The sequence below is a fragment of the Myotis yumanensis genome, unplaced genomic scaffold (assembly GCF_028538775.1).
Source record: "Myotis yumanensis isolate MYYU_CA2020_CCGP unplaced genomic scaffold, mMyoYum1.0.hap1 SCAF_22, whole genome shotgun sequence".
NCBI classification, from domain to species: domain Eukaryota; kingdom Metazoa; phylum Chordata; class Mammalia; order Chiroptera; family Vespertilionidae; genus Myotis; species Myotis yumanensis.
In genome coordinates, this window is record NW_027223773.1 from 319,553 (window position 1) to 456,487 (window position 136,935).

At 62.0% G+C, this 136,935-nt stretch overlaps 5 protein-coding genes across 5 annotated transcripts; 3 read left to right on the top strand and 2 right to left on the bottom strand.

Annotated features, from left to right (window-relative positions):
• Positions 1–619: 619 nt before the first annotated feature.
• On the bottom strand, positions 620–64,160 carry PPP1R12B (protein phosphatase 1 regulatory subunit 12B). The gene is given in 27 exon segments (XM_070401407.1): positions 620–3,272; positions 7,985–8,035; positions 9,376–9,429; positions 11,386–11,436; positions 11,438–11,492; positions 12,050–12,089; positions 12,092–12,146; positions 12,148–12,199; positions 13,288–13,304; positions 25,563–25,604; positions 26,394–26,506; positions 26,606–26,774; positions 27,065–27,265; positions 27,549–27,639; positions 37,360–37,539; positions 42,551–42,676; positions 43,503–43,585; positions 44,086–44,286; positions 44,760–44,872; positions 45,559–45,695; positions 46,267–46,346; positions 46,788–46,862; positions 47,573–47,717; positions 48,818–48,977; positions 49,852–49,970; positions 50,809–50,939; positions 63,764–64,160. Coding segments are annotated over 27 exon segments (2,904 nt in total). The 5' UTR covers positions 64,040–64,160; the 3' UTR covers positions 620–3,185.
• Positions 64,161–66,693: 2,533 nt separating this feature from the next.
• Positions 66,694–72,237, top strand: UBE2T (ubiquitin conjugating enzyme E2 T). Its single transcript, XM_070401400.1, has 8 exons — positions 66,694–66,729; positions 67,531–67,613; positions 68,446–68,604; positions 69,585–69,654; positions 70,313–70,418; positions 70,528–70,626; positions 70,756–70,836; positions 71,898–72,237. The coding sequence occupies exons 3-8, from the start codon at positions 68,496–68,498 to the stop codon at positions 72,024–72,026; spliced, it is 594 nt and encodes a 197-aa protein (XP_070257501.1). The 5' UTR covers positions 66,694–66,729; positions 67,531–67,613; positions 68,446–68,495; the 3' UTR covers positions 72,027–72,237.
• A 3,138-nt stretch (positions 72,238–75,375) lies between these two features.
• LGR6 (leucine rich repeat containing G protein-coupled receptor 6) lies at positions 75,376–113,223 on the bottom strand. Its single transcript, XM_070401393.1, has 18 exons — positions 113,009–113,223; positions 99,630–99,701; positions 98,638–98,709; positions 97,822–97,893; positions 90,962–91,177; positions 88,602–88,673; positions 85,641–85,709; positions 85,209–85,280; positions 84,963–85,034; positions 84,306–84,374; positions 84,064–84,135; positions 83,068–83,133; positions 81,943–82,014; positions 81,602–81,673; positions 81,175–81,300; positions 80,584–80,744; positions 78,761–78,829; positions 75,376–77,989 (listed from the first exon to the last, which is right to left on the bottom strand). Exons 1-18 carry the CDS (start codon positions 113,221–113,223, stop codon positions 76,725–76,727), a joined length of 2,904 nt encoding a protein of 967 aa, XP_070257494.1. The 3' UTR covers positions 75,376–76,724.
• Positions 113,224–117,795: 4,572 nt separating this feature from the next.
• PTPN7 (protein tyrosine phosphatase non-receptor type 7) lies at positions 117,796–127,290 on the top strand. The gene is made up of 10 exons (XM_070401405.1): positions 117,796–117,836; positions 118,906–119,038; positions 119,465–119,648; positions 119,946–120,030; positions 122,436–122,512; positions 123,606–123,743; positions 124,027–124,137; positions 124,615–124,772; positions 125,772–125,885; positions 126,590–127,290. Exons 2-10 carry the CDS (start codon positions 118,980–118,982, stop codon positions 126,681–126,683), a joined length of 1,020 nt encoding a protein of 339 aa, XP_070257506.1. The 5' UTR covers positions 117,796–117,836; positions 118,906–118,979; the 3' UTR covers positions 126,684–127,290.
• A 914-nt stretch (positions 127,291–128,204) lies between these two features.
• On the top strand, positions 128,205–134,590 carry ARL8A (ARF like GTPase 8A). Its single transcript, XM_070401404.1, has 7 exons — positions 128,205–128,448; positions 131,977–132,057; positions 132,182–132,255; positions 133,022–133,115; positions 133,267–133,334; positions 133,526–133,596; positions 134,456–134,590. Exons 1-7 carry the CDS (start codon positions 128,326–128,328, stop codon positions 134,503–134,505), a joined length of 561 nt encoding a protein of 186 aa, XP_070257505.1. The 5' UTR covers positions 128,205–128,325; the 3' UTR covers positions 134,506–134,590.
• Positions 134,591–136,935: the final 2,345 nt, after the last annotated feature.

Sequence of the window (136,935 nt, forward strand, 5' to 3'; positions counted from 1 at the left end):
GGTGGTGGTATCCCGGGGCAGAGGTGGGGTGTCCTGGGCAGAGGTGGGGGTGTCCCGGACAGAGGTGGTGGTATCCTGGGGCAGAGGTGGGCGTGTCCCGGGGCAGAGGTGGGGGTGTCCGGGGCAGGGGTGGGGGGTGTCCCGGGGCAGAGGTGGGGGTGTCCCGGGCAGAGGTGGTGGTATCCCGGGGCAGAGGTGGGGTGTCCTGGGCAGAGGTGGGCGTGTCCCGGGGCAGGGGTAGGCGTGTCCCGGGGCAGAGGTGGGGTGTCCCGGGGCAGAGGTGGGGGTGTCCCGGGCAGAGGTGGGGGTGTCCCGGGCAGAGGTGGTGGTATCCTGGGGCAGAGGTGGGGGTGTCCGGGGCAGGGGTGGGGGTGTCCTGGGGCAGAGGTGGGCGGGGCCCGGGGAAGAGGTGGGTGTGTCCCGGACAGAGGTGGTGGTATCCCGGGGCAGGGGTAGGCGTGTCCCGGGGCAGAGGTGGGGGTGTCCCGGGCAGAGGTGGGTGTGTCCCGGGCAGAGGTGGGCGTGTCCCGGGCAGAGGTGGGCGGGGCCAGGGCCGAGGCGGTGATGTGAGAGGAAGGCTGGACGTGAGGCCCACGGACGTTTCCAGGCGCAGAGCCAGTCAAGTTGAAACACGTTTATTGGCTGTTTGTAAAGACCGCTGTGCGCAGGCGCCACACACAGTGAGTCACTCCCACACAGGAACTCAGTGACATTAGGCAACACCCACCAGCAAACCACTCGCTCACTCGGGTCGGAAGGCCACGCGAAGGTGCATCAAGTACATTCAGCTCCAGCGGCCTGCTGCCCGCTCGGCCCCCCCACCCGGCGTTTACAGCGAGAGCCCCACTCAGCGCCCGCTGACCCGGGGGAAGCGGAGACGGACGGACGGAGGGGCACGGGGACCAGAGTCACCCGAGGGCGAGTCCTGGGATGGATTTGGGGACCAGAGTCACCCGAGGGCGAGTCCTGGGATGGGGTCAGGGACCAGAGTCACCCGAGGGCGAGTCCTGGGATGGATTTGGGGACCAGAGTCACCCGAGGGCGAGTCCTGGGATGGATTTGGGGACCAGAGTCACCCGAGGGCGAGTCCTGGGATGGGGTCGGGGACCAGAGTCACCCGAGGGCGAGTCCTGGGATGGAGTCGGGGACCAGAGTCACCCGAGGGCGAGTCCTGGGATGGGGTCGGGCAGGTGGCCCCATCAGCCCCGCACTGGTTTGGGGACGTGTGAGCTCCCAGGTTCAGACCTGTCCCAGCGGGACGTGGCCACGCTGCCCACGCTCCAACCTCAGGTGAGGCCGGGTCCCGCTGGGAGTCGGGACAGGACGGGGCCACTTGGCAGCTGGTCCCCGGAGGCCTCCCTGCACCTCAATGTTGGAAGGACGGCAGGAGCAGAGGGTGTGAGGGAGGCGGCCAGACAGGAATGATCCGCTCACGCTCAGTGGGACTCTGGTTAACTGAGGACCCGGACTCTCGAAGGCTCCGCGGGCCGCACGCCACATTCGCACCTGCCTCTGACCAGGACACTTCCTCCCCGCTCAGCCCACCTGCCAGGGCACCTGAGCCTCTGCGCTCCGGGCACCTGCTGGTCAGGTTCCTGCTTTTTCTCTGCCCCAGACCCTGTTCCCTGGCGGCCGGTAAGTCCCTCTTGTGCAATCTCACCAGGAGCCGACAGGCGGCCAGGAGCCGGCCTGGAGGGCAATGCCATCGGGAGGCCACTGAGGTCTCCGCTCGGCTGGAGGCTGAGGTCTGAGCCACCAGGCCCCCCCCCACCCGCCCCTTGATGGGCCTGACCGCCTGCCTCCTTGTGCCTTGGGGTCTCTGTCCCTCCTCTCCCCCACCCGCCTTCTGAGAGCGACGGGCAGATGGGGCTGAGTGTTCCCCGTGGTGTCTCCCCGCAGACCCAGGGAGAGCCCTGCCCCTCCTCCCCTCACCTGCTGTCCTCAGCTCAGACACCGAGTGGGGGCCTCCACCTGTGGCTACTGTGGGCCTCGATAGGGCAGGGACAGCTGTGTCCACTTAGGGTGCCCTGGGGGAAGGAGGCCCAGGTGGAGGCCCCCCTGCCAAGCTCCAGGGAACCCGTGGGTTGCCCTCCCCGCTGCCTGGCGCTCCGTCCCCAGGTCCGCACGGGCTCGGGGCAGCGCAGTGAGGGATGGACAGACATCGGACGCCGGCCTGTCTGAGGAAGGCAATGGCTCGAGAGTCCCCGGACCCCGGCGTTTCCTGAGGCTGGGAAGCTGGCGCTTCATCACAAGAACTTTCTGGCAAGAAGAGGCGTCGTGAGCGCGGAGGGCACGGCTCTGGGGAAGGCACACAGGTCTGACGGAGCGAGAGGCCCGACAGACGTCCTCCTAACAATCCCGCTTTCTTTTCCTGAGAAGAGGCAGCCCCCTCCCCGCCCGCCGAGCGGAGCATTCCCGTGCCTGTGGGCTCCCAGCCAGAGGCCGTGGGGGGCAGTGCTGTCTGTCCCTGAGCCCCGACACTGCTCACCCTGAGCAGCCCTGGGGGGAGTGTGGGCGGCAGACTGGGCTGTGCTGAGCCCTCACCGCAGCCCCAGGACCAGGAGCCTCTGACCTGCACACAAACCACACTGTTGGCAGCACCGCTGGCACGCCCGCCCCACCCACCTCCGCCCTGGGGCGCACCATTCCTTCTGGGGCCCGGGCGGGTGCAGGGATGAGGTGAAGGGAGGGGCCTGTGGACCAAGTCCCGAGCAGGGGCAGTGGGAGATGTCAGGGAGGCCACTGCCTCCGGGGAGGCCCGGGAGCTGTCTCCGTTTAGAGTGCGGGAGGCGGCGGAGCAGAAAGAGGAAACAGGACAGGCCTGGGAACCAGGGCCCCGAGCCCTGGGGGCGGGGGGGGGGGGGCGGGCGCTGCTGACAGAGACCCCAGGGTCTTGGGGAGCCGGTCCGTGCACTCCCAGCCCTGGGTGGCGGCCCCACCCGACCTCCTGCCCCACACGGAGTCCTGCAGGGGCCACCACAAGGCTCTGGTCGGGTCCAGGCCCAGTGGGGATGGGCGAGCAGCAAGGCCCAGGCTGAGTGGGCACAGCGGGGTGGAGGCGGGGTGGGTGTGCAGGGTACAGAGGCGCAGAGCAGGTGACGCAGGACGGGCAGGCGGCCTTCCCCACAGGCCCTCCGCGGGAAGGCGAGTCTGGGGCAGCAGCCAGCCTCCATCTGGGGCCACGGCTACTTGGACAGTTTGCTGATGACTCTGATGAGGGCGCCATTCTCATCTTTTAGCCTCTGGTTGTCGGACTTCAGTTCTGTTAACACCTGCAGGAGAGGGAGGGTGTCACAGCCCTGAGCACCACCCTGCCCCCAGGACCGGTCATGTGACCAGGAGGGCGGCCAGGCCCGGTGCCCCACCCGGCCATCAGAGCCCTGGTGTCGCCGCAGGTTCAGGGGTGGCTGCCCCTCCAGGGAACAGGTGCCGCGGGCAGGAGGGTGGCCCTCCCACGGCTCTGCCACCACCGCAGGCGTGTGTGTTGCCCACCAGGAACCAGAGGGGTGCACAGCCGTGGGCGCACGTGCAAACCCTGTGGGGTGGGGTGCAGTGCCTGCGCGGACGCTGCTGGAGGGGGAGGGGGTCAGAGACCCTAGAACCATGCCCGTGTGGCCAGGGCAGGTGTCCCAGAACTGACCACCGAACACACAGGCAAGCCACCGACTGCGGGGTTCCTATGACAGAACCGCCGTGCCCTCGTCCCTGCCAGAGAGGGACCCGAGGGGCCCACAGGCAGTCAGGCGGCTGCTCCCAGAACCTCCTCCAGACCCTGCCTCCTGCCCGCTCTGTAGCCGGACCCCAGGGCCGAGCACTGCCCATGGCCACGGATGCCCAGTGCACCTGCCCGGCCGCAGGGCCACACGGCGAAGCTGCATTCGTCTGAGGGCTGGGCTGAGGTGCCCCCCTTTGGAATCCTCACCCAAAGGTACCCTTTTCACCAATTCTAGCGACGGGAAGGGAGAAGAGAGACCCATCGATCGGCTGCCTCCCGTACACGCCCCGACGAGATGTGACCTGAAACCTGGGCAGACGCCTGACCGGGAGCAGAGCCCAGGGCCCTTCGGTGCACAGGCCAACGCTCCAACCCACTGAGCCACACCGGCCGGGCCTCACCCCTTTTTAAAATGTACAAATTCCTCTCAAGCCTGGGTGACCTCAGACTTAATTCTTTGGGGGAAAAAAGACACTGGACGGCGACTTCCCAGCTGCACGGACCCTGGAGGGTGTCCCGACCTCACCGGGTGGGCACTGGGCAGGAACACCTGAAGGCAGACGCTGTGACTTCCCTGGAACTCAGCTCCCCTGATTCTCACGCCCCAGTTCACCGCGACCGATGTGATTCTCGGACAAATAAAACGGAGTCTGTGTCTCAGCTATTACTTCCTCCCGCCTCTGACAAGCAGTGTCAGCGAGGACCACGGCCCGAAGCTGCAGGGACGGCGCGGGCGCTGCCTGGCAGCTGGGGGGTCAGTGCTGGGGACGGGGGGACAGGGCGCAGGGCGTGGCTCCGGGCCTGCTGCCGGTGTGGAGCTGGACTCCACCACGTACTGAGTGATGGAATCTGGAACTCGGGCCTTTCGTTTGTGAAATGACTGTTCTGGGCAACAAGGAAGGAAAAGCTGTGAAGCACCGGCCAGGCTTTAACCCGACCTTCACCATGGTTACCATCACCGTGGTTACCAGCCGCATGCTATGCTGCCTCCCTGAAAGAGGGACACCTCGAATAACTGGGGCGCCTGTGGGCCCGTCTCCAGCTCCAGCTTTCAGGAGTCTCGGGTGACTTTAAGCGGGGAGCCGTCTGTCTGTGCCGGGGGCACCCCTCGTGGGTGCGAGCTGCCTGCTGCCAACCAGAGGCTCCGCAAACAGGCAGAGGACACGCCGGCCCCGAGAGCCTCCCGAGGCGGCTGCCAGGCGCTAAGCCCCTCCACCTCTCAGACAGAGGACCCGCCTGTGAGCTCGCCTCTCAGACCCCGTGCAGGGAGGGGCTGGGACCAAACCCAGGGTTCTCTTCTCGGGAGACTAGCCCGGCCCATCTCCCTGCAAGGCCAGCCCTCGGCTCTGCCTGCAGCCACACGCAGGGCCGCAGACGCCAGGCCCATGATTTGTGAAGGGGGAGCAATGTCCCCAGAGGGAGGAGGACCAAGTGTGAGGGAGGCTGACGCACGCACCTCCACCAGCCTGGGCTGCCGATGGCTTTGCTGGTGCAAGCGCCGACACGGCAGCCTCCAGGCCGGCCCCCCAGCCGGCCCCCGGTTAGACGGGGAGCTGGCTCTGTGTGCTCCCCAAAAGGCCATGCTCTCAGCCCTGGTTTCACAGGCCCCTTGGGGCTGGGCCCAGGCACGCACATGCCGCAGCCACGCCCATGTGACCCCCAGGCCCAACCCCCAACTGCTCTGGGGACCAGGCTGCACCTGGTGGATGGAGACACGCGGCCTGCGTGGCGTGACCTGTGCACACCTGTGCGTACCCACGGCGTGTCCAGTCTCCGGGCAACCTTCCTGCACAGACCTCAGCCAGCAGGCCCTCCCTGACCTGGCCGTCCCACAGGCCTCATCCTGGCTCCTTTGTCTGCACGACCAGCCTTGACAGCGCCTGATGGGCTCCGGTGGATGAGCCCGAGCGGCAGCAAGGGGAGCGACCTGCCTGCAGAGGAGGGCGCGGCGGCTAGAGCTCCTGGGACTGCGCGGACTCCATGGACGCCGAGAGCCGGGCCACCACGCGGGCCAGCGCCCTGTTCTCAGCCTGCAGCTGGGCGTTCATCTGCTTCAGGGTTTGGATCTGTTTGAGCTGGTGGAGGTTCTGCAGGGACACGAGGCACGACAGAGAGACAGAGAGACAGACAGACAGACCAGGAGATGAGAGCAGGCAGAGGCCACACGACTCAGTTAGTCTTGGTTCGCATGCGAGAAAGGAGACGAGAGGAGCAGGGATGGAGGAAAGCGGAGCCTGCCCTCCCCGCGAAGGCAGCCAGGTGCACGCACGGCTCGGCTCCAAAGCCACCTGCTTGCTCTCAGGGCGACCCCTGAGGCTGGGCCCGCGGGCTCGGAGCTGTGGGTGCGGTCGAGCCACAGCCTGGGACCCTCCATGGTCATGGCCAGGAGATGGGGACCCAGCATGTCCCGGTGAGGCCAAGGCCCGTGCTCCCCCAGAGCCCCTGTTCCGGCTTCTCTGTCTGGGCCCTGCTTCACCTCATGACTTTTCTCTCTAAAGTAAAGAGCAGCCTGAGTAGGTATTTTCCAGGTGAAGCGGCTGCTAGAACTGGAGGGACACGTCCAGTGGACGGTCCTGACCTACGAGTGGCCGCCGGCATCATGGAGGTCAGGCGCCCCAGCTCCATCAGCTCACGCTGGGCTGACACTCCTGTAGGGGGTGCATGTGCACGAGGAACAGCCCCACGTCCCGGCCTCGTGCTGCAGGACCCCCTGGGACAGTAAGGGCCTGCTCACCGCCTGACCACGGCCGCCACTCCTGGGTGCAGACTGGCATGTGAGGCTGCGTGGAGGCAGGCAGAACCTGTGGGCCGCAGTGGCCACAGGAGGGTCGCCAGGACCACACAGGAGAGCGTCTGCCACCCCCAGAGATGAGGACAGAGATGGAGGGTGAGGGGAAGAGCGAGGAAATGAAAGAGGCATGAGGGGGACAGAGAAAAGGAAACAGCACAGACAACACACGGAATCTCTGTCCCCACAAGGGACGCCAGCTTGGGAAACGGTCGGCACCGAGCAGCCCCAAGTGGCCACTGGAGGGCCAGGACCAGCAGCCGCCCCCCGCCGGCCGCAGGGAAGACAGAGCAGGCTCGGGGGCTGCACACGGACACACCCAACGGACGGGCGGAGGGACCATGTCAGAACCAACAGGAAGTCCCGCCTCACCCTCCTCTGAGGCTGGCGTGGGCCCACGGCCTCCCTCCCTGAACGCGGCCTCGCCTGCACGCAGGTCGGGGGCGTCTGGAGGACTCAGCAGGAGAGGGAAGGCACTGGGCAGGCTGGGGATGGGCTGTTTCCAGAGGAAACAGTAAATCCAGGAGCGGACCTGCGGGCCCAGCCCAGCCAAGAGCGGCCACGCAGCTCCCGCCTGCACCTCCCAGGACCGGGGTCAGGGTGGCCACGGCGTGACCAGAGCCCGCTCCCACCTCCTGGCTCCTGTCCCCTGGGCTTTCTACACGACTCGCCTGAGTCAGAACAGGCGCCACTGAGGGTCCCTGGAGGCCGCCCTGCACCTGCTCCGGCCGACACCCGGGGCCCAAGCGCCTGCGTAGCTGAGTGCGCGGCAGACACAGCCCCTGGCCCTCAGCTGGGCCAGGTCCCAGACTGGACGGATGCTGGCCACGGCTCACGACCTGCTGTGTCCACAAGAAGCGCCTTCGCAGACCCCTCGGGCCAGTCCCCCCAACTTCATGCGGCTGAAGTTTCTGCCTCCAAAGGCACAGACCTTGTCCAGTCCTGACAAGCCTTTTCAGTAGATTCACCGTGAGCCAGCAGACAACAGGCACCTCTCCACACGCCAGGGCACGGCACCCACCGCCAGGGCACCAGGCAAACACTCTCTCACCGAGTGAGGGACCCCGCGGAGGGAAGCTGAGCCGTGCTAAGTAGCGGCGGGTGCTGGCGTCATGCACGCAGGGTGGCGCTCCCAGCCTCCGGGAGGCCCAGCAGCCCGGCCCAGCTGCTGCGGGGTGAGGGGCAGTGAGCGAGGTGAGGTGTGGCCTCGGCCTGAGGCAGCCGACATCGCGGAGTGCCTCGGGGAACCACCGGCAGGAAGCCCATGTGGACAGACCCCGACGTCGTGCAGCGCGGGCTGTGGCGGGAGGGCGGCGGCACCTACCTGAGGCCCGGGCAGCTGCCGCCTGTCCACCCAGCCCCTGAGGAAACCACAGGTCAGCCCACGCCTGCCCCAGCGTCCCCACAGCAGAGGCCGCGCTGCTCCCCGAGGGGCTGGGTCAGGGCTCAGCTGGGGAACCCACAGAGGACCCTCCCCGTACCTTCATCTCCTCCTCCATCTCGGACATCTTCCGCTCCAGGGCCCGCCGCTCCTGTTAACAGACAATGCACATGTGGTCTCAGCAGGGAGTCCATGCTGCCTCCGGGCCGCCAGTGACCAACAGGGTCAAGGCTCAGGCAAACTGCCCAGGAGGCTGCCGGCCCTACTTCCCTGGCACTGTCTCTGCACTCCACTCACAGCTCCCGCCCCTCAGCTCCCGCCCATAGCTCCCCCCTAGCTCCCGCCCCCCAGCTCCCCCACAGCTCCCCCGCCACAGCTCCCGCCCCACAGCTCCCGCCCCCTAGCTCCCCCCAGCTCCCCCCACAGCCGCCGCCCCCCAGCTCCCCGCCCACAGTTCCCCCCACAGATCCCGCCCCACAGCCCCCCCCAGCTCCCCGCTCCACAGCTCCCCCCACAGCTCCCACCCCACAGCTCCCCCACCCCCACAGCTCCCACCCGACAGCTAGGAGCACAGGGACACCAGGGCCCGTTGAGCCACCTGGGGGTTCACATGATACCTCTCAAATAGGCCCGACTCCCCGCAGGGGCCCCCCCCCCGTTCCTTGGGAGCCGCTGGTCACCAGGGGTCAGAGGCTGAGCTGATTCTCCCCCTCCCCGCAAGATTCCAGGACAATGGGGCCTCGTGATTAGATGAGACACCAGCCAAGGGAATAAATGCGTCACAAAAGCCAGCTGCTTTCCAACTGAAGAGGGGATGAGAGCATGCGCCTCAGGGTCAGGCAGAGCGGGGTCACCAATGCACCAGAGCCTTCCCGATCCAAGAACGTCCGATTCCAGAAAAACATTCCGAATGCGGCCGGAGGCCAGCAACTAACAGGAACACTCCCCCAGGGTGAGGCTCTGCTCACGCTCCATCACGGGCCTCCGCCTGCGAGGTCCTGCGGGGCTCCCTTCTGCCCCAGGGGGCGGGAGGGCAGAGCCTGGGCCCATTGTGTGTGGTGCAGTGTATTTATGTGTATGAGTGTGGCGCAGTATGCACGTGTGCACATGCGTGGGGCAGTGTGCACAGTGTGTGCATGTATGCAGTATGCATGTGCATGCAGTGTACTGTGTGTGCATGCGGCGTACTGTGTGTGTGTGCATGCAGTGTATGCGTGTGGTATACTGTGTGTGTGCGTGTGTGTATATGAGCAGGTCTGCCTATAGGCAGGACACTGACCCTCCCAGGACCTGCCCCCACACAGGACGTGTGGAAGGACTGACCGTCTGATGAAGCCCAAGGACGAGCAATGAGCTGCGGTCCACGTCAGACAGAAAGAATTTATGACCGAGCTGGGAGTGGAATGCGGTCCCCCGCCGGAGACGCGCTTTTTCCACTGGCACACACAACAGGAGAGGCTCGGGGAGGAGAGGACACAGGGAGCTGCCTACCCGCTTCTCCACCTCCAGCAGCGAGGACCTGTCGGGCGTCTTCTCCTGTTTCTGCTGAAGAAGGGGAGGGAGCGAGTCACGGAGCGGTCCCAGGCAGGCCGTCTGGGCAGCTCCACCGTGGAGGTGGAGGTGACAGCAGGCTCCGGGCGCCCGGTATGCCCTGCTGTCTGCAGGGCCCCGTGTTTGGCAGCCACCGTGCAGACAGGGCCCTCTGGGCCTGCCCCTCCAGCTCACCAGCCCTCACGTCCTCCCTAGAGTCCCCCGAGTGAGCACGGGACCCCTCTCCTCTGAGAGCGGCCACTCCTGAGCGAGGCCTGGGCCATCCCATTGCACTCTGTGCTTTTCCCCGGAGCAGTGGCCTCCCTGGCCGTGGGCCTCAGGGTCCTCGGGAGGCTCCTGCTGTCTCCCCAGCTTGGACCAGACTCGGCCCCCTTCTTTCACACATGGAGCTCCCAGATAAGCTGATTTTATTTGAATGAAAGATGAGAACTTCTCTAGGTCACAGTGAGGGCAGAGCCGGCAGGGCAGGTCATGGCTGCCCCACGGAAGGGGGAGAGGGGGGTGTGGAGAGCAGCCTGGTACCAGGAGCTGCCCAGAGCTCCTCTCTCGGCAGGCACTGGACCCAGACACCCCGTGGCTTTGCCTGCAGAGGTTCCTTTTTTCAAAAAACTAAGGAATAGCCAGAAGTAACAGCACAGCTGAGAACGTGCTCCTGTCCTGTGGGCTCTCCTGTCCTCAAGGTCACGTTCCTTGTTCTTTTTAAAAATATATATTTTTATTGATTTCAGAGAGGAAGGGAGAGGGAGAGAGAGAGAAACATCAACGATGAGAGAGGATCATGAATCGGCTGCCTCCTGCACACCCGCTACTGGGGACGGAGCCCGCAACCCGGGCATGTGCCCTGTTCGGGAATCGAACCGTGACCTCTGGTTCATCGGTCTACGCTCAACCACTGAGTCACGCCAGCCGGGCATGTCCCCTGTCCTGAAGGTCACACCCCGTCCTGAAGGTCATGCTGTCCCCTCCGGAAGCCGTCCCCGTCCTGTCAGTCTGCATCCCTGGCTGAGAAGCAAGGTCTGTGAGGACTGCACTTACTAGCAGTTCACATCCACAAAGAACTGGGTTTTTGTTGTTCTTTAGATCTTGGCGCCCTGAGAGCTCAGTGGGCCTTCTAGGCACCAACTCCAGGTATCCCTGGGGAACCATCTCCATGAGGATGGGAGGCCCCACCCTCTCCTGCCAAACGCTCCACTTTTGGCCAATCAGCAGCGACTTGCTTTGCAGCAGCACTTCTCCTGAACTTCGATAGCGCATATTTGGCAAAACTAAGGACATGACGACACACCCAGCAAGCAGTGGCTGGAAAGGCAGATTTTATTCCAGCGCCCTTCGCCTGTTGGTCAGCAACAGCTGAGACTGTGGACCCTGAAGGTTGGCCTGGGGCAGGGAGGGCGGCAGGGGAAGTCCATCCTCCTGCGAGGTGCTGGGTGAGGTCTGGATCGACTGACACAGCTCATTGGCTGTTGAGATAAAAGCAGCTTCGGACACCCGGGTCAGCTGAGTGTGGACTGGCTGAGAGTGTGGACTGGCTGAGGAGGGCAGACTGGCGGGGACTGGGCTGCCGGGGCTGAGTCCATCCCTCAGCCTCACTCTTTCCTTGAGGCCGAGACCTGCTTTTCTTGTCCAACTGAAGTCACTTAAACGCCCCAGGGGCCCCAGGCTGCAGGACAGAAGCTCTGCAGGGGCTGGACCCTCCATCCAACACCACCTCTGCCCTGAGCAGCCCCTGCCTCAGGCCTCTGTGCCCTGTGCCGGTGTGTGACAGGGCTCCTTGTCCCTCTCTGGGAGGACCTGGGGGACGAGGCAGAACAGGCTGGGACTGGCCTCATCCCACGAGATTGATGCTTCGCATTTAGGCACCAGGAGTTGCTCCCAGGACTAGCGACCATCCCTCCTCAGCAGATGCTGATTAACCTGCCGCCCCCGCCCCCGAGGGCCCCGTCCCCTCACCTGGGCCACCTTCTCCAGCCTGGACTTGACATCTGCCAGCTCCAGCTGGGCCCTCCTGCAGCTTGGTCTTCAGCTTCTGGTTTTCGGTCAGGGCGCCCTCGTTAGAGCTGGGGAGCAAGTGGCCTCAGTCACCTTGGGGGTCGCCCGAGGTCGCCCAGCAAGAACCACCATCCGCCACCCACTGGGGGGGGGGGGGTGTCTAGGGAATGTGTCCCGTTTACTGGTCTGCACCCCTCCCCAACCCCCGTCAGCGGGAGGCCCTGGTGCTGAACACAGCAACAGGCTTGACCTCAACACAGTCCCCCCCCGCCGCCCCCCGGAAGCCACAGCTCACCCCGGAAACAGCTGCTCACACCCTATGTGACTGTGTTCTCAGAGCCAGCCCTGTGCGCACTGATTTGGGTCAAGTTCTGCTTAACAAACGCTTTCCTCACAAAACCGTTCTCCTGTCACCTCCTCTGCGAGGTGGAGGAGAGTGGTGGGGGCAAACCTGTGAGCCCGCAGCCGCTCTGGACAGGCCCGTGGGCAGGAGGTCCCGGGCTGACCGAGCTGGGGGCAGCGGGAGGCCTGGGTGTGATGTCACTGCCCGCCCTCAGCTCCATCAGACGGGGTGCACGTCCCACCAGCAAAGGCCGCAGCCCGCGAACAGCACGCTGAGCAGGACCCTACCTTCTTATAGTCCCTGCTGCTGTCCTCGTCGCGAGGCTGGCCAGGTTGGCCAGGCGGGCCTCTCGCGCCTCCCTGCGCGCTCTCGCCGAGGCCCCGGTCCCCATAGGCGTCGCTGGCCGTGGGGTTGCTGCCTCCAGACTCCAACCTGTGGGGACACCGGGAGACGCACTGACCTCAGGGCAGCTCTGAGGACGGCGTGCGGAAGGGCAGCGAGCCTTTTCTGAGAAGCGCTTGGGCGCCAGCCGACACATGCAGACGCCCCTTCCCTGACCCCACCCCCAGCTGCTGGGACCTGAGGTGGAGCCAGCTCAGAGGAGGAGGAGGAGGAGGAGCAGGAGCAGGGGGCCGTCACTGGCCAAGAATGGAGCTTACTTGAAAATTGGTGGTTTAGACCCAAAATGCTAACTTAAATCTTAGAGCTTTTCAAATTAATTTAGGGTTGAACTGCTTCTCTTAAGAGTGTGCTTTTAAAAGCAAAAGTTTCTTGGATCTCAACAGCCCTGGGAAAATGCTTCCAGTGACCTGCCAGGGAATCAGAAACACATGGACTTGGAGCTCGAGCTGCAGGCTTGGGAGGAGTGGTGATGGGGCAGTGGGCTCGGGCCCTGCAGGCGGAGGGGGGTGGTGATGGTGGCGGGGGGAGGCAGTGGGCTCCGGCCCTGCAGGCGGAGGGGGTGGTGGTGGTGGGGGGGGAGGCAGTGGGCTCGGGCCCTGCAGGTGGAGGGGGTGGTGGTGGTGGTGATGGGGCAGTGGGCTCGGGCCCTGCAGGCGGAGGGGGTGGTGGTGGGGGGGGGGGAGGCAGTGGGCTCCGGCCCTGCAGGTGGAGGGGGTGGTGGGGGGGGGGGGGAGGCAGTGGGCTCGGGCCCTGCAGGCGGAGGGGGTGGTGGTGGTGGGGGAAGGAGGCAGTGGGCTCGGGCCCTGCAGGCGGAGGGGGTGGTGATGGTGGGGGGGGGAGGCAGTGGGCTCCAGCCCTCCAGGCCTGGGGAGGGGAGGAGGGGTGTGGAGAGGGGAGGAGGAGTGGTCAGGAGCGCTGCAGGTCTGTGGGGTCCCAGCGGCTCCCCCGCGCGGCTCTGTACTCCACACCAGACTCGGCTGCCTGCTCAGGGTGTGAGTGCTGTGAGGCCGTGGAAAGGGAGGGACGTGAGGGACACGCTACACTAGGAAGCGGGTGGTGTGTCAGACATGCACTCACACACGAGAGCTAAGCATGCGGAAAAAAACGGTCCTTCTTACCTAGAAAGTCTTTCGTGCTGGAGAAAGGAAGAGACAAAAAACAAAACAAAGATTAGAAACCAGCATCAGCAAGGGAGAGGTACACGCGTCTCCATTTGCAAACACTTTTCATTGCGCGGCGGCAGAGGGGTGCGTCGAGAGCAGGGGTCCTGGCAGCAGCCGCCCTCTGCGCCAGGACTCTGCCCTGGAGACAGGGGACACACTTCCAGTACAGGGAGCGGAGCAGCAAAATGGGGAGCAGTCACTACCTGCCCCCTCCTGCTCCAGGAGCCAGGCACCATTAGTTGCCTGCAGGTCACCAACCTGGCAAACATCTCTGTCTCCTGGGCCTGCAGTGACCGGGAGGGGCAGTCCCCATCCCAGTCGGACGGACGGGAAAAAGCTCTGGGGGCCTCAGAAGGACTCTGAGGTGAAAACGAGGCGCCGACATGGGGCCAGGGCAACCCAGGCAGGACAGTTCTTCGCTTCACATTTAATTTTAGTCATCAATGACCTTTACCCTCTTACCTCCACTTTTCTTTTTAAGAACTCAGGAAAAGAAAAGCCCTGCTGATTTGCATGCATCTACTCATTTCCTATTTTGAGGTGTTGACAACAAAACCCCCAAGGACAGAGAGAGAAGGAAGAGGGGACAAGGGCCCAACAACCCAGAGAGGAAGGACCCCTGAACCGCCAGAGTCACCTGGCTGTCCACTCACCCCCCCGGCTGTCCACTCGCCCCCCCCCCGGCTGTCCACTCGCCCCCCCCAGCTGTCCACTCGCTCCCCCCCCCTGGCATCCACTCGCCCCCCCCCCCCCGCCCGCTGTCCACTCGCCCCCCCGGCTGTCCACTCGCTCCCCCGGCTGTCCACTCGCTCCCCCGGCTGTCCACTCGCTCCCCCGGCTGTCCACTCGCTCCCCCGGCTGTCCACTCGCTCCCCCGGCTGTCCACTCGCCCCCCCGGCTGTCCACTCGCCCCCCCGGCTGTCCACTCGCCCCCCCGGCTGTCCACTCGCTCCCCCGGCTGTCCACTCGCTCCCCCGGCTGTCCACTCGCTCCCCCGGCTGTCCACTCGCTCCCCCGGCTGTCCACTCGCTCCCCCGGCTGTCCACTCGCCCCCCCGGCTGTCCACTCGCCCCCCCCGGCTGTCCACTCGCTCCCCCCCCTGGCATCCACTCGCCCCCCCCCCCCGCCCGCTGTCCACTCGCCCCCCCGGCTGTCCACTCGCCCCCCCCCGGCTGTCCACTCGCTCCCCTCCCTGGCATCCACTTGCCCCCCCACCCTCCCGGCTGTCCAGGGGAAGGACGGAGCGGGCGGCCATTCTCCATGGAAACCTCTCTAAACCAGGGGAACTGCCATCAGAATTCTCAGGTGCTTCTGCAGAATGGACACAGGTTGCCCTCGATCCAGACCGAGTCTTTCTACTTCCTAGACAATTTTTAAAAGGCCCACTCTGTTCGGCAGCCTGTGAGGCAGCAGGTGACTGACCATGAGGATGCGTCCGGGGGGGGGGGGGGGGGTGTGGTGTGCAGGGGCTCAGCAGCGAAGCACCTGGTGCACAGGAGCCTCAGCGCCTCACGCCTGGTGCCGAGCATCCTGGGGCCTGCGGCTGGAGCGCAGGAACCTGCTGAGAGTCAGTTACTGCGTCATCATCACTAAGGAGGTGGGTGTCTGACTTGAAGCCTGTTTAGTGTGATGCCCTCTGGGGAAGTGCTTAGTTTATAAAGTGCCGCCAGCCACCGCTCTGTGAGGAGATGCCGCCTTCACACGTCGGGGTGAATGAAAAGTCAGAACCAGGAGAAGTGTAAGCTGTGAAATGCCAGAGATTCATGAGCTCAGAATGAAGCTCACACAGCAAATGCCCAGGGCCTCCCGAGCCTAAGAACCACTGTGCGGGCCTGCAGGGGGCACAGCTGAGCGGCAGCCCGGACTCGGGGGGGGGGGGGGGGGGGGGGGGGGGGGGGGCGGGGGCCGAGCCGCAGCCTGCTCTGAAGCAGCGAAGGGAAACCTGTGACCAGGTGGCAACCCGGTCTCCAATGGAGGCTCCGGAAAGCGCCGGCTTTAGAGAGACTCACTCACTCAGGCATTCTAAAACCATGTGTCTCAGAGGCTTCCCTGGGACCCACCCTCGTGGCTGCAGGGCCCAGAATGGGGTGGGCAACCACAGGGCTGCCGTTTCTGGGAGGCTCTGAGGTCTGCTCTGCGCACGACTGGCTCTTAAGGATGGTCCAGACCCAGGCGCAGGCTCCTTCCTTCCTCTGGAAACTCCCCGACTACCTCCCTCCGTCAGCCCCAGGGCCGTCCTGGGAGGGACAGCGCCAGGCTGGTTCCGATGGTGAAATGTGTACGGCTCGCAGAACACCAGGGGCTGGCTTAGAAAACCCCACAAAAGCTTCCAACTTGAACGTTACCAGTTCAGGAAGACCCATCATTACACCCCCCCGCCCCCCGCCCGCCAACGTTTAAAATAAAATTGTGGCTCTGGAGAGCTGGGCCCGAGGGACAGGAAGGACACGGGTCACATGGCCACTGCCACGGCCCACAGTGATGGGAAAACCTGCTGCCATCTCCTGGGTCCCCAAGCGTCCCCCCTCCCCCCCAAGGCAGGCTGAGCTTTCCTGGGGGCCTCGGAGAACCCGCCTCCTGTGGTTCTTGGCTCCGTGACCACGGTGAGCGGGACCCTTCGGGTTCCAGGGCAATGGCAGCCCATCACGTTCACGGCTCAGGGGTGAGGCCAGTGGGAGCCATTTCAGAAATTCCCACATCCAAGGCTTCCCCCAGGAGAGAACGGCCTCACTGATCCGTAAGGGCCTCAGTGAGAACCACCCATGCCCTGGCCCAGCCGCAGCCGGGGGCCTGTGCCGGCGGGGCGGGCGGCGCTGACTCGCTGTGAGCAGGTGAGTTTCCGCCACCCAGTGTTTCACACGCCGAGTCCCATGACCTTCACCCCATCACTGTCCTGTCAGGAAGTGCGGTGCTGCCTCAGTCTGTGATGTCCCTGAAGGATCTCACGGCAGCTGTGGCCACCCTGTCGCCGTCAGGTGTCCCTCGCACGCTCTGGACACGTTTACAACGCGACACACACACCTTTGGTTGTCCCTGCAGGTCACGCTCTGGTCCCGGGCCAGCGCTTCCTCCGGAGCTGAGGCAGCTCTGTCCCTTCTCCCCGTCCTCCCGTCCCCTCCCTCGTGGACAGGGACCATGTTTAACAGCATGTCATGCTCAGAGAACGGACAACGCGGCTGCTGGGAAAGTAAACAGACACCCTGGCTGGTGAGGACACCGTCTTGGGCACAGAGTGCGTCCCCCGGGAGGAACACGCCTGCGTCATGCTGAGAGGGTCACGGCCAGCACACGAGCCCAGCGGCTGTAGGAGTGTTGGGGGAGGGGGATGAGGCCACGGTTTTCCGAGTTACAGCTGGTTCTGAGTTACAATGGTGCCCGCTGGGTGGCAGTTCAGCCCGGCTGCTGCCTGGCGTCTAAGACGAGGTGTGCAGCCATTCCTGCTCAGCCGGGAGCCGGGAGCCGGGAGCCGAGCCAAGGTCCCGTGGAGGACGGAGGACGGTCTCCTTGTCCGGAGGCAGAAGCAGGGACCCTCCCCTTCACAGCAGGAAAGCACGAGGACTTCCATCCCTGGCTCCCAGGCAGAGCTGCTCCGGGAATGCAGGCCCCAAGGCCACGCCCCTTTAACCCCAAAGTCTCTGGACCACAATTACCTCTCACAAAGGCAGTGAGAGCTTCTGGACCTTAACTCTGCGATCAGACCCTCCGCACCTTCCCCGAAGCCCAGTGCTTCTGCCTCGAGGCCCTGCAGCCTCAGTCTCTCCGCCCCAACAGCTCTGCAGACACCTTGCTCTTCCTGTACCTTCAGTTCGGGGTCCCCGTCCGTACAAAGGTGGGGCTCCCACAGCTCCCCAAGCTCTCCCCGTCCTCTCTGACCCTGCCTGTGCCTCACCTTCAGACACACCTATCAGAACGCAGTGTTACTGTTGGGTCGTAGTCAGACTGCAGCTCTGCTGTGTCTTGGTTCCCACCTTCCAGGGAACCAGAGTGAGGGCCGGGCACAGGTGGGTGTTACAATCACGTTTCTGCTGCATTAGACTGTTCAGAACCCTGGGCAGCACCCGGGGGTGGGGGGCAGGACGGGGCTGCAGAGGGATCTGACAAAAGCAGTGGGGTTTGCGACGACAGTGGGACAAGGGAAATGAGGGTGAGGAAGAGGCTCCTTCCTGAGGCCTCGCGTGGCAGCCGCTGGGGAGCCTTCAAGGGCTCCTAGCATGACAGCCGGGCCCCAGGGGAGGAGCCGTCACTGGGGGGCACACACAGGCCCCCTAGATCCCCATGAGGAGCTCAAGATAAACAGCTTCATAACAAACTGTCTTGGTGTCTGGGAGTCAACAGCCCCGGCTGTTGTCCTAGAATCACACTCCACACACCGCTGCACCCGGTGCCGACACAACAGTGGGCCAGGGCATGGGGCCGTCACACAGACGCAGGCCGTGCGGGTCCTGCAGGCTTCCCCACTCGGCCCCAAATAAGGAGCTGCCCCTGCGCCCAGCAGACTTGTTCCCTAACAAGGAGCGGCCGCCACACTGCCCAGCCCACAGCCCACGGAGACACCTGCTAGAACATGGGCACGCCTGGGGGCAGCACACCGCCCGTCAGCAGGCACAGGGCTTCCCGGGCTTTCCAGGCACATTCCCTGTGAGGAGGAGGAGGAAGGCGGCAGGTGCCACGATGCCTGGCACACACTGTCCCTGCGTCTCGCATGTACACACACACAGAGGCTCTCACAGTCTCACACACACACACACACAGTCACACACACACACACACACACACACACACACACAGTCTCACACACACAGAGGCACAGGCTCTCACAGTCTCACACACACACACACACACACACACACAGGCTCTCACAGTCACACACACACACAGAGGCTCTCACAGTCTCACACACACACACACAGTCACACACACACAGTCACACACACACACACACAGTCACACACACACAGACACACACATACTCACAGTCACACACACAGGCACAGGCCCTCACAGGCTCACACACACACACACACACACACACACACACGCTCTCACAGTCACACACATACTCACAGTCACACACACAGGCACAGACTCAGACACACACACACACACACACACACACATGCTTGAAGCTGCACACAATTAAAGGTTACTGTACACAGTTGCATGGCCATTTGGGAGCTTTTTCTTTTAAAAGCACAGTGTTGACCCATAAAACACAGGAAAGGGAACAACTAAATATAGCCCGGAGCATGAGAAAAGGCCTGGAGAGGCAGACAGGACGGAACGCCCCCTCTGCCCCTGCAGCTGACACTGAGGGTTAAGGGCTCAGGTGCAGGAGCCGGCACGTGGGGACCGGCTGACACAGGGCCACGTGCACGTGGGACCGTCACTGGCACAGCAGCCACAGGGCCTCTCTGCAGGTTCTAGCTTCCTGCCCGACTCCCTCGTGCCCTGACACACCTGTGTTCAGCCCACCTCCCAGACACACATGCACTCGCCCTGCACTCAGCACAAGACACGGAGATAAAACCGCTTACTCGGAGCGTCTTGGCCGTCGGGGAGGGAGTGGCGGGGGGTGAGTCCGACGTAGACTTCCTGCTCCGAGGGAACTCCTTGCTCCGGGTGTACAGAGAGGACATGGCTGCGCTGAGCAGCGGAGCTCAGCGAGGACGCGGCCACCCTGGAGTCCAGCCTGCAGCTCTGGGCCGCCAGCTGAGCAGGCGTGAGGCGTGTCCCTCCACACGTCTAGCCGGGTCCGCTGGACAGCAGTCCCGCCGGGGTGGCGGGGAGCCTCGCTGCGTGGCCTGGACCGAGTCCTGGGTTCTCCAAAAGCTCACTCTTCCCGAGGCCTCCTCCCAACGACAAGAGATGCAATCCTGAGGCAGGACGCCCTGGGGCCAGCGGAGACGCTGGGACGGCCAGCTCACGGCCGGAGGGAAGGAACGAGCCCCTGCAAACACGCGTCTCCCAGGCTGGCTCCACGCGGGGCGAGGCCAAGGGCTGTGATCACTCAGGTCCGGCAAGTCAGGAGTTTGTGAGAAGCAGCAGTTGGAGGAGCTGGGCTCCCGTCCTCCAACATATAAACACTCAGCCACATCCCTCCTCTTCTCTCTGACGTTCCAAAGCCGATTCGCTCAGCCAGGAATGCTGGAGCCGGGCCAAGGGCAAGGATCGCTTCCAGCCCACGCGGCCGCCACTTGCCGGGGGAGCCAGCGCAGCTTCTAGGAACACGGGGCTCGGGGTGCACGCGCAGACCCCGGCTCACAGCGGCTCTTCTCGGCTGTGACGAGGGGCCTCTATTCAAAAGCCCAGACAGATGCCCGCACAGCACGGAGGCCTCCATGCTCCGTTCCAACCACAAGTCACTAGCTGCCCCGAGAAGCCCAGCAAACTGACACCGAAACTCCAGGCCGGGGCAGGGGGTCATGTGGGCACGGCGAGGGCCAGGCCGGGGACACACCAACAGCAGGGGCAGCAGGACCCAGGACCAGACTCCACAGCGAAAAGTCAGTTAAAAAGAAAGGAATGTGTCTGCGTGGTCTCGAGGGGGGAATTTGACCATGAAGCTCTTCCACACCCTGCCATCCCCACCCACACACACTGCTGGCCCCTGCTTTCTACCCTGTGGCGACCCCAGCACAGCCCGCCTCTCTGGCCCCACCCCCTTTCCCACATGAATTTAAATTCCCTCCTTTCCTGGCTCATCTTGCGTCCAGGCAGTGCCACCTGGTGACCCCTATGACCTCGCAGACCCCGCACCAAGCTCACAGACAGGAAGACCAGCGCCCTGTTTCCGTCTGACGCAGGCGACAGGAACTGCCCGTGAACACGGCAGTGGACGCAACCCCAGGCAGGGCCCCAAGCCTCCACCACCTCGTGCCCTCGGGCCTCCTAGGGCTGCTCCTCTGAGGGTTCTGCCCAAGGACGGGGAGGGAGGGGAGAGAGGAGAAAGGTTCCCTCAGGTGGGGGGCCCAGGCTCCTTTCTCACACGAAGGGTTAGTCACCAAGGAGCCTGGGAAGGGACCCTCGAAGACAGACTTCAGAGCCAGACCAGAGGCTCCGTCCTGCTCTTAGCCAGGGTCACGGCCCTGCCCCTCGAAAGCTCAAGGTTCAGGAGCTCTCGAAGGAGAGGGGTCCCAGGCCCTGCAAGAGGCTCCTCCTGCCGACCTGCCCAGAGCTGGCTTAGGGGCCTCGTGCTTCACAATTAAACTTAAATTCAGCAACAGCTCACAAAGGCAGACCCAGTGGGAGGCTGCCTGCTTTCATGGAGGGCGTGTGTGCCCCTCCACGGCCAGATGGAGCCGCGGCCACGCTGGGGGCAGAGCTGCCCACAGGGTCGGCTGGACCTGCCCCGGGACACGGCTCTCAGCACTGGACAGCGCTCCAGGCGGGACTCGGATGTCCTACTGTGCTCCAGGCAGGCCAGGGAGGAAGAACTACCCATCCCCATGTTCACTGCGCCCGAGAAGAGCACGCCGAATGGATCCTTTCTGATCGACTCAGAGGCAGCCACGAGGGCTTCTGTAGATGCTACAGCTGGTTAGATAAACGCGGGACAAGTAGCTTCAAAAGGTACGACGCACCCAAACTTTTGTTAAAACTATAAATATTCAAAAACCAGCCGGGGTGTAGAAAAGTCCTTTATGTCACGACGGTTGTTTTAAAGTGAGCAGGAGAGATGCTGAGTACCACTCACACGCCCCATAATCACTGTACGCGAGGAACTGCAGCATAAGCAGGTCTGCTCAGGAGAGAGGCCTGACATTCAGGGCGTGCTCGTGCTCTGCCTCCGGTGGAGCCCCCCGCCCCCCGCAACAGGCCCACAGCCGCTCCATTTGCTGGCGTCTCGTCAAGGCTGCTCTCCCACTGTCACAGAGAATCGAGTGTCACACAGACGACTGACCGCAGCGTGCTGGGCCCTGACCTGGGCCCGCAGGGGACGAGGCTGGTGCTGCCCCTCCCCTCCGCTCCCGCTCGCACTGGGGCAGAGCCTGCGCCGTCCTCACAGGAGCCACGTGGCACCTCACCTGGGCAAGTCCGCGAGTAAAACTCCACAAATGTGTTACCTGGTTACATACCATGCGAACGTGCCGTTTCCTGTCACCTGAGGGAATCTGAGACATAACCAAGGACAGGCTCCAAGACAGACAAGGATTTAGTCTGAGCTATTAATTTGGCAACAGGTTTTTAAAATGTCCCTCCTCTCTCCCAGGAGCAACAATGGCATTTTTAAAGCATCAAGAAGCCGCGTGCTTTGTAAGGCTCATGCTGTTGAGGCTCCTGTGTCAACACTCACGTGCCTTAAGGGATCCTGTTTGGTGTAAACTATGCTTTTCCTATGCAGAAGCTCAAGGCACTAAGTGGCTGCTACTGCTTCCAGCCCTGAGCCACGGCCAGCGCCCGGCCACCCGCTGTCGCCACCGCAGAAGGAATGACTCTGTGACTCGAGGGTCCGCCCAGGCTGCTGCCTCTGATGGTCAGAGCTGAACCTTGTGCTTTGATGAGGGCCCCAGGAACGCTCAGGGTGAAAACGATCCCTTTCTTAAGGATGCTATTAGTTGGTCTAGAAAATGTTTAAGAAAACAACAACACAGGAAAAATACCAGCAGGAAATTCAGCAGGAGGCTAAACAATAATTTCTTCTTAGTGGTACGACTTTGAACAATTTCTTCCTCTTTGTAGCAGAATCCCCTTTTATAACAAAATTTTCTAACACCTCAACCTTTACTATCCCGACATGAAAGCCACTGATATAAGCCCTGGCTAACATCATAACAATCATCTGAACAAACAGAGGAAACTAACATGATGAGATGCAGTGTTTCACTTGGACAGTCCGAGGCCTGTGATACCAGGAGGCAGATGAGGTAGACGAGGCCACCAGGGCACAGCTCTCCCAGGCCATCCTGGAGCAGAAGGTGGACGCGGGCCTGGAGAACGCGCTGCTCAGCGCCTCCCATGCGCCCCACCGTCACCGCACGCACCACCGTGAGGGAGAGAAGCACAATTAGGTAGTTTTCTCAAGTTCACGGTGGTTCAACATTCAGAACCTCCTCTGCCAGAAGACGTGCATTAACGTGTAAAATCAAGTCTGGTTTTGGACTCAGATAACTGCAGGGCGACTGTCACATGGGCACACAGCCCCACAGCCTCGGCCAGACCCCCAGCTGCTCGAGAGCCACCGCCCTGTGCTCGGAACTCCGTCTCCACGACAACGGGCCGAGCTCGTCAGGTCCCTCCAAGGAGACAGAGCCGCGGCCACTAACCCGCTAGCACCCGAGGCGGCAGCAGCGGAAGAAGTGGGGAGACGGATGGGGTGACGGACCGTCCTGGTGGCTGATACACCTTCCTCACCCCTGTATGAGGAATCAAAGTCCAAACAGAGAACAGGACGCAGCTTGCTCTCCTGACAGAGTCCTGGCTGGGGCGGAATGCACGGGGCCACAGGACAGTGGGTCTAAAGCTACAGCCTCTCCAGGGAACAGACTGCGCCCCGATGACCCGTCTCCTTGGCAACAGCACGACCCAAAATTAATCGGATCCTTAAAAGGAAGATGCCAAGAGGACCGGTTCTGAGACGCCCAGGCGGCCTTGGGAGTGGAAGGCCCATGTGACCCTGGAGGGGGTGGGTCACGGGGTCACCTCTGGAGGAGACATCAGCGGCTCCGGGTGGAGAACTGCCCCACACACGGCCGCTCCTTCCCCCACGGCCTGTCCCCCGGGGGCTGATGCGACGCCATCACTGAGGGGCCGTCCCCATGAGCACCAGGACCCTAGCAGCCCTCAGACTTCTCAGACCCCGTCCTGGGCAAGCTGGCCACCCCCTTTCCGAGGTGAGGCGGAGGCTGAGAGAGGAACAGCGATGCCTCTGGTTCACTCTGCTGGAGGAGGGGCTCGCTCTGAAACAAGGACTGTGTTGCGGGAGCACTGAGAAAGTCTCACGTCCACACAGCACCTCACCTCCCTCCGTGTCTTCAAGCTCAGCCCGCCGGCTCCCAGGCAGCTGCCTCGCCTGGCCGGGCCTTGCCTCTCGGGGCATACCTTACCATATTAGGCAGTCGGGCGAGCAGGAGGCTCAGCCTGGGATTTTACCTAAAAGGACAAGGGCTGGAGGGACGGGAGGTCACTGGTGCACTGCTTGGGTTGGTGGGGGGTGGGGGGGGGGGGGGCGGTCCAGCAAAGGCTAGAAGCGGGCTGGGAAAGCCAGGGCCGTAGGGACAGAGCTGTGACTTCCTCGGGGGGGCTGGAGCTGGGGGGACACTGGAGGAAACAGGGCAGGGTACTTAGGGAGCCGACTGGAGCGGGGCTCCCCAGGCTCGGAGCGAGGGGGAGCACCGGCCCCACTCCTGCCCTTCCCATCGTCCCGCGCTTCCCGCTCCTGCAGCCCCGTCAAGCCCACTTCTCAGAACTCACCAGGGACAGTTCAGACACTGACACACGTCGGGGGAGCCTGGGCGCCTCTCTGACTCACAAGACACCTATTCTCTGCAGAAAAACTAGGAATGACGTCAAATCACCCGATTCTAAGGTCAGCGAAAGCCTCACTCTCATCTAGACTTAGGGACCTGGACCCGGAGGATCTCAATGGGCCTCCAGCACCCCAACCATTTAAATGTACCATCACTTCCAGCACAGCTCCAGGTCGGCCGGGCATCACCCCCATGTACACGAGGGAACGGAGGCTGGGAGCTGAGTGGTGCGCCAGGTGCAGGCGGGCTGCAGCTTAGGCGTCCGCTCGCGTCCTAACAGGGTGTCCCTGGAGACATAAACAGACGGAAAGCCCACCTGACAGCCCCATAGGAGCACGGCTGTGATAGGAGCTTGGGGCCTCAGTTCTCATCTCTGACACGAGCAGCAGGAATTTAGGGTCCCTGAGGCCGCCCCACCGTCCCCAAGCTAAGCCCAAATCTGCTCCCGAGTCTCCAGCTCACAGCCCCACGGACTCCCCTGTCTACACCGTCTGCTCACTCTGCTCAGCTACATGGGCCCCCACCTCTTCTCAGGGGTGTCGGGCACACTCCTGCCTGTCTCTGCTGGCGCCTTCCCAACGACAACACTGCACCCCTAAGTCCACAGCCCACTACCCTCCTTCAGGTTTACGCTCGCACGAGGCTTCCTCAACAAGGCCTGTCCGACCACCTGCTGGTGCTGCCCTGTCCACACGCACCCACCAGAGCCTCCCTCGGGAGTGGAGGTGGCATCGGAGGCGACCCTGTGTAACCCGCCGAGCAGAACGCCAGTGGGAGGCGTGAGCCTGGCGGGTCTGCCTCACTGTAGCCCTGCAACACCAAGCGGCCAGGTCCCTGAACCCTAACTTGTTGGGGCCTCGGTTTCCTTCACGGTAACAGGAAGCTCCAGCCCAAGTCACCTCTGAATCCTCCAAAGCTGAGGTGAGTGACTCCACTACTGGGAACTGGTTTCGACGGTCCCTTTAACACAAAGCAAACTGTCCCTCTCCGCTGTGCAGGGCCCGTCCGTGGAGGCACCATCGTCCTTGTTGGCCCCCAGTGCCTCCGAGTGATGGGTCCAGTCACAGGACAGACGCTGCGAGGAGCAGAGGCGGGACAGCCAAGCGCAGGCCCAGAGGGGCGGGCGGCCCACACAGGTGCACAGCACAGGAGACAGACGCTCCTCACCGCCAGCGTGTTCTCACAGCAGCCTTCCCCACCTCAGGACGCAGGCTCACTTCTCCTTCACCGAGCAAGGGAAGGCCATCCGGACACCAGCCGGGCTGCCCACACACCCGTCGGCGGTGTGTTCCCGGTCTCACTGGCTCCTGAAGCGACCAATGGGGACAGGCTTTGGCCACACCAGGCACGAGGCAGACTAAGCAAAGTCTCCACCGTCTCAGCACCACGCCTTGTGCCCTACAGCGATGCAGGGCAGGTCTGCCTCTGTCGCAACCGGGAGCAGAGGCAGCCTCCAGCCAGAGCCCCTCTCCACATCCAAATGCTGGTGACAAACAGACGCAGTGCCAGTGCCGTCTCCACTCCCAGCTAAAGACTCAGAGATGCCCCCAGGGGCGCCATCACGAGAGGGCAGGAGGCAGCCTGCAGCTGCTGCCCGTCGCAGGAGGCGGGAAGCGGAGGAGACTGTTCACGGGCATCACAGCACCGACCCTGCCTGCGCCCGAGGACGCTCTCTCTCCCTCGCCCTCGGCCGGCTCTGCTGGCCTCCTGCGTGAGGTGTGGGTGTGAGCAGGCCCGGTGACACCCTCGGTGGCTGTCACTTACCCTCGCTTCCTTCACCTCTTCAGAGCCATCAGCTTCCTCCTCCTGAAAAGGAAAGAGTAGAAAACAAGAGGGTGACCGTTAGACGCCTTGGGAGCAGGAGGGTCAGCCCTCAATGACCCGACACACGGCCTGGGGGGACGGACAGCTTGTGACGTCCTGCTGCCACAGCTGGGAAGAACTCTGAGACCACAGGCCTCATCTCCCGTCGACAGTCAGCCCACAGCCCCCGGCTGTGAGCATCTCCCTAGAGCACAGTTCCACAGATGACACTGCCCTTTCTTCCTCACTGAACGGCTCAGCTAATTTCAAAGGAGTTGTTGGGAACCAGGGTTCTGACTCTTAAAACCCCAGTGATGGAGTGGGGGGGAGGGGGAGGAGTGAGAGGGGGGCAACTTAAAGCTCCGGACGGGGTCTGCAGCCAGCGGCACAGGGCGCTGTTCTGTGTTTTTTCCTGCCTCAACATGTTTTTTTATGATCCCTTCCTTTTTCCTCCAAAAGATCGAGGCTGAGCCGGAGGGACTGGTTACTTCCCGTGGTGCCATCCCTGCGAGGAGGTCCGGGCGGCACAGCTCTGGGGCCCGGGGAGGACACCGAGGGCTGGGCTAGCTTCCAGGTTGCAAACAGTGGTTTTCACGCATCACCCGTTGTGACTGAGTACCTACTATGTGCCCAGCGCTGCTCCAGGCACTCGGCCCCCAGGAACACCCTCACGAGTCCCACACGAGTTCCCTCTCCTTTCTGTCCCACAGACACTTCCTGCCACCTGCACCTTGGGGCCATGGGTGGGCCTCTGACCTCAGCATGGAGGGTGACCAGGTGCTGTCCACTTACGTCCTTCGTCCAGAAGCTGATGCCCGTGCCCCTCCGCCGCTCCCGGGGCCGCCTCCGCTCCCGGACGGACAGCCCACCGGCGCACGGGTCGTCCACACCTGCCTCTTCGCTCTCTGCAGGGGAGAGAGGAGTGAGCACCAGGACCCAGGGTGCGGCCCGAGGACGCTGTCGGGAAACTCCCCGGAGGCTGCATTTCCGGGAGCTCTACGCACCATCTCTGTCCATGTCCTTGGCCTCTGAGCTCTCGGCGTCGGGGGCTGCCGGCCCGCTCGTCCGCAGCAGGTGGGAGCTGGTGTAGAGGGTGGGTCTTGAGGTGGTCGGGGACACGGCGGTGGTGGGCTTGTCTGGCTGAGCTGCACCCCTCAGGCGACGGCACGCAGGCTGGGGGCCAGCCACAGGGAGATGTTAGAGTCCAGCCCCACCAAAGGGCATGCACAGCGGGCTTGCTGAGATGGGCTTTTCTACACCAAGAGGGTCACCAGTAGTAGATGCTCAGGAAGTAGCTAAAGCTAGTTGATTGCCGGAAAGGAGATAGTGATGGCCTGGCCGCGGGCACAGGCAGCCCTGATGCTGGAGAAAACCCCCAACTTTGGAATGAAATAGAAGGACAAGGGCCTCAGGATGAAGCTCCACCCACCCGCCAGCACAGGCCTGCGGCCTCACGAGCTCACCTCTTCCTCCTGACCCCGGCCCCAGGGCTGGCGGCCTTCCCCGGTGTCCTTGGCGGGGAGTGTGGACGTCTCATGCCTCTCGGCGCGGCCTTCCAGCCCTTCGGTACCCAGCTTCTGGCCGGGCTGGTCCTGAGCCTGCCGCTCCGCCCGAGACCGGCTGAAGGTCCTCTCTGCCTCCTGCAGGTCTGTCAGGGTCACTCCCTGGGGAGAGAGGACAGATCAGAGAGGGGCCAGCCTGACCAGGCCCCACATCCCAGCTCCGAATGAGGCCCTCAGCACGGACCATCTCCAGCAACACGGACTTAAAGTCAACCCTGAGTGTGCAGAGCCCTGTCCCCGAGGGCGGCCGAGCCTCGCTGCCCCTCATTGCCAGGTAGCAGCGCTGCATGGTCAGTGACAGCCCTGCACTCACCAGTCCCTAGTGGGGGCCTGGGGCCGCCAATGGACAGGAAAGGACCAAGGACAGAACGGAGGCCACGCCCACCTGCGTTGACCTCCGGGTCTGCCGGGCTTGCCTGGAGCGTGCTTTCCGCAGAGACTCGGCCTCCTCGTCACGGACGGGCGTCAGATACGACCTGCGGAGGGATGGACACAGAGGGTCTGCCCAGCCCGCCCTCAGGAAGACGACGTGTCCGCACCCTCAAGTGGGTCCCACCTGCAAAGAGCGAAGGCGGGAGCCGGCAGAGGCTGTGGGGAAACCGGGCACAAAGCAGCACTGAGTCCTTGGGACTCGCTCTTTTTAGTTCAGGGCTCTCCACCCACGTCCCGTGAGAGACTGCAGCGACTCCCACCGCGACGGCCAGCTCTGCAGCGACGGCTGGGCGAGCCGGGAGGAGGGTCTCCTCGCCTGTTCTGTGGGGACGTGTGTAAGATTGGGGTCTGTCCTCCTCACTCACTGAGAGTTCACCAGTGAAGCATCTGAAAAGGTTTGAGAGGGGCTCCATTTCTTGACTGCACTGAGGCCTATTCACATTTCTGTTTGGTGACTGATCACAAAACGGGCAGAGGATTAAATAGACCTTCATCCAAAGAAGATGTACAGATGCCCACAGGGACGGTGCTAAAGGCCACTCGCCACCAGGGAAATGCAAATCAAACCACAGTGAGGTGCCACCTCACGCCTGTCAGAATGGTGCCATCAGTAAATCAACAGCAACAAGTGCTGGCAAGGACGTGGAGAAAAGGGGACCCTGTGTGCTGCTGGTGGGAATGCAGACTGGTGCAGCCTCTGTGGAAAAAATACGGACTTTCCTCAAAAAATTAAAAACAGAACTGCCTTTGGACCCTGCAATCCCACTTCTAGGCATTTATCCGAAGGAAACAAAAGCACTAAAGACGGGGCACAGACACAGTGAGGCATTGCTCAGCCGTAAAGAGAAGGAAACCCTGCCGTTTGCAACGTGGAGGGACCTGAGGGATCGGCTAGTGACACCGTCAGACAGAGACGAGTCGTCCATGTCACCTTCCATGGAATCTAGACGCCCCAAGCGCAGACACAGAGAGCAGAGCGGTGGGTGCCAGAGGCAGGTGGCGAGTGGGCACTGTGGGTGCAGGGGGTCAGAAGGCCCAGGCGTCCAGCTTTCACCGAGGCCAGTCCTGGGGCAGCACCCAGGGTGGTAGCTGCACTGAGGATGGGACAGGCGCAGAGGCCAGCAGACCCTAAGCGTCCCCACAGAAGGGAGCGCTGCCCTGTGTGGCGAGGGGTTCCCCGCAGCGAGGCCCAGGCACCAGGTTCTGCAGTCGGCTTGTCCTCCACGGGGGCCGCTCCTCCGGGAGACACACTCCAGCAGGCCTGGCACCTGCCGTCCAGCGCGACGGTCACTGTCACTCACACGCAGCCGGTGGGATGGAGAAGCTTGGCTTTACATTAATTTAAGCCTCAACAGCTCCACATGGCTACGCTCCCACACCGGACGGCATAGCCCGAGAACCCACTTAGACGACCCGAACCCCGGACCCATCTCGTCTCCCACGAACCACAGGCAGGCAGCCTGCCAGTGACGCTGAAAGCAGCTGATGCGACTCCTCAGGATACAGCCGCCCTTCCTGCCATGCTCCTCGGAGCCTCCACACTGTCACAGGTTGAGGAGGCGGTGCTGGCTCCCACCTGAGACACTTACAGGGGCAGCACCAGACCAGCTGCCTCCCCCGGGACCCCCACTTCCTTCTGCCTCGACCACAGACTGTACCTCCTTGCGCAGGCCTGCATGGCGGTGGGAAGGTCGAAGATGTGGGGGTGGACGGCCAGAGAGGTGCGTGGCTGTGGGGAAGATGCAGCCTCGGCACCCACTCCCTGGGCACCGATTGCTGGCGGCTGCCACCCAGCCGGACGCCAGGCCTGTGAGCGCGAAGCTGCCGCAGAGCAGGAGGAGTGGGGCGGGGGCCGGGGGGCAGGAAGGCAGATCCTGGGCTCAGCAGAGCCAGTGCCGGTAACAGTTCCCAAACACACTGCATGAGATGCTATTTCATCACTGTCCGATCAATACTCCCGTCCGCAAGGAAGGCGGGGCGCGCAGGGAGGAAGACGCAGGACGCAGCTCAGGGAGGAGTCCTGGACACGGTTCCACCTGCCCTTGGGCGACCCTCAGGCTGCCCGTCCCCGTGGGCCATGGGGGCAGATCCTGCCTCGCTGGCGACTGAGTGGTGAGGGCGGGTCAGAAAGAAACAGCACAGAGTCAGCATTTCAGGCTGTGCAGGCCACTCAACACTCCTACTCGACACATAAACCAAAGGGCGAGGCCCCGCGCCACAGAGCTACGGAGAAAGCCTGCGGACCCTGCTCTGGGCTCAGCAGCACGCCACAGCTCAGGGGACCCTGCCCTGTACAGACCGGGAGTCTGGCGTGTCTGTGACGACCTAGAAAGTACTGTGTCATCCTGAATTCGTGTCCTTCTGAATGTTTGCGCCATTAAAACACTCCAGCCTCAAGTGCCAAAGCCACTGCCACCGACGGCACGGCCTTCGTTATGTAGGTCACGTACAGTTAGTTCTGGACCAGCCATGGCAGACTCCAGCCCCCAAAGGCCAGCGAGAGCTGATTAATTTCACCCCCACAGGCTGGACCAGCTGGGCCAGCCAACTGCCCTGCACTGATCACTGACCACAGCCAGGCCAGGTCAGACTCAGCACCAGCGCTAGTTTGTTTGTTTGTTTGAAACAAGGAAGTCCTGGAAATAACCCAAATCTCAAACAGTACGGAGAATAGTTAAGTAAATGATGGAAAATCCATTATAGAATACTATGCAGACATTACAAGACAAAATGAAACCAAAAGATACCCAAGTTGGGAAATATTAGTATCCTGAATATGTAAAGAACTTACGGCAATTTAAAAAAGAGTAAAAAAACCCAACTGAAAAAAACCAGCAAAGCACAATCAGGAAATTCACAAAATCGGAAACTCCGAAGCCTGTGAACTAAGAGAAAACGCTCGTTTCCACTAATGATCGTGAAATGCACACTAAGACGGGCGGGACGACTTCGCCTTCCTTAGACTCACAAACACTGACACTGTCCACGTGCCGGGAAAGAGCGGGACTGGCCCCACAGGCCCCGTGGGGGTGGGGTGGGGCACTTGTTTGCTTCCTTGGACAACTTTGAACTTAGGCTGGACCTTGTGCAGCTAAAACTTTTAACTGTAACAACGATGTTAATGACAGAGCACTGACCAGACAGTATGAGACATGAGACACACATGGCATCCTAGCGGGTGAGACGCTGCAGGCTGTGCTCAGCCTAAGGGAGGGAGCCCAGGGAAAAGGCGGCGGGCGGCGCCTCCGGTTGTGAAGAAGGCAAGGCACACGGAGGGGTGAGAAGCGTCCAGGCCGGGGAACCTCTCCTGAACACTCACCTCCTTCGCAGTCAGGTGACAGCTGTCCCCTCCCCAGAGCAGCGCTCTGTCCCCGACTCGGCTGTTCCAGGGTCCCTCCCAGCCGGGCCCCCTCGCCCCTCCGAGAGGCCTCTGAAACAGCTTATTATCTTCCCGCCCACACCCCACCCCGGGTGACTCACATTCCTGTAATTAAGACTCAGTGGCACGTTCTAAGTCAAGTTTTCCTGGGGTGTAATTTACACACAGCAAACTTGCCCTTTTTAGACGAGGAAATGAGGGAAGGAAAATAGTGCCCAGAAGTGGCTGTGGCCACAGCTCCCAGCAGCCAAGCTCCGAGCGGCGGAGACAGGGACGGGGACACTGACCCCGTGGAGGGAAGGGCCTGTGAAGACTCGGGAGGCCTGGGACCGACACAGAAGGGGTTCACAGAAGAAAGAGGCGGAAGGGACACAAACAGAAAGGACAGTGAGCTGGAGAAGAAGGTGTCACGGCCCCGGGAGAAGCCTCACAGGAAGAAGCGCCCCGCAGTGCGCAGTGCGGGACCTTCACTCTGCCCCCGAACACCTCACCTGTGCACGAGCCACAGGCCCCACAGGCGCCCCTCTGCCGCCATCTGCTGGACACACGGGCACTGCACAGGCGAGACCACGGCCCGCAGCAGCGTTTATTCAGCAGCCTGTGTAGGCTCCGGTGAAGAAACACAGTCAAGGCGCACCCGCAGGAAGCTCCCGTGTGCATTAGTCACGCCATCCAAGAGCAGAGCAGCAGCAGCACCCGGGGGGCCCTGGTGCAGGGGGCGGGGTGCGGGGTCTCGTGTGCACAGGACCGTGCTCAGCAGAGGGTGACAGGCCTCGGTGTGGCCAGAGGGCCCCGTAACCATGCCCAGGCTTTCTCCCTGGTGCGCAGCTGCAGACACAGGGGGTGGGGTGGGGGGTGAGCTCCAGCCTCAGAGCCGTGGGCTGGGATGACCCAGCAGGACTGTGAATTCTGCCTGGAAATTCGTCCTCGGAACGTCCAACCCCAGTCAGAGAGCGTCCATCGCACACGCATGGGAAACACTCACCTCCACTCTCCCGTACGGCAGTCCGCGGTAAGCAGGCGGCTTGCACTCAGACCCAGCGCCGGCCTCTCGCCGACAGCTCCCTGCCGCACCCGGAGCCGGCCTTCCTCCTCCTGCACCAGCGTCTCCGTCCTGCCCTGACTACCCAGCAACCTCCTGCCCAAGCACCTTCATTACTCAGCACACGTCATCAGGTAACATAAACGGCAGGTGATACAGCCGCCCCGTGCACTGCCGTCTGACGTTCGGGCCACATGACCGACCCCGTCTCCTCCTACGGAGAAGCACTGAGGCCCTGACCCCCTGGGGCGCTCCAGTCGGGCACATGTTCAGGCTCCGGAGCAGCTCCACACCGTTCTGGCTGGCGACCTGTTCTTGCCCCTGCTCCTCCGCCCTCCCCAGCCGCACCCCCACCCCCCCGACCCACACATCTGCAACCAAACCGCTTCCCCAAGGACCATCAGGAAGAACCAAGGACCGAGCAGAAACAGTACCTGGATGTCACGCTCTAAGCAGAGCCCGGCGGCAGCTCGGCTCAGCCCAAGGGGCGAGGCGTCCCAGTCCCTCCCCGGAGCACAGAGGCCACCCTCCTGCCCTCAGGTTTCCTGACAACCAGGCTCCTTCCTTGGCTGCACCTGGGCAGGAGCTCGCCCAGGGCCCGATCAGCAAACAGGGGCCGCCTGGCTGTCCTTCCCCAGGAGCACAGCCTGCTGATGGGCTGTCACAGCGACTGCCCTGTGCCACACCGGGCACCGACTGGGGAGGGCTGAGTGAGGGCACACAACTCCCGTCCCTCCGGTGCTGCCACACTCACACTCTGAAAAAAGAATCGCCTTATCAGAGGAGACTAACCATAAACAGGGCCTGATAAGGACCCTGAGCAGCAGGGGTCAGGTGACTGCTCGCTCCCTGAGGTGCTGGGAGCAGGGACAGAGCCAGAAGCTGGAGACACGGGGTCTGGCCTCCCTCTGGACGCGGGAGTCCTGTGCAGGGGGACACTTGTAAGCCCCCACACCTGAATGTTGGCCGGTGGGAGGACCTGTGTGACGAACGCACCGTGTTGGGGAAATGAGGTGAGTGCCTGTCTCAATAGCTGTGCTGAGCAACAGAAATCTGGGAAAAGATGACAGACTTTTAGCCAAGACCTTGCACCTCACTGTAGTGACCCAGCTGGCATCGCCTTGGCCCTATCTCCTGGGTCCCGGGCAGCAGAGTCACCAACCGCTGTGCTGCGATGCATCCATACACCACGGAGCGCACTCAATGGTTTGTTCAGTAAATTCATGTGGTGCAATCGTCACACAATCCATTTTCAATCGTGTTCTTCACCCCGATGCACCAGCAGTCACTCCCGCCTCCTGTCTTAGACTCAGGCCCACAGGACATCTCTACGGACAGAACGTCGTCACTGCAGCCACAGCGCACACAGCTCCCCTCATCACCTCACCTGACAGTGACTTATTTGGACACGTTGTGTTCTGTGTGGCCACATGCATGCAGGGAGGGCAACCACAAGCCTTCCTGAGATGTCAGCCGGGGAAACGCCCCCGAGCACTGGCACCACCGCTGGGCACCGCGAGTACACGGCTACATGACAGCAGAGCCCGGCCACACCCCCCGCAGGAACCACACGCACCCTCTACACAGCCGATAGGCCCCTGGTGACGAGTCACATGACAACCAGACCCCAGAAGGGGAACACGGCAGAAAATGCACTGACGGCTGCTAACCACCCCCCCCGCCCCCGCCCGGCACCCCGCAACCTCCGCGCAGGAAGGATGATTCCGTGGCCAGTGGGCAGTGCTGCAGTCTCTCAGGGCAGAAGAGACTGGAGGGCCTCTCTTCGGAGCCCTTTATGAACTGACAACTGCCTGTCTTTAGCCCGGGGACAGAGAGGAGTCAAATGGCTTTTAAAAACCATGACTCAAGGTTTCACGGCTTCCATTCCCAACCTTCCCAGGACGAGGCCGTTACTCTGCTGACACGTCATCCCAGCGGGAATGAGCACGGAACTCAGAGACCCCCGGCCCCGAGAAGGCCGCCACGTGGTGTGTGGGACTCGAGCCAGGCCTGGCCGAATCCCACCCCGCAAAGCGGAGGCGCAGGGGGGCTGTTTGGGGCAAGAAAAACCATTCACCTTCTTGTGCAGAAAACCTGTGGGCCGTTTCCATGAAGAAAGGAAAGGGCACCCATAAAAAGGAAGAGAGAGGACTCAGGGAGGGGGGGGGGCGGGGGGGGAGCCGGCAGAGCAGCAGCAGAGGGAGAGGGTCAGAGGCTGCACTCAGAGTCTAATATTAGCCCCAGGGCTGTTTACGCTTTGTTGCTAAGGAAAACTTGGAGCTTTGGAAAACGAGGCCAGTCCACTGTGACAGCTGCCACCTGGCTGCTCCCCGTCCCGCAGGGCTCTGCCAGCCGCCCGCCCTCTCAGAGGGCCCCTCTCTCAGATGGCTGCTGCTCTGGGAGCCTGGACAGGGTGCGTGGCAGGAATTTCAGTGCCTGGGGCCCAAGGCCACCAACCCAAACCCTCATCCTTAACCCCTACAGTGCCGGGAGCGCGATTACGCTCCTCCTGTCTTTCGCCAAAAGTGCCGGGAGCGCTATCAAAGCTTCGAAATGGCATCCAGTTCTAAGTCTGCTTTTATTAGTGATGATGTTATTGCTAAATATGTCAATGTAGTAAAGGTTTCCTTAAGTTTTTGAATATGTAACTTCATTTACTTGCGATTCATAATTTTTTTTCTAAACTGCTATAAAATCAGCAAAAATGCCTTGGCAATTTTAGCAGAGTTCCTAGGATACTGGTTGGCACGCAAAGGGTTAAATCTCGAGGAGGAAATGGTTGGTGAGCTCCGTGAGGAGGAAGAGGTGTGACAAGGGCCATCACTCCACCCCACAGGCCTAACTCCCACCCCTCCATCATGTGACGAGGAGGCATGAGCCCACGCGAGCTTTTCCGGGTGAAAAAGGGACTTTGTAAATCCAAACTGTGCCCTTCTTTAGAGAGAGGACTGTTGTACAAGCCCTGCCCTGAGCTTCTGCAGCAAAATCATAGGTGACCCAGAACCCTGCAAACCTCGCGTCTGGATGGACTGTGTTTACTCCTCAGGGCCGACGGTCGCTCAGACTCACGTCACGAGAGACCTGTCCCTAGTGCATTGTTCGCGACTCCTTCTGCACCCACCCATCACAGTGGTCACACTTTATCACTCTGCATTTGGGGAATGCAGGAGGAAAGAGAAAATACAAGTTGCCCACATCCCTCAGAACAGCCCAGGGCTGCCACTCCCATGCTGGCCCTGTGGTGTTCCAGGCACCCCTTTGGCTCTGGCTCCGCCCATTAGTGGCCCAGCTGCAGCTCGCCCCCAGGGAAAGAATGGGGTGCACAGGGAGGCTGGTCGCTGGCCACCAGGTGTGCACACCCACTGGCCGCTGGAACACAGGTTCTCGGAGAAGCAGCCAGTTGTGCAGGTCACCGTCAGACCCGCCCAGCCTGCCTGCTCCAGTCATCACCTCTGAGAGACCTGTCCACAGGCCAGTTTTAAAGCCCAATTTATCCCAAAGGCTATTCATGCTTCCAACTGGACTTGTGCGCCAGGCCTCGCCGCGACCCCCAGCGTGAGCTCCCCCAGACGGCACCCGCCAGCTCTTTCAGAAGGAAACGTTAGCTGTTTTCAAAACATGTGATTTTTTTCCCTTTCATGTTTGTCTAGAGGGAGAAATTAAACAGCTTTAATTCTGTAACAGCTTAAATGATATGTCTGATTGGATGAACTCAAACGAGCTGACACACCCGGGTCCCCGCAGCTGGGAGAGAAGCTCAGTTCCCGGCAGGGCACCCGTCTGCGAGGCAGGCTCCCGCCTTGCTCCCCGTAGTCTCCACTGCACACCCAGTGGAACCTGCCTTGGTGTCCGTGATAAAACAGAACGACTCCACAGATGCAGGAACTTGGAAAATGCTGCAAATTCTACCCCTGCACTCCTTCCACATCAAGAGGACCGACCGACAGCTCTGAGTCGCCCGTTAAACTTGTGTGACCGACTTTCACACATTTATCTGGCGCAAAAACGCTTTTTCCTTCATCTAATCTATTTCACACAAGGCCTGCTCAGGTGTCCTGAGCGCGGCCCCTGAACTTCCTGTTCCTAGACCCGCCCCCAGCATCACTCACTGGAAGGGGAGCTGCCTCTCCCAGACGCCTGCTCAGTCTCCTTCGATGGGGTGAAGGTGAGCGCTGAGGTCTGGGGTTTCTTTCTGGAACAAGTGCGTTCGCACACTGACTGGTGGCGGCTGCACAGATCCGTGCACACACTGGAAACCGCTGAGCTGTGCACGTCAGGGGTAAATTGCATGGTACGTGAACTGTGTCTATAAAGCTGTCAACACGGCTCCTCCAGGCGCCCCGTGGAGCTGGCTGTGGAGCTGGCTGTGAGCCGGCTACACCGTCCGCTCCCTGCCTATCCCCAGCGCTCCAGGCCTCGGCAGTACCATCCACTTCCTTCCCACCCGGTGCTGACCGCACCTTCTGCCTGGATGCTCGTCCTGCCTCCGCCTGGCCTCGCCCTGAGCACTGCCTCTCAGGCACTGCCCCCTGGTCCCCAGAATTCTCCAGCTTAGTTAGCACCCCTCCCGTTTCTTCTCATGACGGGTTTCAGAGCTGCCTTTATGACAAATACCCAGACACCTGGACTGGTTGTGTCTCGTCGGAAAGAGTCTCTGGCTTGTTCACAAAATAAAATCTTCCTCTGATACGCACTCATTTTCTAGTCTGAAGACAGGGATGACCGGGGCCTCAGTTTAGGTTTAGGTGGGTCTGAAACTCCCAAGTGGAGCGCCCCCCTCGAGGGGAGACTGGCCGTCCTCCTGGTCATATCTCCCCAGGACCCTGAGTCCCGACCCCGCTCCCTCCTACCTTACATCTCCCCGTGTCGGTGAGACCACTCTCCAGGCAGAGACACCGCAGAACCTGACACGCAGCACAGTCAGCATCCTGCTGTCACCAATTCCTGCTCAGGGATTCCTCTCCAATGAATCAAAACTTTACATCCCCTCGATTTCTGAGCCTTTGATGCCCTTACTGCCTTTCTTAGCCGCCAGAGGTCCCTGTGGACGACCCTGAGCAGAGCAGCAGGTCCCTCTCGGGTCAGGCTATCCATCACAGAGTGGGACACTGTCTGCCACGACCTCACAGACAGACAGACAGAAGGGGAGAGCTGTCTCCCTGACAGAACAGGCGTCTCTCTTAAACAGTCAGAAACAATGCAGATCTCCACCGAAAACCTCCTGGCAAATCCAAAACCCAAACTGTAATGGAAAGGCCTGCTTTCATCAACGTGTGAGACTGGGAAGACGTCCCACTGCCCCCCTCCCCCCAGGAGAACCCAATGAGCCCAGCCGTGACGCACCTCCGTCTATCCCTGGCTTCCACGGAGGAGTCCGGCCCAGGCGTGGACAGCAGAGGCGCACTGGTGACGCCGTTGGCAGTGCTGGGCGGGGGGCGGTTGGTGATCACACACAGAGGGGTGCTCGAGGAGACGCTGTCTGCTTTCTCCGCTGTGGAGTCGGCCGGGGACCTGTGAGAAGCCCTGAAACCAGAGGGATAGCAGAGGACGTTCAGGCGCGGGCGCCACCAGCAGAGCCGGCGCGAGACAGGCCGTGCGGAGCAGCTTCTTGCTCGGATCCTGTCTGCTGCTGCTGTTTAACTCTGAGCCCTTGGGTCTGAGGACGGTGTGAGCAATTCAGTCGGACCGCCTCTGCGAGGAGGGATGTTTTATGAAAATGTTTTCTTTGCTCGAGATTAAATTTTTTTAAAAACTTAGCTCTGGCAGCAGGCGAAGCGGAGCCTGGGCAGGAGCTTTAATGACCCCGCACACCGCCTGGTCCCTACGCGCAGAGGCGGCCGCTCCACCCCTGGACACGACTCTGCGGTCCTCACTCATCTCCTCCAGCCCCGCACCCCTCAGCCTGGACGGGGAAGTCCCCTCGGCTGTGCAGAGACACCTGCTGCCTCTGCCCGAGCCCCCAGCCTGGACGGGGACCACGCCGGGGGCTGTGCTAACTGCAGCCCCAGGACAGTCACCCTCCCTCCCCCAGCTAGCAGCTGCGCTCTTTCCAGGAGCCAAGTGCCTGCCTGCCTGTCCACAACTGCACTGAGAATCAGAACAAAACGAGCAGGGCTCAAGGTGCACAGCCTGCAATTACCGTCATTTACACAAAACAAGATCTTTGTTTCTCAGCAAAGAGCGAGTCCAACCACCGGCTCTCCCCCCAAAAAGCCGCCAGTGGTGATATCACAGCTCGTTGCTGGGGTAACGGATCCAAAACGGACTCTCCCAGAGACAGAAAAAGCAGGAGCATCAGGGCTGCTAAAGGGCCGTTCTGTTTGCACCTCCTCACGATGACCAGGGATGCTTACGAGCAGCTGGAAGCTCACTTTCCAACGGCCACATGATCAGAACAAGCGCAAAACAAATCATCAGACCCTAAGGTCTCACACGGCTCCTCGACACAGACACAGAGCAGACAGCTCTCAAGTGGGACCAGAAGACACAGGCAGCATTCAGAGGCAAGCAAGCCCTCCGGCCTCGAGATGTCGACAGAAGGGCCAGTGAAGTCACACTGACCCAAACCTGACCTGCAGGCTTCCTTGGATCAGTACCGTGTGGTTCCCCTGCAGCCCATGCTGCAGAGATGGCCAGGACTTGCGGCTACTGTGATTTCACGAGCTCGCGAGAGCTGAGAGAGAGGACCAGAGGCCTCAGGCAACGGGGGCTGCATCTCTGCCAACGTAAGCTTTCTGATCGTCAGCTGTAAAATGGGGGTCATGGACCTTCACACGAAGGGTCTGTGACACTTCAGTGAAACACTGTGTGCAGACACCTAGGATGGGCCCAGGATAAGAACTCCACGGAAACAGACAGTGCAGCAGACAGGACCCTGACACGGACAGACTGGGCGCAGACCGCGTGGCCCCGCCGCGCTGTGACCTGGCGGACGAGTGGGCTTTGGAGTCTGGTCCTCCTCTATAAAGCGAGACGACCCTTTCATGCACTGGAGGGCTCTTCACAGACGACAGTGACCCCTGTGGCTGTGGTGGCTAGTGCCTCGCCCTGTCCACTGTCCTCTCCCCCCAACCAACAGAGCCTGGGAGGAGTGAGGGCAGCAAGGTGCCGCTTAAAAACCCACACTTTCCCACGTCTCCCCGAGCTTCAGTCTCTTCCTCGGCGAGGACAGTGCTTACGATGCCTGTACAAGCGCGTCACTGCGACGACCGCTAAACGTCTCCATGACGACGCAGGGCTGTTCTAAATCCATCATAAGCCCACCCTCCTGGCAAACAGCTGGTCCCACTGGTTTTAGGGGGAAGCTGGTCACTAACGATGCCCGTCACGCACCAGCGGCGTGTCCTGAGCAGCCACGCCACCAACATCCCCCTTGTCCTGTGTCGCGGCTGGAGAAGCAAGACCCCAGAAAGGAGTCCCTTTGCCAGACCCGAAGTGAACAGGGTCCTGACTACAGGGGACTGCGCCCCAGGCACAGCCACACTGAGGTTCTCTGTGCTCTCAGTGACCTGTCCGCTGCCCTCAGACGGCCCAGAACCCAGGATGCCCCCCGCTTCCCTCCCCCCCGCCCCCCTGGAACCGAGTTCAGACCACACACACCTCCCCTTCCTGCGGAGCTCCCAGCAACACTGGCTGGCTGGGATGTTCGGGAGGCTGCAGGCCTTTTGCAACAAGAGCTAGCGCTCCTGTCTGGGGTGTGCCACCTTCCAGGAAGGTGCGTGGAAGAGCCCCTCCTAAGAACTGAAGTCACAGGAAGCGGGGGTTTGGTGTGAGATTTACCACATGTGGGGCCCTTAGCTGCAGCCACGACTGGTAGGTGATGAGGTGGAAGCAGTCAGTCCGTGGGTGCCGAGCCCCAGCACAGAGCACACAGTGGCGACTGTTCAACATGCTGCTGGCTGACAGGTGACGTCACAGCAAAGGCAGCCTCACCGAGGGACGGCCCTGTCGCAGTTCACGCAGCTTCTGAGGGACAGGCCTCTTTGGCCCACGTCTCTCACGCATCCAGAGGTGTCCGCTGTGATGACGTGACCGAGTGGCTCCAGAAGCCTTACCTGCGGTGGGCGCAGGTGCGCAGCGTCCGCACTGCCAGGCGCGGGGCAAGGAGAAGCGGTGCCACCTGCTGCCCGACAGGTGCGGAGCCAGGTAACGGGCGAGGCAGCAGGAGATGAACTGCAATTGGCTGAAAGGAGGGACGTGTGGGGCCACTACTGTACCAAGGGAAGCACTGAAAAACACACACATCACGTTCCTCAGGACAAGCCACCCCCCGGCCCAGCACCTCCTCCCCTCACCAGAGGAAGGAGGACAGAGGGCACGGCTCGGGGGAAGGAAGACGAGCCAGCGCTGGCCACTGGCAGCAAGCAGGGCCTGCCAGTCACCCAAGGAGGGAGGAACGTGGAGGACAGGCCATGTGCAGCCAGAGAGAGAACATGGTAGGGGGAGGCCCAAAAGGGAAATCATAGAAAGAGAGTCGTTTTGTTAGAAAACCCAATTCTCAACCCCCCGAGGCCACAGGTCATGCACCCACCCCGTCCGCCTGTTACGGAAGCAGCTCCGAGAGGCTGAGTGAGACCAGAGCCTGGAGAGCGGGAGCAGAGGTTTCAGACGAGAGAGGGGGCAGCCTCCAGAAGCTGTGGACCAAGTCCCTCTGGGTGGGCTCAAAGTCGTGAGTCTAGAAACCGACTGTGTGGGCGACACCAGGCAGGTTCTGTTTCTGCTGAACGTGAGCGACAGCCACTCGATGGCGGCAATGACCTGGCTACATCTAGAACCTTCCTTCCGTGGCAGTAATGAGACTAGGGGGCGACCGCACGAAGCTCCTGAACACAAGATGCGCTTTCTGCCATAAGGCCAGCGACTCGAGCCGGAAGATGCTGAGCTCGGTATGGCCGGGACCGCGTCTGCTCTCGCCTGCTCTTCCAACAGAGATGCTGCAAGATTCCTCACTTTTTTTTTTTTTTTTTTTTAATATATTTTTATTGATTTTTTACAGAGCGGAAGGGAGAGGGATAGAGAGTTAGAAACATCAATTAGAGAGAAACATCGATCAGCTGCCCCCTGCACATCTCCCACTGGGGATGTGCCCGCAACCAAGGTACATGCCCTTGACCGGAATCGAACCTGGGACCTTTCAGTCCGCAGGCTGACGCTCTATCCACTGAGCCAAACCGGTTAGGGCAGATTCCTCACTTTTGAAAAGATCCTAAGATTTTGCAAAACCAAAATGGGCTTTCGGGTTGGAGGAGAAAAGCTTTGAAATCCCAATGGGAAGCACGTTCTAGGTCTTCTCTCAGCACGTGCTCACGGCAGGAAGCTGCCTCCCACCCCGAGGCACCCTTTCTCCTCCGCCACCGCTTGCCCTCTGACCTGGGTCAGACCCGTGCTGTCACTCAGCCTGGGCTGAGGACCTGGATCGTGAACACCAGCCCCCACGAATAACGACCGGCCGGGCGGTTACGGCAGCTTCCTCTCCCTGGGCCCACACTGTTCTCTCAGGACAGTCTCCTGGGAGCAGCGTAAGCAGCGATGACGGAGGACGTGTCTAGCTAGACTGACACCTCCGCCCTGAAGACAAAGAGGTGCGGCCTCGGGACGCTGGGGACAGGGCGTCTGTGGGAGGCAGCGCAGGGACCAGCACAGGCTGAGCCGCCTCGCAGGGTGTCTGAGCAGCGCTGCTCGTCTATAGCTCATGTCCTGACACTGCCCAGTGGACAAGAGTCTCCCAACCAAGCAGAAGTCTGACCCCGACATAGTGTCAGGTCAAAGCCTGCGTCTGGGTGCCCATCAATCACCTAAACCACCTGCTGGCGAGGGTCGCAGCACGCAGAGGCAGCCGAGGGTGTGGGTGGGAGAGAGAGATTCAGAGTAAGCAAGAGAATCAGATCTTATAGCTTATAGAAGCTATATAGAAGTAGACCTTATAGCTCGAGGGCTCTGGCAAAGGTGCTTTGCTGGCTAGCTGGTACAGGGCAGAGAAAATCATGGCAGAGAAAGAAATAGAGACGAGAAGGGGAGAAGCCCAGGTACCTTCTCTGCACCAAGCTTGCGAGTCTCACATCTGGATGGATCTGAGGGCCATTCAAGTCATAAAAAGAAAACAACAACTCAAGTCCCTCCATCAACAGGCTTCAACGTGAAACGTCTTTGCTGCCACACAAACCTGCCCTGACCCCACCCTCCCCACCTGCGGGTCCCCTCCTCCCTCACAACAACCGGAGATGAGCGAGGCTGTCGGTTACGGGGCAGCCGGCCGGGCCTGCTCAGAGCTCCGGGCGCTTCCGGGCGCCTTCACAGGACCCGGAGGGCAGAGTGTGAGTCCAGGCCTGTCCGTGGTGAGACTTTGGAATTCGCTTACTTTAATTCAGCTAAGAACATTAATTTTAATTTCAAATGAGTCACATGTTACTCCCACAAAGTCTACAGGAATTCATTTCCCGACTCATGTCTGTGGTGTTGGCCTACAAATGTGCAGTTACGGCCACACACCTGTGGCCAGAGTGAGCAGCCGCCTCCCGCCCGCCGAGCCTGGTACCTTTTCAGGTAGGTGGACACGTAGGTGGAAGGGGCCGTGGTCTGCGGCGTCTCGCTCCCCTTGGCTTCATCCCTCCGCAGCTGCCGAGTGTACGAGCCACTTCTCACCAGGTTTACAGCCGATTCTCTGAGGCAGAAAGAAAACCAGAGCACAGTGGCGCCCACCGCCAGCTTCTGCCCGCAACCCGCACGCGAGGAAGGGCCTGAAGTGGCTGTGCGGCTGGAGCAGCAGGGTCGCCGCTCCGGCTGTGCTCCGTGCAGGGGGCGAGAGCCACGCCTGCTGCCTTCGCAACTTCAAAGCCGACCCACTCGGCCAGGCCCTGGGCCACGGCCTCTCCCCCTCTCCCAGTGAGGATTCTACTCCTCCGTTACCAGGCTTTGCAAACCTGTCCCCAGCAGGAGGCAGGGAAGGGGACCGAGGAGGAAGAGGTCGCAGGGAATGAGGAAAGAGCAGGGCCTGCAGCGGCCGCACTGGCATCCCCAGTGAAAGGTGCCCAGAGAGGCTGTGGCTCGGTTCTGACCACACGGGCACCTCCGGCCTTTGCTACAAGAGCTAAGTCTCCAGAGCCCCTCCCAGGCTCCCACGCAGCTGAGTCGCTGGGACTGTTGTTGGAATGGAGCTTCCAGTTCAGCGGGTCTGGGTGGGGCCCGAGTCTGCATCTCTGACACGTGCCCAGGTGATGCCCACACCTGAGAGAGGTTCTAGGGCAGGGTCCTCTCTGAGACTCAGTGGCACCTTCATTGTAACTGATGAGGAGGATGGAGATTTCACCTACTGACAAACTAGGAGCTGACCAATTCTGTGAAAGAGCAATCCTGCTAGTGCTGCCCTGGGGTGGCCAGGGCGAGGGGCGCGGGCACCTGGGAAGCCAGAGCCCCGGTCGCTGCAGCGCCCACCCTGGAGCCCGCCCAGAGGAGCCCTGTGCAGGCGGCTGCCTCAGCCTCGCAGTTACCTGTTCTCCTTCTCCTCAGCGTCGCTCGTGCTGCTGAGCCTCCGGGGCGCCAGGGAGCTGAGGTAGCTTCTGCTCTCCCTCTCCTGCAAGACGAGACGGTGCCCGCAGGGCAGGCGCACCACAGACACAGGATCAACCCTCGGATGCACAGCCCTTAGCACACCCACCACCTCATCCCAGCTCAGTCCCACGTGCAGCCGGAGATGTTACAAAGGGTAGCTCTCCAAGGCTCGTTCCCAAGGCCCCTCCATGTAAAACCCACACGCAGGGAAAGGATGCTGCTGGGGAAGCCAGGACGATGAGATACAGAGAAGAGCTGCACGAACCACGTGCGGCAGCTGAGACACAAGGCCTGCTCCGCCCGACACCAGCCCGAGCCGAGAGGGGCAGGGTTCCGAGGGCCAGGGCCAGGGGCTGGACCAACAGTGAGAGAGGGAGCCGTGCTCATCGTGGCCGTTGCCCACGAGCGGCCTGCGGAGCCAGCCTGACCACACGGAGGAGGAAGTGTGATGCTGAGCCTTTCCTCCGTGTGAGCTGCCTGAGCCGCAGCCCCTGGGAGCCGGCTGCCCCGGCCCAGGCGTACCTTGTCTCTGTTGTCCAGCAGAGCGGAGATTCGAGGGCTGGACGCCGAGCGGGAGAGGGCGGAGCCCCGGTCCCTCGCAGCCTCCCGGGTGTCGGCCACAGCACTCAATGTGTTGTGGCTGCCAGTCTTCCTAAGTCCCAGGCGCCATGAGGAAGGTGACTCGTCTTTGGGCTCTTCCAGCTTGTTAAAAAGGCTGGCGATCTACAAGGGGAGGAAAGAGAAAGAAAGGGCCGCTTGCCTCTGCGCCCTGGAGTCCAGGGAGGCCCACAGGCTCCCGGCCAGTGCCCTGCCCTCCCTCCTGACACCACGCTCCCCTTGAGGCTGCCTTTGTCCCTGAGCCAGAAAGAGCCTCAGACTCTCAACACACCTGCCCTGGGGCTGCTCTGACAAAGCAGACTCTCCTGTCTCCGGAGCTCAGACCCCCAAGATGAGGGGGCGTCTTTGAGCCAGGAGGGGGGTCCTCACCAGGAACTGCACCTGCCGGCACCTTGGCCTTGGCTCCCGCCTCCAGACTGAGAGGTGAATTACCATTGTTTCAAGGCACCCAGTCGCTACTTTGTTAGGGCGGCCATGTATCTTTATTGTTTTGCAAGAACGTATCCTTAAGGCCTTTCTCATTGTATGTTACTGCAGTCGGGGGAAACATAATATCCAAATTAATCCCCAATACTCACCCTCCTGGCTGAGGGGGCTGGTGTCTGAGCGGGGGCCAGTGTCTGCTCCAGGACGTGGCCCTTGCTTTCCGAGCTGGAATGGTTGACAACAGCCTCCGGCTTCCGATCTGTGGCTTAAGACACAGGAAGCACAAGTGCACGTGTGAAAATTCATCTTCGTGCATGTGCTTTCCTGCTAACAGAACAGGTTCACCCGTTACCCAGACCAGAGCTGGGCATGCTTGGCCTCAAACTCATGAAATCTCTAGCACAGGGGTCCTCAAACTTTTTAAACAGGGGGCCAGTTCACTGTCCGTTGGAGGGTCGGGCTATAGTTTAAAAAAAAACTATGAACAAATTCCTATGCACACTGCACATATCTTATCTTGAAGTAAAAAAACAAAACGGGAACAAATACAATATTTGTATTTGCATGTGGCCCGCGGGCCGTAGTTTGAGGACCCCTGCTCTAGCAGCTGCTGCCAGAAGAAAATAAACTCAGCTAACCCTGCATCGTGGGCCGAGCTCAGGGAACACAGACTCCCCTTCACGGGTTTCCCCGCTGGACGGACACAGGAGGCACCGACCAATGAGCTCCCCGAGACCCAGTGCCGGAGAGGTGGCTCCTCACACAGGGCTTCTCGGGCACCTGGTCCCGACTACAGGGCAGCTGCTCTAGCTCAGCTCACCGCCTCCACCGCTGCGTTCCCCCTGGCAAAGGGGCAGCTCGGCCCCTCTCCGCCCTGAGGACTCCTGCTCCGCCGGACAGCGCACGCCTCGCACTGGGACACACAGGGCCTGGCAGGGACACCCGCATTACCTGCCTCCTTCTCAGTCTCAGACTCGGACGCTTCATCTTCGCCCTCCTCCTCCGAGCTGGAGCTGCTGGACTCCTTGCTTTCTTCCTCTGTTTCGTGGGACTTGGGCGTCTCCTCCTCATACAGCATCTTCTCTTTGCTAAACCACAGAAGACAGTGTGAGTGTCATTCAGAAACGACAACTATGTAAGCGCACTCAGTGTCGGGGAGCGCATCGACGAGCCTGGGTCACAGCAACAGAAAGGCACTCGGACCCTCCTCTGAGCCTGCGCCCCGAGTCCTGGCCTGTTTGACACCTGAAGGTTACTGTTTGGCTGTGGAGTGTGACTTAGGAGCTCTAGCCATTCACACACAGAGAAAAGAGGCCATGGGCCTGGGTGCTGCCGGGCAGGCAAACAGAAATCATTTAACAAGTTACTCAGTGCTTATGACGCCAGGGAGCCTGCTGGCTCTGGAGTGGTGGTCCCTGAGCTCACAGAACAGCCCATCGGAGTGGTGGTTGGGACCTGGGACCCCTGAGCTGGGGACCAAGAAATGCTGCACAATGTGGATTCATTCCCCCACCCTCAGCGTCTCCCCACGTATCAACGCCCCTCCCCGCCCTCAAACGTTCCCACATGTTAAAAAGTCACTGGGCTAAAATCAAAGTTTTCTTATTGTGCAAATCCTCACACTAAGCGTGTCACCCCCACGGGCCCCCAACATCTTACTTCTTAAAGAGTCCACCCTGCAATCTGCTGTTCAGGTCCGACTCAATGAGCTTCTTCCGCGTCTCTTTTTCACTTCGAAGCTGCAAAGTCAGAAAAGCCAAGAGGCTGATCTTTGGTAAAAACCAGCAGAGATGAGAACTCGAAACAGCCCCGTCATCCTGAAGACAAGACCAACACCACAGGGGAGGAGAGAACCTGAGCAAACCGCGTTCCTTTTCCAGAACGCAGGGCTGTTTGTCATTTTACCTTCCAGCTGACTGAAGGTGTTCTTGTAATGAGTCAACTTTAACAGCCAGGGTTTCTGGGCTATTTCCTTCTAACAGGCTGCGGACAGTGCCGGAGGGAACATGCCCTCTCCAGAACACAGACCTGACTAGAGCCAGTGACTGAGCGGCCTGGCATGGACAGAGACTGTCCAACAGCTCTCAGCATCCCTCGGCTTCTCAGCATCCCCCGGGATCCTCTCAGCATCCCCTGGACCCTCTCAGCATCCCTCGCCTCTCAGTATCCTGGGGACTCACCACACTCTGCTGCTTCTGCAGCATCTCCAGGTGCTCCACGAGGCCCTCATCAGCCACATCGAACGGCGTCTGGCCCTGCAGAGAAAGGGTACCGTGACCAGGAGAAAACACAGGAGTGATCCCAAGACTCCACCAGAGCCATCTCCAGCAGCCACTCCTGCCTCTGCGTCCAGCGCCAGCTGCTTCCCTCACGCATCGGCCCTCCGTTATGACCAGGCCTTCGTCTACCACAGAGAAACAGCAAGCCCTTGTGGAGAGAGCTCACACTTTGTAAACAGCAGTGAGGAAATGCCCACAGCATTCGGACACTTCCTGCCTCTCCCTGGGCCTGCTCCTAAGTGATCTCATTGTAGGACAAGTTCCACAGGGGCTCTCAGAAGCCTCAGGAGGGCCCGGCATGTCCCTAACGTCACGACTCCTCCAGGCAACACCAGCACAGCCAAGGACCCAAACCCCCAACCAGAGAACAGACCGGACCTGGAGATGGGGAGGCCGATGGGCACACCCACTCTCTAGAGGGTCGTGCCTCTGGATTGCCAGGAAATTCCTAAAGTTCCGCAGACATAGGAAAGCAAGTAACATTATTTCAACCAAACTCCTGTTTGCTTGTTTTAGGGGCTTCAGCATCAGTGGAAGCAGAAGGCGGGCCACTGGAGCTTCGGGCTCAGCAAACCCTGTGCTGATAATGGCCGTGGCGACGTGTCTTCACGCCCTGGCCAGACTCCGGACAGCTGCTCCGAGGCCCGGCACGGTCTCGCTGTCTCACAGGGGCCCAGCCGACTCACCAGCTTGTTCCTGATGTCCATGTTGCAGAGGGCCTCGGCCAGGATGGAGCAGGCCTCCTTCACGCCCCAGTGCGCGGCAGCGTGGAGGGGCGTCCAGCCGTCATGGTCCTGCACGTCCAGGTCATAGCCAGCCTGAATCAACAGTCTGAGAGAAACCCGGACGGACATGTGTACCCCCATTCCGTTTCCTGCCAAGGACACTGCCCCTCCCAGAGGCACAGGGGCGAGTGAGGCTCTCCTGCCCCTCAGCACAGCTCCAGCTGGTTACACACTGCCCAATCACAGGCCCAATCACAGGCAACTCGGACCCACCCAAAGGCACACGGGCACCCCAGCACATGCGTGTTCCGCCTACGGAAGTGTCTGGAGCAAGTGCACCTGAGAGATGCCAAAGCCTAACTCATGAGCCAAGCCCACAATGCCACCCCGGGGTGTTCTCTGTCTCCCGGGTGGGATTCTCTGTGTGGTCTCCCTGACTGTGCAGTCTTTCTACGTCTGCAGGTGGGAAGTGACCCCTCAAATGAGAACTTGGTTCTCTTCGGGGCACTCCTAGGGCACCCCATGCTCGCTGCAGACCCTCACACCCCCCACTCTGCCCAGTGCCCGCAGGGCTTCTCACGAACAGTAGGCGTTACTGCAAGTGCCCAGGGCCGGGGGGCCTGTCTCCCGAGGAAACAGCACAGCCGCTCCCCACCTCGTGGGCCTCCAGACGGCTCCAGGAGTAAAAAGAGCATGACTCCGCAGCTAGAAACCCACGTCAGCTGAGTCTGACATCGTGACGCCACCCTGAGAGCCACAGGAAGCCGTGTGGACACAGAAGGCAGGACCCAAACTCCGCCTGTCCAGACGGATGGCCATCGACTGCAGCTGGATGCACACACTCCAGATGGTATCACAGACCAATGAGCCCAGAGAAACTGTCTGTGTCCAGCAGACCAAACAACCTCAAATCTGTCCCGCCTGACGTGTGGCAGAGGGGCGGCTGCAGGGGTGTGACGCTGCATCCGGAGCTGGGAGAGGCCCGCAAGGCCGCCTCTCGGCCAGGCTCCCGTCTCACGGGCAGCGAGGAGCTGGGGGTGGTGGGGCTGGGTGTCCATGGTGAACACCAGCAAACGTCAGAAAGACTGCAGGTCGGGGAGACAACACAGAGAAACCCACCACCTCGGAAACCTCATCCCCCGCGTCCAAGGCCTGTCTCGCTCGGTCGGGAGGCGGGGACGACCGTGGTGGCTGTGGCTGACACACCTGAGGACCTCGGAGTAGCCCTTGGCGGCTGCCACGTGCAGGGCGGTGGCCCCCGAGCGAGCCTGCCTGGTGTCCTCGATCTTCCCGCTGTTGAGCCACTGCCTCGAGTCCTGCAGCATCTGCTGCTCCTCCTCCTTCCGCGCCTGCTCCAGGTCCACCCCTGTGGGAGCCACACAGGACGCGGCGTTACCACGGCCACTCACCCTTAGACTCGAACACGTCCTCAACACACCACAGGCCACTGTTAGCACCGGCCGGCACCCATCCATTCGCCTCCGTTCGCAGAGCAATGGCAAGCGTGAGATAGCAGTCGCTTTCAGTGTGACAGCGTCAGGAAGACAGAGTGATGGCGGCCCATTACGGACACACCAAGCGGTTTTCAGCCCAAGCACACCAAGGCCAGAGGCGCTGCTGTGTCTGTGTTTAGGGTCTCTGTGCAGAACGTCCCCTTCAGAGTCCTCCGCATGGACAGCATTTCTGTTCCCCAACATCCTCGGGGGTAAAAATAACAGACACACCTCCCCTGGCACAGACGAGGGAACAGACACAGAGGCCACAGGGCATGTCGGAGCCGCCACCAGGCCCTGAGAGCCTCCTCTGGGCGGAGACTCGGCACTGGCCCCCCAGGTCCACGGGCAGAGCTGCACGGGAGGCAGTGACAGCTCACACTCACGGCCCTGGGCCACGGTCCCACATGTTCTCGAAGGGCCAGCATGAGACATGCTCAGCTCTGGGCAATCTGCAAACACGTGGAGGGACAGCGCTGGCCTCCCCTGAGGTCACGCCGGGAAAGGCGCTGCGCTCCGCCAGGGAAGGAGCGCAGACCCCGTGACGGCCGCTTAACAGGAAGAGGGAAAGGCACCACGAGCCACGTCCACAAAGCCAGTGACATCCTGGCTAACTTCCAACGCCCGTGCCCAGCTGCGGTTGGACACATGTCACTGGACGTCTGACCGACGACGAACACTGCGCACACAGGTGGCCCTGTCCCGTGACCACGTGGCTCCCTGGGTGCTGGGTCTGAGCCCGGTTACCTTGCTTCTTCACTTGCTCCAGAAGAAGGTCCTTCATGGCCGGCTCCTCCGCCAGGTCGGAGGGCACCTCCCCTTCGCTGTTGACGATGCTCACGCTGGCTCCGTGGCTGAGGAAATACCTGTGCAGACGAGACCAGTGTTAACACCACCTGTCACATGCTTTCACCCTCGTGCGAGAGACTCGAAGCGGAGCAAGGCCCGTGTGAGAAACTGGGCTCACGCGCCGACTGATTTTCTTAGAGTCAAAGAGTCAGCGAGTGGCCGAGGTTACGGCTCTGGTCATGTGACTTCACGTCTAGTTCATCTTTCACAAGATCAGGTGCTCCTGGGCCAGTGAGAATCCCCATCATGCTCAGAGTCTACAAGCTGTTCACAAGCATTTTAAGGAGAAGAACACCTCCTAAGCCAGACGTCCGCCCTTCAGCAACTCAGTAGCCATTTACGTCATTTACACGCGCTGGCTCCTGAGGCCTTTGCTGCTCTCACCATCCGGAGGTCCTCCTGCTCCCTCAGTCCCTCCCACTGCCGACACTTCCCCTTCCTCTCCGCTGAGAAATATCGGCCAGAGAGAGACACATCAGTTGGTTGCCTCTGGCCCGGGGCCAGGGGTCGAACCTACAACTGAGGCACGTGCCCTTGACCAGGAATTGAACCCGAGACCCTTCAGTCCACAGGCTGGCGCTCTAACCCCTGAGCCACACTGGCCAGGGCCCAAACCATTTTTAGAATAAAAAATAAAAACCTGTTTAGTTTCACACTTATCCCTGAAGTAATATTTACTTGATCCCTGAGAACCCTTACAGTGACCCAGAGGCCCAGGAGTGCCCATCAGTCAACACGCATTTCCCGGAGGATAGAAAGCCCCTGCCCTCCTTGCTCCTCGCTGATCGAGGCCTTTGTGATGGTGATGGAGAGCGCGCTGTCGGCGCAGCGCAGCTCCTCAGAGTGCAGACTCACTCGGCAATGTTCAGGTAGCCGCAGGACGCCGCCGCGTGCAGGGGCGTCCAGCCCTCGTTGTCCTGCCGGTTCACGTCGGCTCTGTTCTCCACCAGGAACTTCACCATGTCGAAGTTCTCGTCAATGCAGGCCTGCAAAGGGAAGCCCACGTTCACTGGCCAGCACTCACCACGCTCTGCCGCGCAGACCCGGGAAGACCCACTCCGAGTGCAGGTCAGACTCTGGTTCTGACGTCACCAAGTCAGAAAGGCTCCCAGCACGGTGTCAGAGCCCAATGCCACTCAGGTAAGAAGCTGCTCCCTAGGCCTCTAGTCCAGCACCCAGGACAGGACCCTCACGGCTGAGCGGCTGCGGAGCACGCCTCCCTCTTCCCATGTGCAGCTATGTGAGCCAGGTCGTCGTCACACCGAATACGCATCCCAATAGATGGAATCCAGACATTCAGAGATCTGTAAAAACGTAAAGCAATGCCACTCTTAATTCTTTGTTTTGAAAGTAGATAGCTATTTCAGTTAAAATGTGTGATTCATGGAGACATGTAATAGATTACTGCTCACTGCAGAGCGCCTCGCCACCAACTGTCCAGAAAGACTCAAGTGAAGAGATGACGGGGGCACTTTTCAAAAAGGCAGCGAAGTTCAGGGAGAAGAAAGTGCCCCAGCGGTCCGCACGCTCTGCCCAGGTAACAGCTCCCGTGTCAGGACGTCCACGGAGGCCTGGCCTGTTCTGAGCACTGGGCGCTGCTTCTGGCCTGGCAGCAAGGTGCCTTTGGCGCGGAGAGAAGAACAGCCGCGAGCCTCCGCTCCAAGCGCCGTGCCGCCAGAGCCTTTTGGAAGCCCTTTTTCCAAGATCATTCTCTGCCCTTTGAAGGTGATGGCAGCCACGTTCTAGGGCCTAGCATGAGCCCGGCTGGTGCGGCTCCCACAGGAGAAAACCTCCCTCCCTCCCTCTGGCTCTCCTCCTTTTCTGTCTCCCCCAGCACAACGTTAGCTCTCCTCCTTCCGGTGTCAGTCTTTGGGTCTATGAACATCAAGTCCGTGCCGGTATTTCTACAAGAAGAACACCATGAGGCGTCTCAGAGAACCACCACCAGCCCGTCTGTCTACAGGTGATCTGGGATGTCACTCTCCAGGCCATCACAGACAGTAACGAGGCCGCTGGCGGGTCATGCCGATGCCCACAGGCAGGCCGTGCACTGCTCAGTACCAGCCAGGGGCAGGCAGGCCCAGGTTTGCGTCCAACTCTGCCAACGCATGTCCCTCAGAGTGAGGAGGAGAAGTTGGGCCATGCCCTCATCTACAGCATGGGGACCACCTGCCTCACGGGACTGTGGGAGGAAGAAAGGAGATACATGGTGGGACCGTGGCTGGTACTGTTGTTGTTTTTAAGCCAATAGTCTAACAAATAGCAACTCCCCAGGAAAAAGCACACACTGTCCTCATCCTCACCCAGCACTGCCAACCCCACCTCAGTATCTTAGAGGGGAGGCAGTTGGTTAAAAATGTCTTTGAACTAGCAGGACTGGGGGGCCTGTTTGTTAAGTCTGACCTCAGGGACTTCCTCAAATGCCCAGCGTCCTGGGATCCTAAGTCCAGGAGCTCCGAGAATAGACTGGCATGATTCAGGACTACGCTGAGAGAACTGTCCCTGGAGAGACCCACCAACAGAAACATCCTGGAGTGACTGGCCTGTTCTTTTCTCTTCTCCTGTGGCCTCCAGAAGGAACTGGATGAAGCCATGGAGGAGAGCGGAATATCCCTGAAAACCCCAAGCAGTGTGTCTGCTCCCCAAGACACAGCATGGGGGATACCCAGATTCGTCCGGAAAACCGTGTCCAGTGCCACGGGCCCAGCACCTGCCCCCACGCAGAGCTGCACTGACCACCAGGTGGACGGGTCTTTCCTCTCCCTGAACAGGCAAAGGAGGCTACGTGAGTGTCTGATGCTCCTCAGGACATCAATGGGAAAATTATTCTCTATATTTAACCCATTCCCTCTGCTGTGGCTCGTGTCCATTTCCTTCTGTTGTGAAGACACAGAATATTACCGAAGTAACAACCTGTTCTAAGCTGAAGGAAGAAAATACAATCGCTTTATGATGTAACTCATGACTAGTCCAGAGACACAGCTACAGAGACAGCCGGCAGCAGGCTGAGGCTTCCTCACCGAGCAGCCACCTTTCCTCGGCAATGACCAGCCATCTCCAAGGAAAACACCTGATTTCAGCAAACGGGAGCAGAGCGCTCTGACAGCCACTGCACCGACCGACGCTGCTCTGCATCGAAGGCACAGTGGCTGCCGGCTGCCGGGGGCCAGAGTTCAACCTGGGACTGCAAAGCAGGCCCACGACAGAGCTCCTCCGCTCCCAAAATAGCGCAACTGTCACCGCCTCTGCCTGCCACGGCTCCAGGAGCTGACCTTGCTGCTGGGGCTCAGAATCCGCTGCGACTCCTTCCCCACAGAGCCCGCTCCGGGAGCCAGGCAGGTGACACGCTGCGTGTGTGTGTGTGTGTGTGTGTGCGCGTGCGTCAGCCCACTCCTGCCTGGACTTCAACAAACTGCTGATACGGTGCTGGGCAGCGATGATGCTCGTAACGAATCCCCATTCCTACCTTCCACTATTCTGTCCTACATCCTCCTAACACTTATGTAACTCAGAAATAACAACATGTATAATCCCCAAAATTATATAATTTAATGTTATGCTGAAAATCCTAAATGCTTAGAGATAACAGTAAAGACCATCATTGATTTCATTTATCAGCCACACACCCAATCCCGAAAGGCTCAGAATTTCCCAGTCGTGCTGGGTGTGTATTCCCTGGCAGCCCAACACCTAGAACAGCACTGGGCACCAACATTTGTTGAATCAAAGAACGGGCTTTGAATGCACAGAAAGTCACAGTTTCTGCACATTCGGTTGATTCCCAGTCATCCAGAATTGCCCAGTCGTCCCTGCAGGCTGCAGCACATGGAGATGGCCCGGCCAGGGGGTGCTGCACACGGCTGCCCCCCACCTGCACACGCTGCCCCTGTACACGCCCATGCATCAACCTCCCACTGCTGGAGTGTGCTGGATGGTGCCCCAAATAGGTCCATGTCCCAATCCCCGAGCCTGTGTGGGGACTGAATTGGAAAGGGGTCTTTGCAGATAAAATAGGGTCTTGAGATGGCACATTCTACATTACCTAAGTGGGCCCTACATCCCATGACAAGTGTCCTCATAGGAGACAGGCGGAGGCGGGGGGGTGACACAGACAGAAGAGGAGGAGGCAACGTGTCCACAGAGGCCGACGGGCCCCAGAGCTGGAGAGGCAAAGAACAACACCTCCCCGGGCTCCAGAGGGCGTGCAGCCCATCAGGACCTCAACTTCAGACTCCAGGGCTACGAGCCGATACATTTCTGCTGTTTTAAGCCACCAAATTGGTTCACAGAAGCCACGGAAACCAAGCCCCTGGCACTGAAGAGAAGGCATCACGGGAGAGGCCCCGCGGCCTCGCTCCTGTAGAAAGGAAAACCACAGCAGGATTCCCCCTTCTTTGCCAAATAAAAAGTGGTCAAAATTAATTCTACCGTTTTCTCCTCAGGAGCCGCCCTGGGAGGCATGACTGCGCAGGGCCTACCCTCCATCCAGATTGTCAGACTCTGCCCGCAGTCTAGCTGGTGCCACATTGTAAGTAGAACTGCTGGTCCCTCTCCCATCACACCGTGTGCCTGGGCTTGCTAATAAAGACCAGAGTCTCTTTAAAAAAAAAAATTAATTATACCACTTTTTAAAAGGCAACTACATTTATAGAAAGTTTTAGGGTTTTTTCCTTATCAGTCTTTAGCCAAAATACCAAATGCCCGGAACACCCGGCCCTGGTTCTTCCCTGAGGCACTCTGCTGACCGTATTCTGGCGGAGGGCTGACCCTGACACAGGGTGCAGTACTGACCCACGAGCTTACGGGACCCAGCCTTTCTAAGCTCCAACGAGGGAGCCTCACCCTATGACAAGAATTCGTACAAGTAAATTAGAGATGATACAAGCCAGTAATGTTGGACATCGCAACTGTGAGCAGATGCTCCCCACGAGAGCGTTCATGTATGTGGTTAAGGACTGACCCAGTGAGTCCATCCTTCAAGTGCCTGTCTGTCCACGCCCATCACGACAGTGTAGCTACTTCCCGAGCGAGGCTCACGCAGCAGTGGCTGCCACGTGACAGGTGACACGGGCACTGTCAGCCGGTGTGAAAGGCACAGCTCCCTGGCACAGACAGCTTGGCTCCGAGAGGGTGAGAGCTATGGAGCTGATCATGTCCTCAGTGGTCAGCAGACTGGGCACAGACCCGTGGCCTTTCAGGAGAGAGCCCAGAGAGACAGAGAAGTAAAGAAGTTTCCATGGAGGGTCACCCTAAGGTGTTGTTCTTAGTACACTGGCATATTGTCCCCGAGACTGTAAGATTCATGACTTGAGGCCAGCGAGCACTGGCTGCAGTCAGAGCAGGGAACGACATTTAGATCTCAGAAGGGTGCACTCTGGGTTCCAGCAGGTCCTGGAAACGGCCCAGCCCTCACCCTCTGCCTCCCTGCACCCCCCTCCCCCCCGCCAGCACTCATCCCTCGGGCTGTCCTCCAGGTACTCCCTTTGGACCCCACCAGGCACAGGGTAGGGGGCACATCTGGTCTAACTCCTGTCACCAAGGCAGAGTTAAAAAGCCAAGACGAGGAAGGTAGATGGAAAAGGCCCAGAAAATGAAAGCTGTATCTACTCAAAGCCCACAGTCTTTCAAACACGTTTCACAGTTCCTCACGGAGAACTCATTTTGAGGAATAACACACTCAGCCTGGTAATGGTGGGAGCCCCCAGCACGAGTTCTCTTGGGTCCAAGAGTGCCCACAGCCGCGTCCCCAGCACCTGCCGGAACTAAGAAGGCCCTGGCTGCCGCCACCTCCTCCCCGAGTCTGCACCACGAGTGAGGCACGGAAGTGACAGAGTGACTCATCTCAACCGACTTGATCAAAAGAGGTTCCTTGCAAAAACCATGTTATCACAAAGCTGTAAAGCGAAGGAAGAATGTGGTGGCTGCAGCAACAGCGTTAGGATGTCTTCTTCCACAGACGGAGAAATGAGGCCCAGAAGAGTTAATAGGCTTAAGGTCATGGATCCAGTTGCTAACCACTCGCATGCTTTCCACCTGCCAACTCAGAGGCACCCAGCGCCAGCTCAGGCCAAGCTCAGGCTACCACCTGGCTCATGGGACATTTCTAGTTCCTGATACTCTCTTCCTAAAAATAATTTCGCTTCAGCATCCATAGGGTGCACTGATATTCGCCCAGCTCGCCAATGACCTCCCAGGAGGAATGTCCCAATTGGCTGCTCTGAGCTGGCCACTCCGACAGACTAAATGCAGAGCACAAGGCCCCTGACAGCACTCTCGTTGCCCTTTGCTTATCGGCGTCAGCCTGGGCTGGAAACCTCCGCGTAGCCTGGCTACCTGTCTGAGCCACAGCCCCCAAGGTCCACTCTGCTGCCAAATTGGCAGGGCGAACCGCTGTCCCGTGGAGAGGACGGTCCTACGGAGCCCAGAGCACCCTGTGCCTACAAACAAGTGTTTCACAAGCCACGAGCACCCGGCCGAGAGCTACATGGCAGGCGTGGGGGTCAGCACTGTCCTCACGCCTCCTGGAAAGAAGGCAGGCAATTCTGGGATCTGAGTTGGCTGAGGAAGAAAAGCCACAAATAAATTATGGGCAGATTAAATTCTCAGAAAGTATAAGTCAGTCCCGCAAATTCCATCCCTGAAAGGAGAGATTAAGCAGGAGGCTGTGGCTTACCCAGCACCTTTCATCCAGGGCTCTGCAGAGCGAAGCTGAGGACCGAGTCACGTCACGTCCTGCCAGGCCCCGCACATGCAGAGGCCGACACGGCAGGAGGTGCTGAGACGCAGTGACATACCCGTCCCCGTGCAGGGCACTGCCGACGAGGGCAGACCATGGAGCGAGGCTTCCTGGGCTCAAATCCAGGCCTGCTAACGAGTGGTTTTGTGTTTTTGGAACTAGTTATGCCTGTATTTCCTCGACTGTAGTGTTATCACAGCAACCACAGTGCCGACTTCATGGTGTTACAAATGAGCTCGTGTGTGTAAAACCTTCAGTGCCCGGCTCAGAGTTAGGTGCTAAGTTCCTGTCGCTGATGCTGTGATTATTACTCCTCCTCCGACTATCACTCTTGTGTGGTCTCTACGAGTCAGCAGGGACACTCCTTCCCACACAAAGGGCAAAGCTTCTCTATGTAAAATAACTGTGCAGGTTTCAGTAGATGCCAACAGACCACTGTCAGGTTCTGCCAATAAGGGAAAAGGTAAGTTAAGGTAGGAAAGGGGAGACAGGGAGCGGCGAGGAGGGCGAGTCAGAGCTGTGGACTGGCTCTGGCCGAGGCTGAGTCTGTGGTGAGCGCAGGCAGAACACCGCGGAGCCACTGCAGTTCCGGACCCGACAGGGGCTCACATCACCAAGGCACAGGCTAGGAGTTCATCCGAGTAACTGCTCCTGGACTGTAAAGCGCTTTTCCACTTACTCCTGTGACACATTTACCGAGGCCCATGCTCTGCCCGACAATCCTTAGGGAGAGGCACACGACCACACACAACAGGAATCACACTGCACCAAGCCTTCTCCTTCCCATAAGAAGTCACCACCTCTGCCGGGGGTGACGGGTTGTTCACGTGTCATGAAGGAGAAGGAAGTAGCCAGCTGAGGAAGCAGGGGTGCAGAAAGTCTGGGCAAAGGGAACAGCATACGAAGGTCTGAAGGAGGGAAAAGATCGTTTGGGATGCTGCGCAGTCTGGTATGTTCGACTCAGACGGGGGTGGGACATCCACGACACCTGCCCAGGCTTCCTGTGGCCCCTGCAGGCCTGAAATGGCAGGACGAGGCTGACGGGGCGGCAGCAATGCAGGCCGTGTCCCCTAATAAAAGCTCCACCTCATCCTGAGGCTTCAACCAGGAGCGACGCCATCGGGGCTGCATCTCGGAGTGACAGCTGCACGGGAACAGGAGCCGGGCTGCTGGCGGGAGTCGTGACAGGGACACCACACAGGAAGTGGCCACCGTGCGGGGGGTGAGGTCCAGAGGCCAGGCACTGGCATGGAGACATGGCAGAGGTGAGGGCGGGAGGCCCCTGCGTGAAGGGACGGGCTCATCGGCATGCCTTCCAGTGGTGAACAGGACAGTACCGAGAGGGTTGAGCTTCGGACGCTGGTGGACCGTCCACCCTCTGCCCACAGGGACAGCGCCGTCTTAGACGGCTCGTTTCCATCCCGTCTGGAGCTCATTTCTCCTCCGGCCTAAGTGACTCCCATCCAGAACCACCCTGAGCAGCGAGTAGCTGTGCTGCCTGCTGCCCTTCCCACCTGAAACATCCTAGTGAGCCCAGAAGTCAGTGCCACGGCCCGCCTCGCAGCTGTCCCTGCCCCCCGCTAAGCCTGGCTGGGCAGGGTCACGGATCCTGGGCGAGGCAATGGGAATGAGAAAGCCGTCCTCCGAGGGAAGGGCGAGCCTGCTGGCACCCTCGGGCGTGGCGCTGAGCGAGGTGGACACCCGAGCAGAGAGGTTCAGAGAGCGTGTCACCTGCTCTCCCATCCGTCTCAGCTATCTCCTTGATGCCGTGGCCTTGGGCCCACGCTCTGAGCAACGTCCATGTAGGACAGGGGTAGAGGGCAAACCTCAGCCCAGAGCAGGGACGTTACAAGATACTGTACAGGAGAGGAACACACGTCAGCGCATCCAATCTTTCCACAGCCGGTTTCCCCGCTGTGAGGCAGAAAGCACACTGCCCTTCCTCTACTCCAGGGGTGACCTGAGGACACCTGAGATAGAGCTGGAAACCGATTTGTAAAAGATAAGCACACATAAGTCCAAGTATTGTCATTAGCACATGTGCTCTACACTGTTTTATGTAACAAGGTCGATGGAGATGGCCTAGTGCGCTGATGTAGACCGAAGGTTGGTACAGCCTCTTGGAAATACTCACTGTAGTGTGAAAGCAGCCACAGACAGCGCCCAGCCAGTGAGTGAGGCTGTGTCCGCCACGAACAACACCCGGCCAGCAGGTGAGGCTGTGTCCGCCACAGACAACACCGGGCCACCAGGTGAGACTATGTCCGCCACAGACAACACCCGGCCAGCAGGTGAGACTGTGTCCGCCACAGACAGCGCCCGGCCAGCAGGTGAGGCTGTGTCCACCACAGACAGCGCCCGGCCAGCAGGTGAGGCTGTGTCCGCCACAGACAACACCCGGCCAGCAGGTGAGACTGTGTCCACCACAGACAGCGCCCGGCCAGCAGGTGAGGCTGTGTCCGCCACAGACAACACCGGGCCACCAGGTGAGACTGTGTCCACCACAGACAGCGCCCGGCCAGCAGGTGAGGCTGTGTCCGCCACGAACAACACCCGGCCAGCAGGTGAGGCTGTGTCCGCCACGAACAACACCCGGCCAGCAGGTGAGGCTGTGTCCGCCACAGACAGCGCCCGGCCAGCAGGTGAGGTTGTGTCCGCCACAGACAACACCCGGCCAGTGAATGAGGATGTGTCCGCCACAGACAACACCCGGCCAGTGAATGAGGATGTGTCCACCACAGACAACACCCGGCCAGTGAATGAGGATGTGTCCACCACAGACAACGCCCGGCCAGTGAATGAGGATGTGTCCACCACAGACAACACCCGGCCAGTGAATGAGGATGTGTCCACCACAGACAACGCCCGGCCAGTGAATGAGGATGTGTCCACCACAGACAACGCCCGGCCAGTGAATGAGGCTGTGTCCACCACAGACAGCGCCCGGCCAGTGAATGAGGATGTGTCCACCACAGACAGCGCCCGGCCAGTGAATGAGGCTGTGTCCACCACAGACAACACCCGGCCAGTGAATGAGGATGTGTCCACCACAGACAACACCCGGCCAGTGAATGAGGATGTGTCCACCACAGACAACGCCCGGCCAGTGAATGAGGATGTGTCCGCCACAGACAACGCCCGGCCAGTGAATGAGGATGTGTCCGCCACAGACAATACTTGGCCAGTGAATGAGGATGTGTCCACCACAGACAACGCCTGGACAGTGAATGAGGATGTGTCCACCACAGACAATGCCCGGACAGTGAGTGAGGATGTGTCCACCATAGACAGCGCCCGGCCAGTGAGTGAGGATGTGTCCGCCACAGACAGCGCCCGGCCAGTGAGTGAGGATGTGTCCCAATACAATTTTATGGCTACAACAACCCAAAGTTCCGAGTAAGCTCCACAGACACGGTCTGGAACACACGCTCGCTCACAGTCTATGAAAACCACCTGATCATGGCCTAAGACAGCCGTGACTCATAGACAATGAAGCCGCTTGAAGTGGCCAGGAACAACCTTTCAGGCGCCTTCTCATGTATTTTGGGCCCTAATTTACAATCATAAGCATACTGATGCCAGATCTATTTTTTTTCTCTTCCAAAAGTAAACAGAAAGACTAACAAAATGATGCTTAGTCGGAAAACCCTTCATATAGTCGCCACAAAAGTCCTCAAAAACCTGTTTCTACTGACACTGCTCTTTCAAAGGTTACAAATGCCCAGCATGATCTGATGCATCACACGCACCAACCTGAAGAGGCAAACTACTAAAAAAGCCACGGGGACGTCCTCATGCCCACAGTGAGAGGCAACAGTTCTTCCCCATTGGGCCTGGGGTCCGGTCCCTGAGCAGAACCCACCCCCACGGGGGAAGGCAGGAGTCACGCACAGCCAGAACTGTCAGGGAAGACAGGCGGACTTGGAATGAAAGAGAAGGGTCGGAATGCAAGTTTCATGCTCCCACACGAGGTGGCACACACCCGTGCTGCTCTGCACTGAACTGAACACATGATCTCAGCCGTCTCCTGTCTCACTCTACCACTCGGAACAGAGATAGTTTTCTCCTTCCCTCATCTGCCCCTTTCTCTGCCTCTCCTCCAGAGACAGGGATCATTTTAATCTCCCTGAGGACTGAGGCGGCTCTAGAGTGACAGGCTACTAGGAGCTGAATTCCAGTGTGGGTGACCCTGAGATCCAAACTTGGACTCTGAGCCCATTCCAAAACCAACCCGAATGTCTGCCTCAAGGAGAGAATGCCTCTGTCCCGAGGTGTCCCTCCAGACGGACTGTCAGACGGGTCTAGAGACAGGGTCTGGTGGACGGACAGTGAGCTCGCCAAGCCGAGCACAGACCCAAGTGCCCACAAAGCATGGTCTGGAGGAAGAAGCCAGCATTCACTTTGACGAGTCCCAGCACTTGCCTCTCACCCAGCCCAATAATTTAGTAGATACAGTTTTAAGAGCCTCTATCTAGACCTTAAGCACCAAGATCATAATGCCAAGGATACCAAGATAGGTGACAGTAATCAACTTGCAAAATAAATAAATTAAAAGAAAAGACCTTTCAGAAGTATGAGCCTACCCAGAATTCTTAGCCCACACTTGGTGCCCTATAACATATATACATAGATGAAGTGGGAATTCCTCTGTGAGCAAACAACTGCTTTCAAGGGTTTTATCATCAGATTGATGTCTTTTTCACCAAAGACTCCGACCTGAAGGGCACCCGTTCTGTTGGCTGCACCAGCGTGGAGGCTTCATCAGAGCAGGTCTCCCTTTGGATCCTCCTCCCCAGTCTATTTCAAGCATTATTAATAGGCCCCCGGAGCCTGTTATCTTTGACTCCAGCACCTCGTGCCTAAGCAAAGGCTGCCAAGGAAGGTCTCCAAGTCAAAAGTAGCATCAAGGCACTGCAACCTGAGGTGCCAATCATCCACGGTCACCTGTGGGCGAAGGAGAAAAGCCGTCCCCCAATACCACCTGGGGGTTCTCCCAACACACCAAGATGATAATCCATGGCCGGTCAAGAGGCCATGGCCGAAGGAAAGAGAGAAAGGCCGCAGTTATCCTGATAATCCATATCACGCTTGTGTAACAGACGGATGCCTAACTAAGTAACTCGGATAACAGCCACTGTCCACTTCACAGAAGGGCCATCAGCGACGAAGCAGGCAGTCCAGCTGCTGGTGCTCGTCTCACACTCGGAGAATAATCGTTATGGACCTGAGATTCTTCAGGCCGTGGGGACAGGCACTGTAACTACAGGAACTGACCTGTCAGAGTCTGTAAGCCAATAAAGGCCTCTTCTTGATTCAGACACAGAGATGGCTTCTCAACAGAGGCAGGTTTAAGCTACAGTCTTCCAGAAGCTTCATCTTCAGCTGAATTTGTCTCGTGCTGACTGCACCTGCTCACGCCAATGCCAGCCCTGTAAGGTGGGAGGAAGGCCCACAGTCCCGCTCCGAGTCTGTGGGGGATGGGTTCAGGCCCCCTGGCATACCAAAGTCCAAGGAAGCTCAAGTCCCTTAGTCTGCCCTCAGGACCAAGGATTCGGAGGGCCAGCTGGATGGCACTTGCAGGTGTTTTTGTTGTTATTGTTGTTGTTTTAAATCCGCAGCTGTCGGGATAGAAAGCGCTGACATTTAAATCTGAAAAGTCTATACCTAATTCTCTCCTTTCTAATCCAAGTAACCGTTTCCCAAGTTTCAGACCCCTCATCTGTAAAATGGGAATAACAACACGACCTGCCACACCTACTTCCAAGGATCGCTGCTGAGATTGGCAGGAGGTAAGACAAGAAGTAATTTCAAACAACAAAGGACTGGATGGGGTGTTGGTTGCTACCTCGGGGGAGGGGGGGCTGTTGTGAGCAGGAAAGGAAAAGATACAAATGGGGTGAAAAGAAGAGAAGTTCTTCCACCTGAAAGAGAAGGGCGGGCGGCAGGCATGGTGAGGAGTAATGGTAAGCTGGTGGCTAAACACTGAGGGGAGTGGGTGGCACGAGACCGAATCATTTAGAAGCCAATTCTCATGCCAACACATTCACTTTGCACCGACCGAAGAAGAAGAAAAAGAAGAGAGATTAAGAGTGGGTGCCCAGGGCTCAGCTCCCCGAGATAACGATGAAGTCCCACCTGGGGGGCGGGACTTCGTGATGACAGTGGTGGAGACAGAATAGTGTTGCATAAGGATGACAGCAGGAAAGGGGTTATTATCAAGCAGAGAAGCGTCGCCTTATCCACGGCCCCTGCGCTGTGGCTATATAAGGGTATGTGATGTCTAGAGAGGGCTTATTTTAAAAAAAAAGGAAGAGAAAAAGGAAGAAAGGCCAGTCCGTAGAATCAAACAAACCTAAGTGACTCAGGAGGCTGGTTCCCCACCGACGGCCGTGGGGAGCTGACGCTGCTAGGAGGAGACGGGGACACCCACAGCTGAGATCTGGGCGCTTGCAGCCGGCAGGAGACGAGCTCGTTTTGAACCATCACAAATCAGCTAAACGAGAAAAGGTGCCAGTTCAGAAGACCTGCTTCCTTAACCTAATACAGGACTCTTTTTAAAAATATGTATATGTTTTTTATTGATTTCAGAGGGGAAGGGAGGCGGAGGGAGAGATAAAAACATCAATGATGAGAGAGAATCATCGATCAGCTGCCTCCTGCACGCCCCCCCCACCCCCCCCTCCGACCGGGAATCGAACCCCCTGACCTCCTGGTTCACAGGTCGCCGCTCACCCACTGAGCCTCACCGGCCAGGCCAATATGGAGGTCTTGGTCCCACAGCTACAGAGGCTGGATTCTCTGCAGGGGACCTGACAGGCGACACTGACGGCCCAGAGTGACCGGTGCCCGGGCGCTGGACCAGCCAGCGAAGAATCCCGGCCAGCCCTCCCGGGTCCAAGTCTCCAGTAACCATGACAACCGAGGAGGTGGAGGGAAATCCAAACCCTGGCCCGGCGGGAACCTGCTCCTCCGGGCGGAGGGCCTGGTCGGCGGAGGCTGGGCTCCAGGGGTGGCCGCCCGGACGGACGTGGCCCGGGACCCGCAGCCCCGCAGCCCCGCAGCCCCGCGCGGTACCTGGTGCAGGGCGGTCAGGCCGTCCACGTTGGCCGTGTTGATGTCGGCGCCGCGGGCCAGGAGCCTCTTCACCTCGTCGGTGTCCCCGCTCGAGCAGGCGGCCAGGAAGACCGCGCCGTCCTCGAAGCGGACGCGGGGGGCCCCGCGGCGGGTGCGCGGCTGCCGCTCGGCGGGCTCCTGCTCGGTCTCCGAGCCCCGCCAGCGCCGCAGCTGCTCCGCCCGCCTTACGCGCGCCGACTCGGCCCGCTTACCGCCCAGGTGCCCCAGCTCGGCCATCGCTCGGGCCGGCGGCCGCGGCCGCACTGCCGCACGGGATCGCCGCGGCTCGGGTGGCCGCCGCCGCCTCCCTCAGAGCGCGTCAGCCGGGAGCGGGAGGCGGAGACCCGCGCGCCGCCATCTTTACTCCGCCGCCGCTGGCGCCGCCCGCGCGCGCCCTCGGCTTCAGCACGCAGGCGCGCCGCCCCCGCGGGGCATCACGGGACTTGTAGTCGGAGATCGGCCCCCAAGGGCACCCTGCGGCCTTCAGGGAACTACAAATCCCTGGATGCATCAGGAAAGGGGCGAGACTCCGAGGCTCCCTGCTTCGCGGCCGGACCCCGTGGGGTCACCTTTGCCCCAAAGCTGGAAGTGACTCCCGGACCCGAGGCTGGCTCTTGGGGCATTTTGGGAGTCGTAGTTTATTCTTGTTTTGACCACCAACTAATCTTGGCACCCTAATGGTCACATCAGCCCTTTGAAGTGGAAATGAGGCAGTAATTATGCCTATTTTCTACTGGGGAAAACTAGACAAAGCTGAATCTAGAGTTTTATTCACATCGTAACATAGAATACGTTAACCTCTATTAATCACGGTGCCAATGTGCATGGGGAGGATGAGCAGGCACACACATACAGTATTGCATGTCTTACACAAACACCTTGAACATGAAAAGATCCTGGAAGGGATGCATCCAGGTAGTGGGAAGGGCACCAGCTTTAAATCCACATGAATCCTCAGCCCTAGACAAGTTCGTTGACTTCTCCGAGTCCGTGTCCTTATTTGTAGAGTAGGAATAATAATGCCTCACTGTACCCAGGTGGATCAAATGAGATAATGTATGGAAGAACGCCCAATACTGTCCCTGGTATATATCAGCTCCCAATAAATATTAAGGTCCCTTGGTTCTCCCTCCTCTTCCTCTACCCTTTTTAGGAATCTTAAAGTCTTAGGAAACAGAATGGATATCTTGTCTTCCACAATTCCCGCCCCACCCACCCACCCAAAGCTACAAAAAGGTATCGTGGAGCATACTACTAAATTCCTAAGGCAGCAAGTTGGACATTTTCATATTCACAGTGAACTTGGTTATAAAACCTGTCAGATTGATTTAATAAACATACCCCCCCCCCAGGGCCTTAGTCTTGAACAAAATTAGTTAAATGTGTTACCCATAAAGAAAGAGAACATATGCAATGACTTGGTTCTTCAAACTTTTCAGTATGTTTGAAAATTTTCATTTTACTAGGTGTACCGGTTAATAACGCGGATTCTTCTCAATCGATGGAGTCACACGTATGTTAATACAGATGCGACTTGATCTGTCCGCTGTTTTGTTGTATTGACAACAAGCTTCAAAACTCCTTATGTCAAATTTTCTGAAGCTGTTAACACCGTAGATATTTTTACTCTTAAAAAATGTCGACTTTCGTGCCAAAAAAAGAGCATTTGCGGATTGGCCCCTTACCAGTCAATAATGCGGATTTTGTAATCCAAGAAAACATGATAATTCCAAGAGAAACATCAAAGGTGATTAACTAGTAAAAGCAACGACAGCTGTACGCCGTTTACGGAATCTCTCAGCCTGCCTCCCTTTCCCCCAGTGAACACACTTCCCTCTGCTGGTCACACGGACACTGTACATGTAACCCGTGGGGTTCTTTTATTTTTATTTTTTTTAATCCAATCCTTTGGTGGATTGCCAAAACTACAGGTATTTGCTCGCTTTCTCACGCCATCCCTCCTCTCCGTGGGACTGAACACAGTTCCTGCTTTTTCTAAGAGGCATTTTTTTTTAAAGACACGTTTCAAAGAGAATGGACCCAGAAAGAAATCCATTCCGGTTTCGAAGACAGAGCTGCCACTGAGGTCCGATTGCAGTTGGGGCAGGAAGAGAACAGGAGAAGACACAGGTGGGTGGAGGCAGGACATACCTGCAGTCACATGAGCAGCCGGCACTCCCGAATGATGGACCCCAAGTGCAGAACGGCAGGCAGACAGGACCGGGCTCCTCGCGATGGTCATTCACAAGCCACATTCGCCGGTTCGTTCCTACGACCGGTGCGAGGGTCCCCGGGGCGGGGGCGGGGCGAGAGCACACGCCATGGGGTTCCCATACCCCAGTCCTCGGGGCCCACCAGGTGCAAGCCTTCGCCCGGCGGCTTAGCGGTCCACAGGTGCTCCCGGCTCCGGACCCACGCGTCGGAGCTGGAAGTCAGTGCGGAGTCCGGTCCCGATTTCCGCCGGTTCGGTTCCGAGGTCTACCAGGCGGAACGATCGCTGGGCTCAGTCCGCATCCTCGACGTCCACCCGCGGTCTTGGACGCGCCCTCCGTGTCCCGGGAAGGACCGCGGCCGCCCCGCTGCACATCGAGGCTGCCCGCTCCCCTCCCTGTCCCTCCGAGGGCTGCCATCCAGGTCTGTCTCCACTCGGACCACCCGGCCGGCCCGGTAACCGGTCCGGCAGCCGTAGCCGTAGCGGCCCCCTGGCAGGACGCCGGCTCCCAGCAGCCCCGCGCCCCACCTGAACCCGCAGCCTCGCGCGCTGCCAGTTGAACTCGCGGGCTCAGCGCGCGAGCCAATGGGCGGCTGCGCTCGTCTCCCCGCCTTGCTGCGGGCCAATCGTGACCCGCGCCGGGCGGGAGGCGGGGCGACGCCCACCTTCGGCTGGCGCATGCGCGGTGGCGGCGGACCGGCTGGCTGGTGCGCGGGTAGGTGGTCCTGGCGCGAAGGCGAGGGGCTGGGGTCGGGTCGCGGGGGGCTGGGGGGGGGGGGCGGGTGGCTCTGGGGGCGCCCTGCTCCTGCGTGACGTGGGGGTTCTCTCTCCAGGGAGGGGCCCTCCGGGTCGGGGCGGCCGGCCTGTGGGGAGGTGGGGCGGTCGGGCGGACGGCTGCTCTGGCTCGGGCCCCGCGCACCGGGGGGCTGCACTGCGGGCCGAGAAGCCACTGAACTAGGCGGGGACCCGCCCGGGGCGGCCCGTCGGAGCCCCACGCACTGGGGGCGGGGAGGCGGGGCGGGGCGGGGGGCGTGGCGGCGGGGCCGGGGTTGACTCCCGCCTGTGCAGCGCGTCCCGGTGTCACACACACCCGCGCTTGATTTATTTGTTTATTTATTTTTAAAAAATATATATTGATTGATTGATTTCAGAGAGGAAGGAAGAGGGAGAGATAGAAACATCAATCATAAGGGAATCATTGATTGGCTGCCTCCTGCACGCCCCCTACTGGGGATCCAGTGGGGGGGGGGGGGGGGGCCGGGCACGTGCCCTGACCGGGAATCATACCCTGACCTCCCGGTTCCTAGGCCGATGCTCAACCACTGAGCCGCCCCAGCTGGGCTCCCGGAGGTCTTTGAATCTTCATATTTACCGCAGCATTTAATTTTCGTCGTAAACTGCTGCAAAATGTAATTTGGAGATGTGCGGATCCCTCATGATGCTACAAAAATGCAAGATCTGAAGCTGAAGTTTACACCGTCGTTAAAGTCACTCTACATCTCTGTTTATTCTGCAGCCGCCGCGTTTGGATTGTTCCTGTTAGCCGGCTGTCGTGAGTGATGCTGCTGTGAACATCCGCCTGCCGGTGTTTGTGTGCACGTACGTTTTCCACTCTCTTGAGTGTGAACCCCGGGTGTGGAGTCGCGGGCGATAAGGCAGTCGATGTTACGTAAACACCGGGAGGGCTCCCGTGTCCCCTCCTCCTCCCCCACACTCAGATGTCATCTCAGCGGTTGTGAAGGGCGTCACTGTGGCTTCCATCGGCACGTCCGAGGGACTCATGGTGCCGGGCATCTTTTCATAGACTGTCAGCTTCTAATCCACTTTGTACCGGACGCTGTAGCCAGACAAAAGGGAAGAGAGGGATTAGACGGGAAGGAATAAACCGATTACTTGTGGGTTTTCTCTGGGAATTGCCAGCCCCACCCACCCCCCCCACCCCCCCAAAGTAGATGCATCATTATCATCGTTCCGGTTCCGGTTAGAAATCAGTATATTCACATACACCTTAGAGCTTTAAGCATCAGCTTATCAATGCCTCTGAGTGGTGACTCCGTGTCGCTGTCCTTGCTCCGCCCACCGCTAATATGTGTCGGTCCCCGTGTGTGCCAGGCGTGCTAAGGGCGCAGGGGCAGCCCGAGGAGACCCAGGCTCTGCGGCGTGGGCGTGTAATTTGCCCGTGGAGACACGTTCACTTAAAGCATCTAGTGTTCTTGCTGTTTGCAGGTAGAACTTCTCGCATCTTCCGTACTTGATTTTTAAAATTTGTTTGCCTGACTAGATAAAAGGAAATGGGAAAAAACTCAGACTCCCATCTGGGAATAGGAGTTCATACAAGGGATCGGTCTGTCCTTCCCTAGATTGAAACCGTGTGCTGAAAACCCCAGTCACCGTTCTGACTGCGCAGCGTTGCTGTTTTTCTCCTTGCCAGCCTTTCACGTGGCGGAGTGAGCGGAGCCGGGCTCCCGGGACGAGGGGACCATGCAGAGGGCTTCCCGGCTGAAGAGAGAGCTGAGCCTGTTGGCCACTGAGCCACCTCCCGGCATCACCTGCTGGCAAGACGCCGACCAGATGGGTGACCTGCGAGCGCGTAGGTGTCCCTTCGTCGGGAGGTGGCCCCTGACCCTGCTGCAGGCCGTGCCCAAATGCGAACATTTTCCCTTCTTCTCACGTGGGGTACAGTCTCGATGTCAAAGCGCCCACCATCTTCCTCCCCTAACTCGTTTACATTGAGCAAAGGTTTGCTGGACATTTCTCCTTTGCCCTTTATTATACCCTTTGCTGGTTTGTCGCCAAGATCTGGGCATCTGCTCTGAAGCAGTGTTTAGACCAGGGGTGGGCAAACTTTTTGACTCGAGGGCCACAATGGGTTCTTAAACTGGACCGGAGGGCCGGAACAAAAGCATGGATGGAGTGTTTGTGTGAACTAATATAAATTCAAAGTAAACATCATTACATAAAAGGGTACGGTCTTTTTTTTTTTTTTTTTTAGTTTTATTCATTTCAAACAGGCCGGATCCGGCCCGCGGGCCATAGTTTGCCCACGGCTGGTTTAGACCAAAGATCAGCATCTCAAATACCTGTGAGGCCAGACAGAAACGATTAGAATCCTCAGTCCACACAAGGCCAGTCTGCAGGTCAGATTGGATCCATGCCCAGCATTTTCCACTTTTTCTTATTTAACCCTGACCCAAGGATATGTTTATTGATTTTTAGAGAGAGGAAGGGAGAGAGAGAGAAACAATGATCGGTTGCCTCCTGTGTGCTCCTGACCAGCAGCCTAGGTATGTGGCCTGAGCGGGAATTGAACCCACAACCTTTTGCTGTACAGGGTGACGCTCCAACCCACTGAGCCACCCGGCCGGGGCTTCCGCCTTTTGATCTTCTGTGCCTCCTCAGTGTGACACTTTTGGGGTCCGTGGTGCATTGTGTGCGGAGAGGTTAAAGCCCAGAGAGACTTCCAGTCCTCGACCCAGCTTCTCGCGACGGCCACAGGCTTCACAGGCCCCCGTGGGGCGGTGATTCAGATCATCCGATTGCCTCTGAACGGTTTTTCCTTTTCCTTTTAAGAAATAATAGGTGGGGCCAACACACCTTATGAGAAAGGAGTATTCACACTGGAAGTGACCATTCCTGAGAGGTTAGTGCGGGTCAGATCCTAAACCTCCAGGGTAGAGCCCAGCGACTGGGAGGCAGAGCCACGCAGTGGGCAGAGCGCCTGGATTTTAACCCTCGTCTAACCGTGACTTTGTGTGAAGGACTTAGGGCAGCGGTTCTCAACCTTCCCCATGCCGAGACCCTTTCATACAGTTCCTCATGTTGTGGGGACCCCCAACCATAAAATTATTCTCGTTGCTACTTCATCACTGTCATGTTGCTACTGTTATGAATCATCATGTAAATATCTGATATGCAGGATGTATTTTCATTGTTACAAATTGAACATCATGAAAGCATAGTGATCAATCACAAAAACAATATGTAATTATATATGTGTTTTCCAATGGTCTTAGGCGACCCCTGGGAAAGGGTAGTTCGACCCCCAAAGGGGTCACGACCCACAGGTTGAGAACCGCTGGCTTCGAGGGTGAATAGGCTGATCCCAGTGGAGGGTAGATGAGTGTCTATATGCTGTCATTTCTCCTTGCTGTTGTTTGTAAATTTCCATAATAAAAATGTGGGGGGAAGAAAGGTTTGCCTCTCGAAGGCTGTCTTCCCCGGGGGTCACCAGGAAGCTGTTGGTAATGTGCTACGAGGCAGCATCTTAATAAACTCTCTGTTGTCCGCCGCTATCACAGGTACCCATTTGAGCCCCCTCAGATCCGGTTTCTGACTCCAATCTATCACCCAAACATCGACTCCGCCGGGAGGATCTGCCTGGATGTCCTCAAGTTGCCTCCCAAGGTGAGCGGAGGGGGAGGGCGGGCTCCGGGCTGCGGGGCTGCGGCTCCAGGCAGGTGCCTCCGTCTCCCGCTCGCTCGGGGTCACGAAGCCGCCGCATCTGTGTGCGCAGGGCGCCTGGCGGCCGTCCCTCAGCATCGCCACGGTGCTGGCCTCCATCCAGCTGCTCATGGCAGAGCCCAACCCGGACGACCCGCTCATGGCCGACATCGTAAGTGTCCTCGTCTCCTCTCCGGACCCCGGGCCCCGGGCCCCGTCAGCGAGGCGGCTGAGCCCTGACGGAACTCCCCACGGCGGGTCCTTTTCCCTCCACTCACTCCTTCCTCTGCTTCTGTCTCAGTCCTCAGAGTTCAAATACAACAAGCCCGTCTTCCTCAGCAACGCCAGGCGGTGGACAGAGCAGCACGCGAGGCAGCAGCAGGTGTGTTTGCGCGGCCCTGGTGCTCTGCCGCCGTCGGCCCATCACGAGGGTCTGCAGTAGGCGCCTGTGGACGTGCCTTCACCACGTCTGTACTGGGCCGCGCTCTCGGCCAGCGTGGGCGGCTTCTCCGCCTGCAGCCTTCTGACTAATGACTCAGCAAAAGGTTTCTCCTAACTGTTGTCACCCACTGACGTCCCTAGAGGGCGGGCAGCCGCGGGGTAACTCACATTCTGGGCAGCAGCACAGATGGACGAGAGGGGACTCCGATTCTTTTCCCTAAGATTTCGTTTTGTTTTGTTTTTTAATATATGTTACTGATTTTTACAGAGAGGAAGGGGGAGAGGGATAGAGTTAGAAACGTCGATGAGAGAGAAACATCGATCAGCTGCCTCCTGCACACCCCCTACTGGGGATGTGCCCGCAACCACGGTACATGCCCTTGGCCGGAATTGAACCTGGGACCCTTCAGTCTGCAGGCCGACGCTCTATCCACTGAGCCAAACCAGTTAGGGCCTAAGATTTCGTTTTAACCCCGAGGAGGGACTGCTGCAGGAAGCAGCAAGGGGAGAGGGTGCAGGAGGGAGGGGAAGTGGACTTTTCTGTGGGACCATTCTCGGGAGAAGGAAAGCTTCCCCAGGTTCTAAGTAGCAGTGTTACCCGTGGGAAGAAATAAAGATTTAAATCATACAGCCCCAGCGGTTTGGCTCAGTGGATAGAGCATCAGCCCGTGGACTGAAGGGTCCCGGGTTCGGTCCCGGTCAAGGGCATGTACCTCAGTTGCAGGCTTGATCCCAGCCCTGGTCAGGGGCCCGTGCAGGAGGCAACCAATCGATGTGTCTCTCTCACATCGATGTTTCTCTCTCTGTGTCTCTCCCCCTCCCTTCCCCTCTCTCTAAAAATCAACGGAAAAATACCCTTGGGTGAGGATTTAAGAGGAAACATACGGAGGTTGAGGAAGATGCCGGTGGACGGAATAGCATGTGCAGGAGGCAGCAAGGAGGTACTTGGGGTGACAGCGCAGGGCGCTGGCGCTGGTGTGAGCCTCAGGTTTTCCTCCGTAGGGTGCCGAGGAGGTGCCTGGGAACCCGCCTGCGGCTGACGATGCAGGGACACATGGCACAGCACCGAAAAGGAAGGCGGAGCCGCCAGGAGGCCCGAGCACGGGCAAGAGGTTCTGCGATGGCGTCTAGGGCTCGGTCCCGGTCCCTCCCGGTCACTGCTCTCTGTCAGGGTGGCCCAGCTTGCCCGCCCGTCTCCCGTGTGTGCGACCGTTCCTGCCTCTCATAAAACAGACCTTGTGTATTTATATTTCCTGCCCTACACAGATCCTCTAAGTGGAGTTTGTTTTATTCCGCTTGTGCCTATGTATTTGGAGACCTTTTAAACCTGAAAAATAAATAACCGTTTAACGTGGAGCGTGTTTATCCTGGATGTGGCCCCGGGGGTGTTAAACGAGTGAGGGTGTCACACTGGCCGGGTGCGTTGTCCTTTGTTTTGCCAACTCACCCACACCCCAGGGACCCAGGGTGGTTGGTGTGGATGTACAGGAGCTGCTACAGACAGTTCCACGGCCTTCAGGGGTTCTGGGGTTCAGAAGTCTGGACACAATGTGGGAGTGAGGTGACGTGCGCTTTTGTTAATTTTTGCAGCTTTCGCTTTTTGTGAACGACACAGCCGGTCAGAATCGCTGTGGTGAAACCATTTGTTCCACAAATATTTATTGGACCCCTACTCTGTGCCAAGTTTTATGCTAGTGTTTTAGAAGACAGTGGTGAAGCCCTGGCCGGTTTGGCTCAGTGGATAGCGTGTTGGCCTGCGGACCGAAGGGTCCCGGGTCGATTCCGGTCAAGGGCACATGCCCCAATTGTGGACTCGGTCCCCAGTAGGGGGCAGGCAGGAGGCAGCCGATCACCGATTGTCTCATTGATGTTTCTATCCCTCCCTCACCCATCCTCTCTGAAATCAATAAAAATATATTAAAAATAAAACCTGACCCTGTGCTATATAATAATGAATAGATAATGTACTACATTTCAACCAACTCCCTAAAGACACAGCACAAATAACTTTCTGAGAATGCTCCAAATATTTTAAAGAAAAATAAAGAATACAATGGTGAAATCAGACGTGGATTGATTAAACAATCGTACAGATGTTGGGATTTTTACAATCCCTTTCTGTCCCTCGCTCCATTTCCAGGCAAGTCCTGCTCAGAACAGCTGGGTGCCAAAGCCGTGTCGGGGGAGCCCACGTGGACCCGTCCCCATTGCTCGTCTGGTGACAGAGGGAACAGACAGGACAGGGACGGCCTCTCACTGTGTGCTGGGTCCCTGGGACAGGCGAGCTGAGCGACCCCGACCCTATTGAAAGAGGAGCGATGGCGCCCGTGACGGATCCTGTAAACACTGCGCATTCCAGGCTCCCTCCCTCCCCCTCCCCTCCTCCCAGCCGCTCCCCAAAAGCATCTAAACCAGATCAGCCTTTACCACCCACCGCGTGGGCAGCCTCGGAGCTGAGGCCGGGGCGGGCGATTTATCCTCCGGCCACCGCGGGAATTCAACTCGTACAAATAAAGCTCCTCTTCCAGCTGGTGTGGGGCAGCCTGGGGGAGGCCAGGGCGGGAGGAGAGGGGGCTGTGGCTTCAGAACCTGCTCCCCTGTGGGCTGGCTGCCGCTCCGGGGAGGCTGGGGTGATGGCCCAGAGCCGCTGTGCCCAGTAACAGCACACTGCACTTGGACCTCACTTCTCAGGAAGTCGCCTCCGGCTCCTGCCACGCCCCCCCCCCCCCCCCCCCCCCCCCGAGCTCCCACGCCTCTCTCCAACTCTCAGTGTCTATCGGGGGTGACAGGTGACGCTTCCTCCCATACTCGCATCCTCAACCAGGACCTCACAACTCCACCTCGAAGATGTCCCGAAGCCCAGCCGGCGGTTGAGCCTCAACTTATGAACCAGGAGGTCACGGTGTGATTCCCAGTCAAGGGCACAGGACCTGGTTGCAGGCTCCATCCCCAGTAGGGGCGTGCAGGAGACAGCCGATCAATGATGCTCTCTCATCATGGATGTTTCTCTCTCCCTCTTCCTTCCTCTCTGAAATCAATAAAAAATATACATATAAAAAAAGAGAAAGGCCCTAACTGGTTTGGTTCCGTGGCTAGAGAGTCGGCCTGCAGACTGAAGGGTCCCAGGTTCGATTCCGGTCAAGGGCATGTACCTTGGTTGCAGGCACATCCCCAGTGGGGGGTGTGCAGGAGGCAGCTGATCGATGTTTCTCTCTCACTGACGTTTCTAACTCTCTGTCCCTCTCCCTTCCTTTCTGTAAAAAATCAATAAAGTATATTTTTTTTTTAAAAAAAGAGAGAAAGGACATGCGCATGGGGCGTGGCACGGCCTGGTGTGTGGGGGGTCACAGGGACTTGGTTGAGACAGAAGCTGTTGCTCTGTGTTACCTGCATCTCCTGGCCAGGTGTCCCCATTAGGCTGGGACACAGAAGCTTTAAGGGTGTACAGTGGGGCCTTGACTTACGAGTTTAATTCGTTCCGAGACCGAGCTCGTTAAGGAGCTCGTTAACTCAAATTACTCTATCAACTCAATGCAAAAAATCTGCGAGAGACAGCTGGTATCTCAAAAAAACTTCTTAGTCGGGACACTCGTAAGTCAAGGCCCCACTGTATTTAGAAATGTTAATGTCATAATTATCCCCCCCTCCTCCCGAAAGAAACGAATTGAGCACCTACTGTGGGAGGCCCTGGGAAAGGGCCGTGGATATAGGAGTGAGAGACAGGCCGGGTGGGCCTTTCCCGCCGCGCCCACGCACAGCCCTTCTCTCCGGGCAGCCCTGTCCCGCCCACGCTGGCCCTGCACGGACACCGAGTTCAGTCCCACTGAGTCCAGTGGACCAGGAGAGAACTGGCCCTTGAGGGGTCGACCTCAGCTGACCGCAGACCTGTGGTTGGCCTAGGGTGGGTGGAGAAGAAAGCCGCGGGCGGGGTGTCACTCAGTCTCCCAGGACACACCCAGAGGAACCCAGGCCGGGACAGGAGGACCAGGAGGGCAAGCCCGACGACGGAGTGGCTGGAGGATCCCGAGACACCGGGTGCGGGGGGGGGGGGGGGGGGGGGGGGGAGGGGGGGAGGCCCAGCTCGAGCGCCGTCCGCTCAGCAGCCGTTGTAAATAAACCCAGACAGCGCCAACAGGAGCAAGGGGGCCGAACAAAGGCTGACTTACTTACAACGGTGGCTCTCTGCATTGCAGCGTCACTCACCCCAACTGCACCCCAGGACCCGGGTTGCCAGCGGGGAGCCGTGGGGGTCACAGGCCTCCCAGGATTCTCAGCTTCGACTCTCTTGTCTTCGGCTCAGGCCTGAGCGCTCCTCCTCCTGGGAGACCCGCCCTCCAGCCTCCGGAGCACCTGACGGGAATGGGCCCAAAGGGGCTGCAGGTGGAGGGACCGGCCTGGGCTTCAGGTCACGGCTGCCTCCTGGGCTGACCCAGGTGCCCGGAGAGGGACGCGGAGGAACACCCACGGTATGTCACTGGGCTTTATTGTACAGAAGAGCCCGAATATTTACATCGTGGCCGTTCTCACACTTCACACAGCGGCTGGGGAGTGGGGCTGGAACCAGGAGTGAGTGACAGGGGTGCTGGGGGGAGACGTGGCCGCCCCAGAGCAGAGGTAGTTAGAGGTGAGCCAGGAGGGGTGGGGGGGACCCCGGGCATCTGTCACTCAGGCTCCTCAGCCCCGCCTCCAATCCTTACTAGGTGCACCGGTGAATGATGCGGGTTTTTCTCAATAGAGGGGGTTACACACGTGTGGATATGTGTGCGATGTGATGTGTGTGCTATGTTGCTGTATTGCTCCCTCAGATGACCACTTGTTCCCATCGACGGCACACGCACTGAGCAGCCCTTCAAAACGTGCGAAGAAGTGGACAATTGGGTCTCTGAATGGTTTGCCTCAAAACAAGAAAAGTTCTATTGGGACGGTCTCCACAAATGACCCGAAAGACGGGGGAATGTGTAGCTGGCGACGGACGTGACTTTGAACAAAGCACTTTTGACGTTTCTCTTGAAATTATCGTGTTTTCTTTGGTGACAAAACCTGCATTATTGACCGGTAAAGGGCCAATCCGCATTACTAACGGGTATCCGCATTATTAACCGGTACACCTAGTAGGCCTTTCATTCTTCCTGGGAAGGAGGTCAAGGAGCTGCAGGCTCCATCCATCCACAGTCTTCACATCAGCACCGAATTCAGGCGCCTTGGGTCAGGGCCCTCGCGGACGGTGCCGTCCTGTGGAGCCTCCATCCTGTGGGGCCACCGGGCGGGCGGAGACGAGGCCCTGGGAGGTACAGGTGCGAATCCTCTGAGACGCGGCCAGCTATTCCACGAAAACCAACCGGGCAAACGAAACCCGTTGTCGAGCCACGTGGGAGCCGGGGAGACGCCGTGGGCAGAGCCTGCACTGCCCGACCCGTGCGGTGACCCTCCGAGGAAGGACGCCACGTGTCACGTCTTCCCACACGCGTCGGCACCGCACACGTCCAGGTTCGAGAGACACGGAACACGGGTGGGTCCAATCCGTGAGCCACGGGGAGATGCCCAGCGGCCTCTGTGGTCCCTTGTAGACCGTCCTCCATCAGGGCCCAGACCCGGGGCCTGCTCAGCACCCCAACTCCCAGATCTTGCTCCACAGCCTCCGATGTGACTGGGAAGAGGCCCGAAGGAAACCAGCTCACGCTGGTGACGGTCACAGAGACCAGGGAGCCGGGGCCCGGGCCACCCTCCCGCGGGCCACGCGGCTGTGTCAGGGCTGAATTTATTTTACAAACAGCCATCGTTCGCGGAGGGGAGGGAAGGAGGAGGCGAAGACAGGGATGGGGGCGCCATTTATACGTGGGGGGCAAAGGCTGAGCCCGAGGGCTGGATGCCCCTGCCCGCCGCCAAGCCCCCGCCACCAGGTGCGGCCCCCTCTGCCCTCAGCAGCAGCTCTCTGTCCATGGGGGGTTGCTGGTTCCCAAAGTGGGTTCCCTCTGGCTCAACCAAGTGGCTGCCCTCCGGCCTGGGGCTCTCTGGCTGTGGGCAGGAGACGAGGGTGCCCGTGAGGAAGCCGTAGGTCTCGGGCCCTGGGGGCCGCCCAGCCTCGGAAGCTTCCAGAACGAGATCCACGTCGGAGAAGGCCACCAGGGCCTGCGTGGAGTCGCAGGAGCTCTTCTCCAGGTGACCGGCCGAGGCGGAGGCCAGGGCGCCCGGGGCGGCGCCCGCGCAGGGCCAGAGGCGCCCCAGGTCCTCGCGGGAGTGCGGAGCGAGGAGCAGGTAGAGCAGGGGGTTGAGGCAAGCGGGCAGCGGCAGCACCAGCAGCAGCACGGACTTGACGGCCTCGGGGGTGACGGGGGCCAGGCCGAGGGCGGAGGCCACGCTGAGGAAGGCCACCGGGCAGTGCAGCAGCCCGTCGGCGAGGATGAGCCGGGCCACGTGCCGCCCCAGGGCGCCGTCCCACGCGGCCTCGGGCTGGCCCCGCGGCAGGGCGCAGTACAGCCGGATGTAGGCGCCCGTCACCACCAGGAAGCAGAGGGAGTTCAGCATCACCAGGGCCACGGCAAAGCCCAGGGCGGCCGGCCGGCCCTCGGGCGGGGCGTAGGGCAGGCAGAGCGGGGAGGCCCCGTACTCGCCCACCGAGGCCAGGGGCAGGGCCGCGGTCAGCCCCGCCAGCGCCAGGCAGCCCAGCGCCCCCGCCCGCACGCCGCCGCCGCCCGGGGCGGGCGCCTTCCCCTGGGCCCGGACGCAGGCCACCGCGGCGCTGCTCTGCACGGCGGCCAGAGTCAACAGCAGCACGGCGGCCTCGGACCCCAGCACCGCCAGGAAGCCCGTGGCCCGGCAGCCCGGCCCCGACTCCCAGCGGGCCCCGTACGCGGCGAACCGGCCGAAGGTCAGGGCGTCCACGGAGGCCAGGAGGCCCCAGGAGATGCCAGTCAAGGCGTTGGCGCCGGCGAGGGCCCCGACCACGAACTTGACCGGGGGCAGCGGGCCGGGCCCGCCCGCGAAGACGCTGAGCAGCACCAGGCCGTTGCAGAGCAGGGACAGCAGGACGATGGCCCACACGGCCAGGCGGACGCCCCAGCTCTCGAAGAGGTGCTCACAGGGCTTGAAGGGGCCTGTGGAGAGAGGGCCGGGCGTCAGCCCCGGGCCAAGGCCGCTGGACTCGGGTCCTGGGGACGGGGCGGGGAGCCTGACCTGGCCTTGGGAACCCTGTGGGGGTTGGTGGTTACACACAGAATAGAAGCACATGATAAGCCCGGCCAGTGTGGCTCAGTGGTTGAGTGTTGACCTATGAACCAGGAGGTCACGGTTCAATTCCCATCAGGGCACAGGCCCGGGTTGGGGGCTCCATCCCCAGTGCGGGGCGTGCAGGAGGCAGCCGATCAATGGTTCTCTCTCATTCATGTTTCTCTCTCTCTCTCTCCCTCTTTCTTCCTCTCAGAGATAAAATTTTTGAAATTAAAAAAAAAGAAAGTGCTCTTTTGCCTGCTGATTATTACTTTTTGGAGGTGATATTTCTGTCCAGGTCCCTAAAAACAGCGCCTGCTTCCTCCTCTGTGATGGCGCGCCTGCCCAGGCGGCCACCAGAGGGCGCACTGCAGTCACCGAGCGCTGAGGGCAGGTGAGGGCAGCTGTGGGCAGCTGTGGGCAGGAGCCATTTCATCCTTGGGGGGCGGGGAGGGAAGGGATCCGAGCCGCAGAGGGATGGGCATGTGGAACCTCTAACTGGCTGGTTTGTGAAGGTTTCTCTGACTCCCCCCCCCCCCCCCGGCCCAGCTTCTTCCCCAGGAATCACCCCAAGAGGCTGACCTCCCCAGGAGGCGGCCACAGACACACCCCGCTGACCCTGTGTCCCCCCCTCTCCCGCCCCCCGGGGCCGCCCTCACCTGGAACTGGGCTGCACTGCACACGGGGGTGTGGCTTCGTGTCCTCCATCTCGTCCAGGTCCAGGTCATCTGGGGGGAGACCAGACAGTGGCTCGGGGCCTGGGCTCGCAAGGCCCAGCCCTCTGCCCAGCACAGGTCCCTCCAGGGGCCCTGGACGGGATGGCTGCCCCTGGGCGCGGACCCTGGGTGGGACCCGTGTGTGGGTTATCCGCGTGGTTGGCTCTTGACAGGGCCCTGTTCTTCCTGGAACTCAGCTGTGTGCTCCCCAGGAAGCCGGGGCCCCCAGGTGCTGCCTGGAGGTAGGGGAGGGGCCTCCTTGAGGGTGGGAGCTGGTCACCACGGAGCCAGCCCAGCACGGCCACTCCCTGTCCAGCAGGAACACTGGACGTGAAGAAGGACATCTTCCTAAGACAGAGAAGTGAGGCCGGCCGGCCGGCGTGGCTCAGTGGTTGAGCATCGACCTATGAACCAGGAGGTCACAGTTCGATTCCAGGTCAGGGCACAGGCCCGGGTTGTGGGCTCGATCCCCAGCGTAGGGCGTGCAGGAGGCAGCCGACCCATGATTCTCTCTCATCATTGATGTTTCCGTCTCCCTCTCCCTGCCTCTCTGTAATCAATAAAAAATAGATTAAAAAAAAACAAAACAGAGAAGTGAGCTTGAGCGTGTTCTGAGGAAGTGACCCAGACCAGGAGCCTGCAACGGAGGTACGTGCCCTTGATGGGAATCGAACCCAGGACCCTTCAGTCCATAGGCCGATGCCCTATCCACTGAGCCGAACTGGCCAGGGCAGAACTAGCTCATCTTTAACCATCCTTCCACTCCTACATCTGTCTGTTAGAGACCATAGGAATAGAAAGGCAAATACATTCTTAAAGAAATCCTCTCACAGGTTTGAAACGAATGGATTATTTTTTTTCTTATTCGCTGTCACAATTTTCTTAACCCGGCCACAGACTCTATCGGAATTTTGAAATGAGGATCTAAAACACTTTATAACTTACTCGGCCGAATCTCCTGCACGTGGTACAGGTGACAGCCAGCGTCTACCGGGGACGGACAGGTGGCTCTGCCTGTCCCACGTGTCCCTGCGTGTGTTTCCTGTGAGATCTTTGCTCCCCACCTCAAGGGCAAACACCTCCCTGGGAGAGTTCCCAGGAGGCAGGCAGCCCTGGCCCAGACCCCAAGGGCGGAGGCTGCCGTGTGCCCGCGCCCTGGCATTTCCTTCTCTCTCCACCTCTCCGCCCGCCCGCCCGCCCGCCACGCTCTCCAGGATGGGATGGAGCTCGGCCACACGTTGAGATGAAAACGCATGAATGAAATACAAGGGCCGAAGCCCAGGGAGTCTGAGCCCGGGAACGTCCCCGCCAAGGTGTTGAGCAACCGCTCTGCAAACTCGGAGGAAATGGAAGCGGAAAGCGAGGCTGGCTGAGTCGGCAGCCCTGGCGTGGGCTCCCACAGGAAGCGGCCCGGCCCCAGCTCCCGGTACCTGCAGGCGGCCCACATCCGACGCCCTGCGGTTCCCCCAGACTGAGGCCTGGCGGAAAGTTTCACCTTGAGCAAGGAAAGTTTCCATCCCTCCTTCCAGCCCCCGAGGGAGTGTACGGAGGTCTGGGACATCTGGGGAAGCCGGGTGCCGGCGGGGCCAGCAAGGGCTGGGCTTCTCCTCCCAGGGAACGCGCTCACCCTCCCGGGGAGGGGCTCGGGCACACGGTGGGGGGGCTCCCGGAGACCCCAGGGGCCTGCCCAACACTGGCCTCCACACGCTGTGTCCTGTGTGCCCCGGACACCCCCGCCGCCCCCGCCGTCCCCGCCACGCACTCACAGTGGCTCTCGGCTTGTCCGGCAAGAAGGCCCAGAGGCCCCTTGGGGGTTTCCTCATCCTCGAGGTGAAGGACGTCCGCTCCCCACTGCCCGGAGGCCTTGAGGAAGCCGGCGCAGACGCCGTAGGCACAGCACTGGTAGGCGTACGGCACCTCCAGGATCCTGGGGGTGCGGGAGGGACACAGGGCTGCCTCGGGAATGGGGTCTCAGTCCAGGCACCAGCACCCCGAGTCTGCCTTCGACCCCAGAGCACCCGGTGCCGGTGTAGGCGGCCTCCGGGCTTTCCGGGAGGGTCTGCAGCCTGGCTCCCGCCTCAGAAGGGCTCTGAGCACATTCCAGGCTGCTCCTGGTTCACCTTGAGAATGACCTTCCGCCCTCAGAGGGGAGCAGCGCACCCCAGGCCACACAGCACTGAGGCACCCTGGTCCCCTCCCAGCCAGCACCCCCACACCCACACCCACTCAGTCTCGGCCACAGCACTCCTCCTGGGGCCTCCTCCGGCCCCTCCAGGGCTTCCTGGCCGCCCTGGGTGGGTCGAGCCCCTCTCGGTGTGGGGGGGAACAGGGGTGGGGAGGGGGGAGCCAGGTCTCACCTCAGCTTTGGGAAACTGTCCTTGGAGAAGGCCTGCGACAGAGCTGGGTTCCCTTTGAGCTTGAGATGCTTCAGGCCCCCGAGCCCGGCCAGGGGCAGCGTGGTCAGCTGGTTGTCCGTCAGGTCCCTAGGACAGTGGGCGGTCAGGGTTACTAGCCCTAGGACAGTGGGCGGGAGGGGGGGCGGGGGCGGGGGCTGCACAGGGGCCGGGCAGGGGTGGGGCGGGCCTGAGGCTGCCAAAATGCCCTCTGGAGCCTGCGGGACCAGCGCTCTGTCTATCAGGCCCCGAGGGGGGTCAAGCGGACTGTCCGTCAGGGTGATCGATGAGGCTGGAGCCCGTGCCCCCAGGATGTGTGGTCACGCATCCATGCAGGTCCTGCGGTCCCCTCTGGCCTGCAGCACGCGGAGGGGGACGCAGTGGCACTCACAGCTTGACCAGGGAGCGCAGGGTGGCGAAGGCCTCGGGGTGGATGGACCGGATGGAGTTCCAGCTCAGGTCTCTACAGGCAGAGAGGGTGTGACTGGAGGGGACAGGCACACGGGGGGGGGGGGGTCCCCGGTTCTCCCGCACTCACCCCCTGTCTGACCGCCCCCCGGAGGGGAAGGTAGCTTTAGCCTGGCTCCCACCTGCCTGTGGCCTCAGGAAAGGGCATGGGGCTGCCTGGCTTCAGAGCCTCATGGCCCCCCGGGGATCCCCTGGACATGTGGCAGGGAGCTCAGCTGCCCCCCCAGGCCCTCCACCCCCCCAACCCGAGCTGCGGGTACTCACAGGGCCCGCAGGGAGCTCAGCTGGCGGAAGGTGTCGGCTCTGACTTCCCAGATGCGGTTGTGCTGGAGGCCTCTAGGGCAGCAAGGCAGGCTGAGTGACCAGTGGGCTCAGACCCTGGATCCCCGCCACACCCCGCCCCCCACCTTCCCGTGCTCCGGGCAGAAGAGAGGAGAGCCCCCAGCCCCCACTGCTCCTGGCTTGGGGAGAGAGGGCCCGCCCTCCGAAGCCACCAGCATGAAAGGGCTCCGGTTGCCTCGGGTAAGTGGGTCAGCAGACAAAGCCACACAACAGGGTCCCTGTGGCCCGAAAGGGAGTCGGTCTCCAGGGTTCCCAGCGGGCGCGGCTCCCCGCCCAGCGGACCTCACCCTGCGGGTCCTCCAGACCCCGGTCCAGCACCAGAGCTCCGCCCAGCCCTCGGGCGGCTGTGAGCGGCCCCAGCCGGGCAGTGGCTCGGGGGACTGGCTGTCTGAAGGGAGGCGCTCGGGGACTGGGGGGCGCCGGGCCTCGGCTCTGCAGACCCTCTTCCTTGGGCACCTAGACCAGCGGTCGGCAAACCGCGGCTCGCGAGCCACATGTGGCTCTTTGGCCCCGTGGCACGGGCCACGAAGTTTCCATCGCACTGTACGTGTGCGCCCGCACGTGGTATTTTGTGGAAGAGCCACACTCAAGGGGCCAGTTTGCCGACCACTGACCTGGACAAGTGGGGCAGACTCTGACACCCCCTACCTGGGCCCCAAAGGCATCGGTCGCCCTGCTGCGCGGTGGGGACAGACAGGAGGCTCGGGTCTCCTCCCGTGGGCGTGAGGGTGTGAGTGTGCACGTGAGTGTTTGGACAACGACCGACTGTGCTCCGAGAGGCGGGCTCTCCCGGTCCCCTGACGCTTCCCTTGTCCAGCCCGACTAGGCCCTGACCCCATCACCACCAGGTGGCCACGGTGCTGTCCTTGACCCTCAAGGAGACTCCTTCAGGCACCGGCTCCCAGGCCCGCCCTCTGCTCCCAGCCCTCACCCCTGGGTTCCACGGCCGCAGAGAAGGGTCAGCGTGCAGAGCCCTCCCACAGGCCGGCCGGAATCGACTCACGTGCCTTCGTCCCCACCCACCCCCCGGCCCCCCCCCCCACTCACATCTCCTCCAGCTTCTGACACCTGTGCAGGCTGGGCAGCTCCTCGATCCCGTTATGAGACAGTTCCCTGGGGGGAGAGAGGCCAGGGCCAGGGTCACGGTGGGCCAGGGGAGCCGCTCTGGCCAGGGCCCCGTTTCCCCGTCAGGCGGCCGAGGCCGGTGGACCCTGCGAGGACGCCGCTGCTGATACACGTCGCACCAGAGCCCCGTCCTCAACCGACTCGTCTGCATCCCTTGCTGAGCCCCACTTTTCCCAGCAGAGGGAGAGGGCAGAGAGGGGGTGCACGGGATGGGTGGACCAGGAATGTCCCAGCCAGCTGGTCAGTGCCAGCCCCGTGGACAGCACCTGCTGTCACCGTCCGTGTGGATGACAGAGCCGGTGTCCTTTATGGACTATCTGACCCCTTTACCTTATTCAGGAGGAAACTGAGGCACAGAAGTGGGGAGGAACACTGGTCCCCTTAAGTACCTCCATGGTTCCAGAAGGGGTGTCTTGTGTGAACGAGAGTAATAAAGCCCTGTATTGAGCTCCTACTATGTGCTGTATTGGACACCTATATGTGCTGGATTGAGCACCTACTATGTGCTAGGTTGAGCACCTACCATGTGGCCTATATTCAGCATCTACTATGTGCTAGATTGAGCACCTACTATGTCTAGATTGAGCACCTACCATGTGGCCTGTATTGAGCACCTACTATGTGCCAGGTGCTTTACGCATGTTTTTCCAACCCCCACAACTGCATCCACATTCTGCAGATGAGGAAAGTGACGTTCTGAGAGGTGGTTGGCGGCAGAGCTGGGGTCACCCCCAGGCCTGGCCCCAAGACCACTGTCTTTCGCCTCGAACGGGAGAGGACAGCCCCGTCCCTCTCCAGCCTCTGTCAGCAGCAGCAGCAGGGAGAGAGGTGACCGAGTGGGACAAAGCAGGAGGGGCCTCCGCAGCCCACGGGACCCAGGGCACCAGGCGGGGCGTGGGGAGCGTGTGGGCTACTCACAGGACGCGGAGCCTGGGCAGCTGCTGGCACATCCCAGGCGGGAGCCGCCGGATGCCCGCGCGGGTCAGGGTCCTGCAGGGGAGCAGAGGCGGAGCAGGTGGAAAAACAGACACCAGTCACCCCAAGCCCGTGCCTCGGGGGAGGTGGGGGAGGGAGGATGGGAAAGAAGGGGGGCAGGGGCTGCTGGGGTGGTCAGTCGGGGGCGGGAGGGGGGAGGAGCCACAGGCAAGAGAACCACTCACAGGGTCTCCAGGCTCGTGGTGCCTTTGAGGTCTGGGAACTCCTGAATGTCTGTGGCTCCATTCAGGGACCTGGAAACAGAGCCAGCAGCTCTGAGGACGGAGCCAGAGCCTGTCCGCATCACTCCCAGCCCCCGAGTCTCCCCCAACACCCCTCCATCGGCCCAGCTCCCTGGTGGAGGCCAGGCATGGCCGAGCAGGGTCCACGCAGCCATGACGCCCAGATGGAGCCGGCAACCTCAGCATCCGGGAGCCAGCATGCCCAACACAGGCCAGCCCGGCCAGTGTGGCTCAGTGGTTGAGCACTGACCTATGAACCAGGAGGTCACAGTTCGATCCCCAGTCAGGGCACATGCCCGGGTTTTCAGGCTCGATCCCCAGTGTGGGGCGTGCAGGAGGCAGCTGAGCCATGATCCTCTCTGATCATGGATGTTTCTATCTCTCTCTCCTTCTCCCTTCCTCTCTGAAATCAATAAAAAAATATAGAAAAGAAAAGAGGCCGGCCGAGGTCCCTGGCTGTGGAGAGGCCCTGTTCGCCCGTTCAGGATCTGGGAAGAAGCCACGAGAGGAGGAGGGAGGCTGTTGGTGCCCCCGCGGCCTGAGCCTGGCGGAGGGGGGTGGGTGGGCGCAGCGGGGACCGAGGAAAGGGGGCCCACGTACAGCGTGTGCAGCTTCGGCAGGTACTGGAACGCGGACCTCCCCACGGACTGGATCGGGTTGTCATAAAAGTGTCTAGAAGAGACCCCAGCACGGAATTCATTCAGCCAGGACCACGGCAGGTCTCTGCTTTCTTCTCCCCATGGAGCCCCGGGGGAGAGCATCCGGGGGTCAGGTCAGGCTCCCCTCCCCACTGTCCCGCTTCCCCAGCCCCCCCAACCCCCCGACACCCGAGAAGTCGGGACTCACATGGTCTGCAGCAGGGGGTTCCCCATGAAGGCCTTCTCTGGGATGGCCTTGATGTTGTTGTTATGGAAACCGCTGCAAGACAAGCCGGTCAGTGAGGACACGAGAACACAGGGGGCGCCATGCAGCTTTCGGATGGGGACGGAGACCAAGGCCAGAGCAGCAAAGGGGCGTGCAGGAGGCAACCGATCGGCGTCTCTCTCACATCGGTGTTTCTCTCTCTCTCTGCCTCTCCTCCTCTCTTCCACTCTCTTTACACATCTGGGGAAATGTCCTCAAGTGAAGATTAACAACAACAACCACAGTTCGGGGCTCTGCTCCCAAACCTCGGGGCCCGCCGGCTGGTCACATTCACTCCTGCTGGACCCTCCCTCTGCCAGGGGGGTCAGTTTCCTGTCCGTGCTCCTGACCAGGACACGGCGCGGAGGTACTCACAGCTCCTGCAGCCGGCCCAGCGTCCGGATGGCCACCGGGAACTCCCGCAGATCGTTGTGGTTCAGGTCCCTGGAAGGGAGCAGGGCTGGGGTCAGGGGCGCTGGCGGGCGGGCAGGCCAGGCCTGAGCAACGCGCGTGGCTCCGGGGGTGGGATCCAGGGGTCAACGCTGGGAAAGCTCCCGGACGGCAGGCCGGGAGAGCTGACCACACCGGCCGGCCCGCATTATTATCTTAACTCCGGAGACTCCCATCGGCCGGGCCTCAGAGCCCGGGAGAGAGAGACAGGAACATCAGTGATGAGAGAGCGTCACGGATCGGCCGCCTCCTGCACGCCCCACGCTGGGGATTGGGCCGCCACCCAGGCATGTGCCCTTGACCAGAGTCAAATCTGGGACCCTTCCGTCCACAGGCCGACGCTCTATCCACGGAGCCACACCGACTAGGGCTAGCAGGCTGTTTTTCAGTGGATCATTTTCTATGGCCCGTGAATGAGGTTATAAATATCTAGATGGCTTTGGGCAGGACAAAGGGCCCCTACCCCTGTGTGTGTGCGTGTGTGCGCGTGTGCGCGTGCGTGTGTGCGTGCATGTGTGTGCGTGTATGTGTGCGTGCGTGTGCATGTGCGTGTGCGTGTGCGTGTGCGTGTGTGTACGCGCGCGTGTGTGTGTGCATGCGTGTGTGTGTGTGTGTGTGTGTGTGTGTGTGGCGAAGACCCGGGAGGCTGGAGCGACGACGGGGCGTGTGCCCGGCATGTGCACAGTCTGCCGCGTGACCACGCGTGTGCCTGCCCGCACCTGGCCCCTCCTCCGCAGCTCACTCCCCTCCAAAGAGGAGCCAGACCGCAGCGGGCGGGGGTTGGGGCGGGGGGGTTAGGCCCTCCCTCCATGGAGACGAGAGAGGCCCAAGTGGCCCGAGGGAGAGACACGCTGCCAGCAAGCGGCTCACACGGAAAGCTCGACAGGAATCACTGGGCTGCAGAGCCGCCAATTACACCACAATTAACAGGTCGGACGCCCGCTTTCATTCCCCGCCACGCCCCGCCCTCCCCATCTGGCCGCCCCTGCAGGCTCCCAGCGAGTGCTCCGGGGACGGGGACGGAGTACAGAGAACACACGTGCCCCTTTCTAATTGGCGATCAAAAGCTGGAAGGAGAACGGGTCCCTGGAGGAGGGGAAAAGGGGTGCGGCTGAGACGGCCGGCCAAGGAGGGGCTGGGAGGGAGGAGGGGTGCAGGGCAAGGCCCCACACAGCTCTCATGGGGTCCGCACGGCCCCTGGTAAGGCTAGCACTGCGCCTTTTTTTTTTAATACCTTTTTTTATTGATTTCAGAGAGGAAGGGAGAGGGAGAGAGAGAGAGAAACATCCATGATGAGAGAGAACCATGGATCGGCTGCCTCCTGCACGCCCCACACTGGGGATCGAGCTCGCACTCCAGGCATGTGCCCTTGACCGGGAATCGAACCCAGGACCCTTCCATCCGCAGGCCGATGCTCTATCCACTGAGCCACACCAGCTAGGGCAGTGCTATTCCTAGAACCTGAGACGCACAGGACGTGACCAAGGTCACAGGGCGGCAGGGAGAGCTGCCTTCGCCCTCCAGCTGTCGGGTGGATGCTCTGTCTCGGCCCAGCTGCCTCCACGCTGTCGACGGGGCGGGGGGTGGAGGGACTTATCTCGCCCCTCATCTTGGCCTCCCGGCCTGTCAGCGGGCACAGGCTTCGTGGGCACCCCCGCACCCTGCACATCAAAGGCAGGTGGGCGCTGGGCGGCTCTATAGCGAAGCCGGCGCCCACCTCGCCGCGTGCCCTGCGCAGCCTGCCGGTGGCTAATTGAGAAAGAAGCGGGCAGCGTGCCCTGAAGTGACGCAATGGCTGCTGGCTGGCTCTAGCGGAGCCAACACCCCCCCCCCCCCCCAGCCCATTGCCCCCTCCAGCTTTCCGGCAGCGCGAGTGGCCCGCGCCCGGGTGGGCGGGTGAGCTGGCTGCTCTCCGGGTCGGCGGCACTGGCGGCCGACTCTGCCCAGAGCCCTGGCGTCTCCCAGAGGCGGCAGAGGGGACACGGGGCCCCCCCCCCCCACACCTGGCACGTAGCAGGACTGCACGGTTCACACCAGACTCAATGGTGGAGGACGGCCGGGAGCCGAGCTTGGGAGCCCCTTGCTCAGGAAGGGCGCTCTGCGGACTGAAGGGTCCTGAGTTCGTGTGGAGTATAAGAGGGGGTGCCACGGAACAGGCTGCACCCCTGGTACCCGGAGCCCTTCCCCAACCTCATTGGCTGACTGACACTGGTGCCCCGGGGCCCTGACACCGCCCCCTTCCCGGCACCGCCTCCAGCTGGGCCCCAGGTGGCCGTGCAGCTGGCCTGGCCGCGGTGGCTGGCGGACGCCAGGGCAAAGGATGGAGCGCTCGGTGCATCCCGACCTGCGCAGAATTCCAGGACACGCATGTGAGTAACGCTTTTTCAGAGCCAGCGGCTTGGGGCAGGCCGAGCGCCGAGGGGCCATCTCCCTGTGACTCACTTACTGGTCGGATGACAGGGCCACGGGCACCGCGGTCACCCCCTTCGTCATCGCCGCCCTCACACGGGTGTCAGACTCCCCTGGCGTCCGCCCCAGACCCCAGACGCACGCCCGAGCCTCCCATCCCGGTGGGACACCCCAGTCCTAGCTTCTCCTTGCGGTCCCCCCTTTTCTGAAAGTTTCATTATTTTGGTGGGGTCTCTGCCGGCGGGGTCCTGGGTCCCCCTCCCAGGGCCACCCTGAGCCCCGGGAGGGCACCTGCCACCGGCCTGAGGACGGGGCATCCATCTGGGTGATGCGCTCGGGAGACAGTGCCAGGGAGAGGCCTGTGGGGAGCAGGCCGCGGCCAGATGCCGGTGTCCCAGGCCTGCTGGCCAGCCTCCCCACCCCCCACCCCGCCCCTCCGCCCCGGACAGGACGGAGCTCGACCACACCCGCGCTCACAGCGTCTCCAGGCTGTGCAGGCCCTCGAAGCTGTGGGTCCCCAGACGCTGGATTCGGTTGTTATGAAGATGCCTGTGTGGGAAGGAAAGACGGGTCAGCCGGGTGCCCGCAGCACCGAGCCCGGGGGAGGAGGGAGGGGCAGGCGGCGGCTTGAGGAGGAGGCTGAAGTGTGGACAGAATGACCCCACTGGGCCAGCCCTCGACTCCAGGGACAAAGCGATTGGCGAAGCCCGACTTCGGAAGGCACGGTCTCCAAGGCTGGACGGACCAGGGGCTGCCCTGCTTAACTGGAGAGGAGCGTCCGGCCGCGGCCGATACGGGCTCCCGCTACCTTCTCAGAGCGGCCTGACTGGCAGGGGCCGAGGGGGCTCTGGTCTGAGGCTCCCCAGGACCCAGCCCGCATGACACAGTGGCCCGGCACACCGATGGGAACCAACAGCCAACCGCTGCAGACAACATATAATTAAGGGCTAAGTGTTCTGTTATAGCTGGGAGGCTGCAGACGAGCTCAGCGGTGGGGGGACTGGTGAGCCCAGAGCAGTCAGCGAGGGCTTCATGGAGGTGGTGACCCAGAGCAGTCAGGGAGGACTTTACAGAGTGTCTATCATTTAAAAAAAAAACATATCTTTACTGATTTCAGAGAGGAAGGGAGAAGGAGAGAGAGCTAGAAACATCAATGATAAAAGAGAATCATGGATCGGCCTGCCTCCTGCACACCCCTCCCTGGGGATCGAGCCTGCAACCCGGGCATGTGCCCTGCCTGGGACTTGAACCCTGACCTCCTGGTTCATAGGTCGACCACTGAGCCACGCCGGCCGGGCCCTGATGTCTATGATACCTGCTGGGACTCTTGTTCTCTTCGCTGCACAGTCTCTGACACCTGCCCAGCCCTGCAGGACCCCCTCAGGCACTGCTGCTGGTCACAGGCCCTCACTCCCCGGCCCCCAGACCCCCTCCCTGGGGATGCAGCCGGAGTAGCCCTGAAGCTGGACTCCAAGGCCTGCTCTGCTCGCCCTCTGCAAGTCCCCCTGCCTCCTGGGACGGACACCTGGCCGCCTGGCACACGGGCATGGCCCCTGAGGATGCCCGTCCAGGTCCTGCAGCTCCCAGGTCAGAGAACGTGACAGATTCCACCAGATTCCCAAGAGCGGGGGACGCCGTGGCCGCTGGGCAGGGTCGGTGACGCACGTGTGCCCCAGCCATGGGTGTGGCACCCCAAGCAATTCCACGGAACCTCTGAGCCCTCAGTAATTACCCGATGAACTTACCACTCACTCGCAGCAATTAGCTGGGAGCTAATTTGCCTCCCCGCTCCCCGGGGTGAAGGAAGACAGAGGGAACCCCAGGTCCTGCCAGGGGTGCGGCCTTCCAGGTAATCACCCTGCAGGTGGGGGGTGGGGGCTTCTGGCCGATCACCCCATGGCTTCTCTCTGCTCCTCCAGGCCTGGGAGACAGGAACCCATCCCACCCAGTGCCGGGCCCTGAGACCGCACCCCTGGCTCTCAGAGGTGGTGATCCCTACGGACACCCTCACCCCAGCTGGTGTGGCTCAGTGGATAGAGCGTCTGCCTACAGACTGAAGGGTCCCGGGTTCGATTCCGGTCCAGGGCCCGTAGCTCATTTGCAGGCTGAATCCCCGGCCCCGGTCGGGGCACATGCGGGAGGCAACCGATAGATGTGTCTCCCTCACATCGACGTTTCTCTTTCTCTGCCTCTCCCCTTCCTTTCACTCTCTCTAAAAAAATAAAATCAATAGAAAGATAACCTCAGGTGAGGATTAACAACAAAAATTAATTAAAAAGAAAAAAAGAAAAAAAAAAGACACCCTTGACTTACAGGCCCACACACAAGGTGCAGTGAATATGTTCACACGGGGAGAAAGATAGTAGCTAGCCCGGCCGGCGTGGCTCAGTGGTTGAGCGTCGACCTTTGAACCAGGAGGTCACAGTTCAATTCCCTGTTGGGGCACAGGCCCGGGTTGCAGGCTCGATCCCCAGTGGGGGGTCGTGCAGGAGGCAGCCGGTCAATGATTCTTTCTCATCATCGCTATTTCTGTCTGTCTCTCCATCTCCCTTCCTCTCTGAGATCCATACGTATTTATTTTAAAAAGAAAGAAAATAATAGCTTCGCTCTGGCGTCTGCTCACGGTCTCTGTCCTGAGGGCCCTTCTCTAGCTCTGATGTCGTCTGGCCTCACGGCAACCCCCGGGCGTGAGGTCAGCAGGGCACGATCCTCCCCATTTTTACGAAGGAGACCCAGAGCAGAAGGCTCAGCCCAGCGGTCAGGCCCTGGAGAGAACGGGCAGGTGCCCCCCCATCCCGGGCGGCCCCACGCGGAGCGAGGAGGGGGGAGGCGCTCACAGCACCACGAGGCTGCTCAGGTTCTGGAAGGCGTAGTCGGGGACCTGGCGGATGCGGTTGAGGGCCAGGGTCATGGCCTGCAGGGCCGGGAGGTTGTTGAGGGCCCTGACCGGGACCTCGGCCAGCGCGTTGTCGTCCAGCCACAGGTGGCGGAGGCAAGACAGCCCCTCGAAGCTCCTCTCGGGGACCAGGGAGATGAGGTTGGCATCGAGGCGCCTGGAGGGAGGGAGGGAGGGAAGGAGAGAAGTTGGGGAGGAGCGGTCAGTCAGGGCAAGACGCAGACCCAGCCCGGCCAGTGTGGCTCAGTGGCTGAGCATCCACCTATGAACCAGGAGGTCAGGGTTCGAGTCCCGCTCAGGGCACATGGGCTGGGCCCTATGCGGCTGGTGCACGGGGCCCAGACGAGCTGGCCTGTGAGGAGGCCTTGCCCCAAGGTGAGGTTCTCCCACGGGGGCCCCTACGTCGTGGAAGCCCCAGTCTTCACCCCCAAAGGCCCTCAGGCTCCATAACCCTGCACCCCAGGAAATGGACCTACTCTCCCCCCTCCCCTCTGAGGGACATCCCCTGCCTCCCCCTGGGGACTCCAGGCTCTGCAGCCTGGCTCAAGACGCCCCTCCCACTCTCTCCCTGCCCCCCGGCAGGATGGGGTGCTCCTTCAGGGAGCTGGGGTTCAGGCTGCCCCGGGGTCCCTGGTCCTCCAGGGCGGGCGGGGCGGGAGCTGGAGGAGCCTCAGAATCCTCCACGGGGGACGGGAGGCCTTCGGGAGCCGCTCCGCCCGCAGGTGGGCAGCCGCCCAGACGGCCGGGTCTGGCAGGAAGCAGCGAGCAATTACACCAATTAAGCCCTGGAACCAAGTCAACACCCCAGCAGCCCTCCCCTCCCCTCCCCTCCCCTCCCCTCCCCTCCCCTCCTCTCCCACGTGGGCCTGGGCTCCCCGGCTGGCTGCGATGCTCGTCCTGACCTGTGCTAACACGGCAGGTGAGCAGCGGCCCCCGCGGGCCAGTCCGGGCTCGCCTGGGCTCCGGGAGCCAGCCTGACCTCGCGAGGGCCACACTGCGCCCCCACACACACCCCCCCACACCCAGGGCTGAGGCGGAGGCTGGCAGGGTCGTGGCCCTGTCCCTCCAAGCCCCCAGGACCGGGTGGTCGGAAGGTCTGGCCAGCCCGGCCTGCGTGGCTCAGGGGTTGAGCATCGAACTATGAACCAGGAGGTCGGGGTTCCATTCCCGGTCGGGGCACATGCCCGGGGTGCGGGCTGGATCCCCAGTGCGGGGCGTGCAGGAGGCGGCCGGTCCATGATTCCCTCTCATCATTGATGTTTCTCTCTCTCTCTCCCCCCTCTCCCTTCCTCTCGGAAATCAATGACATATTTTTTTTTTAAAAAAAAGAAGGTTGTTGGCTTTGAGTCCAGTGTTCCGTTCCCTCCCGCTCACGTCCACTTGGCAGGAGGTGTCCCTCAGCCTCTGCCCCGTAGCAGGGCCATAGGGACGGGCCCCCAGGCCCCCCACAGAGGAGGATGCTGCCTCTACTACGTCGCTGGCCGAGGTCTGGCGAACGGCTTGGGCCGGACATTGGGGTCCCCTCCCTTGGGTCCTAGCCACCCTCCACACACCGGGAGCCCAGCGCCAGGCCCTCACAGGGTCCGAAAACGAAAACTCTGGAACCTGAGCTCTCCTGGGCGGGGTCCCTCGGCGACAGAGAGGTGGTGGCTGAACGAGTCCCCACACTTCCCTTCTGGGGGTGAAGTGGGGTGAGGGGGGTGAGGGGGGCAGCTGAGAGCCACAGCAACACTGCCCCCCAAGTTTTGTCCGTGTGTTTTTTATTGATTTCAGAGAGGAAAGGGGAGGGAGAGAGAGAAGCATCAATGATGAGAGAGAATCATCGATCGGCTGCCTCCTGCACGCCCCACACTGGGGATGGAGCCCGAAACCTGGGCCTGTGCCCTTGACCGGGAATCGAACCCGTGACCTCCTGGTTCATAGGTCGACGCTCAACCACAGAGCCAGCCCGGCCGGGCATGTCGGTTCTGGTTTATGCCACCTGACGAGATCCCTCCCCTCGCAGTCAGCCCTTCACTAGATCAAAGGTGGGTATGGAAACAAAGGCAATCGCAAGGGGCTGGGTGGGGGGGGGGGGCGCCTACACCACCGAGGCCCAGCCCCCTCCCTCCACCTGCCAGGCATTGACGGATGAGCCAGCGCCCGCCCGCGCCCGCCTGGCAGGCAGAGAGCACCCTTCCTCTCTGCACATCAAAGGGTGACACCTGAGCACCCTCCCTCGTGTTTAATCGGCAGCAGCAGCGTATAAAAATAATTGCCCGCCCGCCGGCGGAAGGCACAGGCGAGGCTCTGTGCAGCCTGGATGAGCTTCCCCTGGAGACACGGCCCGCAGGCCTGGGCAGAGGGCCAGCGCTGGGGGTGACGGTCCTGGAATCCTGGGGTGGGGAGCACAAACAGCCAGCGCACCCCTCCCGGCCCCCGCCATCGGGGGCCTCGTGCCGGTCGAGGGGGGTTCTGGTTTCTGGGTCCCTCCTGGGCTGTCTGAGAGCTGGGCTCTGTGGTTCCCCGGGGCCTGGACGCCTGCCCTTGGCCTCGGGCGGGCAGCTGTGGTTGGAGGAGGAAGAGGCAGACGGGGTTTCCCCGTTGGCTCTCGGAAGGGCGGGGTGATGTCACAGGTTAGGAGACGTGAGCAGCACCCAGTGTTTCAAAGACACTGAGGACCCGACCCAGCAGACTCTGCAGTGAGAGGGACCAGGGAGACCAGGCCACAGGTGAGCACTTTTCAAGGAACCCGGGGCGGGGGGCGGAGAGAGAAGGAAGGAGGAGAAGTCCCATCAGTGCTGGCTTCCCTGACACAGGCTCCCAGTCCTTCCCACAATCTAGTTTCTCCTTCCTCGTGTCCAGGGTCTCGTAGACACCCTGCGGACCAGAGTGAGAACTGGGGAGGTTATAGCTGTGTGCTATGCTTCCCCTCGTCCCCAGTCTCCCAATGTCCCATCCACCCACCCATCCATCCATTTATCTGTCCATCCATCCATCCGTCTGTCCATCATCCATCCATCCTTCCATCCATTCATCATCCATCCTTCCATCCATCCATCCACTTATCTCTCCATCCATCCATCCGTCTGTCCATCATCCATCCATCCTTCCATCCATTCATCATCCATCCTTCCACTCACCTACCATCCATCCATCCCTCCATCCATCATCCATCCATCCATTCATCTGTCCATCATCCATCCATCCATCCATCCTTCCATCCATTCATCATCCATCCTTCCATCCACCTACCATCTGTCCACCCATCCCTCCATCCATCTCTTTGTCCATCCACTTGTCCATCCACCCATCACCCATCTGTCCCATCCACCCATCCATCCTTCATTCCATCCATCTCTCCATCCATCCCTGCATTGGTCCACCTGTCTATCTATCATCCCTCCATCCCTCCATCCATCTCTCTGTCCATCCACTTGTCCATCCATCCATCACCCATCTGTCCCATCCATCCACCCTTCCATGTGCCCATCCTTCCATCCACCCACACAGACTGGAGACACCCCGCCCGGCTCCAGGCTATGACCTCGTCTCTCTCTCTTGCTCAGAGTCACCTGGGCTTCCGGTCAACACCTAACCCCTCAGCGTGGGATCCACGATTCTTCCCCCTGGAGCGACTCTCACCGGCCCCACAGCTCAGGTGCCCCTGCTCCTTGTCACTGGGAATCGTGCCTCCCTCCTTGTCCCGGAGCGCACGGCTCTCATCTGTACTGCGCACGGGTGGTGCGTCTCCCCCTCTTCCCAAAGCCCCACTTCCGACCCCTCTCACCAGGACTCAAAACGGCCTCGCACGCCTGTTCGTAGACATGCCGACCACCCGCACGTCCACTTCCAGAAAAGCGGCCTCTCACGCCGCGCGAATGACACCTCAATGTCTAAAAACAACCTAAAGCCGAAGCGGTGACGCCAGGGCTGCGTTCGCGGGATTCCGAAGCAGCCGCAGGCCAGGCCCGCCTCCCGGAGGAAGCGCGTGTGGCGGGAGCGAGTGTGTGCGCAGAGGCAGACACACCGACGCGCACGGCCTGTGTCTGGGTGGCAGGACTGCGGGTGATTTTCATTTTCCCTCTTTTTCGTTTTTGTCTTTTCTAAACTCTCTGCAATGAGTCAGAACCAAAATAAACATGTTTTTCAGAAAACAGACGGCGTCAGGGTGTAATTAAGGCCCAGACTCTGAGCGGAGGGGAGGGAGGCGGCCGGGAGCCGCGTGGGGCAGCGCACAGGGGAGGGGGAGGGGAGGGGGTGCGGGCAGCCTCGCGGGACCCGCCCGCTTCTGTCACCTGCTCTGCGTCCCACCCTCGCCCTGGCCGGCCTGTGTGGCCCAGTGGATGGAGCGTCAGCTTGTGTGGACTCAAGGGTCCCGGGTTCGATTCCCACCAAGGGCACGGACCTCGATTGCAGGCTCCTCCCCGGCCCGGGCCCTGGTCGGGGCGCGTGCAGGAGGCAACCCATCAATGTGTTTCTCTCACGTCGATATTTCTCTCTGTCTCCCTCCCTCTCCCCTTCATTCTCTCTAAAATCAATGGAATAATATCTTTGGGTGAGGATTTAAAAAAAAAAAAGAGGTCGGAGGGAAGAGGCAGCGGCAGCCTGGCCGGGTCCCTCCCTGGGGGACACTGGAGTCACCCCTCTCTGCTGCCCGGGTTCCTCCCCTGCAGGAGGGGCGGTGGGACTGGGTGGCCACCTCCACCTTCCAGCTCCTCAGCCGAAGGCCCTGTGGTCGGCGGTCAGCCTCCACCCACGCGGCCTCGCCGGTGGCCGAGCGGGAGCCGGGGCGCGGGCTGCCCTTTCCGGCCGCCGTGTGAATTTCCACACGCCGGCCAGTGGCTGCCAGACACCAGACTCCAAAGGCTCATAAACGAGTGGAAAATTACTCATGGGCTCGAAAAAGACCCCACCTGAGGTGTCAGCTCCCACAGCCCCATCCTGGGCGTGTTCTGGCCGCTCCAAGGCCTCCCAGGCCTGGCCCGCAGGAGCTCCAGGGGGCGCGAGGGCAGGGGGGCCGGGGGGCCCACGCGTGGTCCGGGGGAGGCGTCCCTGCTGGGGCCGAGGCACCCACTGCTCCTGGGTGGCCCGCGCGGCCGCCTGTCCCCACCGGCACTGACGCTGAGAGAACCTCCCAGGATCCGGGCCGGCCCACACGGACACACTCCCAGTGCCTCCGGCAGCCAGGCGGCCCGTGTTCAGCCGTCACGGCGGGCGGGGGCTGCCGGGCGCCCACCCGCCCCCGGGCAGCCTCTGCCCAGACACACATGCAGTAATCAGCTCCCGGAAGCTCGGGGAGAGCCAAATGCAGCAGCGTGTAATCACGGAGCCCAAAATAGCCACGCCCGGAGCCACCCGCCACCCCGCGCGTCCCCGGGGACCCTCGGCCAGGCCCCACCGCATGGCCGGGCCTCAGGGTCCGCTCGGGCTGGCGGGCGAGTTGGGTGGTGCTGACGGTACCCACCGGGCCTCGGGGGCAGCTTGGGGGGCTTCTCCAGGGCAGGGGGGGGGGCATCTCCAGCCCAGAACAGGGCCCCCTCTGAACACACACACACTCACACTCACATACACACACTCACACTCACATACACACACTCACATACACACAGTCACACACACTCACACATATACACCCACATGCGCACACACACACTCACACACATTCTCACACACTCACACACGCACACGCACACACACACACACACACTGACGCCCTGCAAGGAGGGAGACGACCCATTTTTAAGGTCGTCACTGATGCTTGGTCACCCCACCCACAGGCACCTCAAACTCAGCTCCTGCAGAAGGGCCATCAGCACCCCCCTCCCCCTGGGCCCCTCCTGCCCGTCCTCTGGGCATCACTGCCCACTGACCCCGCAGTCAGCACGTTCTCACTGACCCCCTCCCAGGGCCACGCTCTCGGTGCCCGGCCTCTCGTCCACCCCGAGGTCAGCGCCCCCTGCTCTCCCTCCACGCCCACCTCCAGCCAATACCACCAAGAATAACTGCAGTGCAGCCAGCAACGTGCTGTTCTGCCTCTTGTACGCACGTGAGCTCACTTCCCGCTCTCCTACGGAGCCACCGCCCCATTTTCCTATAAAGAAGCAGCAGCCAGGGTTCGGTCACCTGCCCGGGGTCTCCAGGCGGTAGGTGAAGCGACCCCAGGCCGCGTGTCCTGGCCTCCTGACCTGTCCAGAGTCTGCCAACCTCTCCTCCGGCCCCTGCGCCGGCCTCTCCTTCATACGTCACGCTCCCTCTATTCACGTCCCTGCACAGCCCCCTCCTCCAGGCTGTCCTCCAGGCTGCTACCAGAGCCATGTTTCAAAGACGCAAACTCTAACCCACGATGCCCCTGCTGGGCGGGAGAGGAGCTGCAGGGCTCCCTGGAGGGTGACCGTGTCTTGGGTGGCCAATGCTTCCTCCACACAGCTCCGCCCCAGGCAGAGGAAATGGGTGTCTGGGCCACCCCGTCCCCAAAGCCCTGGGGCCAGAGCAGCCTACGCGGAGGAGACGGCTCTTCCTGGGGGCGGCCGACCCCGCCCAGCACCCCCGGCACCCCAGGCTGCGGCAGAACGCCAGGCGCCCCGGGAGGCCGCCCTGGTGGCCCCGCCTAGGGAGGTCCCGTTCCCACAGTCCCCACGGGGCCTGGAGCCTCCCCTCCCGGATACACAAGCGAGTCCACACACACACACACACACACACACCCTCTGACGACAACAAAAACCCGGAGACACCGGGACCGGAGCGCACGCTGTCTGAACATGGGGGGGAAGCGGGGCGCAGGGGGGGGATCGGGGTGCAGGGGGCGTGGCCGGGACTCACAGAGACTGCAGGCTGGGCAGCTGCCTCAGCGCCTCGGCCGGGATCCCTCCCAGCTGGTTGTTCTGCAGCATCCTGCAAGGGGAGGACGGGCGTGAGGACCCCTAGGCCTGCGGGGCTGGGGTCCCTCCCTTGAACCCCACCCCAAGCTAGATCCCTCTCTCGCACCCCAGCTGCAGGAGCCCAGAGGGCGTCCTGGCCCAGCCCAGGCCCGGCCCATCAGGGGGGCTGTCCTGGTGTGGTGGGCTGGGCCCCCCGGGAGGGGTCACAGGAGGCTGAGGCAGAGCACAGAGGATGACGGAGCAGAAGCAGAGACACGTGGCCGGCCGCCCGTGAGGGCCAAGAGTCAGAACTCGCGGTGCTGCTGACATTTGGTCTGAAAGGCCCGGCCGGGCGGCACGGCTCAGGGGCTGAGCGTCAACCTGTGAACCAGGAGGTCAGGGTTCGATGCCCGGTCGGGGCACAGGCCCGGGTTGCAGGCTCGATCCCCAGTGTGGGGCGTGCAGGAGGCAGCCGATCCATGATTCTCTCTCATCATGGATGTTTCTCTCTCTCCCTCCGTCTCCCTTCTTCTCTGAAATCAGTAAAAATATTTTTTTTAAAAAGGATGGTGTGCTTTCCTGCAGGGCTGCCGTAATGTCTACAAACCGTAGCGTTACAGGCAGAGCGACCGCACAGGAATGCGAGCGACGGTTAAGATGGAACGGGCAGGGAAGGGAGTGACAGGGGAGTCTGCGGCGGACGGAGACTCGGGCACCAACCGCACTGCGGCCTCTGTCCCCAAGGTCGCGCCTCGGTGTGCAGGTCACTCGTACTCACAGGATTTTCAGGCTGTGGAGGCCGGAGAAGGCTCCTCCCGGGATGTGTGAGAGGTGGTTCCCCGAGAGACGCCTGCAGGTCAGAGCAGAGGCTGGGTGATGCCGGCCGGCAGGGAGCCCACGGAGGGGACCCTGTTAGCCGGGGCGGGGGAGGGGGCGGATGGGGTGCTGACCCCCAAGTTCTGAGAGCGACAATGTCTGGGCCACACCCACCACCTCGCTCTGTTCTCACAATCACCCCGTCTGGGGCTGCTGTTGCCCCAAATCTTAGGGGAGGGAACTGCGGTTCGGGGAGGTCGAGTCACGGCCCTCAGGGTCCCGGCGCTCGGCAGCCGCAGGGCCGGCGAATCCTCGGCCGGTCGCCCTGCAGCCCACACCCTCCTGGGCTAACGTGGCCCCACGGCCCGTCCTCGCCTCCCTGTCTGTGTCGGTCCTGTCGCCGTGGACGGTCCGACACAGACGGGGTGTCGGTGACTCCCCCCGTCCTAAACGCCACAGCCAACCCACAACCCAGGGGGTGCGGACATGGGGCTGGGGTCAGTCTGACGCCCGGGGCTAAGGCAGCTTGTCACGGGGGCCGGGGCGGGGGGAGATCCGTCCCCACGGGGCCGGTGGAACAAAACGGGCTTCCTGCTCCCCTGGACCGAGCAGAGCCACACAGAGGAGCCGGCGCCCGGCCGGCCTGGCTCAGGGGCTGAGCATCGACCCGTGAGCCAGGAGGTCAGGGTTCGATTCCCGGTCGGGGCACAGGCCCGGGTTGCGGGCTCGATCCCCAGTGGTGGGTGTGCAGGAGGCAGCCGATCCATGATTCTCTCTCATCACTGATGTTTCTCTCCCTCTCCCTCTCCTTTCCTCTCTGAAATGAATAAAATATATTTGAATATATATTTTTTTAAAAAAAGAACAGCTCGCGCCCCTTGTTCTGAAGGGGGCCCTGTGCCCACCGCCCTGCGAGGCGCCCCAGGCCCCCCCCCCGCCCCCCCATCCACTCACAGCTCCTCCAGGAAGCGCAGGCGGTGGAAGCGGCCGGGCTGCAGCTCCGTGAGGTTGTTCATGCTCAGGTCCCTGCGTGGGGAGGAAGCAGAGGATGCTGGGAACAGCCCCAGGGCTGGGGAAGGGAGCTGACCTCCCTGCCAAGGAGCCTCGGGCAAAATTCACGGAGTTTCCGAGCAGGAGAGGAGGAGCCAACCCCGTGGGTAAACTGAGGCACAGGCGCCCTGCAGTCCCGACCTCCAGGGCCGGCGCCTACAGAGTCCACACACACGGGCGTGAGCATCTCCCTCGTCAGCCCGGAGCCGGGGACGGCGCTGCCCCCCGAGCGTCGCCTGCGGTCATGTCCCTCCGGGCTCCCCTCCCTCAGTCTCCAGGGGAGGCCGTGGCCTCCGGGCACATCGCGGAAGGTGCCGGCTCCCAGCGGTCGGACGGACGTGCTCCCCGGGGGCCTCCAAGGTGCTCGGCACACAAAACGCTCACAACACAGACGCCTACACTGACGCCGCCGCGTCCGGCTGTGACCGGGGGGTTGACATGGAATCGGGGTCGGGGGGAGGGCATGAGGATGAAACAGGATGATGTGGGTAAAGGTGAGCCGGTGCCAGAGAATCACTGCCCGCTGCCTCCTGCACGGGCCCCACTGGGGATGAGCCCGCAACACAGGCACGTGCCCGTGACCGGGAATCGAACTCGGGACCCTTCAGTCCGCAGGCCGACGCTCTAGCCACCGAGCCACACCGGCCAGGGCTCATCATTGATGTTTCTCTCTTTCTCCCTCTCCCTTCCTCTCTGAAATCAATAACAATATTTTTTAAAAATAAATAAATAAAAAGACTTGAGTCTCCAGTGTTTCATCTCTGACAAAGCCTGGGCTCCCAGCAGTGCCCCAGGGAGGGAGGATGGTCCCTGCCGGGCAGAGCTGCGGGCTGGTGCACGGAACACGGGGCTGGCACACGGAACATGGGGCTGGCACACGGAACACGGGGCTGGCACACGGAACACGGGGCAGGCACATGAAACACGGGGCTGGCACACAGAACACGGGGCTGGCACACGGAACACGGGGCTGGCACACGGAACATGGGGCTGGCACACGGAACACGGGGCTGGCACACGGAACATGGGGCTGGCCCACGGAACACGGGACTGGCACACGGAACACGGGGCTGGCACACGGAACACGGGGCTGGCACACGGAACACGGGGCTGGCACACGGAACGGTGGCTGGGGGAGCCCATGCCGCAGCCCGGTTCTGCCGGGACCTCCCCTCGGCCGGGTCGGGCTCGCCCTCTCCAGGAGGGAGGAGCAGAACTGATCACCTCCGTGTTTACCCTGAGCCCGGCCGAACGTGCCTCCACAGGAGCACGAGGCCCCGTGGGGCCGTGACTCAGGGCGCAGCACTCAGCCGTCCCTCCGGGGCCGTCCCGCGAGGCTCTGATGTGGCTCCAAGGTCCTCCCACCCCCCCTCACCAGAGGCCTCATTGTTCTCCCCTGGGAGGAGGGGCCCGGCCCCCCACATCCTGCCCTGAGACAACACAGCCCAGCTGCAGGGGCAGGGGCGGGGGTGGATTTCAGAGGGGCGGGCGGGGCGGGGGCGGGGTGGGGGGGGCATTCAGGCCTGGGCCCCGCACAAAAGGAAAAGGGGTGAGGCTGGTGCCAGGGGGAGTGAGGTGGAGCGCAGAGCTGGGAGCGGGAGGCGCAGAAGGCTTCCCACTGAGGTCCTCCAAGCTGATGCCAGGGCCCCAGGAGCAATAAGGGCCACTGACCCTGCGGGGGGGGGAGGGACGGGGTTGTCCTGGGGGGGCTGTCCTTGGGGGGTCATCCTGGGGGGGTCATCCTGGGGTCATTCTGTGGGGGGCTTGCAGCGGGGGGGCCCTGCCTGGGCAACCTCAGGAAGGTGCCCTGCGAAGGTGAAGGCTCTGAGACAGGCTTCCCAGGAGCTGGGCTGTCCCTGTGGACCAGAGAGCAGCTCAGGCCGCAGGCCGTGCCCAGGCCAGGACGGGGGCGCCCTGAGCCCCGGGGCCTGGGATTGGCTGCAGCAGCAGCAGCTCGGCGGTAGGAACGGGTGATGTTTACGAGGGGGCACGCCTTGGATATGCTTGTCTAGTGGGTGCTGGGCAGCATGTGCCACGCGTGAGGGCACGCGTGTGTGCCTGCCCGTGTGCATCTCAGCGTGTTGGACTGTTCACGGTCACCGCGTTCTGGAAGCCTCCGCACGTCACAGTCAGGAACTCGGGGGACGCCATGGCCTCCGCGGGGCCCCCCTCTGGCGGGAAAGCCCAGGGCGCTGGGACCTGCTCTCGGCCTCGGTTTACCCCGGGCCCGTCTCCCGAGGGAGCACGGATGCCCCGTGAGGCTGCGGTTGGAGATCGACGTGTGACTGAACCGAGTGCCCAGGCCTGGACTCACCCTGTGGGCCCCCCGCCATCCCATGACCACTAGGAGCACGCACACGTGTGCACACAGAAACCCTTCCTTGCACACACCACACATGTGTGCGCGCATGTGTATATAGATGTGCACCTGGACATGTACACGCACATGAACACGCAAAAACACTCACCTGTACACCACACACGTGTGTGCGCATGTATATAGCTGTACACACATGTGCGCCTGGACATGTACATACACGTGTGCATGTATGTACAGAAGCATACATGTGCACAGAACCCCTCACTTGTACACACACGTGCACAACACACGCATACACATATGTGTGCACGTGTATATAGATTGTGCACCTGGGTATACTCATGCACACACAGAAACCCTCGCTTGCACACAATACACACATACACATGTGTGTGTGTGTCTGGATACACACACGTGTGTGCACAGAAACATACACGCGTGTGCGTACACATGTGCACAGGAACACGCACGCACACGCATCACTGCTCTGGGACTAGCTCCCCGGGCTGTTCAGCCACACGGAGCCCCACGTTCAGCAGCTCAGTCTCTGCTGCTGTCGTTTGAATTCTCACTAACGTCTGGACGAGGGGCCCCACGTTCTCACGGCGCGGGGCCCTGCACGCTGCCTCCCCACTGAACAGCGGGGGCGGCGAGGGCGAGGGGCACCCCCATCCGCAGCCCTGGGCCTCTGGGTGGACCGGGCCATGGGGGTGGGGTGGGGGCGGGCGAGGCTGGCAGGAGGGGGAGCAGAGACCCAGCCCTGGGCGCGGGAAGTGGAAATTCTGGCTGCTCGTCAGGAAAATGTTCTCAGAACTTCACCCTGTGAGGCGACCAGACCACCCAGGCTGCTGGGCGAGGCGCTGTCACCATGGCGACCAGGAGCAGGTGTGATAAGGGGGGGATGCTGGGGGGTGTGGGGCATGAACTGGAGGATGGGGAGCAGGAGACCCTCCCCTCTGAAGCCCCGGGGGACGGGCTCCGGGCCCCTTCTCTCCGCTCCGCCCACTGTCTGCGGCACGAAGGGACCTGCTCTGCCCACACAGTAGCCACCGCCACACGGGGGACATTTCCATCCGTTCAGATTAAATCAACGAATCGGTTCCTCGGCTGCACTCGCCACGTCTCGAGGCTCAGCAGCCACACGTGGCCAGCGGCCCCACACAGGACGGACGCGTCCCTCGTCACAGGCAGCCCCGCCGGACACCCTGCGGCCTCTGCGGTCACACGTCCTGGGTCTGATTCCGGGCTCTGCCACCGTGCGACTCTGCCTCTCTCTGCCTCAGTCCCCCCCCCCCCCCCCCGGCAAAGTGCCTCGCCGGTGCCCAGCCCAGAGCAAGTAACCAACCGGCAGGACCCGTGAGCACCACGACCCAACGCCCCCGTTCGCCGAGACCCAGGTCAAGTGCCGCCTCCTACAGGAAGCCCTCCAGGCATTCCTCTCACCATCCAGGCACCCACCACTCAACCAGCGCTTTCTGAGCACCTACTATGTGCCAGGCGAGGAAGCTGCAAGGCCCAGTAACGTGTGCTGCCCGCCCTCCAAGAGCCCATCCGTGGGGACAAATGACAAGAGCATGGACCATGACAGGCCCGAGGGACCAGCCCTGGGGCGGGAGCCGGAGTACCACAGGGCTTCCTCAGGCTCGTCCATGAGGCCGTTTGACGGAGCTCCGAAGCTTCCGTCACCAAGTCAGCAGCAGCCCAGCCTGGGTGGCTAGCGGTGGAGTGTCCCGCGGGCTCCCTGCAGTCCCAGGACAGGGGCTGGCGGGGTGGGAGCAGGAGGGGGCCTGGGGGGAGGGATGGGTGCACAGGGCGGGCGGGGGAGTCCCCTTTGTGGGAGACGCAGCCCTGGGTTCTGTTTGTTTAGCTGAAGACGCTGGTCCTACTGCCTTTATTCCACCAGATAAAGGGCCAGGGCGTGTCTGGGGAGAAAAGGAGAAAGAGCCCTCTATTCAGTGCCCCCCACGCCCACGTCCCAGTGAAAGCTCCTCCCACAGCTGGGAGTCCTCCCCGCCCCCCACCCTCGTCCCCATACCTGCACTCCCAGGGCACACCCACCCCAGCCCCACGGCACCCAGACACCCAGCGAGACGGGTTTTCTAAATGGGACTGGGGGCCCTGGCCGGTGTTGCTCAGTGGGTAGAGCGTCGGCCCGTGGACTGAAGGGTCCCGGGTTCGATCCCCGGTCAGGAAACATGCCCGGGTTGCGGGCTCCATCCCCAGTGGGGGGGGGGGGGGGCCGTCGATGTTTCTATCTCTCTCTCCCTCTTTCTTCCTCTCTGAAATCGATAAAAAATATATTTTAAAAATACAGATATATTATGTAATAGTTCCTCGTAAGGGAGCTATTGTGAGGGTTAAGCGGAGGGTCCTAGTGTGTGTGGCGGGGGTACAGCTGTGCCCACGGCGGGGGAGGGCACCCCTCCCTCCCTGCACTCAGCTCCCAGAGCCCTTCCCCACAGGTCGCCCGCGGGGGGCGGGGCAGGGAGCGAGGGGAGGGCGTCCTGGGTCAGCCCTGCCCTTGGGAGGCACCAGCTGCTGCCCCTCCCTGGTGCCTCCAAGTGACGCCACCTGCCCAGCCCTGATCCTCGCACCCTTTGATCTTCGGATCGCTGGCCCCGGTCCCGGCCCAAAGGCATCTGTCTCCCTGGCCTCCTCCAAGGAAAGGCAAAGGTCCGGGCTGCCCGCCCCCAGCGCCTCCTCCCTCCCTGGACTGTGTGCAACCAGGGCAGCCACAGAGGCCCGGGAGCGGTCGCAGCCAGGTTCCCGCCAAGGCGGCCGTGTTCGGGGGCAGCGGATGGGGGGGGGGGGGACAGGGCTGGACATCGGGCTACCCCTGGGCACGGTGCCCCGGCCACTGCTGGGAAGAGGCCTTCCGCCCAAATTCCTTGTTTCTCGTGCCCTTGTGGGCAAAGCCTGCTGAGCCCTGGAGGAGGGGGCACTCCCTGCCCGGAGGACACAGCCCTCTGAGGACACACTCAGAACCACAGGCACAGCTGCACGGAACCTGGAGTGCGAGGCGGGGGGCAGTCAAGGAGGGCTTCCCGGAGGAAGTGTCACCTGTGGGAGCCAAGAGGGTCCGGCTCAGCCATCAGAAAGCGGCCTGGGAGCTTTGCAAAGGGCGGGACGGTGCTTAGGATGACAGCGAGGGGGTGCATTTGGCTGAAGGGTGGTCCCCCCCAAAAAAGAGATATGTCCGCATCCTAACACCTGGAACCTGGGGGTGTGATTTTACTCGGAAAGGGGGTCTCTGCAGGTTCGGGTGGACCCCAAGCCCATGACAAGGGAAAGCCACAGGGAGACCCCCCCCCCCCCCGCGAGGAGGCGGGGAGGCGCAGGCAGAGGCAGAGACCGGAGTGACGTGGCCACAAGCCGCCACTGCACATAGAGGCGCACAGTAGGCCATCCCCAGGAGCCCCGGCGAGCACAGCCCCGCAGACCCCCGATCCCGAGCTTCCGGCCTCCACAATCTCAGAGGCCCCCTCTCCGACGCTCGAAGCCACGGGTTTCCTATTGGAGCCACTGGAAACCACACAGTCAGTGGTCAGAGGGTCTCCGTGTCCGGCTGCTCCTCGGGGCCCAGCCCTGGGCACCCCCAGCCTCTCCCCTCCTCACATCACCGGCCTCCCTGCTGCCTCCGACCGAGCCAGGGACCCCTCCACACGTCCCCAGGGAGACAGCGCTAGGATCTGACGTGACCCAGAAATCCCACTCCTGGGCTCACAGCCAACGAAACGCTCCAGGCGTGACCATGGCCACCAGCAGGGGTGTGGACGCACCTTCAGACGCGGCGAGGGGAAGAAGCCGGACTCCATCCACTTAAAGAGTGGTTCCCAACCTTCCCAATGCCGCGGCCCTTTCATACAGCTCCTCATGTTGTGGGGACCCCCAACCATAAAATTATTTTCGTGGCTACTTCACAGCTGTCATGTTGCTACTGTTATGAATCGAAATGTAAATATCTGATCTGCAGGATGTTACACATTGAACATCATTAAAGCATAGTGATTAATCACAAAAACAATATGTAATTATATGTTTTCTGATGGTCTTAGGTGACCCCTGTGAAAGGGTCGTTCGACCCCCAAAGGGGTCGCAACCCACAGGTTGAGAACCGCTGCCTTAGCGGGAGGTGAGAACACGGGCGAGGCGCACCTGTGTGGCCAGAGGTCACGACCCATGACCTACCCAGGTTACCCGCCGGGGACGGGGACGGGGGTGGGGCCTGGAGAGCTGTGGCCACCCTGCTTCCCCGTGTGGGTGCTGGCTATGCAGGTGTGTGCAGCCTGGGAAGCTGTATCGCACGCCGCACCTGCCACGGGGACTCTTCCCTGTGATGCATGTGACGCTTCAATAAAACGTTCGTCTAAAAAGGAGAGGGCGCCCGGCCGGCGCGGCTCCGTGGCTGAGCCCCGACCCATGAACCAGGAGGTCAGGGCGCACGCCCGGGTTGCAGGCTGGATCCCCGGTGGGGAGCGTGCAGGGGGCAGCCGATCCACGATTCTCTCTCATCATGGATGCTTCTGCCTCTCCCTTCTTTTCTGAAATCAATAAAAAATATATATATTTTTTAAAATAAAATAAATGAATAAAAAGGAGAGAGAGAGACTCGTTCTAAAAGTCTTCCGTGAACCTTTCCCTCGGCTCCCACGGCATCTCGCCGTCCAGAGCTGGAATTGTCAGAGGGATAGAGAGTTAGAAACATCGATCAGCTGCCTCCTGCACGCCCCCCACTGGGGATGTGCCCGCAACCCAGGTACATGCCCTTGACCGGAATCGAACCTGGGACCTTTGAGTCCGCAGGCCGAGGCTCTATCCACTGAGCCACACCGGTTACAGCTGTTGATTGCTGTGTGTCTTGTCACCTTCCTCACCCGGGCAGCACACAGTAGGTGCTTCATAAGCACTTGCTGAGGTCTGGGGCTTGGTGTCCCCGCACCTTGGTCATCACAAGACTCCGAGAGGCCATCCCTCCCCACGGCGCCCCACTCCCGAGCGCCCCACAGCCGGGCCGTGCGCGTCCCCACCCGGGCGCTTACAGGGCGGCCGCTTTCTCACCCGCCCGGCCCGCCCAACACTTCTCTTCACACCGGCCGGCCGACCGACCGACCGACCGCAGGTCTTAGTCATCTCGGACCTTCCGGGCCCGGGCGAGGGCCAGACACACGGCGGCTATTCAGGGACTGACCGTCGCCAGAGCGCTCTTCCCGTCCAACCCCCGGACGGGCACATGCCCCTGCTCATCCTAACTGGTCAGAGACTGGATGGAAACTTTCAAAAGAAGTTTTCTTTTTCCAATAAATAAGTAAATAAATAAGAGAAGGAATCGGGAAGGCAAAGCAGCTCCTAAGTGGAAGGGTTTGTAAACAGATGTCTCACTTAAGGAAACCCTGCCTGGCCAAGGGCTGGCGGGGTGGGCGGCTTCGAGGCCCCCCAGCTGGCAGCTTCGAGGCCCCCCCCCCCCGTCTGGCAGTTTCAAGGCCCCCCTGGCTGGCAGCTTCAAGGCTCCCCGGACAGGACAGCCTTCTGGGGTGGGTGCCACCCCTTGGGGCCTGCCGGGGAGCCAGGTGAGGGCCAGCCCAGGTCTGGAGGGGGCTGCCCTCGTCCCTCTCAGGTGAGCACAGGCTCTGCTCTGCACCCCCCGACTCTGGCCCATCAGTTGGTTAATGATCTGTGATTCTCTCTCATCATTGGTGTTTCTCTCTCTCTCCCTCTCCCTTCCTCTCTGAAATCCATAAAAAATATATCTAAAAGTAAAAATAAATGTGGCAAGCGCCGTTCCTGGCGGGGGCAGTTTCCGGCATCGTGACAGGCCCCTCCCTGGGCACATCTGTCCCGGCCCCAGGAATGGCCCTTCCTGACCACCTGGCACAGCGGTTCTCAACCTGTGGGTCGCGACCCCTTTGGGGGTCGAACGACCCTTTCACAGGGGTCGCCTAAGACCATCGGAAAACACATCTATAATTACATATTGTTTTTGTGATTCATCACGATGCTTTAATTATGTTCAATTGGTAACAGTGAAATTGGGGGGCAGCACACCACGAGGAGCTATATGAAAGGTTCGCGGCGTCAGGAAGGTTGAGAACCACTGCTCGCATCTCCCTGGAGGGAAGGTCACGCCCAGGGCGTGCGGGCTGCAGCCAGGACAGGACGGCGTCCCCCGTCCCCTCCGTGCGGAGCGACGGGGAGGCGGGGGGCTGGGCACAGCCTCCATCCCTGGCCCAGCTCCGGTCCGATCGGGGAGGGCCTGGCCCCAGGGCTGGGACGGCCCCTGAGCCTGGCCCTCCTTGTGGGTCTCTGAAGAGGAGGCCGGGGATCAGACGCACGGGAAGCCTCTGTCCCTGCGGCCGGGCCCAGCCCCCACCTGCCGCTGCCCGCCCGCCCGCCCGCCCGCCCGTGCCCGCGCTGGCCTGGCTCCGGGGGGCACGGTGCCAGCCTCTGAGCTCCTCCACGTCCTGCTTCCAAAATAACCCTCTGCTCACGGCCCGCGTTTGGCATCCTGGGTGTTTTTCTCGTCCCGGGACCTGCTCCCGCGTCTGAAGGGCAGGAGGAGAGGCCTCTGAATCGTCATTAGAAATTGGGGACCCCTCCCCTGGTGCTTACCATGAGAGTGGTTAGCACAGAGGGGTCCCCCAATCTGACAGCCCCTGAGTCAGGGAGTCCATGGCGGTTTGGCTGAAAGAAGTCGTCATTTCCAACATGGGGGGAGCTGGAGGTTGCCCCCCACCCCCAGCCCCCACCCCGTCTCCTGCACCTCCCCCAGGTGCCCAAAGCCCCCAGCCCCCAGGACTCCCCTTTCGTCCTTGGCCCTGCTCCCCTTAGAGTGAGTGAGCTGTGAGCCTCGAGCCCCAGCCCATTAGGGATGAGCTCACAGCCCCTCACGGGCCCTCAGGGCACATCCCAGCCGCCAGGACCACACACCCTGTGCCCCCCACACCTGCCTCTCCTCCGGCCACCGGGAGGACACCAACGCCACAGACCCCTGGACTCCGTTTCTGGGGAGAAGCCAGGCTCTCCAGACAAGGGGACCTGGAAGCCTCCGGGTCTCTCCTCTTTGGGGAGCATCCCATCGGGAGCCCGGCCATCGGGGTGTCCCTGTGAGGAGGGAGGGGCACGTCCTGTGGAGCCCCGGAGCCCGGAGCCCAGGAGCAGAGGCACCAGGGACAGGCCTCCCTCCCTGCAGGTCAGTGGGACGGGCTTTCTAGAAAGAACGAGGCCCGGCCAGTGTGGCTCAGTGGTTGGGCGTCAACCTATGACCCAGGAGGTCACAGTTCGATTCCCGGTCAGGGCACAGGCCCGGGTCGCGGGCTCGATCCCCAGTGTGGGGCGTGCAGGCGGCAGCGGATCAGTGATTCTCTCTCATCATAGATGTTCTCTCTCCCTCTCCCTTCTTCTCTGAAATCAATAAAAATATATTTTAAAAAAAGAAGAAGAAGAAGGATGGATGGAGGGAGGGAGGGAGTGAGGGAGGGAGGGCAGGCCCACCCGGTCCCTGCAGCTCCGATATCCCCTTTCGGGGCCTCCGTTGCTCACATGTGGGGGAAATGACACTCCTCGCAGACGCGTGGAACCAGGAGTGGGGGGAAGGCCCCTGGCTTTGCCGTCTCTGTCTCCTGCTCCTCCCGCCCCCTCCAGGTGCTCGCCACGCGATTTTCCACGTTCAAGATGCAGAAGCGGAGACGCGGGAGAGGCTGAGGGACGGTCCCAGCGTCGCCCAGCTCACACAGCCGGGCCCAAGGCAGGGCCAGGGGCCCCCAGGCCTCCCGCCGGCACCCCGCGCGGCCCTGCCTTCTGCCTCTGCCCCTGGGCACGGGTCCGGGCGGGAAGGGACCGGGCGTGTGTGGGGCCATGGGGTTGAGAGCCCGTGGACCGGGGAAGGCGGGTGGAGTGGGCGGGACGGGGGCCAACGCTGCTCGGAGCCAGGCTTTCTTCTCCTCCGCCAGCCGCCCCACCCGGCCGCGCCCGCGCCGCCGCCGCTGCCAGCACCAGCCGTTTCCTTTTTCTCGTGCCTACGGCTGCTTCCTGCCTTTCCTTTGAACTGGGGTGCTGGCTCCCCCCACACTCACCGCCTCCAGCCACCCCCAGGGGCTGCCCTTGGAGGGGCTGGCACGGCCTCCTGAGGACCCAGTTCCTGGAATCACGCCCCCCCCCCCTCTTCCCTGGCCTGGGTGCTGCCCCCTCGCCTCCCCCCCACCGCCTGCCGCCCTGAGGGCACTCCTGTCCCCCAAACCCACCTCCTGGGTGGCGTCTCCTTTCTCAACACAACATGTGGACACCGAGGTGCAGAGAAGTTTGGGGGCACAGCAATGGGGGGGCTGGCCGAGGTGAGACTCACAGGCCCCAAGTTTGGGGGGGCTGCAACTCAGGCTGTCAGATTCATCAGAAAGGAAGGGGAGCCCGGCCGGGGTTGAGCGTTGACCTATGAACCAGGAGGTCACAATTCGATTCCCGGTCGGGGCACAGGCCCGGGGTGGGGGCTCCATCCCCATTGGGGGGCGTGCAGGAGGCAGCCGATGCATGATTCTCTCTCATCGTGGATGTTTCTCTCTCTCTCTCCCTCTCCCTCTCTGAAATCAATAATTTTTTTAAACGTTTAATATTTTTATTGATTTCAGAGAGGAAGGGAGAGGGAGAGAGAGAGAGACACATCCATGATGAGAGAGAATCATGGATCGACTGCCTCCTGCACGCCCCCCCCACTGGGGATGGAGCCTGCAAACCAGGCATGTGCCCTTGACCGGGAATCGAACCCGGGACCCTCCAGTCCGCAGGCCGACGCTCTGTCCACTGAGCCACACCAGCCAGGGCTGAAATCGATAATTTTTTATTTTAAGAGACACATCTGGTCCCGGGGCTCCGAGGAGCTGGGTGACGCTCAGCAGGGGGCAGAGCTGGGAAGGAACCAGGGACTGGCGGCCAGGACAGAGGGCACGTGGTCACATCATCAGATGCAAACCTGCACCATCCTCTCCAGGAGCCAGGCTGCCGGGTGCAAGGCCAGAGCGGGCACTGCCGGCCCCGCATGTCCCAGAGCCCACCGCTCCGTCCCCTCATCGCCTCGCCCCTCCCCTCTCCCCCTCTCAGAAGCACCAGCTGAAAAACAAGATCCGAAGCCGGGAGGCGTGGGCCAGACTGACACGCCCCACGTGGAGGTGTGGGGGTGAGAAGAGATCAACCAACGAACTTAAATACTCATGGGCGCAGCCCGTGGGCACGGGCGATAGGGTGGTGAAGGCCTGGGTGGGTAGGGGCTGGGAGGAGGGAGGGAAAGGGAGGAAGGGAGGTCTCTGTAACACTATCAACAGTAAAAATATATTTTTTATAAAAAGAAGCACAAGCCGTGTCCGGGGACAGAGGGCCCTGCTCCATTCCCAGGGAGACACAGACCAGCTCAGAACATCCCACCTCCACGGCCCCAGACGCAGCCTCCCAGCCCCGGGGGTGGGGGTGGGGGTTGTGACAAGAACGAGGGAGAATCATCCATCTCCCAGCAGCAGGGCCATGGGGCGCTCAGGTTCCCCAGGTGGCTCTGACCTTCCTTCCCCGAGGTCGCCGGGGAGACAGGTGCTGGGGAGGAGCCTGGACCAGTCTGCCCGGGGGGGTGTAGCCACCAGCCCCCCCCCCACAGAGGAACCGTGCCTTTCTCAGCCCCCACCCCAATTTCCAAACGAGAGAGAGAGAGAGAGAGAGAGAGAGAAATATCCATGATGAGAGAGAGTCACTGATCGGTGGCCTCCTGCATGCCCCCCACTGGGGATCGAGCGCATAACCAGCGCATGTGCTCTGACCGGGAATCGAACCCTGACCTCCCGGTTCATAGGTCGACGCTCAACCACTGAGCCACACCAGCCGGGCCCAAAGAACCCCGTCCTCAGAGGATTCAACGCCATGTACCCCAAAATGTAAAAGAGCCACAGGTGGGGCTGCCCTGGGGGGAGCAGGCAGGGGGCAGATCTTCCAGAATATGGTCACTGTTTCCTCCCCTGCCCCCCACCCTGTGCACCCCAACTCAGGGCAGAGAGCCTGGGAGGGGAGCCCCGTGAAGGATGGCAACGCAGGACCCTGCACACCCACCCAGGACGTGCCAGGCTGAACCGGGGACCTTTCCTTCCCCCCGAGCAGGGGTGGGAGTGGGGTACATGGCCTGGAATGAGTTGGCACCCCCTCCTCCTGCCCGGGGGGGCACCCCATCCGGAGCCCCCAGCCCTCAGGCTCCGGAGGGAAGCTCCTCCCTGGGGCAGCTGCCCCCAGTAGAGTCCCCTTCACGCATCATCGCACCCCATCGCTCGGCTAAAAATGGTTCTCTGGTGTTCAGCCTGGGCGCCTGCCCACAAATTAGCGTCTCCTACGCTGCCTCCTGGGATGGGCCCCATGGAGGACCCCGGGGAGCCAGGCGGCCTCCCCGAAGGGACGGGGCACCGCAGGGTCCCCTCTGGAGGAGACAAGCCTGGGTGAGGCTCCTTTCCCGGCTTTCGGGACCCCCCACCCAGGCCCCCCAGCCTCAGTGTGGCAGCTCTGTCCTGGGCCCCCCCGCCCAGCCACAAACCTTTCCACCCACGGAGCCCCTCCCCTCCCTCTCCTCCTCCAACTCACAGCTTCACCTGCAGCAGCCCAGGGGGGAGAAGAACCCCGTTTCTGGGAGAAGGGGCCGCCAAGCCGGGTCCCTCCAGCTCAGGGTCCAGATACACCCACACACACACACCTCTCACCCCCCCACACCCTCCCCCCACCTCTCACCAAGCCTGAGCTCCCACCTGAACCTGCCAGACCCGGAGGGAAGCCCAGCGCTGCTGGTCTGATGCTCAGTCTGACTCTCCTCCCATCCGGTCCCCAGGGGTCAGCCCCCTGGAGGGGAGAGCCCTCCCCAGGCCCATGCGCAGGGCGCCCACCCAGCAGGTGCCCCAGCCTGAAGCCGGGCGGGCGCAGGCGGGCACAAGCGGGCGCTCCAGTCGGTACTCACAGGTAGGCGGTCAGCGGGGCCAGGTCCGGGGGCACCGTGGAGAGCCCCAGCTCCGAGCAGTCCGCCGCCAGCATGACGCCGTCCTCGCGGCAGCGGCAGGGGGCCGGGCAGGCGGCGGGCTCGGGGCCGGAGCCAGGCTGCGGGGCGCACGGGACGGCGCAGAGCAGAGCGCACAGCCGCAGCCACGGGGTGCGCAGCCCTGGCGCGCAGGGCATCGCGGCGGCGGCGGGCGGGCACCTGGCGGCGGGGCGCACCGGGGACGCAGCCAGGAGGGCGCTGCGCCGTCACCGCCGGGGCGCGAGGCGGGGGCGCCCGCGGGCTCTGCTCCGGGCGGGCGGGCGGGCGGGCGGGCGCGCGGGGACCGTGCAGTCAGCGCTGGTGCGCTCCTCCAGCTCGCGGGCTGGGCTGGGCGCGGGAGGGAGACGCGCGGAGGAGGAGTCAGGGAGACTTTGTGCGCCCGGCTCGCCCCTGCCCGCCTTCCTCGGCGCTGGCAGGAGTTCCGTCCAGGAAAGAAAAACAGCCGCGGAGCCCAGGACAGCGGCGGCGCCCGCCTCCCCGGGACCTGCGCTCGTCTGGACCGGGGCCCAGGGCCGAGGCTTGCGCGCTCAGACCCTCTCCTCCCGGGGGAGCAGCCATGGGCCACCGGGGGCGCGGAGGAGGCCCGCGGGAAGCCACCTCCGGAGTCTCCGTAGGGCCCGGCCGGTGTGGCTCAGTGGTTGAGCTTCGACCTCTGAACCAGGAGGTCAGGGTTTGATTCCCGGTCGGGGGCACGTGCCCGGGTTGTGGGCTCCATCCCCAGTGTGGGGTGTGCAGGAGGCAGCAGATCCCTGATTCTCCCTCGTCACTGAGGTTTCTTTTTCTTTTCTGTTTGCACCACAGGTAGCTTTAGGCAGCTGTGACTTTAACACTAAATCTTTACATTTGTTCACATTTATCTTGACGGCCGAGGCACCAGGTAGGTCTGTGTTTACGTGCATAAGGTTTTTTGTGTGTTTTTTTAACATTCTATTGAGTCTTCACAGAGAGGAAGGGAGAGGGACAGAGAGTTAGAAACATCGATCAGCTGCCTCCTGCACGTCCCCCACTGGGCATGTGCCCGCAACCAAGGTACATGCCCCCAGCCGGAATCGAACCCGGGATCCTTGAGTCCTCAGGCCGACGCTCTAACCACTGAGCCACACCGGCCAGGGCTATGGACATAAGTTTTGATAAACTTTAGCTCTTCATCGTCGATGTGCTTTATGGTGGTGAATGATAAAACAGACACGTATCTATATATATTTTATGTATTCATGACATACCTAACTTTTTCCTTCTCATTTTTTTGGGGGGGCGGGATATTTCTAGGCTATGCAGCTCATCATTGATGTTTCTATTCCTCTCTCCCTCTCCCTTCCTCTCTCTGAAATCATTTTTTTTAAAAAAAAAAACCATATTGAAAACTGGGGAACTGGAGGACAGGGGATAGGGGCCGCCCTGTACTGCTCGTGGGGACACACACGGGGTGTCCCGGCGTCCCCCCAAGCCAGGGTCCCTCAGAGAGCGCTGTGGTCCACAGCGCCACCTGGTGGCTGCTCCGAGGACGCTGCCCGGAGGCTCGTGGAAAGGAAGATGCAGATGGCCCAGCCCGCGAGCCCTCCCCCGTCTGACTCCTAACCCCTTCTCTGCCGAGAGCAAGACCAAGTGGACACACTGAGGACCAGCAGGGGCCAGCTGGACGCTTGAGAACCTGGTCCCCTGCTTCCCCAGCCAGGGTGGCCCCAGGGACACCCCCCACGCACCCCCCAACACACACACACACCAGGGCCACTCCTGCGAGGAGAACGAGTGCCACCTGGTGGTCGAACTGGGGAACTGCAGGAGTGCTCACCCACTCACGGGTCTTCGTGGCCACGGTCAGCGGGACGAGGATGTGCACCTGCTGGTCCCACCCCAGCAGCCGGAAGTCCTCCAGGACTTTCCCGAGAGCCCGCCCCCCCCCCCGCGGGTGGCAATGAATTCCTGCGTGTGTGCGTGTAGCCCTGTGGGGGCGGAGGGCAGGGCATGTGAGTTGGGGACACCTTAGCCCCCCCCGGACCCCACTGTACATGCACACACAGGCACACGTGGGGGCCCCAAGAGCTCGGGCCAGGCCCAGCCAGCGAGGCTCAGTGGTTGAGTGTCGGTCAACCTCTGAACCGGGAGGTCAGGGTTCGATTCCCGGTCAGGGCACAGGCCGGGCTGTGGGCTCGATCCCCAGTGGGGGGCGTGCAGGAGGCAGCCGGTCAATGCTTCTCTCTCATCATGGATGCTTCTCTCTCTCTCTTACTTCCTCTCTGACATCAATAAAAATATTTATTTTTTAAGAAAACTCTATTCTTCCAGAGATGAAAAGTCCCGGTGCAGCTTCTGGGACTGGAGGCCAGCTCAGCTGCCCCAGCTCAGGCCCAGCCGGCTGCCTGCCCTTCCCCTGCACCTCCTACCCCAACCTTCAGGGCTGCCGGCCCCCCGGGCCCTGCACTGGGGGAGGGGGGCTCCAAACCGCCCTGCAGACTCAGCAGATGTTCCTGCTCTGTGTGTGCGTGCACATGTGTGTGTGCATGTGTGTACGTGCACATGTGTGCGTGCACGTGTGTGTGTGTACATGCACATGTGTGTGTGCTTGTGTGCGTGTGTGTGTGTGCATGCACATGTGTGCTCTTCCAAAGAGGCCTGGGGAGGGCAACTAGGGGAGCTGATGTGAGAGAGAGGCTGGCCAAGTATGCCTAGGACCCCCGATGCCCTGTGGGACCCCCCTCACCTAGGGCACCTCCGGCCGAGTCCCTGCAGCAGCCGAAGGGGGGGACATGGGTGGAAACCCTGCCTCAGAATCTAAGGGGAAGAGGTGCTGCCAGCACGGTTTAGGGGGGCTCAGAGCCTCCCCACGGGGGGGGGGGGGCTGTTGAGGACAGCACACCTGCCGGCCGGAGCAGCTGGGTGCGGGTGGAGGTGGGGCCCCGGAGCAGCTGCAGACAGGTAGCCAGCACCCTCCCCGCCCGACCTCTCCATTCAGCAAAAACCATCCCACAGCCTGAGTCTCGTCCCCACCAACCACTCCCTCAGACGAACCCACATCCTCTCCCTCAGGTCTTCTCGAGGTCTCAGCACCCCACTGCTTCCTCTGGGGGGGGTGGCGGCCGGGGGGGGGGTGCAGGGCCAGCCTGGCCCCAGCAGCTGGCCCAGCCCCGACCCCCCTCCCCCTTTGGAATGGGATACGGGGCAGCCTGCGGTTTGGGGCCCTGGTGGGTGCTCAGTGGATAGAGCATCTGCCTGCGGACCCGGTCGAGGGCACACACCTGGGTTGCAGGCTCCTCCCCGGCCCAGGCCCTGGTCAGGGCACGTGCAGGAGGCAGCCCATCAATGTGTTTCTCTCACTAGATGTTTCTCTCTGCCTTTCCCTCTCTCTTCCTCTCTCTCTCAAAATCAATGGAAAAGTATCCTCAAGGGATAGATATATATCCACACACATATCCATCCGACCCTGGCCCCTGGCCCCCGCCACCTGGCTCTCTGCCCAGGAGCTCAGCTTCCAGCCCCTCCGACTGCTGTGGGACCAGCCTGGTGAGGGGAGGGAGCTCACAGCCCTCAGGGCTCGGCCGTGGAAACCGGGGCACGGCCGCCCTCAGCCGCGGGGGAGGCTGGCTGCTTCCTCCTCCCGCCCTGTGCGCCCCGAGCTTCCGTTCTCGGCAACAACCACCAGCGTGGCCCAGAGGGGCTGCCCTCCTTCCAGCCCCCTGCCCCCCTCTGACCTCAGGGCCCCACTAGTGGTGGGTAGTTTGGGGGCAGCTGAGGCAGAGGCCAGCCTCAGGGTGCCTCCCACAGGTAACCAGGTGGTCCTGCCCCACCCCCGTCTCAGGTACCAACTACTGCCCAGCTCTGATCAGCCCCTTTGGGGGAAACCACCCCCAGAGGAGCATGAACGAGGGAGGGAGGGAGGGAAGGGACAGGGAGAGGGAGAGAGAATCATGGACCGGCTGCCTCCTGCACGCCCCACACTGAGGATCGAACCCGCAACCCGGGCATGTGCCCCGACTGGGAATCAAACCGTGACCTGGTTCATAGGTGGACGCTCGGCCACTGAGCCACGCCGGCCGGGCTATAAGCCTTCTGAGTAGATGTCAGAGTTCTGGGAGGAGGCCCGGAGGGGGCTGGGGCTGCAAAGGCCCCCCAGTCCCCCCTATAAGCTGTCTCTGCTACCTCTGCCGCCTCTGTCTCCCAGTGGCTGGCCCATCTCCAACCAGAGGCAGCTGGGAGCTAGGGTGTGGCTTGGGGCCTGGGGTGACCCTTGGGGCCCGGCCTGGGCCCCTCTGGCCCATCACCTCTGCTCTGGGAAGACCCAGCCTGGCCGTGAACTCCCCACTCCGGGAGGGGCCAGTGCGGCCAGGCCGGGGCTCCGAGGCCGAAGCAGAGACGTGGACGTCAGGCTCGGGCCCGGGTCACGGAGCAGCCACCACCTGGGGTCCGCTCGCTCTGCCCAGCGAGCAGGCGGAGGCTGGACCTGATCGGCCGGCGGAGGAACGGCCCAGGGAAGGGGTTTGGAGTGGGGGAGCTGGGAGGGTCAGAAATATCGGCTCCCGTGCAGTCCCAGGGCAGAGGCTGGGGGACGCTGCCCGCCTGTCCCAGGGCCCCAGCAGGAGGCTCCGACCCCTGGCGGCGGCAGGAGGGCAGCAGGCAGCTGGGTGTGCGTGGGTGGCAGCGAGGAGGGGCGGAGGGAGGAAGCTGGCTTCCTGAAGCTTCCTTCGCCTCAAAGACAGACCGACAGACAGACAGACAGCTGTCCAGAGGCAGCCTGGGGGGCACAGCTGTGTTGGTGAGTCCGGTAGGAGGGGAGGAGGCGGCCTGTGGCCCCGCGGATGGCGGGAACCCCAGGGAGACGGGTGGGGGGCCTCGGAGGAGGTTGCGCTGGGTGCCCCGGGGCCAGCGGGCAGACGGGTGCAGATCTAGCCGAGGTCCCTGCAGGGGGCGGATGGGGGCTGCGGGGGAGCAGAGCTAAGGAGCCCCTTTGCACCCCTCACATCTGCACGGGCCGCTCTGCCCTCCTCGCCCCGGCCCCTGTGGCCTTAGGGACTCTAAGCCCCCCACCCCCCCACACACACACACACCTCAGAAGCCATGACCCTGGCTCTGGAGCACGGGGACTGCCCCCCAAGAGGAGGTGGCACCAGACCTCCGTGCCCCTCTCTTGCCCCAGCCCCGGCTGCACCATTTGAGGTCGGCTCGGTGAGGCCATTTCCTGTGACGGTTGGGGAGCTGGGGGGATGGGCCGAGGAGGAAGGAACACCCCCAAATCTCCCTCCTTGGATGAGACCCCCGAAGCCAGGATGGACTGGGGGCGAGGGGAGGCCGCTCGCAGTCAGGAAAGGGTCTCACCAGGGGCTCCCCTGGGTGCCCCCGGCTGCACGCGGCCTCAGGTTGCCGCTCAGAGAGGAGGCCTCACGGGGGCTGGGCTGACAGGTGGCGGCTGCGGGCGGTCCCCGCCCTTCCACACGCAACGGCCACTGGAGTTTCCTCCCGGCCCCCCTCACCTGGGCCCCGGCCTGGGGCCCCCGAACTTTGGTCTCGGGCAGCCCCTCCGCCCGCTCGGCCCAGCCCGGCCCCTCCCGGATCCTTTTCTATCTTCGCCCACAATCTCCTCTCTCCTCTCGCCCTTCCGCTCACCCCAGGTGGCTGGCTGCCCCGGGGCCCCATGGAGAACCTGGCTTCCCACGGTGACAGTGACACGCACACACACACGCACACACACGCACACACACACGCACACGCACACGCACACACACGCCAGAGAAAACAGGAGGCCGAGGGCGGGAGGCAGCCTGGGCCGGGGGTCCCTTTCCCGCCCCCCAGGCCGACAGTCAGCAGCCCAGGGCTCTGTCTTGCAGGCGAACCTCATGGCCGAGTGAGCCTGCCCCGGCCGGCACCCGCCCAGCATGGTCCAGGCCCGTGGGGGGCAGCCATGACCCAGCCTCCGCCCGCCCAAGCGCCAGCCAAGAAGCACGTGCGGCTGCAGGAGAGGTGAGACGCTCCCCCGGGGAGGGGCCTTCCTGGCCCCGAGCCCCCCACTCGGCCCCCTGTCCCCTCTGGTGGTCCCCACTCCAGCCCTGAGAGCTGAGCCCAGACTACAGTCTGGAAAGGAAACCCAACTGCCTCATTTGCATGTCGTTTGCATGTCATTTGCATGTCATGTCTGGGGCAGTTTCATGTCCACCTTGTCCTTGTCCCAGGTCGGGTGGCGAGACCCTGGAGGTCCCAGGGACCCGGTGGGGAGGGGGGACAGGTGGACGGCCACCCTGCTCTGGGGAGCGGAGCTGAGAAGGGGCCGCAGCCCCGGAACCCGCTGGGCCCCAGGTTGCGGAGGCGGGAGGTGCCGGGTGACAGGGACTGTGGCAGCGGAGCCGTCCTCCGTCACGGGCTCACCAGGCCCCGCGTCCGTGCCCGCAGGCGGGGCTCCAGCGTGGCCCTGGTGCTGGACGTGCGGTCCCTGGGCGCCGTGGAGCCCATCTGCTCCGTGAACACCCCTCGGGAGGTCACCCTGCACTTCCTGCGCACGGCCGGGCACCCCCTCACCCGCTGGGCCCTGCAGCACCAGCCCCCCAGCCCCCAGCAGCTGGAAGAGGAGTTCTTGGTAAGGACTCGGGGGTCACCCGCCCTGGGCACGGTGCGGGGTGTGGGGGCCTCCTCTCAGGGCCCTTAGGGAAGGGGACCCCGGGTTTGATTCCCAGTCAGGGCACAGGCCTGGGCTGTGGGCTTGATCCCCAGTAGGCACGGTCCTCCTCTGCCCTCCACCCACCCAGCCCTGCATGGGGCTGCCAGGAGGGGCCAGGCAGTCAGGGCCCAGCTCCCCCAGAAAAGGGGACAGGGGACGGGGGCTGGGCAGGGGTGCCAGCCATTCACTGGTGTCTCCCCCCCCGGCCCCGGCCAGAAGATCCCCCCGAACTTTGTCAACCCCGAAGAGCTGGATGTCCCCGGGCACGCCTCCAAGGACCGATACAAGACCATCTTGCCAAGTAAGGATGGTGGCCGCAGGGAGCAAGGGGGCGGGGACGCGGTCCCGGGGCCAGAGGCGTTCAGAAGGCAGGACGCACGCAGGACGCACGCGGGACGCATGGCTCAGCCTGGGAAGAGGCAGCGAGCACACACGGGCCTTTGCTCTCAGCAGACCCCCCAACGCCGCACGGCTGGGGGAGGGCGCGACCCACAGCCACACCAGCACCAGCAAGAGTCCATCTCCCACATGGGGGGGCTCCCGGGGGACCCCGCTCCCCGACGAGTCCCTCGAAACGTCCCCCGATGTCGGTGGTACAGTATGATGATCCCGATTTTATTTTTTTAAATATATTTTTGTTGATTTCAGAGAGAGGAAGGGAGAGGGAGAGAGAGAAACATCCATGAGGAGAGAGAATCACTGATCGGCTGCCTCCTGCACGGTCCCTACTGGGGATCGAGCCCACAGCCCGGGCCTGTGCCCTGACCGGGAATCGAACCCGGGACCCTTCCAGTCTGCAGGCTGATGCTCTATCCACTGAGCCACACTGGCTAGGGCCTGATCCCTTTTACAAATGGGGAAACCGAGTCACAGGGACACTGCCAATGTCGCCCTCGATCACCAAAACCCAGTGGCCCCAAACCTCCTTCCAGCTCTTCCACCCACGTGGGGGACCCCAGCCAAGGCCTGCGGGGGGGGGGGGGGGAGGAGGTACCATCGGGGGCGCCCAGAGAGGGGCCTGAGGACTCGGAGTTGGAGGTGGGGGCACAGTGACCCGGAAGGAGATGGGGTCACGGGGGCGGGGGGAGGCGGGCTGGGAGCTGGACCGGCCTGGGACCCGCAGCCGCTCCCTTTCAGAGGCAGCAGGAGGCCTGCGGCCCTGAGGCCATGGAGACGCTCCCTCCCGCCCCACCCCCTCTGAGCAGCCTTATCCGGCCCGCGTACCCCGAGTACCCCGGCAACACCCAGTCCTGGGGGCCCGGCTCAGCGCCTGCCGGTCCTCGTCTCCCAGGGGCCCAGCCCCTGCCCGCCTGGCGGGGGGCCAGGCAGCAGCCCTGTTCTGCCCTGATTGTACCCAACCCCCAACCGCAGAGGGCAGGTCCCTCTGCCTGAGACGCTGGGGGCCCCACATACCCTCGGCCCAGAGCCAGGCGGGCACCGGGGGAGCCGAGTGCCCTCCCTTCCTCGGGAGCTGGTCTCCGCATCCCACTGGGACGGGCGCTGGGAACGCCCTGGGCCTCGGAGGACGGGCTGACACCCACTCACCTCCGGGTGATTGTAGGCGGCTCACTCACCGGAATCCCATATCCGCCCCCAGGAAAGCTTCCTGCAGCCCCGGCCAGTTTGGCTCCGGGGATAGAGTGTCGGCCCAAGGACGGGGGGTCCCCGAAGAACCGAGCGTAGGCCCCAAAGGCCGAGATAGGCCCCCGAGGGCCAAGCCTCGCCCCCGAGAGCACAGCCTACTCCCCGCAGGCCTAGCCAAGCCCCTCACGGCTGAGCCCAGGCCAGAAGGCTGGAGCCTCAGCGTCGAGCGTGGCCCCAAGGAGTTGAATCAAGGCCAGAAGAGGAACATCTCGTCCCCGCGGATGGTCTTAGCCCCAAAGGGCTGACCCCTGCCCCGAGGGCGGAGCCGAGGCCCTCAGAGGCCGACCTGGTCCCCCAGGGCCTGCCCAGCCGCGAGGGGCAGAGCCCAGGTCTGCAGAGCCCTGTGCTGGGTCGGGGAAGCTTTGACTTCATTCGCTCACTTACAGGAGCAGAGAGGAGGCCTGTAGGGGGTGGCAGGCCGGTCCCCGGCCCTGGTCAGGGGCAGCCGATCGCCCGTCCCTCACGTCGAGGCTTCTCTCTGCGTCTCCCCCTCCCTTCTACTCTGACTAGAAGCCGACGGGGAAATATCCTCAGGCCCAGCCTGCTCGGCTCAGTGGGAGGCGGGTAGCAGGTCAGCCCGGGTTCGATTCCGGTCCAGGGCACGTGCCTCCCTTGCAGGCTCCTCCCCGGCCCGGCCCTCACGGTGATGTCTCTCCATCTCTCCCCCTCTCTCCCCCTAAAAATCGATGGGAAATATCCTCGGATGAGGATCAACAACAAGAAAGTCAGAGAAGCTTCCTCCTCCACAGCATCTCTTCAGTCCCTGGGATAGGACCCTGCCCTCCACCAGCCGACATCCATCCATCCCTCCTTCCTCGCCAGCCCCCCACACAGCCCCCCCGCACCCCGCTACCTCCCCTGATGGCGGCCCTGCCCCTGCCCCTCTCCTGCTCTGAACCACACGCCGTGGCTCCCAATGTCGACGCAGAAAATAAGTCGCCGGCTCCGTACGGGCGATGCTATAACCACAGGGCCCCTCCTCCCTCCGGCCCTGCTGGAGGCGGGGTTCCCAGGTCACCGTTTGGCCTCTGACCTCCGGCCCCTGGCCTCTTGACTCCCCAGATCCCCAGAGCCGCGTGTGTCTGGGCCGGGCACGGAGCCAAGAGGATGGGGACTACATCAACGCCAACTACATCCGAGTGAGTGGCCGGATGGCCGGGTGGGGGCTGGGTGGGGGTTCCTCCCGTGGGGGCCGGAGGCTTCCGGCTCAGACCCACGGCCGTCCTGCCGGGCCGGCCCAGGTACCGACGTCCCCACAACGCCCCCCAGAACCCAGCAGCAGTCTCCCCTCTCCCTCTCCCTCTCCCCCTTCCCCTCTCTCCTTCACTGCCTTGCAGTAGCGCCCTCTAGGGGCCTGAAGCGGTAGGACGGGGTCAGCAGGTGCAGGGAGGTGGAAGGCCGTGAGGCTGGGACCCAGGTGGACTGAGGTCCGGCTCAGAGAAAGGAGGGCTGGCCAGACGCTGCTTCCTCTCGCTCCTAAGCGCACGGGAGCCAGATGCAAAGGGAAACGTTCACCCCACGAATGTCGAGGCGTAGCTTCGTGTTTTGTGCGGGGAGAACGCGGGGGAGAGGGGAGCCGAGGGTTTAAAGAGGCCTCATGTGCGCTGGTCCCGCGGTAACTGTGAGTCTGACCTGCACTGTGTTCCTGCAAAGCCGGGGTGATGCCCAGTTCACAGATGGGGAGGCTGAGGCTCACAGTAGCCCATCGCTTGCTGGTGGTGGCACAGCCAGCCAGCAGCCGGACAGGGGTGGCACCCAGATGGTCCTCACCCCAGAACCCACGTCCTTCCCACCGTGTGCTTCTGGTGTGTGCATCTGTGCATGTGTCTGCGTGTGCATGTGTGTCTCTGTGTGCACATGTGCACGTGTGTGCATGCGTGTGTCTACGTGGGCACACCTGCATTCTATATGTGCATGTGTCTTGTGTGCACATGTGCAGCTGTGTCTGTGTGTGCATATGTGTCTCTGTGTGCATGTGTGCACGTGTGTCTGTGTGTGCAGCTGTGTCTGTGTGTGCATGCGTGTCTGTGTGTGCACATGTGTCTGTGTGCACATGTGTCTGTGTGTACAGCTATGTCTGTGTGTGCACATGTGTCTGTGTGCATGCATGTCTGTGTGTGCACGCTTACTGCTTCAGCCTGATCCTAGGACCTGCAGAGCGTGGGTTTCCCGGAGTCTCCTCTGGCTGTTCCTCAGCCTCCCCCTGTGCGTCCCCCCCTCCCCCCCCCCCAGGGCTACAACGGGCAGGAGAAGGTCTACATCGCGACCCAGGGCCCCATGCCCAACACGGTGGCGGACTTCTGGGAGATGGTGTGGCAGGAGGAAGTGCCGCTCATTGTCATGCTCACCCAGCTCCGCGAGGCCAAGGAGGTAGGAGCAGAGCCCCCGTCCACACACACCCCCCACACACACACCCCGACTCGGGGCAGCTCAGAACCCCCCAGAGGCCGAGAGCACATGTAGGCAGGCCCAGCGTGCCTGACTCAGAGTCCCTGAGATGCACCCCGTGGAGCTGGGTGAGCATCTCATCTGCAGGGGAGGGTGGGAGTCAGGGGGGATGGGGGTGGGGAGGGGACCCACTCCCCTGTCTGCTGCCCTGGCCCCGCCCCCGATGACAGCCCCTCCCCCTGACTCCCAGCCCCCTCCCTCCTAGAAATGTGTCCACTACTGGCCCACGGACGAGGACACCTACGGGCCGTTCCGGATCCGCGTCCGAGAGGAGAGGGAGCTCCCGGAATACACCGTGCGGCAGCTCACGGTCCAGGTACAGCCTGGCCCACCGGGCAGCCCGGCCGCCCTAGCTGCTCAGGGACTGGGGCCATCCTCCCCTGGGAGCCAAGGATTGATCATCGAGCCTTTCTCTTTTTTATAATATATTTTATTGATCTCAGAGAGGAAGGGAGACGGGGGGAGAGAAACATCCATGATGATGAGAGAGAATCACAGATCGGCTGCCTCCTGCACACCCCCCACTGGGGATGGAGCCTGAAACCCGGGCCTGTGCTCTGACCGGGAATCAAACCGCGACCTCCTGGTCATAGGTCGGTGCTCAGCCACTGAGCCACGCCGGCCAGCGTCCCTTCCGACGGGAAGGAGTGTGACGGGCAGGAGAAGGGCTGACCCTCCGGCTTGTGGTCCTTGACCACCCCCGGTGTCATTCGGCCTGGCCCTCCCTGGCACCAGGGAAGAAGGCAGCCGCGTCCTCCCCTGACCCCGGGCCCCGCCCCTGTCCCCACGCCAGCACCAGGAGGAGTGCCGGTCGGTGAAGCACGTCCTCTTCTCGGCCTGGCCTGACCACCAGACCCCGGAGTCGGCCGCACCACTGCTGCGCCTGGTGGCCGAGGTGGAGGAGAGCCCAGAGGTGACCACCAGCTCGGGGCCCATCCTGGTCCACTGCAGGTACCTGGCCCCGCCCCCTCAAGGCGCCTGGCCCCGCCCCCACTGCAGGTACCTGGCCCCGCCCCCCTCACAGGTGCCTGGCCCCGCCCCCCACCCAGCCCAACCCAGACATTGGCCAGAGAAGGTTTCCCTGGACAAAGGCAGTCTGAGCTACTCTGAGGGGAAGGGGGCCTGGTCCAGGCAGGTGGAACAGCATGTGCAAAGGCCCAGAGACGAGATGAGCTATTCACATTGATGCATTGCTGCAAGTGGTTAGAAGCCAGGGGACCTGGAGGTCATGGGGGGGTAGGAGGGTTAATAAGAGAAGATTCTGGAAAACCAGAGGATGAGGGGCCCTCGTTGGACCGGGTAAGGCACTTGGATTTGCCATTTAAAAGAATTCCTTTGGCTACAAAGTAAAAGGTGGATTCAGGGGGAGCGGGGGCCGTGCAGGGGACACGCTTAAAGCCAGGACACCATCCGGGAGTCCGTTTCCTAAAGAAAGCGGAACGCTGAGCACTGAGGCCGAGGGACAGGCGGGGGGCTCGTGCCCCCCTCTACCCCCAGCTCCCCCCCACACCCACACACGTGGCCCCGGGACCTGGGAGGAATTCCTAAGGAGGAAGGGCAAGAGAGAGAACTGTGGAGTGGCCCGAGGCGGGAGTGGGGCCGGGTGACAGCTGTGGGGAGTCTGCCGGGAGGAAGTCCTGGTCCGATAAGGCGGCCTGGGGTCAGCCAGGCCGGCGTGGGCACCGTCCGGCCGTTGGAAACCGCTGTCAACAGCTCATCAGGCGTCCACAGGGACCAGAGGGCGACCTTACAGGCTTCGAGCGCGGCCAGCCGGAAACGTAACTGGTCCAGGGCCGGCTCCTGCCTGCCACGGCCTGGCCCCTGCCCCGCCCCGCGGCCCCAGCCCCCACATAGAGGGGGTCATTTCCTGCCACTTTCCCTACAGTTTGGGGGGTTCCGGCCCCCACATCCCCAGTCACCTGTGACACCCTCCCCCCCGGCTCCATCCAGCGCAGGGATTGGCCGCACTGGCTGCTTCATCGCCACCCGCATAGGCTGTCAACAGCTGAAGGCCCGAGGGGAAGTGGACATTCTGGGCATCGTGTGCCAACTGCGGCTGGACAGGTGGGTGCGCGGGGGCGCGGGGGGCCGAGGACGCCGGGTGGCCTCGGGGTCAGAGTGCTCGTAGGCACGTGACCACCCAGCACTTGCCGCGAGAGGGGCCGCGAGGACAGGGTCGCTCGACATGCGTGAACACGGTCGGGGAACCTGAGAGCCTGCTACACACATGTGGGGTTATTACTTTTCCTTTTAAGATGATTGGGCCCCAGCCAGTTTGGCTCAGTGGACAGAGATCAGCCCTCGGACTGAAGGTTTCCGGGTTTGATCCCGGTCCAGGGCATGTATGTCAGCTGCAGGCTCCATTCGCAGCCCAGCCCTCGCTCCCCTGCCGGTGCAGGAGGCAGCCCATCGATGTTTCTCTGTCTCTCCCTCTCCCTTCCACTCTCCCTAAAAATCAATGGGAAGGTACCCCCGGGTGAGGATGAACCAAATTAACAGAAATAAGATTATCGGGAAGAGGAAACTTGGTGCCCAGGAGTGCTCCTGGCCCGACCTGAGGAATCGGGGGCCTGGCGGCTGCTGGGTCAGAGGAGAGCAGGTGCCAGTGTGGGGTGTCCCCTCCTTGGCACCCCCTCCCCAGGCTCAGCCCTGAGCAAGGGCAGGGTGCTCCCATGGGGGAGAAGGTCTGAGGAGCCGCAGGAAGGAGAGAGAAGCAGAGAGGAAGGATTGATGGGAAGGGCACTTATGGTCCCTGCTTGTCCCCACAGGGGGGGCATGATCCAGACCTCGGAGCAGTACCAGTTCCTGCACCAGACCCTGGCCCTGTACGCTGCCCAGCTGCCCGGGGAGCCCAGCCCCTGACCCCCGGCGCCCTCCGCCAGCCCAGGCGTCCCCTTCCTCAGGCCCGGGAAGGTGGGTAGGAGAAAGGGGGCCTTGCAACGCAGCGTGCGCCCCCGGCTGGGCCTGAGAAAGGGGTGCCCCCCTCAGCGAGCGTGTGTGTGGCCACCGGACCCTGATCAGCCAGGACCACGGCCGGACTTCAGGTCTTCACCACCGGCCACGCCTCTGCTTCCTCTAGTGGCCCCCAGTGGTCATCAGGGGAGCCTGCCTTTGACTCAGGACTTGAGGCCGGGAGCTGAGCAGATCTGAGAGGGACAGACGGTGCCCGGTGCCCGGAGCTCGGCCTCCGCGGGTCTGACAGGAGCATTTGTGCTTCGCTGCCGTGAAGGAAGATCAATCCAGCCGGCCGGCGTGGCTCAGGGGCTGAGCGTCGACCTCTGACCCAGGAGGTCACTGTTGCGTTCCCGGTCAGGGCACAGGCCCGGGTTGTGGGCTCCATCCCCAGTGTGGGGTGTGCAGGAGGCAGCCGATCCATGATTCTCCCTCTTCATGGATGTTTCTATCTCTCTCTCCCTCTCCCTTCCTCTCTGAAATCAATTTTTAAAAATATTTTTTCAGAAAATAAAAACATATTCATAAAAATAAAGAATTACTGGGTGGCAAGATCACCTCCATCTGGGCCCCGCCCCCCAGCCCCCCAAGACACCAGACGCAGGAACTTCTGGCCCTGACATTGGCCAAATTCTCCCCGTAGGAGGCGGTCTCTTCCTCACCCCACGTGTCCCCAGACAGAGGGAAGTCCCTGGAGGAGGGAAAGTGTGGGGACCCCCGCCCCCCTCCCCAGATTGTTGACCTGCCTCCCTCACTGCCCACTGACCCAGCTGCTCCCCTCGGAGTTGTTCTAAGTGACATCAGTGAAAGGCCAGCATCGGCCTCTAACATCCATTTCACTTGGGACCAGACGCTCCTAAACACGTGGTTCCCGTAAATGATGAGCAAAACAAGAGGGGCTGGCAAAGTCCCCCCCACGGTGCTCCCCACGGCCGGGCACACGCCAGGGGAGGGAACTGGGGGCCCCCCCAGATGCCCAGAGATGCCCACAGGCGGGAATTCCGGGAACAAAGCCTCCCACCCTCTCTCTCCCAGCGGGAGGCCTGGCCTTCGCGTCTGGGGACCGGGGTGAGCCGCCCTCTCCACCCCGGACACGCCTTCCTGTTTTCCGGGGGGCGCACCCACCCAGCCCCCCACCCTGAGGAAGGAACCGGGTGCCAGCCGGGCACGCAGGCAGCCGGGCCAGGGGGACAAATACAACGAATCGTCGCTCCTCCGCGGGGCCCGGACGCCGCCGCGGGCCAGGCCCAGCCCTGAGCCCGCGGGCCCCGCGCACCCGCCCCGGCCCCGCTCCGGCGACGACGGCGGCGAGCGGCGCGCGCGCTCGGGCGCGAGCAGGACGCGGCCCCGGCTCGGCTCCGGGCGCGCGGGGGGCGGCGGCGGCGGCGGCGGCGGCGGCGGCGGAGGAGGCGCCGAGGCCACACCCAGCGGCGAGCCGATCCGGCCGCGAGTCGCCCCGCGCCCCAGCCCCGCGGAGCCCGCCCGCCCGCCGCCCGGCGCACCCCCGCGAGCCCGGCGCACCGCGGCCGCCCGGCCGAGCAGCGCAGCCACCATGATCGCTTTGTTCAACAAGCTGCTGGACTGGTTCAAGGCGCTGTTCTGGAAGGAGGAGATGGAGCTCACGCTGGTCGGGCTGCAGTACTCGGGCAAGACCACCTTCGTCAACGTGATCGCGGTGCGTGCGGGGCGCGCGGCCGGGGCGCGGGGGTCGGCCGGGGCCTGTCTGCACCCGCCGCGCCCGGGGGAGCCGAGGTCCCCGCCTGGCCGGGCCGGGCGCCTGGGGCCTAGCACAGCCCGGAGGGACCCGGGCGGGTGCGCGCGCCCCGCTCTCCCTCCCTCCCTCCCTCCCTCCCAGCCCGACGGGGGCGGGGGACCGGGGACAGGCCTGGTGCCGGGACCCACGGCCGGCCCGAGGGGTCACGAGGCCGGAGGGATCCTCTGCCCGCCGCGCCTGGCCCCTCCGCCCCCGCGCCAGGGGGCATGACGGGGCGAAAGTGCCAGGCCTGTGCCCGCCCAGCCCGCTGCGGGTGGCTGACCCGGAGGCCCCAGGGCCTGGGGAAGGGGCCTGGGCCCCGCCAGCCCCACCCGGAGGCTTTAACCCCCTTCTCGCCAGGAAAGGAAGCCCCCGCGCTATGGAGGGGCAGGGAAGGTGTCCCCCGGGGGTAGTGGAGTCAGCTGAGGCCGGAGGCTGGAGCCAGACTCCTCCTCCAGGGCCCCCTCCCGGGCCGGGACCGGTGGCAGCTGGCACCCGGGGGTCCGGGGCGGGTGGCATCGCATCCTAAAGGGACTTTGGAGGCTCCGCCTGGCTCAGAAGTTGCAGGAGGAGGTGCCGGGGACCAGAGAGGACTTGGAGGGGCCCTGCCCACGCTGGGGCCGTGGGAGACCGTGGCCCTGAGGGCTTCCCGTAGCCCAGCCGGAGGTGGGTGCTCGGAGACGGTGCCCGGGCGTGGCGGCGGGGAAGGAGTTAAGTCTCCGTATTGGAGAAAAAGGGGAAGATGAGCTCTGGTAGGAACAAGGCTGCAGTCATGGCTGCGGCCTGCATGGCCGGAGCTTCCCAGCCCCGCTGATGGGCCGGGCGCGGGGCTCGGAGGCCGGGGCTGGGCTGCCGTGGTCCAGGGACCCGGTCCCAGCTCCCAGCTCCGGGGATTCTGCGAATGGCGGGCTGGCCAGCGACGGGCCAGCAATGCTGACGAGATGGGTCAGCAAAGCAGTGTGGCCGGCCAGCCTGGGTTCCCCCTGCCTGGCAGGTCCCGGAAGGGGCATCCGTGGCCTGAGACCCGAAGGCCCGAGGACGGTGGGAGGGACAGGGACCCTGTGCCTGGGCGGGATCGCCGGGCCCACGAGAGGGTTCCTGGCACGAAGGTTCGGGCCCTCCGGTCTACCCTGGAGTCAGACACCGCGGGTGAGGCTCGGCATTGACCCGGCTCTGAGCCCCTGGAGCAGGACACAGGGCCTGACCCTGATCCGGGCCAGCGTGGCTCGGCCTCCAGGCATTGGCACCCGGCGCCGTCTGGGGGAGAAGGGTGATCGGCCAAGAGGAGAAATAAGTGCTGCCGCCCTCATGACCGAGCTAGGTGTCCCGTCGGTCTCCAGGGTGTTCCCGGACAGGGCTCCGGGGAACCCCAGTGGTCCCGTTTCCTGGTCTGGAGGTTCCCCTCTAGGCCAGCATCCTGCCCAGAGACTGGGCGGCATGGTAGGTCGGGGGCAGAACCCCGAGTCAGGGGTGCACTGTTGGGGTGGAGAGTGTCTGGGGCGTACAGGGACCGTCCCCGTCCCCAGCCCGCGCTCCGCCTTTGGACAAGAAATCTGTCCTTCAACGCACACACCCCACAGTGCAGGCGAGTGTCCCCTTAAAGGGGCTTCCCACCCCGGCCGGTGTGGCTCAGTGGGTAGAGCGTTGGCCTATGGACTACAGGGTCCTGGGTTCAATTCCTGGTCAAGGACGTGTACCGAGGTTACCGGCTGCATCCCTGGCCCTGAAGCAACCAATTGATGTGTCTCTCTCACATCGATGTTTCTCTCTCTGTGTCTCTCCATCCCTTCCGCTCGCTCTAAAAAATCAATGCAAAAATAACCTGGGTGAGGATTAACAAAATCAATCAATAAAGGGGCTCCCCGGGAAAAGCACCCCACGGGCTGCAGGGGAGTTCCGGGGGTCGGGGTCACTCCAGGTACTCGGGCCCTTGGGCCCCCGCAGGCACCCTGCCCGCCCCGTGCATGTCCCCTGGAGAGCACCCCTCAGGGAGAAATGAAGACGCAGACCCCAGCCCACCACCCACTTCTTCCCTCTCCGTCCCCTGCGTGCGAGCTGGGGGAAAAATCACAGACAATGCACCCGTGAACCTAAAACTCGTCTGAAACGGGATGCTGGAACCGAGGGGTGTTTTTCCCTGGGGGGGGGGGGCTGTTCTCAAATACTTAAAGGTGCGCCGTGGGGAGCCGGGGGGGAGGGGGGGAGGCGTAGGAACGGGGGCGGGCGTCGCAGGAAGATGGATGTCTGACTCACAGAGGACTTTGGGGGATGGGGGCCCCCCCAAGGGGCTTCAAGGCGCAGACAAGAGTTGGGCTGGCTGACTTCAGGCTGGCTTTAGGGTCACAGTGGCCCCCCCTTATCTGCGGGGGACACATGCCCAGACCCCGAGGGATACCTGAAACCGCGGTAGCACCGAGCCCTATCTTCACCAGCTTTCTTTTTTCTTTTTCTTTTTTCCCCAATCCTCCCCCGAGGATATTTTCCCGTTGATTTTTAGGGAGAGAGGGAGAGACAGAGAGAAACATCGATGTGAGAGAGACACATCGATGGGTTGCCTCCTGCACGCGCCCCAACCAGGGCCGGGGCCGGGGAGGAGCCCGCAACCGAGGTCCGTGCCCTCGACCGGAATCGAACCCGGGACCCTTGGGTCCGCAGGCCGACGCTCCATCCACTGAGCCACACCGGCCAGGGCTCTTGACCACGCTTCCTCCTGTACGTACACACCTGGGATGAAGTTTACTTTGTGAACCAGGCTCAGTAAGAGATGGGACTGACAACAACACAGAACCATTATCACCACGAACTGGAAAAGCTACAGACTGTCTCATTGTCCTGCACGCGGCCCAGCGTGGAGCCTCCGGACAAAGGGCCGATTCACGGGCCGGGCAGCGTGGGGTGGCGCGAGATGTCATCACGCTGCTCAGAACGGCGCGCGATTTAAAACTGAGGAATTGTGGGTTTCTGGAACGTTCCCCCTTGATATTTGTGGACCGCGGTTGGTCTCCAGTGAGGAGCTTGTGAGCCAGAGACATGACCGGGGACAGGAAGTCCTCACGGGGCCCCCAATTAGCGGGGTCACAGCGGCACTGGCACCCCGTTTGCTCACGATGACGTGTGCCGGCGGGGGGTTTTCCATTTCATGGGAGCCTGTGGGTCCTCTAGTTTCTTTCCTTTGTTTTTAAATATATTTTTATTGATTCCAGAGAGGAAGGGAGAGGGGGAGAGAGAAACATCCATGATGAGAGAGAATCATCGATTGCTGCCTCCTGCACGCCCCCCACACTGGGGATCGAGCCCACAAGCGGGCAGGTGCCCCAACCGGGAATCGAACCGTGACCTCTACCACCTGCAGGGGCCGATGGGAGACCTCTGACCTCTCGCAGCTGGGAGGCCCCCGAGGGCGGGTCCTGTCGATTTCGCCCCTTTTCCAACCCCCACTTTTCCCTCCAGTCAGGACAGTTTAACGAGGACATGATCCCCACCGTCGGGTTCAACATGCGCAAGATCACCAAGGGGAACGTGACCATCAAGGTGGGCGCGGAGGGAGCGGGGCGGGGGGGGGGGGGGGGAGGGCCTGGGCGGGGGGCATGGTGGGGGGCGAAGAGGGTCTGGTTGCCTGCGGGCTGCTAGACCACCGCCCCCTCTCCTCGCTCAGCTCTGGGACATCGGGGGACAGCCCCGCTTTCGCAGCATGTGGGAGCGCTACTGCCGAGGAGTGAGCGCCATCGTGTGAGTGTCCGCGGGATCACGACCCCTGTTCCCCTGTTCCCCCGCCCAGCCCACCTGCGGGGCCCAGGCTCACAGCTGACCCCCGGGGCCCAGGCTCACGGCTGACCCCCGGGCCCCAGGCTCAGGGCTGACCCCCGGGGCCCAGGCTCACGGCTGACCCCCGGGGCCCAGGCTCACGGCTGACCTCAGGGGCCCAGGCTCACGGCTGACCTCAGGGGCCCAGGCTCACGGCTGACCCCCGGGGCCCAGGCTCACGGCTGACCCCCGGGGCCCAGGCTCACGGCTGACCCCCGGGGCCCAGGCTCACGGCTGACCCCCGGGGCCCAGGCTCACGGCTGACCCCCGGGGCCCAGGCTCACAGCTGACCCCCGGGGCCCAGGCTCACAGCTGACCCCCGGGACCCAGGCTCACAGCTGACCCCCGGGGCCCAGGCTCACAGCTGACCCCCGGGACCCAGGCTCACAGCTGACCTCAGGGGCCCAGGCTCACAGCTGACCCCCGGGGCCCAGGCTCACGGCTGACCCCCGGGGCCCAGGCTCACGGCTGACCCCCAGGACCCAGGCTCAGAGGCCTGGGCGTGCTGCAGGTCTCATGTCCGTCAGCCCAGGAGACATTCCCGGGCTCCCCGCCCCCTGCCCCCCCCAGGCCCAGGCACACGGGCCCCGAGAGCCAGAGGTGGCCGGGCGGGCACAGGCTTCCTGCCGCCCCCCCAGCTCCTGCCTCTCCCGCTCACCTCTGACGTCAGGGCTGTCCCACCGTCTCCCAGGTACATGGTGGATGCCGCCGACCAGGAGAAGATCGAGGCCTCCAAGAACGAGCTGCACAACCTGCTGGACAAGCCCCAGCTGCAGGGGATCCCGGTCAGCCTCCCGCGGGTCCCGGGGACATGGGGGTCGGGTTGGGGGGGTGGGCAGGCAGAGGGCAGAGGCCCAGCCACAGCCCCCCTGGACCTGGCAGCCCCCCTGGACCTGGCAGCCCCCCTGGACCTGGGCCGTCCTCCCTCCTCTGTAGGTCTTAGTCCTGGGGAACAAGCGAGACCTCCCGGGAGCCCTGGACGAGAAGGAGCTGATTGAGAAAATGTGAGTCAGGTGACCTCCCAACTCCCCTCCCCCCAGGCACCTGAGAGCCAGGGCCAAGGTGCTGTTCTCAGGGGTGTCCACACGGGGTCAGCAGAGCCCGCCCGCCTGGGAGCCAGCCTCCCCACCCCCCCACACCCCCACCCCCACCCCCACCCCCACCTACGGCCCATTCCTCTCTGGTTCCCCCCCAGGAATCTGTCTGCCATCCAAGACCGAGAGATCTGTTGTTACTCCATTTCCTGCAAAGAGAAGGACAACATCGGTGCGTGCGTTTGGGGGGGCAATGGGTTTGGGGGGACAGTAGGGGGGAGGGGGCAGTAGGGGGGGAGGGGGGCAGGGAGAGGCCCCTCTGGGTGATTCCGTGCCCTGGCCCCCCAAGCCCTCATGCCCACCCTTTCCTGGAAGCCCAGCGTGCGGCGACTCTCCCGGGGGTGGGGGTCAGGCCGTCGGAAGCCACAGTCTTTTTTTCCTTTTTTTCATGTACTTGCTGATTTTTTATTTTTTATTTTATTTTTTAAAAATATATTTTATTGATTTTTTACGGAGAGGAAGGGAGAGAGATAGAGAGTTAGAAACATCAATGAGAGAGAAACATCGATCAGCTGCCTCCTGCACACCCCCCACTGGAGATGTGCCCACAACCAAGGTACATGCCCTTGACCGGAATCGAACCCGGGACCCTCCAGTCTGCAGGCCGACGCTCTATCCGCTGAGCCACACCGGTCGGGGCATACTTATTGATTTTTTAGAGAGAGAGAGGGAGAGGGAGAGGGAGAAAGAGGAACATCCATGAGAGAGAAACGTCATCACTGGGCTGCCTCCTGCACCGTTGGTTCCAGGTCGACGCTGAGCCACGCCAGGCGGGCGAGGCCCGAATTCTGAGCCCCTCCCCTGCCCTGTCGGCCGTCCCCGGGGCCTGGCCTCCCACCTGTAACATCCCAGGTGGGGCGGGCGCTTCCCACACCCCCTCCTGCTCTGGTTCTCGGCACCCACCCCGACGCCCCCTGTCTGGGGCTTTCCGATGGCTCTGGGCTTCGATGCCCTGAGGGTGGGTCCTAGCTGCAGTTTGGGGAGCCCTGGGCTGACGTCACCCCTCTCTTCTCCTCCCCCCTCCCCCCCAGACATCACCCTACAGTGGCTTATCCAGCACTCGAAGTCACGGAGGAGCTGAGACTGCGGCCCCTCACCCTCGGACCAGGGACCCACCACCCAGACCTGAAGCCGAGCTCCCCGCCCAGCCCGCGTCGTCCCCCCCCCCCCGAAGCCCACCCCGCATCCCCCCGAAGCCCGCCCCGCATCGCTGGTGTGGGGAGGGGCCCTCTGGGGACCCCAGAGTCCTGTTCTGCTGAGGTTTGAACTCCTGTTTTTATTGTAAAATAAATCGCTCCCCCTGGTCCCCTAATCTCCCCCTCACCGGTCCCCTCTCCCCTGCCCCCTCCCCCACCCTGCTTCCCCCTCTCAGCAGCCCTGGCCCCAGCCCCCCCTCCCCTGTCCCCTGTCCCCCGCCCCCTTCAACACTCTTCTGTTATTGTCCTGTGTGTACAGTATATATATGTATATATATTTTAATTTTTTAATTTAAGCAAAGACTAAAATCAACCATTCGACGCTGCAGGGGGCCGGGCGGGATCCGGGAGGGGAGGAAGGGTGGCGGGCGCCTGGGACAGGTACCAGCCTGGGCACTGGTGGCCGCCCCACGCCCGTGCATGCCCACCTCCCAGCCCGGCGGTCCCTGCCTGCACGTCACGTGCCCACGGAGCCCCCAGAGGCAGCCCTCTCTGCCCCCGGCCTCCTAGGGCCCCGGGCACAGCCAGCTGCCCGAGACCACCAGGCCCGGGGGCAGGGGCCCAGCACCCCACGCCCGTGCCCGTGGCCGCAGCCCCCGGACCCTCCCAGGCCCCCCCCGCCGCCCCCACGGCACCTCGCTTTCTGTTCTGGGTTTTTTTTACAGTCGCACACGGAGAGAACGCAGCATGGGGGGTGCCTCTCTGGGCTTTGTGTTTGTTTATTGGTTTTAATTTAATGATTTGTAAAGTGATGGTCTTCTTCCTTTTTTTCTTTTTTTTTATACTTTCCAGCTCCTATTTAACCTCTGTTTGGAAAACGATTCTTGTCACTGTACCTTTTTTTTTTTTGCCTCCTAACAAACAACAACATGAATAAATTAGCCATTTTATGCTGGGGGGTGAGGTGTCAGCTGTTTTTCCGGGGGGGCCGCCAGCACCCCCACACGCACGGCACCAACAGCCACAGGGAGAGGGGGAGGCGGCGCCCACAGGCTCAAGAGGGCATTTCCCGGGCGCCTCCCACGGGTGCCCCGCCCTCGCCCGCCTCCTCTCTGCTGGCAGCTGCCAAGTGGAGCTGGGAGTCTGTTTAAGGAACAGCCTGGGGCATCGGGGTGGCGGGGCGGCGGGGGGTGGGGGTGGGAGGGGAACGGGGGCCTCTGTGTCCTCACAGCCCGGCTGTGACCTCCCTGCAGCCTGGATGGGTCCCCACGGCCCACGGCCCAGCTGGAGCCGGCTGCCTGTCCCCAGGGCGGAGCTCGGCGGCCTCCCTCCTGGGCTGGGAGGGGCAGGACCCTCCCCCCTCTGCCCACTTCCAGCCGTCGTCCCCCCTCCCCCACCCGTGTGCCCCTCCTGGTCGCCCACAGCAGCCGGCCCAGCTCACCCAAACCCTGAGCCATCTTGACCTACTTTCTCAGGAAGTCCCGCCTCCCCCCTTCTCCCCCTGGAAGCGGGGCTCCCTCACCTGGCCCTGCAGGACGAGGAGCTCCCAGAGCCTGAGCCGGCCCAGCTGCCCTCCAGGTCGGGTTAGGGTTCCAGGTCGGGGCTCCGGGCCGGGCCAGGGCTGCCCTGTGGGCTCTGAGCTGCCCCAGCCGTCCACGCCCTCCCTGGCTCCACCCCCACCCCCACCCCCCCCAGGCCTCTGGCTCTGGGTCCTCGGAGCCGGTCCAGAGGTGGCAGCCCCAGAGGACGCTCCCACGGCCGGAGGAGTTCCGGGAACGTCTGGGGGGGGTTTGGTAAACAGCTCAAGGGTCTGAGGAGGAGGCTGAAGCTGGGGTCCCCCCTCCAGCGACAGGCGCTGCCCTGGCCTGGAGCCCGGGAGCAGGAGGGGCTGTTGGGGGCTGACCTGCCTTCCTCGGGCTGCAGCCTCCAGGGAGGGGGGGCTGGAGATCAGACATCCCAGCTGGGCCTGCAGGGCAGAGGCTGATGGCACCACGGGGAGGACTGGGGCGGGGACGGGCCTGCATCCGTGTGGGCGGCCCCGTTTGGGGGGCGCCCCTGCCCATACCCACACCCACACTCCCGAGTGAGCAGCCGCCAGGCCAGGCCGCCTCTAGCCCTGCAGAGCTGAAGTCCCGAGGGGAAGGCAGGGGCTGGGGTTACCTCCCACCACCACCCCCCGCCCCCCGCCCCCCACACCGTGCTTCCCGTTTGGGGAGGGAGGTGTCCCCCACTCTGATGGCAAAGCTGAGCCAAGACTTTCAGTGACTGTGTCCTCTGACCGAAGTGAGGCTATCCCCCGCCCCCCGCCCGCCAAGTGCACGGTCCCCCACCCGCCAGCTGTGGGGGGTCCATGGGTCGACGCCCTCCCACCCGAC

What these genes read in the sequence shown, in the direction of transcription:
- UBE2T (XM_070401400.1), top strand. Translation starts at nt 68,496, where the DNA reads ATGCAGAGGGCTTCCCGGCTGAAGAGAGAGCTGAGCCTGTTGGCCACT. An exon ending in TCCTCAAGTTGCCTCCCAAG is followed by an intron (nt 70,419 to 70,527) that starts GTGAGCGGAGGG and finishes CTGTGTGCGCAG; the next exon opens with GGCGCCTGGCGGCCGTCCCT. An exon ending in AGCACGCGAGGCAGCAGCAG is followed by an intron (nt 70,837 to 71,897) that starts GTGTGTTTGCGC and finishes TTTCCTCCGTAG; the next exon opens with GGTGCCGAGGAGGTGCCTGG.
- LGR6 (XM_070401393.1), bottom strand. Translation starts at nt 113,223, where the DNA reads ATGCCCTGCGCGCCAGGGCTGCGCACCCCGTGGCTGCGGCTGTGCGCT. An exon ending in CTGCCCAGGCTCCGCGTCCT is followed by an intron (nt 83,134 to 84,063) that starts GTGAGTAGCCCA and finishes CTCTCCCCCCAG; the next exon opens with GGAACTGTCTCATAACGGGA. An exon ending in GACAGTTTCCCAAAGCTGAG is followed by an intron (nt 80,745 to 81,174) that starts GTGAGACCTGGC and finishes CCGCACCCCCAG; the next exon opens with GATCCTGGAGGTGCCGTACG.
- PTPN7 (XM_070401405.1), top strand. Translation starts at nt 118,980, where the DNA reads ATGACCCAGCCTCCGCCCGCCCAAGCGCCAGCCAAGAAGCACGTGCGG. An exon ending in AGCTGGAAGAGGAGTTCTTG is followed by an intron (nt 119,649 to 119,945) that starts GTAAGGACTCGG and finishes GGCCCCGGCCAG; the next exon opens with AAGATCCCCCCGAACTTTGT. An exon ending in ATACAAGACCATCTTGCCAA is followed by an intron (nt 120,031 to 122,435) that starts GTAAGGATGGTG and finishes TTGACTCCCCAG; the next exon opens with ATCCCCAGAGCCGCGTGTGT.
- ARL8A (XM_070401404.1), top strand. Translation starts at nt 128,326, where the DNA reads ATGATCGCTTTGTTCAACAAGCTGCTGGACTGGTTCAAGGCGCTGTTC. An exon ending in AAGGAGCTGATTGAGAAAAT is followed by an intron (nt 133,335 to 133,525) that starts GTGAGTCAGGTG and finishes GTTCCCCCCCAG; the next exon opens with GAATCTGTCTGCCATCCAAG. An exon ending in CAAAGAGAAGGACAACATCG is followed by an intron (nt 133,597 to 134,455) that starts GTGCGTGCGTTT and finishes CCTCCCCCCCAG; the next exon opens with ACATCACCCTACAGTGGCTT.